Source organism: Cynocephalus volans, chromosome 2 (genome assembly GCF_027409185.1).
Source record: "Cynocephalus volans isolate mCynVol1 chromosome 2, mCynVol1.pri, whole genome shotgun sequence".
Classification (NCBI taxonomy): domain Eukaryota; kingdom Metazoa; phylum Chordata; class Mammalia; order Dermoptera; family Cynocephalidae; genus Cynocephalus; species Cynocephalus volans.
In genome coordinates, this window is record NC_084461.1 from 36,938,794 (window position 1) to 37,080,349 (window position 141,556).

General features: G+C 39.2%; 3 protein-coding genes and 1 non-coding gene across 4 annotated transcripts; 2 read left to right on the forward strand and 2 right to left on the reverse strand.

Moving 5' to 3' along the window:
* Positions 1 to 11,001: 11,001 nt before the first annotated feature.
* Positions 11,002 to 13,286, reverse strand: RPL37 (ribosomal protein L37). The gene is made up of 4 exons (XM_063087299.1): positions 13,192 to 13,286; positions 12,436 to 12,571; positions 12,136 to 12,220; positions 11,002 to 11,119 (listed from the first exon to the last, which is right to left on the reverse strand). The coding sequence occupies exons 1-4, from the start codon at positions 13,192 to 13,194 to the stop codon at positions 11,050 to 11,052; spliced, it is 294 nt and encodes a 97-aa protein (XP_062943369.1). The 5' UTR covers positions 13,195 to 13,286; the 3' UTR covers positions 11,002 to 11,049.
* Positions 11,199 to 11,275, reverse strand: LOC134371403 (small nucleolar RNA SNORD72). Its single transcript, XR_010022827.1, has one exon. It is a non-coding gene; the product is annotated as a small nucleolar RNA SNORD72 (small nucleolar RNA).
* Positions 13,287 to 17,565: 4,279 nt separating the features above from the next.
* On the forward strand, positions 17,566 to 29,208 carry CARD6 (caspase recruitment domain family member 6). Its single transcript, XM_063083442.1, is given in 8 exon segments — positions 17,566 to 17,847; positions 19,010 to 19,111; positions 19,313 to 19,769; positions 26,821 to 27,641; positions 27,644 to 27,836; positions 27,839 to 28,255; positions 28,258 to 29,032; positions 29,124 to 29,208. Coding segments are annotated over 8 exon segments (3,132 nt in total).
* An 11,613-nt stretch (positions 29,209 to 40,821) lies between these two features.
* On the forward strand, positions 40,822 to 118,282 carry C7 (complement C7). Its single transcript, XM_063087551.1, has 19 exons — positions 40,822 to 41,020; positions 43,155 to 43,276; positions 73,625 to 73,680; positions 75,658 to 75,733; positions 80,229 to 80,370; positions 82,267 to 82,414; positions 83,397 to 83,535; positions 90,804 to 90,974; positions 92,195 to 92,438; positions 94,423 to 94,527; positions 98,554 to 98,720; positions 101,172 to 101,400; positions 103,306 to 103,477; positions 105,757 to 105,844; positions 108,110 to 108,242; positions 110,288 to 110,479; positions 114,045 to 114,135; positions 116,383 to 116,567; positions 118,101 to 118,282. The coding sequence occupies exons 1-19, from the start codon at positions 40,822 to 40,824 to the stop codon at positions 118,280 to 118,282; spliced, it is 2,841 nt and encodes a 946-aa protein (XP_062943621.1).
* The last annotated feature ends 23,274 nt before the right edge of the window (positions 118,283 to 141,556 follow it).

The following is a 141,556-nucleotide window of genomic DNA, read 5'->3' on the forward strand; positions in this document are numbered from 1 at the left end:
GGAACATTCTGCCTGTTTGACAGTTATATTTTTGACCAATTGGAAAACCAATTTTCAAACAATTCTTAATTATCTAGAAGTGGATTGATTCATTTGCTGATTAACCATTAAGGAAGGTGGAGTGCATGGTGTGGTGGAGAAGCTGAACAGATGGAGAAAGTGTGACATTGAGATTGAACCTGTTATCATGTGGCAGGCATCTCAGGACTATGCTTTCACTGCTCCTTCTGCCTTTCAACCCAGTCCCCACCAAGTAGCTGCTGAGCCTCAATCAGAGATAATCCCCAAATGGTTAACCAAACTCTACTTAGATAATAAGAGTTGCTGTAATTTTGTTTTAAACGTGATTTGGGCTTATCCATGACACTTTCCCCTCTTCCTTCCCCTCTTGGTTCACTGACATATCCCCAATGCCTAGATCAGTGCCCAGCACATGGACAGTGTTCAATCTATAATTGTAGTTAGAATGTTGTTTATAAATAAATTTATTGAATATATATTCATCTTGGGGACTTGGTTAATATGAGCTTCACCTGAGAGATAGACCATCTTCATTGTTCTGATCAAATCAAATTTGAACCTACCGTGGTATCAAGTCTATAGCATATAACATAGACCATTGACTGTGGTGAATTAGCCAAGATACATGTTATGTCATCTTGTAGGGTCCTGCCTTGCTGCTATTATCAAAATTATACCCATTATCCAGAAATGACACCTGTATAGAAACAGTAATGATTGCTAACATTTCTCACACTCCTTTTTCTTTTGGTGGCTGGCCAGTACAGGGATCCAAACCCTTGACCTTGGTGTTATCAGCACCATGCTCTAACCAATTTATCAAACTCTTACCACGTGCCAGGCAATGTGCTGTGCACCTTACATACATCACCTCATTTTGTTCTTATAGCAACACTTTGCAACAAACAATATTATGAAGTAGGTACAACTTTTCTGCCATTCTACAGGTAAAAAATTGGGCTTAGATTAATTCATTAGCCTAAATGCTAGTAATGTTTGTGTATTTTAATTTTATTTGTATACTTACATGGTGAATGCAGCATTATTTTTGTTGAAGAAAACTTTACCGAGTGATCACTCAACCCCAAAGCACTAAATTTGTTATTGTATAAGTGTTCACTACCCAATAAGGTAGACACCAGCCACATGTGGCTATTGAGCATTTGAAATGTGGCTAATCCAAACTGAGATGTGCTGAAAGTATACAAAACACACTGTATTTTGAAGACTTAGTGTTAAAAAAAGTATATAAAATATCTCAATAATTTTTATACTGGTTACATAGTGAAATGATAATATATTGGATATAGTGGGTTAAATATATTATTAAAACCAGTTTCACCTTTTTTACATTTTTAATTTAGATTAATTATTATTATTATTATTATTTTGGGAGGTTGGGGTCTGCTGGCTGGTTGGGGATCTGAACCTTTTTTTTACGTTTTTATATCTGGCTATAGAAAATTTAAAAGTACATATATGGTTTACATTTTGTGGCTCATACTATATTTCTATTTGACAATGCTGTCTAGCCCATTTTATAGACATTTTTATTAGCCGAGTGAGCACGAGTTTTACTCAGGTTAATAAATCTGACAAGTAGCTCTGTCTTGGTCTATTTAGTGCTGCTATCACAAAATACTTGGGAATGGGGAGTTTTTAAACAACAGAAATTTATTTCCACAGCACTGGAGGCTGGGAAGCCCAAGATCAAGGTACTGACAGGTACAGTGTCTGGTAAATGCCCAGTCTCTGCTTCCAAGGATGCGCCTTGAACACTGTGTCCTCACATCCTGGAAGGGGCCAAAAGGCAAAAGGGGACGGTAGAAGGCAGAAAGGTAAACAGGGCCAAATGCTGTGTGAAGCTTCTTTTATAAAAGCCTTAATCCCATTTATGGGTAGAAGCCCTCATGACCTCAACACCTCTTAAAGGTCCCACCTCTTAAATTTCAACATAAATTCTGGAGAGTGCTTGGTTTGAATGTTAGTCCCCTCCAAAATTCATGTTGTAATTTAATTGCCATTGTAACAGTATTAAAAGGTGGGACATTTAAGAGGTGATCCGCCCTCATAGGTGGGATTAATGCCATTATAAAAGGGTGAATTCAGCCTCTTTTTGCCTCTCTTGCCCTTCTGCCATCCACCATGTGAGGATGCAGTAACAAGGGCCACACCAGATGCCGGTGCCTTGATCTTGAACTTCCTGGTCTCTAGAACTATGAGAGAATAGATTTCTGTTCTTTATAAATTACCTGTTCTCAGGTATTCTATTATAGCAGCCCAAAACAGACTAAGACAGATGGACTCAAACATTCAAACCATAGCAAAGTCTAATCTGTATTAGAATGATTCTTGACAGGGCTGGCCAGTTAGCTCAGTTGGTTAGAGCATGGTGCTGATAACACTGAGGTCCAGGGTTCAATCCCTGTACTGGCCATCCACAAAAAAAAGTAAAATAATTCTTGGTAAACTTCAGAAAGAGGCCTGTCATTTATCCAGGGCCAGGCTCCTGCAATGTGGGTGGCTTCTCTAGCACCAAGCTTCTGCATGCACACTGACCAGAGGTACCTAATGACCAGAAGCTTCCCCCAGAACCCTTTTGGGTAACTTCACAGCAGAATGCTCTTTGTAAGGCACCTGCCCATGAATGGCTTCCCCACTGGCACTCCTTCTGGTGGCTTTCCAGCAAGTCCCAGCAGCAAGACACTGCACCATCCAGTGAGCTATGCTGCACTTTCTTCAGCAACATCTGGATCTCAGACCTGGGAATGAGGAGGCTTCTTCCTTGGGTGCTCTAACTTAGCTCTAGAAATAGTGGCTGCTCATTATTTCTGCTATCTCTTTATTCTTGGCAGCTGGCCAATACAGGGATCAAACCCTGGACCTTGGTGTTATCAGCACCATGCTCTAACTAAGTGAACTAATCAGCCACCCCCTCTTTAATTTTTAATAGCCTATTCCTGATTACTCCAATCCCATAAGGATTGTTTCTGTCTCCTTGTTGAACCCTGACTGATACACGAACTATTTTTATTGGATGTTTATATTTTATACTCTACATGTTATTTCTGGTATTTGTATAATGAACTACCGTAATGTTTTAGACACATAACTGAAGTTTTCTTATTTTATAAATACTATGCTTATCTATACTTGCATATACACAGATTTTTAGCACCGGTCTGAACTCAAAACATTGAAAAATACCAGTAGGCAGAAAGTGATACTGTCAAAATTATTGGAAAATGGCTTGCTATTACCTTTTAGATGAGTTAACCCAATGTTAAAATTATATATGTGAATGGTGTCTTAGATCTGTGTGTTATGACATGATTAGCACTGTAATTCCACATCCATACCACAGAGAAGTATAGATTCTATTTAATAACTACAAATTTGCTGCAAAAGTAATCCTTCATTGTACAATAATATCTTTATTAATTAAAAGGATGCATTCCAACAAAATTCACTGTTTTCAGAATCTTATAACCACAGAAAGAAAATATATGCCTTTAACAGATAATCTTTGTACTTTAGTTTCCTCCTCTCCAGAATAAAAGAGCTACATTATACCATTTCAAATCTGTTGTAGTTCTAAAAGCACTGTGTCATTCTGTGCTACCTCACAAGGTTTTGATCCCAGAGGTTTCTCTCTCCAATGCCAGCCCTAATAGGACAATACTTTTCTCTGAGGCCTCCTACTTCCTGTCTCTTTCGTCCCTTGGGGAGCTGCTTCTCTTCTGAGGTTTGCTGCTGTGTGACACAGGGACCATAGTTTCTGCATGAATTCTAACTGTTACACGTTCTCCACTCTGACGTGGCTAAACCATATACGACTTTGCCTTCCTCCTATTCACCCAAGATGGTTCTGTTCCTGAAATAATACCATTTGCCACCTGGCCTCTTTGTCCTCCACCACCTCTAACACTTGTCCTAATTTGAGGAAGCTTGATCCTTCTCCTATACTGTTTTACCAGTTGTCTCTTTAAAAAAAGCTTTCCCCTAAGGACTTTTAATTTTATCCATATAATAACAATCAGGAGTTCAAATCATTTTAAATATTTTTGAGGGCAAAGCAAATACTTTTTACATTTGCTAGATGTTTATTTGCAGAACTATATAAAGGTAACACTATCACAATGGGATTCTTCCTGCCTTAGGAAATTGTCAAAATAATTCTCTCTCTCTCTCTCTCTCTCACACACACACACTCCCAAGAAAAATATATCCAAGTACCTGGTCACAGCCTTTGGAATCCTCAACTAGATCAAAGATATAGTAGGGGTCCAAGAGAGAGGAGTGAAAAAATTTCTTTGAGGAAAATTATGTGTTCAGTTCAACCTTCTTGGAAAATGGGATTACTGCCTTCTAGCTCTAAACCTAGTGAAAGAAACTTCATGGTAACCATTCAGAAAGCTTTGAAATGTGATTCCTCCAATTGTTTTTGGTGGAAAGCTGGGAGAGAGCTGCTTCCATGAAATCTCCCTGCACTTCAGAGTTTGTTCAGACCAGTAATGTGGGAATGTTTGCTGTGGATCAGATGTGGGTCCCTCAGGAAATCAAGCTGGCTTGGAATTATTTTGATCCTGCCAATAAGTTCCTCAGAGGTAAAGAAAACCTCAGGATAAAGAGGCTGGATACTAGGGACTAGGAAGGAATCACAAAAGACTTTTTTGAATTAAGACGAGTCCATCAAATTCAAGGGAACTACAGGAGAGGTCATCCAACAGGGAAACTCCAAAGGAGTTATACAAATGCCCAAAAGAGAAAAAGTCGGCCTAATCATCTGTGGGGTCGAGGGATTGTGAAGCTACCCATTCAAGGAAGACCATCACATCTCCTCACTCCTCAGCTCTCTTTCCTCCTATTTACCCCTTTAACCCCATTGAGGAGTGAAACTGTAGCTCACAAGCCCAGAGATGTACAGGGAGAAAGCTGAAATCAGAGTGATCATGGTTCCTCCACTGCCAGCGTCCAGCCCAAAGCAGGCCCAAGCTGGGAGAAGTGAGTTAAGGTTAAGTCAGCTTTAAGTTTTGACTATTGCATAGGCCTAGAGATTTATTACTGAAATAAAACTGTTTTTACAACTAATCATGATGAATATTTTTTAAAAAGTTATCTGTGAGTGATCTAGAAATATATGGGTCAGATCAAGTCTTCATCCTGGGATACCGGGGCATATTTCCTCTGTATAAAGATAAGGACACAGAAATAAAAGTTATGTTTTGATCTCAATCTACATACCATGCCTATTCTACAAATTTGTATACATGAGAACCATTTTTTCTTATCAAAACATTGTCTCCTTACTATTCAAGAAAGCTTTTACTTTACTGCTTCTATTCTTCGTTCCTGAAGTTATTCAATCTCTGCCCTGTGCTTCTCTTAGATCCAAACTACCTTTTATTTAAAAAAAAAAAAAAAAAATGCTAACTATAATCTATATGTACTAATGTGAAAAAGAAAGCTCTTTCTCTGAAATAAGTTCTAAAGTAAAACAATTCTATAATGCATTCCTTTGCTTTTCTTATATGAATATATGGTATTACAAAAGAAAGCTTCAACAAATTACAGCCAAGGTTAAATTTTGCAACCAACAAAGAACTCAAAAAGGGCTGTGTACAATATCTCTGCCTCAAAGGGCTATTCCTGTGTCTGAACCTGAGTGGTTCCTTATCATTTAGCTTTCTTAACCACCTTTCTAAAGAAGGTTCCCCCATCCCCACTATCTGTCACGTTCACAGTATCTTTGTCTTTAGTACTTGTCACAATCTGAAGTTGTTTTATTTTGTCATATGTGCCCTTTCCCTCCACTCCCCCCACACACTGCATGCATACATGATTAAAATCTGTCAGAACAGGGTCTTTGTCTTGTTTTCCACTTATATCGCCTGGGCCTAGAACTGCTTCTGACACATAAAGGTCACTAAAGATATATTTGCTTCATGAATGAAGGGGTACTGTATAGTTAATAAAAATGAAAGCGAACCATAGAATATCTAGGTAACATTTCAAATGTGTCTATGTGTCTAGTTTTGTTTCTCAATCTAAACTCATTCCTCATTGCCAATCTCTCCTGAACCTCTGGCAAACTGGCTTTTTTTTTCTTGATACTCTACTGAGACATGAAGAAAGTATATGAAAAGTGAACTCTAACCTACATTTTGCCAAATCTAGAATTTTTTTCTTTTTAATCTTCATTCTTTTTGGTCTCAGCCACTTATGACTGAGTGCCCCATCGAAGCAATCTCCTTTGTTGGTTTGTGATTCAACCCTATCCTAGTTCCTGGGCTAATTCGGCAACAACTGGAGTCAACTATCAACTTCAAGAGGGCAGGGACCATGTGTCTTTGCTCCCACTGTATCTTTAACATGGCCTGGCACACACTAGGTGCATCACACACAGTATGTTGAACAAATGAATGAACTACTCCTCTTCTTTTGTTTCCAATGGACATCTCCCCAAATCTTTCTTTGAGGCTTTCTAAATTATTGTTTCTGTTTGGAGTATGTATGTTCTCCAATGGTTTCAACCATTACTGAGTGAAGGATGATTACTGAAATTCATCAGTGAACTGAATCATTTTTTCTTACTGTCATTTCTAACTGCTTACCAGATCTCACCATCAACCTCACATCTCCATTTTTATTATCTTCATCACTCTAAACCTTAAAGTCAGTTCCCTTTCACAACAGTATGTTTGTTACTTCCAAGTGTACATCTCCAATCCTGGCCTTCCACCTGAACTGCTACCAGGTTTACTCGGTTTCCTAGATACTTCCTCATGTCCCACCAACATCTCAAACAAAACCCAACTTTAATATTTTCCCCTCATTGCTCTAGTCAGAAACCTAAGGCATCCCAAGACTCCTGTCTCCCTGATAATAGTTTTGAGGCTTGCTGCATTAGACACAATGTTATTATTTTTACATGTATGATCTCATGTAATCTTCACACAGCCTATGAGATACAGAAAATTATACAGAAGGAAACAGGGGCTTGGAAGTTAGTTACTCTCTTTCATTCAAGTTTTAGATTTTCTCTATTTGGAGACTTCCCCTAACAGCCAGCGCCCCCAACCACATCCTCATAATTTTCAAATGTACTGTTTAAGAACTTGTTGCCTGGTGTATTAGTCTGTTTCCTGTTGCTTGTAACAGAATACCTGAAACTGGATAATTTATAAAGAAATAGAATTTATTTCTTATAGTTCAGATGCTGGGAAGTCCAAAATCCAGGGAACAAATCTGGTGAGGGCCTTTTTACTGGTGGTGACTCTCCACAACAATGCAGGGTATCAGTGGCTAACTTCACTTGCTCTCCTTTTAAAGCCATCAGAACTACACACATAACCACCCATTAAATCATCAATGGATTAATCCATTCATGAAGGACAGTTCTCACAATCTAATCACTTCCTAAACATATGACCTTTCAATTATCATAATAGGATTTCCTATCATCTTAACACTATTACAGTGGGGATTAAGTTTCCAATACATGAAACCTTTGGGGGACACATTTAACCCATGTCACCTGGTTTTCCAGCTTCAAGACTCATAACATCCATACTTCACACTTTAATTTTGCTAAAATGATAATCATGACACTTAGCTTGAAATCTTCGGTGATTTATCATTGTCTTTAAGCTAGACCCTTCATGATCTAGTCACTGCTTACTCTAGATTCTTCACTAGCCAACCCCTCAAACCCACTTATTCTTCTGACTTGACAATACCTGCAGTTTCATGGTTATGCCCTGCTCTGACTGGTTACCATTATGCCACCTGTTCCATTGCTGGCAAAGCTATTCAACTCCTTTCTCACCATGATTCTTTTAAGTCCTCCCTGGCTCAGTTTAACCCTTAATTTCTTTTCACCTACTGAGTTACACACTCCTTTTCTTTTTTGTGGTGGCTGGCCAATTAGGGGATCTGAACCCTTCACCTTGGTGTTACCAACACCATGCTCTAACCAAGTGAACTAACTAGCCAGCCCTCCTTTTCAATGCTCACAGCAATCTGAGCACTTATCCACCATACTTTTGTTTTATATAATTGTTCATCTGTGTCTCAATTAGAATTAGGATCCCTGAAGACAGAAACCTTGACTTTCAACTCTTTATTATGCCCAGGCCTTAGCAGGAACACAGTAAAGTTTACTCAATGAGTAAATCTGCCTTTATTTTACTACACACTGTTGATTAATAAGTACAGGGCACAGTTAATATGGGAAATATCATTAAGTATGGTTCCCAAAGGTTTTAAATGCCTGTCTCAACCTTTCTATTGCCCTCTACACTTCTGGAAGTTTACAGAACATAACCAGTAACTCGTGAAAATAGGTACTCTGCTTTATTTGAACATTGGGAGCAAAGTAACCTCTGACTGGTAAAATCAGAGGGAGTAAAAGGGAACATTCTGACTTTGAAAACTGGGGTGGGAGGGAAGTAGGGGTGAGGGAGTAGGCATTTCAGGTAGAGGGCAAAGAGCAAAGGGTTGAAAAGCACAAAGGGTATTCAGGAAATAGAAAAATAAATTTAACAAACATTTTTGCAAGCCTGTATGTAAAACCATAAAAAGGATAAAGCATGGTCTTTGATCAAAAGTTTAAAATATAATGGATACCTGAATATAACTGTAACTTAAGGACAAAGCACTGTTTAAGACAGAAACAGAAAATACTACATTGCAATGAATAAAAATAGGATCTTGGGAAGTTTAATGAAGTGGCACCAAAATGCAAAAGGTAGAAGGTACAACAGCGTGGTGAAGTGGCTAGAACTTGGATTCTAGATCCACCATTTAAGACTTTCATTTGAGAACTGGAACAATATTAAGTTCATAAGGTTGTTACAAGAATTGTGTTATCCTCTATTGCACAGCAGAAGCATAAGGTGGTACATCTGGCTGGGATGTACTCTACAACAGTACTTCAAAAAGTTCATGGAAAATATTATCAAAAGATATGAATCTTTCCATAAACTTTTTGAAATACCCTTGTATATGGAAGTCAGGGTACTTTCACAGCATTTAAATTAAGAGCCCATGGCTGCTCCTCAAGCCCAAACTGGCCAAACTTCACCTGCTTTTCATTATACTCACAGGAACTCAGCCAACTTTCAGTCTTTCAAGGCTGGTATCACACATTCTGTCTTCTCGAGGTTTGTTTTTACTTGAAAGATTGGCAATGTAATGGGGTCATTTCCCAATCTTTCATGCAACAAATATTCCAGAGCCTAAAATAATGCAAATTTGCTATTAGAGTATTGAATTCTGCCAGGGAAGACAAAAACAAATGAACAGAGGAAACTCATGTATTATGCACATAAAGTTAGTAATCTAACAGAAGTGTCAGATAAAAGTGTGTATGTGAGAAAGGGGGAGATCAAAGGGTCTAAGTAAACAATTCGAGACGTGAGGCACTTAACATCCAAGGTCTCATTTCTGCTACCCAGTGGTGACATCCATCTGGTTCACTGTGCCCTCTGCCTAAAAGATGCAAATTCCATACAGGTGTTGATCAGGCATACTGGTTCCTGTCTCAGTAAAACAAGTGTGGAACTGGCCCCAAACATCTTTTGTTGCATTGGATTCCACTGCTCAAACCTCAGAACATCAGAGATTAAGAAATGTATCGACATTTCATAAACACAGAGTGCAGCTGAGTCCATCCATTTATATCCTACTCTAAATGTGTTAACCCACTGTCTAGCACCATCATTTATTGACCTATCCACTGCTCACAAGCCCATCAACAGTATTAGCTCTCCAGTTCACAAGTGAACATAGGCACAGAAGTTAATAAAATCACACTAACAAATGACAATTAGACTCTAGGAACCATGTATTCCTAAAGGAAAGTATAGTGCTACATACTGGGAGGAAGCCCAGTAGAGATTTAGATTAGCTGGGGCTTCCGTACAAGTGAATGGTAGGCTGAGACCTGAAGGATGAATTAAGAACTAAAAAAGCAGAATGATGGTGGGAATTAGCTAGTATCCTGGAAAGCATTCTAGGCTACAAATAAAAGTGGTAATAAAAGGTTGATGAGGCAGGGAAGATCATGAAAACCCTTTCAAGGCCAGGCTAAGCATCTTAGATGTTATCCTAAATACAAAAGAAATAACAGCATAGCTTGGCTATGTCACTATTTTATGAAGCTATTCCAGCATGTGTTCCCTTTAATTGTCCCTGTAATCTCACTCAGCAACCAACAAAGTAGGCCTTGTCTCCTCACTTGAAAAGTCAATGAACCACCAGAACCGAGAAAGCATGACAAAAAAATTTCAGTGCAAAACAAAAAACTCCCAATTACCCAGTTGAGGGTTAAAAAAAACATTCTACCAGGTAGTTATATATCATTGCCTTTAGTCTACCAATCTCAGAGCTTACACATGGCTTTCCTTTACTTCCTACTCAATCCACTCAATCTGCAGACTTTCTCTTAATCATGCTTACTACATACTTTAACTTGCACCTAGCAGGTTGCTTTAATTATCCATCACTTAGGTAGCACCTTACACACAGTCTACATGCTAGGTGTCAAGGAAGCACTATGAAAAGTAAGACCATCTTTCCAAAACCAAAATTTGGCCCCTACCCTTCATGTCCTCTCATGTAGTCCAAGGCCTTACATGATTAACAATCACCCCAAAGTCATTAGAGTACGGTAGATGAATATGCTACTAAAAGTAATTTAAAGTTAGGCTTTTTCATTTACTTTATCTTTTTAGATACTTACCCATGCCATGTGAGCTGTGCTTTTTACCTACTCCTAAATTATTCCTTTCAGTGCCATCTGCTTGTTTCTCATCACCTTAAGCAATGTCACAACCCAGTTCAAAAAGTCTGTGCTCTAGAACAGTCACTTAACTGAACAAGTCAATCTGATGTTCAGTTGACTCACTCCCCAAACCTATACCAACTCACTGGTAATAAAGCCTAATTGATTAAAAATACCTCAGCACACCAGACATATATTTTTCAAAACCAGAACATTTATTGCATGACTAATCGCTGATATCCTTAAGATGAACTGGATGCTGCAACAGCTGCTCTCTTGGGTTTAGGTGTTGTTCCTTCACGGAATCCATGCCTGCACCACGTTAAAAACAAGAAGTTAAGTCAGCAACATCAGAACATATATTTTAGTTTTTGTTAAACAGATTTTAATAAACTTATCACAGTTAAATGCTGAAATAAGAATTGTATTCATATGTTCAGAGATTTATTTTTACATCACTGCAAAGATCCTACTATTTATACTTCGTTCTGCTTAAAGATATCCATTTTAGGATACAGTTAACTGCAACTGCAATAAAGGCTCAACAACTTATTTGGCCATATGGTCACTGAGCCAGTATTTTTCCACTGCTTGCTAAGAGACCCAAGGTATTTGTGTAAGTGGTTCCCTATGCTATGAGGGATAGATTCCAATAAAAAAACAATGAGAATGTTTAATGGCAGTCATTTTCTAAACTGCTTAAGAAGAGTTTTACATTATTAACTCATTTAATATTATTACCTACCCTAAGAAAGATTAACTACTGTTCCCCTGTGAAGATGACTGAGCTTAAAGTCTAGCTTCAGTTCATGTTAACTACTCCATTATACCAGCAGACCACTCAACACTAAGCCCATACAATTGTATAATGACTTTAAAGACCAAACAAAGAGAAGTCACCTCAGCACATGCACGAACGCATCTAAGTGTGTTTACAAAGTTCCAAACTGCCCACCTTTTAAAATTGGATACTTCTGGGCACTGAGTGGGTAGAAGCCAGGGATTCAGCAAAACATCCTGTTTTGCACACGACAAAGAATTATCTAGCCCCAAATAGTTGAGAATTGCTGGAATTGAGCATGGTCATAGAAGAAGCAAAGGCTTTAAAGTGAAGTCTGCAATCTCAGCTCAGACTTTAGATAGGTTAATCTTAGAAGATACTGTTAAAATGAAAAAAAAGGAAAAAAAAGAACCAAAATTTCCAATACCTCATCCCTACTAATCAACTAATCATCAGGGAAGTAGAATATCATCTTTCTACAGGAATAATAAAAGTTCTTATGCAAGCCCACAGGCCCAATTATGACCTATATATATATAAACTGTACCTGAATCTGCGGTATACAATTTTCAGGTGCCTCATTCGACCAGTCCCAGTGGTATTTCGTCTTTTAGCCTTGGCACTCCAGTTATCTAAAACACAAATTCACGTAAGATCACAAATGGTTATTCCCACACACCTTATAGGTGTTGTTAATCAACACCGTATATATCTAAGTACCTTGAGTTTTACGCCACTTCATCAGCATACACGTGCACAAGTTTTACATACCAAATAAAGTCCAAAGCCATGCCCCCACTTAGGTGCAAGGCTAACAAAAGCAGCTGGCCTGAAAAACATTACGTACACTTTCTCTTGCGCTTGGCAGGGTAGCCACATTTGCCACAGGTCGACTTCTGAAGGTGGTAAGCCTTAGAGCCACAGCGGCGGCACAACGTGTGCGTTTTATTTCGACGCTTTCCAAACGATGACGTTCCCTTCGTCTGCAAATTAAAGGCATAAACAATTCTGAGATCTGGCAATTTATATATGTATTCTGACCTTTTTAGGAAAACCAATTATTGGTAAAAGTTAAAGGCAATCATAAGGGCCAACTGTGGGAGACGGTACTAATTTCTCATAAATGTCAAGTCAGAGACCACTACCGACATCTCACGTTTAATTTCTCCGCAAGAGCTGCAGTGTTCTAAAACCTTTTTTTTTTAAGGCAAAAGGTTGAAGAAGAAAGAACGTTGTTTTCCTACCTACCCCCAAAACTAAGGATTCCTGCCTGGCACCACCGTTAACGAATTTCTTTACTGTTACACAGAACCAAATTCTACCAAACGTGTTCCCTCCGCTCTCATCTGAGGGCTGAGCTGCGCGCGCTCCCCAAAGGTCAGAGGCAAGGGACTAGTGCGGCTCCATCCCCCCGACTACAGGCTCGGTCCCCCAGGCACCGACTAGAACCCATTCTTCTGGCTCTTGAGGACCGCGGCACGTTCCTTTCCTACCCACCCATTCTCCTCATCCGGAACCTCGCCAGCTTCCCAAAGATAGCACATAGCGCGAAACAGGCGACGAGGATGGAACGAGATTCCGAAAGCCCACTCAAACAACTCACCATCTCGCTTCTGCCGCCGAGACCAAAGAGACCGGAAGAGAAGGCTCTTCCGCAATATCGCACTCAGAAGTTTCCGCCTAGAGAAGTACTTCCTGTGGAGCGCGGTGCACCGTTCTTAAGCGTCCGTCGCCGCAACGTGAGTGGAGTCAAGAGGAGGTGTGGGGCCCGGTGGGGCCGGTCGCATTTCAGCAGCCGCCAGGTGGGCGGGGCTCCGAGCTTGCTAGCGAAGGGATGGGCGTGTTCCTGCCGGCCCGCTTTGGCCCGGAGCGGCACTTAGGCCGGGACTTGAGTTTCTGTGGATCTGCCGCTGCCGGCCGATTCCTAGCGTTCGCCGTCAGGTCTGTTGCCACATGGCGGAGTCCGGCCCTCAAGCCACGAGGGGAACCTGGAGCACGGGGCTGGCACCGCTTGGGGTTGCCTGCACCGACTCAGCGCTCCTGCTTGCGTGTGGTCACTGGGTAGGCGGGAGTTAACAGCTGCTCCGGTTCCTCCTCACTCCCGGTCGGAAGCTTTTGGCTGAAGCTGGCGTCTACCGTTGTGGGCTGGAGCTGTGACTCTGAAGGGAAAGGCCCATACTTGGTGCCTTTTATACTGTAGCATCATGCCAAGGAGTCTCACATGGAAATTCTTAGGTATATCTTCCAGCACCCTGCCATCAGCAGAAATCTGAATTGGCAGGTTTGGGTAGGGCCTGGAAGTCTGTACTTAAAAAAACGCTTTGTAGATAGTGTTGAAAGTGATGGTTCCCAGCCTACCTTGATAAACGCTATTGGATTTATAAGCCCCTGCCCTCTCAAAACAGTACAAGAAGATATCCATACATTTAAGAAAGAATAGGGAAAAACAGGCCCAAATAACCTGCTTACTGAGAAAGCAAACGGAATTCTTGGCCTGTCACATGGAAAATTTTAGCACACTGACTACTAGCAGAACAAGATGAACACTAGGAATCAGGTTCAATTTTAGCAGGTTAAGAATTGATTAGTGCCTAGTAAGTACCAGGCTCTTTTTTAGGGGCTGGAAATAAAAACATTAAGTTTAGTCCCAGTTCTCATGGAGTTAGAGGATGCTGATGTTGATCACTGAAAATGATTTATGCTGCGTTAAGATTTTGCTCATAACTAGGAGAGAACTTGGCTCCTCTTCCACTCTGGAATGGGGTTGATGAAAGTCTTTTTCCTTCTCCAAAACTCACCTAAACCAGTTATTTCTTGAGATAAACTATACTGAGACAGCAAATTGTAACCAGCATAAGAAACTATGACCTTTATTAACAAAGGTGAATTAACCAAGAAGGTATTTGTAGTTTATCATTTGCTCCCAAACCTTCTGTGTCTAAGGTACCCTCTGAGTAGGCCTATAATTCCTGCCTTTACATCCTCTGTAAGCTAGCAGGCCGGTGTGGTGAAATGTGGTGGACTGGGTGAAAAGAGAGGCTGAAGCTAAGATACGCCTCTGTGGGTCCCAAGGATATCATTACCCCTAAAAAGAAAGACAAAGAGATCTCAAGGGAATCCTAGCCTCTGCTCATTCTTCACAGGGCACGAGTGTTTTACTAATTTGGGCCCCACATTAATTCAGGCATCTCTAGGTAGCCTCTTGGGAAACAGCCCAGTCGCATATTACCACTAATACAAGTGCTTCTGACTAGCTTTTTGCTCCATTCATCTTGTTTCACCAATCTACTCTGTTACAATCTCCTAGTTTATATCTTTTAATTTCCAGCCTCTTAGGTTAGTTTCTGTAACAGAACAAATGAAACTGGGATGAAGTCCTTAAAGTACTTCAAATGATAACTGTTTTGTCTTTGTAACAGCTTAACAAATAAATCTAGGTTTTCTATAAAAAATAAAATAAAACTTTTACTCCTATGTCATTTATCTTGACTTGAGGGATGTACTTTCAAATCTGCACTTCCGGGCTATATTTTATAATGGATGATATCCAGGTCACACCCACCCTTCCCCTGGTTCACTTCAACTGCATTCTAAGCCTGTGCTATGCAAATTTCCTGACACTGATGAACTGAATTTAAACTTCCTTCCATATATTTAAATTTCACTGCTAAATTTCCCACTTCAAGTAAACACTTTCTTTCATCAACATTGAAATCTGGGGCAGGTTATTGTGAGAGAGGGGGATGTTTTGGATGGAGCAGTGAAGAGGAGATGCAGTTTGGGAGGCTTGTTATTAAAATGCCTTACCGATCAAGGTGAGCAGAAAAAGACTGGCAAAGTTGATGACATTGCCAATCAAATCGTGGGCATGAGGTGGGATGCATCTCTTGAAAGCCATACTTTTGAGACATATTTAAAAACTCTTACCTAGAGTAGAGTGGTGTTTAGCAGAAGCTGGGGGTTAGGGGGAAAGGAAAAATGTTGGTCAAAGATACGAAGTTACACTTAGGTGCTGGCCCCGGTTAGCTCAGTTGGTTAGAGCCTGGTGTTATAATACCAACATACAGGGTTCAGATCTCCTTATCTGTCAGCTGCCAAAAAACCCAAAAGAAAACAAAACAAAGTTGTGTTTAGACAGGAGGAATAAATAAGTATTAAAGGTGATGGATATGTTAATTAGCAATTCAGTCATTCCACACTGTATACGTGTAACATCATATGTATACATATAACCTCATAACTATATATGATTATAATTTGTCAAAATAAATACATAAAATTTTTAAATAAAAAATTTTTTGAGAAAAAAATTCTAACCTAAAATTAAATTTTAATATCATATGAGGATTTTTAAATTCTTTGTTCAATCTCAGGGGTACCAGAGTTGGATTAATTATTACCCTTGGTTCCTACCACATCCTTAGCATTGGTCCATGCATGGCCTGCTTTTATTTGTATATTAGCTACTTACCTTTAGTAATATAAATCCCTATAAACCTATCCTCCTTGGGCCTGCCCGTGGCTCACTCGGGAGATCTGATCTCATATAGGGATGGCCAGTTTGCTCACTGGCTGAGCGTGGTGCTGACAACACCAAGCCAAGGGTTAAGATCTCCTTACTGGTCATGTTTAAAAAAAAAAAAAAAACTATCCTCCAAGGATATCGTATATCTAACTTCATGGTCTCCTCCTCCCCAATGCCATCACATCCCCATCTTCCCCCAACCTGAGGTAACCAACATTTTGAATTTCATATTTATTATTTCTTTGCTTTTTGTTTTCAATAATTTTAATTATTTCATGTATATTCCTAAATATGTGTGTGTGTTTATTTTCACCTTTTGAGGAGAAATCATTCTGTATATAATCTTTTGGGACTTACAGTTTTCCCTTAATATTGTTATGATTTCTCTATATTGTGGGTCACTGAAGTTCATTCTTTTTTAATGCTGTATAATATGTTACATGAATTACAACAGCTTATTCATCCAGTATCTTGTTGCTAGTTACTTAGATTGTTTTCAGGTTCTTGTGAACTGTGAAAATGTAAATAAAGGCTATTAGTTTTTTAAAAATCAAATTGAAGAAACTCTGCTAACAAAAACAGAAAACATGAAATAGTAATGTTGAAAGTAGAAAGTATAGATCCCTCTATAATCATATCCCCAGAGATAACCAATGTTAAAAGTTGGGGTATCTCTCTCCGCTCTCTTCTTTTAAATGTGATTTCTCTTGGTATACACATACTACATACATATATTATACATATATTAATTTTTTGAAACAAAAATGGAATCTATAACTTGCTGTTTTCCATAGCAATGTATCATGGATATTATTACTTGTCATTATGTAGAGATCTACTTCATCCTTTTTAACAGGTCTTTGGTGTTTCACTTTGACATGTCAATATTTATTCCACAAATCCCCAATTTATGGAAATTTTGGTTATTTTCAGTTTTCTGCTATTACAAACAATATTGTAATACCTCTTTGGGCATTTGTCTGATTATTTTCTTAAGATAATTTCCTAGAAGTGGAATCTCAGGATTGAAGTGTATGAAGTTTTATTTTTATCTGTCTTCAATTTATTCATTTATTTATTGCTGCATATCGCCAGATTGCCATCCAAAAATCATTTAATCAATTCACATTCTTATCATCATAGTATAGAGCTCAGAGCAGGGAATACCTAGTCCAATTTGAAGTTCAAGAGAGACTTTTTTGGAGGAGGTATCTCCGGGGCTGAGTCATGATGACACCTGAGTCAAGCCATCAAAAGAGCAGAAAAATAATCTACAGGGATCCGAGGTCAGACAGGGCTCAGGCTGGATCTGAGCTTGTTCAGATCTGCCCACTCCAACACTAGGTGTCACTGACATATTTAATCTTTGCCAAATAGAATTACTTGTCTGTTTTTTGTTTTTTGGTTTTTTTTAATCTATCAGCCATTTCCTGGTCTAGAGGATATGGAACAATGGCTATTAAGAGTGTTCCCTCAGAGATCATAGAAGGAAAAGGAGAATAGTTGCTTGAAATCCTCAAACATAATCCTGATTCTATTTTAGACACGTTAACCTCTCGGAGGCTGATTTCGGAGGAAGAGGATGAGACCCTGGGGAATGTTACAGATCCCCTGGAAAAAAGTCGGAAGCTGTTAATTTTGATACAGAAAAAGGGAGAGGTCAGCTGTCAGCATTTTCTCAAGTGTTTACTTAGTACTTTTCCAGAGTCAGCAACCATCTGGGACTTAAGGCACCATAAGTTGAATTTTTACAATATTTGTGGCGAGAGAGAGGAGGAAGATTTTCTGAAAAAAAGAATATTATAATATTTTATTTTTGTTTGTCTTTCTCCTGGAGATAATTTTCACGGAAATATGAGATGAGGGGAAAAGTGTCCAAACACTTTTGTCCAAGTGTTCCCTGTTTAAAAATCAGGGAACAATGCATCTTATTGGTTTAGGGAATTGATAATTTTTTTGTTCAGACTGTACTGAAAATTTGCAGTTGTTTTAGTGCTACCATAAACTGCTCATTATTCTCATCTTCACAGTGACATCCTTAAATCTCACAGTTGGAAAGAGAATACTGTAAATAGTGACACAATCCAGGTTTCTTTTTCAAGTAAATGAATATGGATATTAACAGTTCCAAGGCCACAAGCTGCGTCTTTCACTTAGCGTAGCCATTTTGAAATACAGGAAAAATAATTTTTAGCATACATAGATGGTGGATCAGTTATTTCATTTTCTCTGTGATAAGAATGCCAGCAGAACCCCAGTTTTCTGGAGCAATGCGAATGATAATTCTTAAGCAGTTCAAAGATAACATTTGGCAGATGAAGGAGCAGTTCTTCCAGAATGTCTTGTTTAGCAATTCCATAAGCAACCACTAGAGGCAGGTGTAGCTCCTTTACTAGGAATCTAAAAAAATATTCAGGATTATTTTAAGGGATGTTAGAGAGGTAGGGGCTTAGATAAAAAGGTGAATGTTAATGGTCCCTAATGTAGACCCGTATGCTTAGAAAAATTGGTTTTATTACTTCTAAGATACACTATTCCAAATTAGAGCTATTTGCTTAGTGATTTGAAATTATTGGGATCAGATTTTATTAGCAATGGCCCCAGGAAATCTGAGTTTATTGTGGGTCACAGTAAGTCCACAAGTAAATACGGTTCATAAGATTCAAATTTTCTGTTTGACTTATTCAGTGACATGACCTAATTTTTTACAGTGGGGAAAAAGAGTTCTGATAGTTAACTTGTTGCCATGCAAATTACACAGGAGGCAGTAGGTATTATTATCCTACAGTGAAATTAAAAAAGGGATGATGCTTTGAGGCCTTGAAAACCCTAGTTCTTATACAATTACTTTTCATTAATTTTGAAAAAAAATAACCAAATCTTCTTGTTCTTTTCAGAATTTTTAAAGCATGAAACTATAGCACCTTCTCAGTCTATGGGGGTAAGCGAGAATTCAGAAGATGCTTTTTGCCCTGGAAAGAAACAGCCTGAAGGGCCAGCCTGTGGCTCACTTGGGAGAGTGCAGTCAGTGCTGATAACAACAAGGCCACAGGTTCGGATCCCTATATAGGGATGGCCCGTTAGCTCACTTGGGAGAGCCTGGTGCTGACAACACCAAGTCAAGGATTAAGATCCCCTTACCGGTCATCTTTTTTTTTTTTTTTTTTTTTTTTTTTTTTTAAAAAAGAAACAGCCTGAGAATCCCGAGATCTCAGAGTCCTTCAAAAAGAAAGCACACTTGGACTTGGAAACCTCTGAGTTTTTGAGGGACAAGAAAACTAGTTACAGGGAAACTGCTTTGTCCTCCAGGGAGAATGAGAAGGGATATGACACTCCAAAAGTCACATCATATTTAGTTGAGAAAGTTGAATATGAAGTTCCAGCAACTATGCCGTGTTTAAGAGATGGAAAGAGATACGAGGAGCCAGATGATTCTTTATACTTAGGAAAAGAGGAATATCTAGAATATATTGGATACCTTGAGGATGCAGAAACCACAATGAAAAAGGATTATGATGATCCAGAGCACAGCGTAGATGATGGCAAAGAGGACTCTGAGTACTCAGTAACCACAGAGTTCTCTGGTGAAGAACAGAGTTACAAGGATTCAGAAACCAGCATTTCATTGGAGGAGGAGGAGAAGAAAAATATGGGAGGTATGAAAATGATGTGTGTATAGTTAGTTAACAACTTATCAATAAGTTAGTCAGGTAGCCGTGACATAATGGGGAGAGGCGATGAAAAAGGACATATACATCAGCAGAAAAGCAACTACACAGAAATTCCTATGCTTCTCTAACCTATAATCTCCTCAGATGTGGGTGTTGACAGGCAGGAGGACCCAGGACCTCGGAAATGGTGCACAGTATAAGCAAAAGTAAGTATAGACTGTCAGCTTATAGATTTCTGCAGTCACCTCCATCATACATATGTGGAGTTGTTAACCATTAATTTTAGGTGTTGCCTTCTATTTCTCAGATTAAACCACTGTCGTCATCTTAGTGCCTTTGAGATCTGAGAGATATAAGTATTCTGGGCCTAACCACTGAAATGGAAACATTCAGTAGAGAAGTTTGTGGTGAGTGGTGAAGATCCCAAAATATTACTCCTTGGCTTGACTCAGTCCATATATTGCCATCTCGATGAGGAGAATTTTATCAGTATCTTGAGTCTGGATATTTCTTAATGAAAATTCAAAATACGAGAAATGCTCCACTGCCTTCATTTGGAGATATATTGTCTGGGAAAATAAACATCACCAAATTCTGAGTAGAGAATGGAAAGGTAACTACCATCTCACATTCTGTTCAAATCCTGGGGATTCATAATCCAGTTCTGAGTAGGAAAAGAATAATTTCTTCCTCATCACACCTTGTATTAGTTTGCTGGGGCTGCTGTAACAAAGTACTACAAAATGGGTGGCTTAAATAACAAACAAAAAAAATTATCGTCTCACAATTCTGGAGGCTAGAAGTCTGAAATCAAGGTTCCAGCAGAGTTGGTTACTTCTGAAGGCTGTGAAGAAGAATCTGTTCCTAGCATCCAGTGGTTTGCTGGAAATCTTTGGCATTCCTTGGTTTGCAGAAGCATCACCCTGACCTTCATCTTCAAATGGTGTTCTTCCTGTCTCTCTCTCTCTTTTTTTAATTGAAACAATTGATTATACATATTTATGGGGTACAGCTGAGTGTGTGTCTTCTATGTTCAAATTTCCCCCTTTTAATGACACCAGTCATATGGATTAGGGACCACACTAATGACCTCAACTTAACTAATTACATCTGCAATGACTGTATTTCCAAATAAGTCACATTCTGAGGTACTAGAGGATAGGATTTTAACATGAATTTTGGGAGGATACAATTCAACCCAAGGTTTGGAGAAAAAATAGATTCTACCTCTTGCGAAGTAAGATTGCAAAGGGTATGGATATCAGAAAGCCGTTAATTGGGGCTCCTACTGCAGTCAGTCTAATACCGTTAGCAAAACAGTTCAAGAAAAGTCTTCATAATAATGTAGTTATGACCCGCAATGTAATTTTAATTGCTGCTTAGCCACTCTAGTTTACTGGAGGCATGTGACTGTCCTTTGTCTCTTTCCTGAGTAATATTCATCTGTGTACCTGGAACTGAAAAAAAAAATTCAAATGCCTCAGAATGGTGTTCATGATTTCTGTCAGGTTAAATTTCATGACAAACAAAACAAAAAACTACAGTGTCAAATCAAAGTCTTAGGAAGTCTTAAAACACTGCCTGTGTGTTCTGCACTGTGGAAGATCAGTTTGCATAGACTATATCAATTGGCTTTCTACCCCTCCAGCTTATAGTTGGGTTTAACCAATGGGAGGAACCCATATATTTACCTCTTTTTTTTTTTTTTTGATTAGATAAGAAGTCCGTTTTATTCAGGAATAATGGTGACTTGAGGAGATATTAGGCTAACCCATCTCTCTGGTTAACCTGAAGGTGATGGTCAGACTAAAACCATCTCAAAGACTCAGATTAACTGAGGGGTGTTTACAAAGGAGATTGAGAGAACAGAATGTGGGAAGTGAAAAGCAGGAGGGAGGGGACTGTGTAAGGGGTCAAGTGCAAATTCTCACCATGGTTCTGTCTGGCTTCTGTTCTTGTCCCTGATGTTATCTTAGGGTCCTACAGGATTTTGATTTGCTTTAGAGTGGAATCAGCTTTATTGATGTCTTCCTTGGTTTCTCAGGGTCTGGGTAGTACATGTCTCATGGCAAGTTTGCAACTTTAGGCTGACTGACAAATTTTACATTTATGTAAAAACTTGCCCCCATAACCAAGGTTCAAAATGTCAAATAACCATGGCAAATAAGGAAACCCAGAGAAATGCATGCCAAAAAAAAATCTGTGCCTTTTAAAAATTTGCCTACAGCCCATGCAGTTTTAGGTCCCAACATGGCTTCAGTCCTGCTCACTCCAACAAATTCTCCACTATAAATAGTTCCTTCCGTTTCTATGGAACAATACAGATGACTCATTCTACTGCTTTGAGATGGGTCAGGGCATAGAAGGGGTTCATTTGGAATGGGACTATTTGACATGATGGAGGACCGAGCTTTTGGTACCTGGAGGAGAGACCAAGGGCATTTGTTTATTTATTGTCTTAACAGTCAGTTGACAACAGGCAACTTACTCAGAGTTAACAAGCTACACATTAACTGGTACATCAACAAATTTACGAACTTATGTGAATTCTTTGTTTAGGAATAGGATGTTTCATTCAAGTCATGAGCCCCACTTCAAGGCTGTGAATTCTTTAGAGAACTGCTTGTGGAGACAAAACATCATTTCCACCTTTGTGATGAAAATATTCCTCATGAAAGCATAGATGATCAATTTTCTGATTGAGAAAGTTCCTCAGTGCTGGAAAGGCTTGTTCCCAGATAGATTAATCCCTCAGGGCTGGGAAAGCTTATTTCCAGGTAGTCGTGTCCCACATGGGGGGGAAGATGAAACAGCAGTTACACCAAATTAGGGCAACATGAAATGGGGTCAGGAGCTTAGAAGAGACATGTTTATTGAAAAATGTCTTTATTTTGCCTTCATCCCAGAAAGATACTTTTGCCGGGTATACAATTCTAGATTGGCTATGTTTTGCATCGAGCACTTTATGGATATAGTTTCTTTCTTTTAGCTTCCATTGTTTCAGATGATAACTTTTTAGTCATTTTATCATTGATCGCCTGTCAGTGTTGTATTATTTTTCTCTGGATGTTTTCAAGATTTTTTATTTCTTCAGCTGTTGACTCTGATGTGTCTAGGTGTGATTATTCTTTTAAATTTTCTTTAGAGTTTGCAAAGTTTCTTGAATCTGTAAAATAATTTTTTTTTTAGCAAATTTGAAAATTTTTCAGCCAGTAGTTATCTAAATGTAACTTTTTCTGTCCCAATTTCTCTCTCCTCTCTTTCTGAGACTTCAAGTACATGTATGTTGGAGTTTTTAAATATTCTTCTACAGATTCCTGAGACTCTGATCATTTTTATTTAATATTTTTCTCTATATTCATCAGATTAGATACTGACTCTTTCTTCTGTCATTTCTGATCTCTCATTAGTCCATCTAGTGATTTTAAACAAATTCAGATATTGTTATTTTTAATTCTAGAATTTTCTTTTTTAAAAATACTTTTTTTCTGAGGATTCCTATTTAATTATTCATTATGGGATTATTTTATTTTATATTTTTGAGAATAGTTAAAATAGTTTCTTTAAAATTTTTAAATTCTTATATTCGAAATCCATCATCTGGGCCACTTTGGGGCTCATCTCCATTGACTGAGTATTTTCTGTTTCATACTACATCCATTAACTTTGGATTGTGTCCTAACATTGTGTAAAACAAGTTGTAAAGACTCTGAATTGTTATTCTTCTCCCAAGAGTCTGGACTTTTTTTTTTTTTTTTTTTTTTTTGTCTTTTTCGTGACCGGTACTCAGCCAGTGAGTGCACCAGCCATTCCTATATAGGATCTGAACCCGCGGCGGGAGCATCGCTGCACTCCCAGCACCGCACTCTCCCGAGTGCGCCACGGGGTCGGCCCTGGATTTTTTTTTTTTTAGTATGTTATAGTCCCCAATTAACCTAACTGGACTCTAAATCAAAATTCATTCTTCTCAGTGAGTAGCATCTTGCCGGAGACCAGCTCTGCAGGATTCGTTGGACCTGAATAGGTGGTGTTGCATCGGTGAGGAAAGAAAGAGACGGACCACAGATGTCTAGTGCAAGTGTGGACCACAACCACAAGAATCTTGCTTTATTTATATTTTTTACTTAACCTTTTACATGATGATTTGTCTTTTAATCAAAACATTTATTATTTCATCTCTATAGAAAAAAGAAAAAACAGAATGTTCCAAAGCACTCATGCTGTGTTAAAAGCACCCTCTCATGCATAAATAGTTCACCCCAAAGCCTGTGGCTTGTGACCAGGAAACTATACAATAGCAGCATGCTTGGCATTAAAGAGCATCAGACTTTTAGTTTAAAGTATAATTCTTAACCTTCTTAACTTACAATTTAACCCTTTTTTAATCTTACTTATACTTATTACTTTTAATTTTAATAACATTGATTAGTTAAGGTTAACAATTTAATATTGCTTATACCCTATATTGATCATTTTAATTTATAATCAAAATCACAATGTTTATACCTTTTATCTCCCTGCCAATAGACTCCGGGAACAGCACAGGGGACAAAGTGAAAAGTTAAATGATCCTACTCAAACTAACAAAAACACACTATATCATTCTTACTATTACTAAGGAAAGAACATGTTCTTAGTAAATCAAGTGAAACTGTGGGAGTGAGGAGAAACAAAGAAATCTGTAACTGATTGATGATCAATTAGTTATAAACATTACTGCACCCAGACCCACCGTCTCCCTGGGGGAATGTGGATAGAAATCTAACATAATAACTTTATTCCACACGTACAAGAGCATGACCACAGCCACAATGGGTTAATGCACATATCACTAACAAGGAAGATTAATAACAAAATTAAATGGAGCCAACCCATACCGGGAACATGAATCAAAAACACCTTTAGGGGCCGAGCCTGTGGCGCACTCGGGAGGGTGCAGCGCTGGGAGCGCGGCGACACCCCCAGCGGCCGCGGGTTCGGATCCTATATAGGAATGGCCGGTGTACTCACTGGCTGAGTGCCGGTCACGAAAAAGAAAGAAAAAAAAAAAACACCTTTAGTACTGACAATGCCTTTTTAAATAAACCAATTAATTTTGACGTATTATTAGCATGTCCTTTGAGAACTCCAGGGAATTTCCCAAAGCCATACTAAGCCAAAAGGTTAGGCTATTTAATTCTGGGAAGCCTTGTCAAGCAACCAATGGTGAACAAACAAGAACTTCCATGGAGCCGTATCACACACATGGGACCCCCTTGTAGCCTGCAGAACAAGGGGTATCACTCAGGCTCCCATTCCGTTCCTTATAGCAGGATGGCTCACGGCAGCAGCTGAAATTTCTGTTTATTTATTTTTGCCTTAGCTAGGCTATTTTCATTAAGTTTTAATTTACAAAAATGATATTCTGTCCTAGATATTACTGCTTACTTTTTCACCCAGCTTTGTTATTAATTAGATATATTCTTGTTTCTGTGTGTACTACTCTGCTGCTTCTAACTGCTCGGTAGTAACCCCATTATTATCTTGTCAACAATAGACATCTGGCCTGTATTATGTGGGTGCTAATTTCTGTGTGAAGAAGCAGGGAGTTGCTGTCATGAGGCAAAGTATGGGATGGGCAAGAGCAGAACTTAAAAGCTTTCTTGCAACCGGTCCTCTCACATCCTCCTCTGGGAAGCCTTTATGGTAGTATGAACTGCCCCTTCACCTTCTTGCCCCAACACATGTACCACCTGTTGAAGCAATTTTGAGACTACCCAAGGATTTCTTATTACTTTTGTTAATTTCTAAAAAAAATCTGTGCTTTTCTCTCACTTCTGTTATTTCTTGTAGGCTCTTTTAAAAGGAGATTTAACAAGCTTATGCTAGCTTGCCATCTGTCAGGAGTAGAAAATTTACTCTGTTCTTCTTTCTGTGCTAAGCTTTCTCTCTGTATTCCTAAGACATAGCTAGAAGATATATTAGAAACTGGGAGATCAGGAGAAATGAGGAATAGCATGTAAATTGTGAGAAAACTTTGATGGAAATAAAATCTTCGGTTTCTCCAAACTTTGGCAAGAGATGAATTTAAGAAAGAAATCAGAGGGCCAGCCCATGACTCACTTGGGAGAGTGCTGTGCTGATAACACCAAGGCCGTGGGTTTGGATCCTATATAGGGATGGCTGGTTGGCTCACTGGCTGTGCGTGGTGCTGACAACACCAAGCCAAGAGTTAAGATCCCCTTACCGGTCATCTTTAAAAAAAAAAATGAAATCAGTGTCAACCTAGAGAATTCCTCATACCTGAGTATAATGAAGCATTAAGGTGTTTCTTTGCTGCATACCAATATTAGCAAAAACAAACAAACAAATAAACAAACAATCAAATAAAAAAGCCTTGAGAAACCTAAATGATCATTCATAGACAATGGTAATAATGCTTTAACCAAATCATGAAGTACAGGGCCGGCCGAGTGGCGCACTCGGGAGAGTGCAGCGCTTGGGAGCGCAGCGGCGCTGCCCCCGCGGGTTCGGATCCTATGTAGGAATGGCTGGTGCACTCACTGGCTGAGCGCTGTGCGGGCAACACCAAGCCAAGGGTTGCGATCCCCTTACCGGTCACAAAAAAAAAAAAAAAAAGACAAATCATGAAGTACAATCAAATGGCTAAAATGAATTTGGTATATCTCTATATATGATGAATTGAAAGAATTTGCAAGTAATACTATTAAGTGAGAAGAGGATGAAGAATCTTTTTTTTAGTATGATATCATTTATGTAAAAATAAAATAGCATCCATTAAGCAAAACTATACATTCCTATATATGTATGCATATTTATATACTTGCAGAAAAAAAGGAAGGGAAGCAAACATACTGTATAATATTGACATATCTCTTAGAAGGGAATTGAGAATGGCAGAGTGGTAAGAGAGGACTTACACTTTACTTGTATTGTTTCATCTTTTTGCAGTGAAAATGTTGATTACTTATTTAATTTCACAAGTTAGTCAGGGAAATTAGATTCTGAACATAGCATTCACAAGTATCTCTTACAGAAAGAAAACAAGTGTTTAAAGATGTCCTGTCATGTTTGAACATGTATAGAAGCAGAAAGCTTCTGCCAGATTTTGTGAAACAAATCTCCTTAGATCGAGGACATAGGTGGACAACGGAGACTCCAGGAGACTTGGCCTAGAATTTCCTGATGAAAGTTCAAGCACTAGATGTAACAGCCAGAGATTCAATCCTCAGGCAGAAGGTTCTGGATAAAGATGGTAAAGGGGAATTGCTGACTGGAGTGGAGAATTTGGAAATTGGTGAGATTCAAACCATTAACCCCCTTGATGTCCTTTGTGCCTCCATGCTGTGTTCAGACAGCTCTTTGCAATGTGAAGTCATGTCAAACATGTATCAATGCCAGTTTGCTCTTCCTCTGCTGCTGCCAGATGCAGAAAAGAACAAAAGCATCTTAATGCTGGGGGCCGTGAAGGACATTGTGAAGAAGCAGTCAGCACAGTACTCAGGAGGCCCTGCAGAGGATACAGAACAGTTTCTGACTCTGATGAAGATTCCTGTTACCTCTTTTGTCCGCCTATGATACTGTAGCTTCTCCAAGTCCAGAATCCTCAACACACTGCTCAGCCCTGCCCAACTGAAAACACCCAAAATTTTTCTCCATCAGGATTTGCCTGTTCTGATGCTTCCCTGGCAAATCTCTGATGGCCTAGTTGAGATAACATGGTATTTTCCTGACAGTGATGATCTAAAGGAAAACCCTAGTTTTTTCCAAAAGCCTTTTGTAGTGGCCAGCCTTCATGGAGATCTAGAAAGTTTTTGGACACAGTTTGGTTTTTTGATGGAAGTTTCCTCAGCTGTTTTCTTTTTCTTTTTTTTTTTTTTTTTTTTTTCACTGACTGCCTAGGTGAGAAGGAATGGGACCTGCTAATATTTTTAGGAAAAGCAGCCATTGAAAGATCTTACTTTGTTCTTAGTCCCCAAGCCAGGGAGAGTGAAGAGGCTCAGATCTTCCAGAGGATCCTGAAATTGAAACCAACACAGCTACTGTTTTGGGAGGGGAGGAAACTGGGGATAGAAGGAGGAACATGGAAGGCCTTCAAGCTGCCTTCCAGGAAGTGATGTCTTCTTCACTCAGATGTGTGTCCATGGAGGACATGGCCTACCTGGCTGGGGAGTTGCGGATTCAGGTAGACCAAGACTTTGAGAACGCTCAAGGACTTCAAGTTTTCACTAGTGAAAATATGGCTGGAACAGCTGAAGGTGAAGGACAACAAAGACATAGTCAGCCAGAAAGCTCATCTGAAAGCCAAGCTCAGATGCTCATAAGAGAACCTGGGGACAGATGTGCAGTCAGCCAGAATCTTCAGAATTTTCACCATATCCCAGTATTTATGCCTCATCTAGAAAACTCCTGGCCCTTACCAACCAGATGTGGAGGTAACTTTAACCATGTTTCCTTGAAAGCCTCCTGGGTTTGGGCTCCCACTTTGGGTCAGAGCAGAGGTCTAAATGGTTCTGTCATTTGTCCTTTCAGAATACAACGGGCAAAAGTTTTGGTATTCAATACTTCCAACCCCAGAGATTTTATTCAGGTGAAAGATGCATGAAATTTTCAAGAATGGCTTGGGGACATCACTTGAAAGGAACATTTGGGAGGCCCCCAAGACCCATTTCTCAGTGTGTACAGACCTGTCCTAAGAGACCACAAACAATAGGAACCCTTGGGAGTTCTGGGTCATTTATTCCTGAGGTTGGTCACTTCCATTCCCTGGGTTCAAAGCCAGCAGGAGCAGTTGGAAAGCCACAGCCTTGGCAAGCCTGTTCCCAGGGAGCACAACTGACTGAAGCAACTGGAAAATTTATGAGAACAACATCCCATATTGAAGACCCTCACCCTCAATCCTTCCGTCCAGCAGGAGCCATACAAAAACCAGTAAGATCTGCCTCGCAGCAACGAGCCCAGCTGAACACACCAGGTGGGTCTTCAAATCTCATGTCCAAGAGCAAACTTTTACCCAGCTCTAAGTTCAAATCCAATCAGCCCAAGCTATCCCAGGTCAAGCTCCCTGGAACTAAATCCTCCCAACCTGTGCCCTCTCAACTTAAACCTTCTCAGACAAAACCTCCTCGGCCCCAGCCTTTCCAATCTAAAGCTTATCCATCTAAACTCACTCAGTCCCAGCACTCCCAAGCTAAGCCCTCACCACCTATACCCACTCAGTCCCAGCCTTCCCAATCTAAACCCTCTCCATCCAAATCCACTCAGCCCCAGCCCTACCAAACCCACTCAGTTCAAGTCATGCCAGTTCCAGCCCTCCCAATCTAAGCCTTCTCAGCCCACTCAATCTAAATCATTCCAGACCAATGCTTCACAGGCCAAGGCATATCACCCAAGAGCAGGGCCCAAAAGGGTAGGGAAGCATTAAAATGCTTACTCCAGAGACCTATGAAATGTATCCTTTACCCAGGTCACTCCTATCCTATAGTAACCTAAAGAAGAGTTGCAGTGAAGGTAATGACTACCATCATTGGCGTGACATGAACAAAAAGTATGTAAAGCCTAATTGGATATCATTAGAATATGTGTAAGAGTTATATCTCTAACTAAGAAGAAAAATATGAAAGTAATTAAGGTAGAAGCAAGCAGTAAATAAAGTAATTTAATACAACCTTGAGTATTAGATAATGTATAATTTGAATCCAGGGAATGGGGTCTGTGAGACAGCTCCACTTGGAGAAGATTGGGGTTGGAGATTCTAATTGCAAAGTGACCGTAAAGTAGGGCTCAGGTTACTTCAGTGTTGCAAAAAAAATTGCCCTAGATGTTGGCTGCTCCAGAAATGACTTGTTCAAACTTTCTGGTTCAATATCAGCCACTGAGTAGATAATATTGCTTATTTGTGGTGGTTAAATCAACTTGCTTGTAATAATAGCACCAATTTGCTTGAATGATAAAACTCTCTCATTTGACCATTACCGATAGAAATAATGAACTGACAGCCAATAAAATTAGTTATTTTGCATTAACTTTAGGAATGATCTATGTATGTTTTATATTTTAAATATTCATAATAGTTAAGAAAACTTGGCTTATTAGAGGATCTGATATATTAGCTCATGATTACAATTTAAAAGGTATCATTGAGTTTTGGCTTTTGTGGGTTTTTTTTTGGCAGTGACCAGTGCAGGGATCCAAACCTTGGTGTTATCAACACATAAAATACAGTTTAATAATGTCATATAGTACACAAGCCCAATTGTTTTAAGTCAAACATGCAAAAACTAAAACCCCTTGTGGGCCGACCCCGTGGCGCACTCGGGAGAGTGTGGCGCTGGGAGCGCAGCAGTGCTCCCGCCCGCGGGTTCGGATCCTATATAAGGATGGCCGATGCGCTGCTCACTGTTTGAGCGCAGTGCGGCTGGTCACAAAAAGACAAAAGACAAAAAAAAAACAAAACAAAAAACTAGAACCCCTTGTTTATATATGTGTTATTTTACATTGAGAAACTGATTTTTTATGTTAGTAGATACAAGAGTCTACCCAATGATTTACCACTTTCAATGCCTGAAAATTCTGTCTTAAAGACCTTAAATCCATTTATATTTTACACAAGAAAGTGAATAAAGATTGTGTTTTTAATATTTAAAAAGTTGTGTTCTTTGTTGAGATGCTTGAAAAGAGTGCATATGACAATGTGATACAAAGATTGACCATAGGGACAAAGTTATACATTGGATGAGACAAACTAGCTTCATAAATCTAGATTTTACCTACATGCATGGTGACCTCTTGCATTTCCTTATGTCTTAGAATTTTTTACGGTCTCCTTTTGTGATTAAGGTATAGTCACCTTTCTGACATTTGCTGTGTAGGATCCATGTAAACAAAGTATTTGTTGGGGAGGATAAACATGACTCTGGCTGCCAATGGTTTAATCTAATTTAATGGGTGGCTTCAAGTGCTAATTAGCTAAGAGTAGTTACTAGTATTTATTAGTGTAAAGACTAAGATGCTATAGCAAAGAGAAGGCAAAAATATAGTAACTTAAATAATGCAGGAACTTATTTCTCTCTCATGTAAGAGTTTAGCCTTTCTAGGCTGGTAGAGAGAGCAGCTCTTCTCAGTAGGGTTAATCAAGAACTAAGTTTACTTTTTGATTTTGTTCTTCCATCTCCTTGGGCATTGTTGTTTTCTACGTGATTGAAGCCTTTCTCTCTCATTCATTATTCACTTTACAAAAAGGTGAGATATGCCAGAGTCCAGAGAGACTAGCCTGTTAGGTTAGAGATGACTAACTTGGAAATTATACACATATTTCAATCATCATTGACTCAAACTTGGTCATATGGACACATGTAGCTGCAAGAGAGATTGGGAAATGTGGTCACTGGCTGGGTAACTGTATCCAGGAAGAAGGAGAGCAGTAGTACGCTACAATATCATAGAATATTAAGAATATTGAAGGCCCAGAAGAGGAAGACAAAGCCACTAGGTAGCACCCCCAAACAAACATCACATGTTCATTTCTACCACTTATAGGATATAAGTTATTTTAGTATGGGGAATGGTAGTAATTGCCTTAATTGAAAAGCAGATTTTGAATAATGTTGCAATTGAGAGAATTTTAGATTATGTACTCTTTTCAGTAAAGTAAGGTTGCCATTGTGTCTTTTTTCCTATTTTTTTTCTTTTCTTTTTTTTCCCTTAGGTATGGGGATCTAAATCCTTGACCCTAGTGTTATTGGTGCCATGCTGTCCCAAGAGAGCTAAACAGCCCAAGGATGCCATTGTGAACAAGCAATAGCCTTTTCCTGATGCTAAAGTACTCATGAGGGCCACAAAGTTTTCTATTATTCTATAAACTGGACTATCTTTATTAATCCAAGGTGTCAACATTCTTTGTGCCCTCTTGGCAAGCTTCCGCAAATTCTAAAGTAGTGGTTTTAAAATTTCAATATGTATAAAAATCACCTGGGGTAATTGTTAAAAATGTGTATTTTGGGGCAATAACCCAGAGATTGTGTTTCAGTAGGTCTGGTAGGCCTGAAAAATCTGTCTCTTAATGGAAACCACCTACTGAGGCAACATGAATTAGAAGAATGAGGAAGGGCCAGTCAGTTAGCTTAGTTGGTTAGAGTGTGTTTTGATAACACCAAGGTCAAGAGCTTTGATCCCCATGCTGGCCAGCCACCTTCCCCTCAACCCCCCCCCCCCACCACCACCAAAAAAAGGAGAAGGAAGAAAGGGGGGAGAGAAATCTTTTTTTAAAAAAATTATTTGATACATGTTTATTGTACAAATGCATGGGGTAGAGTTACACTTCAATATGTGTATGTAATGTGTAATGATCAAGTCAGGGTAATTAGTACATTCATCATCAAAAAATTTCTTTGTGATAAGAACATTTGAGCTCCTCTCTTCTAGACATTTGAGAACATTTAATAAATTCTTGTTAATTATAGATGTCTCATATTATTCTATACCACTAGCACTTATTTTTCCTATCTAGCTGTAATTTTGTATCCATTAACCAACCTATCCCTATCCCCCTTCAGCCTCCCCTTCTCAGCCTCTATTAACCACAGTTCTAATCTCTACTTCTAAAAACTCAAGCTCAATGTTTTTTTTTTTTAGCTCCTACTTATGAGTGAGAATATGTGGTATTTATCTTTCTGTGCCTGACTTATTTCACTTAACATAATGTCCTCCAAGCTCATCCATGTTGCCACAAATGACAGGATTTCATTCTTTTTCATGGCCAAGAAGTATTCATCGTAGTTACATACCACATTTTCTTTATCCGTTCATCTGTTGACTGACACCAAGTTTCATTCCATATCTTGGCTGTTGTGAATAGTGCTGCAATAAACATGGGGTTCAGATGTCCCTTCTGTATGCTAATTTCCTTTTCTTTGCATAAATATCCAGCAGTAGGATTGCTGGATCATATGGTAGTTCTCTTTTTAGTTTTTTGAGGAACCTCCATACTGTTTTCCATAATGGCTGTACTAAGTTATGTTCCCACCAACAGTTTATAAGAGTTCTCATTTCTCTATATCCTTGCCACCATTTGCTATTTTTTGTCTTTTTGATAATAGCCATTCTAACTGGGGTCAGATGATATCTCATTGTGGTTTGATTTACATTTTCCCAATGATTAATGCTGCTGAGTATTTTTTCATGTAACTGTTCACTGTTTGTTTGTTTTTTCTTATAAAGATGACCAGTAAGGGGATCTTAACCTTTGACTTGGTGTTGTCAGCACCACGCTATCCCAAGTGAGCTAACCAGCCATCCATGTATAGGGATCCAAACCCGTGGCCTTGGTGTTATCAGGACAACACTCTCCCAAGTGAGCCACGGGCTGGCCCCATCTGTTCGCTATTTGTATGTCTTCTTTTGCAAAATGTCTATTCAGGTCATTTTTCCATTTTAAAATTAGATTATTTGTCTTTTTGCTGTTGAGTTGTTTAAGTTTCTTGTATATTCTGGATATTAATCCCTGTCTAATGACTAGTTTGCAAATATTTTCTCCCACTCTGCTGCTCACCTCTTCACTCTGTTGATTGTTTCCTTTGCTGAGCAGAAGCTTTTAGTTTGATGTAATCCCATTTGTCCATTTTTGCTTTAGTTGTCTGTGCTATAGAAGTCTTCTCCAAGAAATTTTTGTCCAGACCAATGTTTTAGAGTATTTCTTCTATGTTTTCCTCTAATAGTGAGAAGCTTTTCTTGACCCTGCAGGTCAAATTAAATTTCTTGAATGTTTGCTTCCTTACTTCCCATTCATACCTCAACCCTTCTCAGCCTGGCTTCTGTGTCTTTTTCTTCCTTAAATGTAGTGACAATGACTGCACAATGCAAGAGGACACATCTCATTTTTATCTTACTGATATTTCTGAGTTATTTGACACAATTGGCTAGTGTTTAAGAGACACTAGGGAACTAAAGCAGTGTTCTGGCCTTCTTTGTCCCTGATTTTTCTGTTCAAATGAAAATAGTAAATTGTGAATGATTCTGTATTGTTGTTAAGCAAAGAACAGTATTTAATGACACATGGGAACAGATAAAATATGCAATGCATACAAAGCTTTTGTAAAAATAAATCTCTCCATGTCCAAAATTGTGTTTTCTTACTGTCCACTATTGCCACCAAAGGAGAAGAACTTTCCCATTCACCAATCCCAAGTCAATTCACAAATTTTAGACTGAATTTAATTATTCCTGCCAATGATTACCACCCTGAGAGACATAAAAAATAGTCAAATCATCTATCCCTCTTTAAAGTAGACTCTCACAGACAAAAATCCCTGTGTCTGCTTTCTCACAAAAAGTAGGGTGGAAAAGTAGGTAGGTGTGCAAGACTGCTCAGACATTTGAAAAAAGAAGAAACATTTTTCACAAATATCTTGTGCCAGTTCAGGTTCTCTGGTAAGCAGATGCCAAGATGGAATTAGAAGTGCAAGAAAAGTCTGTGAAGCCTAAAGGGAAGAGGGAGCAGGAGTGGGCAAGGAGAGCTTCACACTGACATGCAGGGCTGAAACCAATGAAGGAAAAAGGAGAAGGAAGGAAGCCTGGGGAGAAAAAACCCTCAGACTATTCACAGCTTGGAGAAACCCTAAACCAGACCAACAAGGAGCCCCAGAGCAAAGTATTGCCTGGTGGAGGAGACCCACATGGGAAGGGCTGGCCCAGCTCTAGTTCCCTGCCATGCTCAGTTGCTTCCTGAGAGCAGCTATATGGCGAATATGGTTTCAGGAGCCAAATTTCACAGAAGTTCCAAAAGTTATCAATAATCTGTCCATCTTCTTTTAGCTTTCTCCCCATACCCACATTTTTCTTTTATAAAAGTATTTTAAAGCAAATCTAAGATATCATATCATTTCAACCATAAATACCTCAGTAGATATCTCTAACGGATAAGGATTTTTAAAAGAATAACCAGAATGCCATTGTGCCATCTAGAAGTAAACAATTATTCCTCAATTGCATATAATATGTTTATTTATCGTTAAATATGTTCACATTTTCCAATTGTCTCAAAAATGTCTTTTTGCAGTTGGTTTATTTCATTTGGTTGATATGCCTTTTAGGCTTTTGTTTTGTTTTATAAGATTACACAGTATTCCCATTTTATTCATTGCGTTTTGGGGGGAAAAACAGGCTATTTATCGTATAGAATGTTCTGTATTTAGATGACTGCTTTCTTGTAGTGTTGTTAGACATGTTCCTCGAAACTCCAAATTTCCTGTAAACTGGCATGTAGATCTGGAGGCATGATTAGATTCATGTTCAATTCTTTTGGCAAGACTGCTTTGTAGGTAGTACTGTGTTCTTACTACTGTGTGACATCAGGAAGCACAAGTCATGTTAAGATTGGTTAGTGTGTTTAAGTCAGAATGATCTCCAAATAGTTTTATATCCTGTAAGTTCTCTGATTAAAATGATCCAGTTGCAACTCATTGCACTGAGAATTAAATCCAAATTCTTCGCCTTAACTTGCGAAGTGCTACTACATGACCTGGGTGGATCATGTCTCCAGCTGCAACTGATGCCACTCATCTCCTTGCCCATAAAATCCAGCCACATAGACTTCATCTTCTTCCTAAAATGAGCTTCCATCTAACGTGCTCTCCCTATTGCTATATTGGCACCATCGGCTCTTCTTTGTCATTCCTATTCAGAGAGTGTATTTCAGATTCATATTTCTTGTCATTCAGATTTTCCTGACCACTCTGTTCAGAATATCCACACTGTCATTGTCTATTATGTCACCTTACATTAATTCTCTGCATAGAACTTTCTACCACTTGACATATTTATTGTTTATTTATATGATTGTAGTTTTCCTTTTCCACCATCCCAGATTAGAATTTAAGTTCCATGGGTCCTTAAGTAGTATCAAACATGCAAACATCTCAATCTAGTTTTACTCTATGCTCCTTATTTCAATCCAATATGAATCTTGCTTCTAGATCAATTGCCTCCAAAGTCAGATTCTTTAATGACTTGTTCAAAACTTTGAGGAACTTTCCATTTATAGCCTTACTACAAGGTGTGGTTCTCAGATCAGGAGCATTGACATCACCTGGGAGCTTTTTAGGACTACAGAATCCCAGGCCACACCCCGGGTTTACTAAATCGTAATCTCCATTTGAACAATATCTTCAGGTAACTTGTATACACATGAAAGTTAGAGAGGCACTGGTTTGTAGTCAGTAATATTAGCCCTAATCTCTGCTTTTCACAATGCAACTCCAGTTTATCTTATTTACCTAATTTCCAGATGTATTAGTTTGTTTTCTGTTGCTTATTACAGAATATCTGGGTAAAATTTAAGAAAATGAAACTTATTTGTTACAGTTTTGGAAGCTAGAAAGTCCAAGATCCAGAGGACGTATATGGTGAGAGCCTTTTCCTTGGTGGGGAGTCTCTGCAGAGTCCTGTGGTGAGCAGGGTATCACACGGTGAGAACGGCAACAGCTGGAGAGTTAATGTGCTCACTTGCTTTCCTTATAAAACCATCAGAACCACTCCCTGATAACCCATTAAACCATTAACCCACTACTCTATGAATGGATTAATCCATTCATAAAGGGGCCCCACCTTCCAATACCATATTAGGGATTAAGTTCCAACATGAGCTTAGGGGAACATTCGAACCACAGCACCAGGCAAGTTAGATGATTCATTAATTCCCCTTCCAAACACACCCAGATCTTTTTCATTTTTTTTTTTGGCAGCTGGCCTGTATGGGGATCCAGGGATCCAGAAGGACGTTTACCACTCTCATCTCTGACATGCCCTTTCCCCTCTCTCTCCTTCAGATATCAGATTCTCTCCCTTTATTTTAGGTGAAGACTTTTCAGACCTCCATAGATGGCAGAGACCTCTTTTTCTCTTTACTACCTTGCACTGTTAGTTATCTCTTTAGCTAATTTCTTTCCCCATCCCTCGAGAAAGGACATTCTCCTATTTGTCTTCCTAACCCTTTCCAGGATATAGTGCAGGTCCTTTCATATAATGGGCTTTTATTACATTGTTTCCTAAATGAGAATTCTAAGCCTTTGAATTGCATGAAGTAATATTGATTAAATGCTCCTTATATTCAATCAATATTACATAGTGCTCCAGAGTGCTGCATACATTTATATATTTTATCTCATTTAGTCTTCAGAATGGTCTCGTGGGGTGGACATTGCTAGATGATTTCACCAGTGAGGAAACGTAGACTCAGAGATTAAGGGACTTGCCCAAGGAGATGATATTTGAAACTGGTCCTCCAATTCCTTGCTCTGTGAGCATTCCACCTCCTCAGGATTCCTCAATTCCATATGTGTGAGGAGGGTCTCATCCTCTTGTTCCTTAGTGCCTTGCATTTTGTGATTTTGCTTCACTTTAATAAAAGGGAAAATAAAAATGGCAACAACTGCATATTTTCAGATTTTCCTGCTTACTTTTTTTCTGGCTCTAAAACTTAGGAAAACATCGTTATACTGCCATCTTCTGGATTTTTTGAATGCTTGCACATTAATAACCGTAGATATTTAAAATCAGGTCTTCTCAGCTCTTTCTAATCTGGGGCTGACATTTAAACTTTGTATGTAATGTTTTCCTTTTAAGGTGATAAACAGTAAAAGATATTTCTTTCATTAATCAGGAAAGTTCTTTCTAAAAACTCAATACATATCAAATATGGAGACTAAAAGTAAATGTATTCAGAAGTCAGCTATTGTTTTTGTTTGTAGGGGATAGAGAAAAACATATACTGTTACACAAGATGGTTCAACAGCCACTTTTTGGCCATTAACCTCAACCTCTTCTGGTTACAGTTTTTAAGATTAATGTTAATAAAGTTGTTGGGTAAAAAAGCACTTCCATTGCTGGCTAGAATACAAATTATTGTAGCCATTTGGTAACACAATTGGACTGCATTTATAAAAAAATAAATATAAAATACACGTAACTTTTGACCCAACATATTTACTTTATAAATTTATCTTATATATAGTGTTAATAATATATGCAAGGATGTATATACGTGAAGGATGTACAATCTTACATTGTTTATAAAAGATTAGGAAAACCCAGAATGCTGAAGTAAATGATGATACCACACCTATGCAATGTAATTCTGTGCAACTGGTTAAAAAGAACGGTGTAAATATTCTGGTAACAATAACTGACACTTTAAGAGTTTTGTAATATGTTTAAATATTTTGTCCTATAATTGGGAGATATTATGCAAAATAAGTACTTTTAAAAATCTCTTTTACTAGCAGATATTTATGCAACAAGAACTACATTTGGGGTTCTGCCACTAGAAGAGTGATACACTCAGATTTTTAAAGTGGAACATGAGGTAATAAAATATAATTTTAGTTTTATAATCTATGATACAATTAATAAGATAAAAATAATTTGAGTGTAAGTTATACTGTGTGCTTTCTATTCAAGAAAAATGTAAACTAACAGAAAGAAAAAATAGTGCTCTATGAAATCCATACCTTTACTGTTAGGATTAACTAAACAAAGATGTGTAAACATAATATACCTATTTAATGAAACTGAGAGTAAAGGAAGTTAAGTGAGTTGCTAAAGATCAGACACCAGCAAATGGTCAAATCTGGACTTAAGCCCAAATATTCTGAATTCATATGCAATGTTCTTTCTATCATATCCAAATGGGTCAAAAGGGAAAAAGTATTGGTGCAAATGTCTGTTATTAGAATGCCTGGTAATGTGTATGAAGTGTTTAGCACACTGTCTGGCTCTTAATAAGCACTCAATAAATGTTGACTATAAATCTTCTTATGTTTAGAGAATAGGGTAGGTATTTTTCTGAGTGACATTGACAAATATCCTTTCCACTCAACCTTCCACTGAAAACTCAAGTGCATTCTCATGTTTTCGTTCTAACATGCAGTGTGAGTCCCACGAGGGCATGAGCTTTGTCTGTCCTGTTCACTGCTATGTTCCTGAGGCCTAGATGGGAGCATTGCTCATATTAGGTGCTCAGTAAACATTTGAAAACTAGATTGAAAAACCATAAGATTTTCTTTTTTCTTCTCTTCTTTTGACTAACATTATTGCCCTACAATTGGCCTGCTATTCTGTATGATTTGTGTGCTTTAGAGTAGTGCTTTTCAAGATTTAATGGTATTAAACCCCCTAGGCACTCATGAAACATGTAGTTACTAGAAAAAGTAGATTCCCCAGAATTCTTCATTATGTACTTTTATACCTTCTTGGACCCCCCACGCCCACCCAAAATTTGTTTTGGACATTAAGACTGATGATGCTATATATGTCAAAGAGCATAAAAATATACAGTGAAGCTTTCTAGAGATAGAACACGCATGGGCAGTAATCCCCAGCTGGACTAAGAATGGCCTGAAAGAGCAGAGGAAGGCACTGGCTTGGAGTTTTTATTGTGGTTAGGGGGTGGGAGTGGGATGAGATACCTTCCAGAAAGTTTTATACACCACTTTTGAGGATATCCTCTGGGCCAGAAGTTAGTATTACGGCCACACCTAACTGCAAAGAAGTTACAAAAGTCTTTATTCCAAGTCCTCATGTGACCAGCTTAACATGGGAATTCTGTTACAATATAACAAGGGAAAAATGGACATAAGGGGACAAAAACAGTCTCGGATCCAGTCATTAAAAAGACATTAGATGGAATAACATCAGTTATTTCAAGTCATCTGTATATGACTTACTATTTCTACAATTCCTACTGTAATGTTTTAAAGCTTGCTATTTTTGTAGCAAAAATATGTTTTAATATGTTCCACAGCACACTAGGTGGGGCAGGGAGGTAAAGCTTAATGGGAAAGAAAAGGAAGCCAACATTTATTTCTGGCTCAATTAGACACTTTCACATATATTTTCTCATCTAGAAGAGGCAAGGAGATAAGAAAGAATTCTCTCAATCAGGGCCAACTATAGGCAAAATGGTAAGGAAGATAGTTTTTCTTTCAGAATTCTTGTTTTCCCTTTCAATAGGTCTTTTCTAAAGTGTATTCTACGTAGAGTTCTGGTCAAGATGGCAGAATAAATGGTTCCCAGCATCACTCTCTCCCACAAATCAACGAATTTACAACTATAAAAATGTAACATCAGCCAAGCTGGGGCCACTGGAGTGCGGGTGAAGAGGAAGAGAGACCTGTGTGTTGGGAAAATAGAATAATTTAATCAGGCCCCTCGCCTGCCTATCCAGTTGGATGTGGTGCAGTGCATTCTTTGTAAATAAGTTGTGTGTAGGTGGAGTTAGTGCGCATGTGCAGCACCGTAACCTGGCTGGCATTTAGTGCCTCAGGAAGCTGCTGCCCACGTGGCCATGCTCTCAAACCTATGGCTCCAAGGACATTTTTGCTGGTTACCTAGCTCATAGACCTGCATGTGAGGAGTCTGGTGACCCAGCCTGGCATGTGAGGGGTCTGGGGACACAGCCTGGTGTCTGAAGGGTTTGTGACCCAGTCTGTGAACGGGCTTGAGGGATCTGTGAGCTCCAGACCTAGCCCTAGCTCAACAATTGGCCCAGTTTGGCAGGATTATGGGCAGGTTAAAGAGCCCAAGCACAACAATTGGCACAGTCTGCGACAGGATTCTGAGCAGGTACAGGAGCCAAAAAGCCCTTGGAAAAAGGAGGAAATGTGGCTACTTTTGAACATGTTGTATCCTATGGCCACTTTCCTGTTGACTGGGGTCTGGATGCTGCACACTGTACTGCAAGGCAGTATAGAACAAGTACTACAACTGAAAACCCCTTGAGAGGGGGAGGAAATGTGGCTATCCTTGAATATGTGGTGCCTAGGCCACTTTTCTGCTGACTGGAGCCTGTCTTCTGCTGACTATGCTGCAAACTGGCCGAGATTTGCAGCAGACAGCAGAGTTGTTGGAGGCATGGATGGATGTCCTGGAGGATGACACGCAGTGACTGGCCACTCCTGCTTTTCACAACAGAGAAGACGACCAACCCAGTGGTGAGTTGGAGGAAACCATGCATCTCCAGGCACAACCTGTTGTGCATCAAAAAATGAAGCATGAGCAGCCTGTGGGACCGGATGGACAACAAGTGGGCGATCCACAGGTCACCCAGTTCACCACCTATGTCCCGTATACCCACGTTAAACTGGCTGACTTGGGGAGACAGTTCAGGCAGAAACACGGAGAGACCTTGGCAGCTTGGCTGTTGCGGTTATGGGACCTAGGGATAGATAGTGTGATGTGGTCTGGTGAGGAGATGGAGAAGTTGACCTCTGTTACCATACACCCATCCCTGAGGCAGTGGCTGCAGAATAGCTGCAGATATGCACAAGGGCGAGGTAATCACTCCCTGATGGACTGGGTGAATGCAACTGCCCGAACTGTGTGGGCAAATGCTGGAGAACTGCCCATGATTGTCAGTAAATGGCTAACATACGCTGAGCTGGTCCAAATCATTCAAGAGCTGAGGATGCAGCAGTCCATGTTTAATGTGAACACTCGTGGCCCAGATGATGAAAACTTTACAGGCAGCATGAGAGACATAGTGCTGCAAAATGCCCCATCGATGTCCTTTGGGTCACTGATGGCCATACTGGACCCATACATTGGTTGTCCTATACATGAGGTAATGACCATGATAGTGAACCTGGGTGAAGTAGAGGAGAAAAGACAAGCAAAAGGGGTCCAAAAGGAGGCTAAGACCAAACCACCAAGAAATACTGGGGATTTTATCCCAAAGGAACCAAGCAAGACTAGCCATAAGCAGATGTGGCTTTACTTACTTGCAGCAGGGGTTGATAAAAAGAAAATTGACGAGCAGCCAAATGCAGTCCTTTTTGCCTTGTGGCAGCAATTGAGCCCTGAACAGCATTTTACTAAATGTCCAGAAACAGGTAGCAAGGTATGCTCAGTGGATTTAAAGGACTTTTTGTTGCTGCCGAGGAGGCAGATGAACTTTTCCATTTCAATTAGGGAGCAGGCCAAGGTACTTGTCTTTTGGGGTCAGGCGAGGACTGGAGGCCTCATGTTGAATTGGCAATATATTGGTCAAGGACAAATGTGCAGTGTGTTTTGGCATTAGTGGATACAGGTGCAGAATGTAGCCTGATATATGGCAATCTAGATAAGTTTCCAGGGGCCACAGTTTGTATAGATGGCTATGGAGGACATACTACTGAGGTTAAAGCTGTGTCATTGCCATTGGGCATAGGAAGATTACCTCCTCATGTATATACTGTGTATATATCTCCTCCAGCTGAATACATCTTGGGTATGGGTGTACTTTATGGTTTGCACTTGCAAACAACATTTGGAGAGTTTTGGCTGCAAATATGGACAGTAAAGCCTGTGTTATGAGGATATGCTAAACATGACCCACAGGTGTTACCCAAGCCAAGACTTGTAGTTAATGTAAAACAGTATTGACTACCAGGAGGACATGCAGAGATAATTGCCACTATATTGGAATTAGAGAAAGTTGGCATTATTTGTCTGGCTCAGAGCTCATTTAATGCTCCAGTATGGCCAGTGAAAAAGTCTGATGGTACCTGGAGAATGATGTAGATTATAGAGAAATGAACAAAGTAGTGCCTCCTTTGCATGCAGCTGTGCCTTCAGTTCATGACTTGATGGATCAGTTGATGACTCACCTGGGGACTTATCATTATGTATTGGACCTTGCAAATGCTTTTTTCTCTATTCCAATCTCAGTTGATAGCCAAGATCAGTTCACCTTCATCTGGGAAGGAAGACAGTGGACCTTTCAAGTATTGCCCCAAGGTTATCTGCATAGCCCAACCATCTTCCATGGTTTGGTGGCTGGGAACCTAGCCAAATGGACTAGGCCCAGCATGGTTACAATGTTTCACTACACTGCTGACGTGTTACTAACCTTTGATTCTCTTGCAGATTTAACCCAGGCAGCTCTGATGCTGCTAAGTCATTTGGAACAGTGTGGGTGGGCCATGAACACAGCCATAGTGCAAGGACCTGGGCTGTCAGTCAAATTCCTAGGAATGCTCTGGTTGGGTAAGCCAAGAGTCATCCCAGAAGCCATTACAGGTAAGATACAGGCATACCCTCAACCCACAATGGTAGCTCAGCTACAGACATATTTGGGACTTTTGGGGTATTGGAGAGCCTTTCTACCCCATATGGCCCAAATGGCTCACCAACTATATGCATTGATAAAGAAAGGAGCCCTCTGGGATTGGACTAAGGAAGTAGAACAAGCTTATTGGGCTACAAAAAGGGCAATACAGCAAGTACAGGCTTTGCAAGTGGCCGACTGCACTAAACCATTTGAGTTAGATGTACATATAACCCAGGAGGGGCTAGGATGGGGTTTGTGGCAGAGACAAGATCAATTCCTCACACCTGTAGGATTCTGGTTTCAGCTCTGGAAGGGCACTGAAGCGTGCTATACCCTAATAGAAAAGCAGTTAGCAGCTGTGTATTCTGCCTTGACAGCCACGGAAGCTATCACAGGAACTGCCAAGGTCCTGGTAAGGATGACATGCCCCATAACAGGCTGGCTGTGCATGTGGGCAACCAACCCTAAAATGGGTGTAGCTCAGACTCCCACTTTGTCTAAATGGGGGGCATATACAGAACAAAGGAGCACTGTGTCAATGAGTCCTCTGTCCAAAAAGTGGCAAACTGTGCTAGGCCCAATAGAGGTTGTGGAGGAAACTTTGACACAACCGTTATCCATGGAGGTGGAGGCTACACCTCTCCATGAGGGACAGGGACCTATCACAGAACAAGCTTGGTATACAGATGGTTCTAGCATGGGACCTTCAGCATTGTGGACAGCTGTTGCTGTCCAGACCTTAATGGATGCCATGTGATATGAAAATGGCACAGGGCAAAGCAGTCAATGAGCTGAATTTAGAGCAGTATGGATGGTGATAAAAAATGAGCCTGGGCCATTAACCACCTGTACTGACAGCTGGGCTGTGTTCAAAGGCTTAACCCTTTGGATCTCTGCTTGGAAGTATCAACAGTGGGTGGTAGGCCACCGACCCCTCTGGGGACAAGCCATGTGGCAAGAGTTATGGGAATTGGGGCATGAGAAAGAAGTAACTCTTTTCCATGTCACAGGACACTTCCCCTTAGCCAGTAGAGGAAATGATGAAGCCAATGCCTTGGCTAAGGTAAGATGGCTGGAGAGAGCCCTAGCTACTGATGTAGCCCAGTGGTTACACTGATGAATGCAGCATGCTGGCAGTAAAACTATGTGGATGGCAGCTCAAAGATGGGCCTTGCCTATAAAATGGGAAGATGTAGTGAATGCCTGTCATGCTTGTCCAGTATGTGCTCAAGAGTGTCCACATCCCCAGTGGATGCCCCATACAACTGGGCAAATAACTTGAGGAAAGGTGCCCCTGACTCGATGGCAAGTGGACTTTCTTGGACCACTGCCAAGGTCAGAGAATTTCAGATACATCTTCACTGCCATTCATACGGCTACTGGTCTTTTGTTTCTGTGGCCTTGTAAGGCCCCAGACCAGGTAAACACTGTGAAGGCATTGAATAGCCTTATGGCTGTGTATGGTCGGCCTCTAGTTATAGAGAGTGATAATGGAACCCACTTTTCTGGGCTTGGGGTTCAGAGGTGGGCCTCCCAGTTGTCCATTCAGTGGAAGTTACATGTGCCATATCATCCCCAGGCAGTGGGAATGATTGAAAAGTACAATGACCTTTTAAGAAAGGGACTGAGGCTATCTACCCAGCCCCCACCCCTGAAAGAGTGGACATGGAGATTATGGCCGACAGTCAGAATTCTAAATGAGAGACCCTGCAAGGGTGGACACTCTCTCGTGGAAGCTCTGTTTCATAGGGCTGCAGCACCTGTACAGCTGCAAATTACTACTAAAAATAAGCTTTTGAAGCCAGGATGTGGCAAGAATGGAAATATTCTCTTACTGGCCCCAACCTGTTTGCAACAGGGACAGCCAGTACAATGGGAATGGCCTTGGAGAATAAAAGCTCCCCATATATGCTGGATAGGTTTAATAAGGCCTTGGCAAAAAGGATTAGAGGAAGACCTGTAAGTTTCACCTTGGGTGACAAGGACCTGGCCTCCTCAAATAAACATGGCCTGGAACAGATAAGTGCTCTATCCCAAAGAGTGCATTTGTATTATTGTTATGGCCAATTATGAGTTGCCCTATACTGTTACATGTAGAACCTACATATCCAACAGTGTTGGCAGATAAAGTATGGTATCATAAACCAGGTAAGATACCTATTCCTGCAACCATTCTTTCTCAGGATGGCAATCTGGCATCTATCTTACCAGAGGGGTGAGAACTTCCCCTATTGGTACGAACAACCCTCTGTCTTTTTGCCCATAGTGTTCTGGCTGCAGGCACTGCAACAGAGTTGCATGATCAATGTGTTGGTCTACTGAAAATGCACTGAACTGCCCATCAGTATGACTGCAGGATTTGCACTGAGAATCACACCAATGTTGACTACTAACTGGACATATGTGGCTAATAGTTAAAAGGACAGAACTACAAGCCTTAAGGCATATTGAACAGACAATAGGTTATTTAAATGTAAGGGTCATTTATCCTCACTAAGGGAACATTGCAGAAGATTCTGAACACGTAGATTGTTTGGTGAGGGACCCTGAAGGGGTGGATTGTTGGAAAACAGAATAATTTAATCAGGCCCCCTTGCCTGCCTATCCGGTTGGGGGTGGTATGGCACATTCTTTGTAAATAAGTTGTGTGAGGGTGGAGTTAGTGTCCATGCACAGTGCTGTGACCTGGCTGGCATTTAGTCCCTCAGGCAGCTGCTGCCCACGTGGCCATACTCTCGAACCTATGGCTCCAAGGACCTTTTGGCCAGTTACCTAGCTAATATACCTGCATGTGAGGTGTCTGGTGACCCAGCCTGGCATGTGAGGGGTCTGGGGACCCAGCCTGGTGTGTAAAGGGTTTGTGGCCCAGTCTGTGAATGGATTTGAGGGGTCTGTGAACTGCAGTCCTAGCCCTAGCTTGACAATTGGCCCAGTTGGTAGGATTACTGGCAGGTAAGAGAGCTCAACACCTATGGAACTCTTGAAGGTGGGAAAAACCACAATGAGAGAAAGAAACTGCTCTCAGCATTTGGGGCCATGGCCACTTTAGTGCTGGAGTGCATGGAACAGGAGCTGGAAGAAGCCACAGCTGTGCCCTTAAGATGGAGTTATCTGGAGGCAGAAGGAGAGAAGAGGACTTTGGTAGACCCCAGGACAGTAAGACCAATAATAGGGTTCCCATGGACCCACACATGAGTGAGGAGCCAGAACAGCTGAAAAAGGGGAGCCATTCAGAGGTTCATGAGTCATCACAAGAGACCTGTGTAGGTCACATCCCATGGGAAGTGTTTGGAGAACAGGTGGTGGGGGAGATAGGCCCTCTGGGAGAACACTGGGACACAGCAAGGACAGCCAATCTGCCCCCCAATCAGTGCAGGACCACTCAGAGGAGACTGGTCAGGAATGCAGAATTGCATGGGGTGTGGTTTGATGAAAAAACTCAAGCTCAGATCAGAGTTTCTACACAACCCACATGCACCAAGTCTCTGGAGAGCCAGAAGTACCTGTAAGGTCAACCGTTAAACCCTGAGCTGCACAAAAAGCCTTCCCAAGGAAAATGGCAGCAAAGCAGCAATTTAGCTCAATTACAGAGCTCAAGTACTGATTCCCACAGGAAGTTCCCCCTTGTTAGAACTAAGCAAAGGACAAAAAGTTAGTTCTGGCCCAGGCACACCACCAGTGCCTCGGGGCCCACTAGGGGACATGAGGCATGGATCTGGGGAACAGACTCCATTCCCACATCCAGGCAAACCACCAATGCCTCGGGGCCCACTCGGGGACCCAGGGCTAGCAGCTGGGGACTGGACCCCCTTCCCACAACCAGGCGGACTGTGACAGTGCCTCAGGGCCCAACCAGGGATCTGAGGCATGGAGCCAGGGACCAGACCTCTCCCACAACCAGGCTAACCTCACCAGTGCCTCCAGGCCCACCCAGCGACCCAGGGTATGGAGAAGGGGCCGGACCCCCCTCCCACAACCAAGCACACTGTGCCAATGCCTCAGGACCCACTGCCGGGGATTGAACACTCTCCACAACCAGGCACACTGCCAGTACCAAGGAGCATGCCAAAAACATCTCCTCCATGTGGGTGGCCCACCACAGCCACCACAATAACCATGGCTGCTGCAAAGGTGGCTAGACACCACAACCACCATGCAGATGGTCCGCCAGTCACTGGAGTGAGTTGACACAAGGAGAGTCACCAGCAGAGATAAAGAAAGGAGGAGATGTCTCTCTCCACAGAGCCTAATAATTATGATTTGTAACAATATATATGCTAGTAATATTGATTTGATCAACATATCTCAATGTTGAACCCCCCAAATATGTATAATCAATTTTGATTCAATAAAAATTAAATAATAATAAAGTGTATTCTATGTTTATTGTTTTACAACAGAATGTTCTACATAGATCATAACTCTAAATATTTAGCTGTGCAAAAGAGTGTGTAGGATTTTAGTAAAAATGGAAACAATGATTTGTCAGAATAAGTAGTAAACATAATTTAGGATCTTACAAAATAGTATTTCAGTTAGATGCTTTCTAAATCTGGTTGGCTGAACTGCCTCATCTTTGGATCCAAAATAACAGCCATTCTTCCCCTGCCCAACATGAAATAATCAATACATGGAAGCATCAGGGCCAATGGTCAGGTGTGATCACAATTGATCCCCTGTTCTAGAGTTTTCCCTGGTATCCTGCAAATATAACCTGCCTTGGATAAAAAGACAAAGAAATTTCTCAAAGGCCAGAGGCTCACATGATAAGTATGGTGTATATTCTACATACTACCCTTGTTTCCCATCTAGTTAGACTGCATCTGGACGACTTTCTTCGATTTGTCATACAGGACAAGCACAAAGGCTCCACTCAACCTCTGAGAGTTTTGGATCACTCAACTGGAAAAAGGTTTTTCCACCTGTATCTTTAGCACTCTTCCTCCAATATTCGAGGATCCCAGTATACATGATGTCAGCTCCTTTGTACCCATATTACAACATGAACCACTGGATCATAGCATCAAGAGGGTAGGGGATCACCCTGGTCATTGCCATTGCTGTCTGGGTGGTCATCCAGCCCACCCTATTCTGAGAAACCATGCCATTTGCTATATATTATAGTAGGTAAGCTATGGATAATATCATCACACAGATCTCAAATACTGCCAGATCTGGTGATTTTTCACCAATCTTCCAGGCCTTTAATGCTGTTTATTTGGCATATTTCTTAACATCAATTGCCAAATAGGTTCTGGGAAAATCTGATTGGTAGATGAAAGAGAGAGAAGTGGCTACAGCTGCTCTGCCAGAGACTGGATTGCCAACAAAATACTTCTGGAACTGTGTGTGTTTGCCTATCCCTCCCAAGAACACTTGCTTATACTTACTTTTGAAGGCAAATTGAAGGGCTTAAGCAGGAAAACATTTGTAGACACATGTTACAGTGTCCTTCCAGAAGGAGAACACCCCTTGCTCCTTGAGATAAGAAATCAGCAACAATCTGACTTGCATCTGTCACAGCAGCTTAACCCACTTTATTAAGCCACTAAAGTCTTGGAGATAGCAGTGGTGATGTTGCAGCCAAGAAACCCTTTGCAGAGTAAATGACCTGTTCAGTTGTGGCTGCGGAGAGGGCTGTAGGAGAAAGCAAGGCCAGAGTGGAAGCTTTGAGTCAGAAGTGTTGGAATCACTTGCTTGGCCCTGCCATGGCTGAGACTGAAAGACTAATATGCTGCTTAATTTCTTATATCTTTAAAAAAATTTTTAAATTAAATTAAATTAAATTTTATTAATATATTTTTTTCTATTCTATGATGTTGTTTCAGAGCAGTTGGGAGGGAGAGGGGAAAGGGAAAGGAAATGTGATGGAAGAAGGAGGAAGGAGGCGGGGTGGGATTGAGTCCTGTGGCACCCCCCCCCCCACATTCCCACAGGGGAGACTGGGGAGCTTCCAGTGGTGGCTTGGTCATTGCTGGGCTGGGTACAGATGTCATGGGTGTGCGGCAAAAGTCCCGGCCTCCCACCACCCCAGCTTGGGAACGCAGGGCCCTTCTTGCTGCAGCTTGCTGGTCATCGCTGGGCTGCTTGCATGTCTCAGAGGGGCATGGCCAAGACCCTCAGCTCCCCACCACCCCAGCTCAAGAGAGCCCATGGCACTTCCTGCCTTGACTTGGTGGTTGTCAGTGGGCTGGTTGCTTGTGTTAGAGGGGAGTGACTGAGGCCCTTGGCCCCCCACAACCCTGACTCAGGAGAGCCTGGGGCACTTCCTGTGGTGGCTCAATGGTTGTTGCTGGGCTGGTTGCTCATGTTGTGGGGGGCATGGCTGAGGCCCCTGGCCCTCCCCCCTTTCTGGCTTGGTAGCCCAGGGGACTTCTGGTCCTTCTAGGTGTTATAGGTGTTCTTTGGTGAAATGAGACCTCTACTAGTCACTATCAAACTTTGTCTCTGATTGTGGGTACTTTGTTTTTTCTTTCAGTTCTATGTTGGATTATTTGCTGTTCCCACCACTCAAACTCTGCACTGGAACTAATTTGCTGTCCTTTGCTTACTTCTAAAATGGGGGAACTTCCTGTAGGTATCAATACTGAACTCTGTGTTTGAGCTAAATTGCTGATTTGCTGCGATTCCCTAAGGAAGGCTTTTCGTGCAGCTCAGGTTTTAATGGTTGACTTTAAGGGTACTTCCAGGTCTAGTGAAATCCAGTGTGCCTGGGTTGTGTAGAAACACTGGTCTGGGCCTGAGTCTTTTCATTAAACTGCACCCCATGCAATTCTATATTCCAGACCAATCTCCTGTGAGTGGTCCTATGCTGATTGTGGGCAGATTGGCTGTCCTTGCTGTGCCTCAGTGTTGTTCTCCTGGTAGGCCGATCTCCCCCACTGCCTGTGCTTCTAACACTTCCCATTGGATGGGCTATGCTCTGCTCCCTTGTGATGACTCATTGACCTCTGAGTGGCTGCTATTTTCAGTTGTTGTGGCTCCTCGGTCCTATGTGGGTCCACAGGAACCCTATTAGTGGTATTGCTGGTCTGTTGGCGACCAAGGCCCTCTCCTCTCCTGCCACCTCCAAGCAACCCCATCCAAAGGACACAGCAGTGGCTTTGCCAGCTCCTGCTCCCTGTGCTCAGCAGCTCCAGCCTGGAAGCTGCTGGGATTCGAAATGTTCAGAGGGTTTTTTTCTTTCTCTCATCACAGCTTTCCCCACCTTCATGCACTCTGTAGATATCTTCTTCTCTTCCCCTCAGCCCTAGTGGCCCCAGCTTGGCTGTTGTTGCTTTTTTATTGCTGTAAATTGGTTGATTTGAGGGAGAGAGTGATTCTGGGGGCTGTATATTCTGCCATCTTGGCTGGAAGTCTCAATTTCTTGCTTATATCTTTCTCTTACCCCTCTTTTCTCTTTCCTTCCACATGGTGAGTACTCTTTTCCAGTGGAATACTTTTAAGTTGCCTAACCTGGGAATGAATTGCTTGAAACATAGAATTACAGATTTCATGTGAGAGAAATAGTTGGGTTAGGGGTATTTGGAAAATAGTGCATGAATATTGGCATGGGGGAATTTTTTGGTTGAAAGAGAAGCGAAAAAAGAGAGAAAAGAAAACAGAGGCTGGGTCCTCCGGAAAAGCCTTTTCAGTAAACTAGTGTTGCCACTAACTCACGAGAAACACTTCTCTAATGTATCCTAAAAGAATCAGGCTCAAAAGCACCTTTCCTTACTGGGAGTTTAATTCATCAGTGGCATTCTTTCCATATTTTTTTTTGAAGGTTTCTCTGAGGTGGAATGTAAAATGCTTTCAAAATCCAATTTAAGTTATGGGTGGCATCATATTTTTTATATTCTTGCTGAAGAGACTTATGGTGAATAGAGGGTCAATTTTATCTTTTCATACAGAAGGGCACATAGGCAATCACTAAACAGTTTACTTATTGGTTATGAGAGTAATAAAAACTTCCCTCAGCCTAAGGTGGGGAACTTATTGGATTAGGAATTATAATAAGTTTTTATTTTTTTCCTGAAATGGGCCTCATCAATATACTTTATAGTACTTTGCCAGGGGCATTCAGTAATAATAGACTGAACAGAAAGATTTTCCTGGGAGAGTTAGAAACTCTCTGGCTGGAGGTACCGCCCTGGGATCTGGGATTGTGTCTATGAATGTTAGTCATTCTGCAAAATGCTCTGAACACCTACTGTGAGCCCAAATGCAGAGCATCACTGAGTCTTGATAATGCAGCTTGTTTAGGGAAGCACTGAAATATATCCACTGAAACTAGGGCTACATAATCTCTTCATCATGCAGTGCTTAATTGTAAAGGGAGTGGAGATGCAGTCTCAATGAGTGCAGGGTTGTTTCTAAGCATTGTTTTATTTATTTATTTTACTTCTCAAAGTACATTGTACTTGATTTTCATGCCCCTTTACCTGTTCCTCCCCGCCACACACACATCGTATCTGTTCACTTGACTTAAATAGTCAAGGAATTTTTGCTTGTTATTGGTCTGTTCAGGTTTTCTCTCTCTTCTTGGTTCAGTCTTAGTAGTTTGTATGTGTCTAGAAACTTATCCATATCTTCCAGATTTTCATATTTGTTGTCACGCAGTTGTTTATAATAGTCCCTAATGATTCTTTGTATTTCTGTGGTATCGGTTATAGTGTCTCCCTTTTCATTTCTGATTTTTGTTCTTTGTTTTGTTAACCTAGGTAATGGTTGGTTTATCTTATTTATCTTCTTGAAAAACCAACTTTTTGTTTTGTTAATCTTTTCTATTGTTTTTTGGGTCTCTGTTTCATTTAATTCTGCTCTGATCTTAATTATTTCTTTCTGTCTACCACCTTTAGGTTTGGATTGCTGTTCCTCAAGTTCTTTGAGGCATAGTGTTAGGTTGTTTATTTGAAGTCTTTCTGTTCTTTTGATATAAGCATTTACTGCAATAAATTTGCCTCTTAGTACTGCTTTTGCAGTATTCTACAGGTTTTGGTATGATGTATCGTTATTTTTATTAGTTTCTAGAATTTTTTTGATTTCTGTTTAATTTCTTCTTGGACTCATAGGTCGTTCAGGAGCCTATTATTTAGATTCTATGTATTTGTATAGTTTCCAGAGTTTTGCTTATTATTAATTTTCAGTTTTAGTCCATTGTGGTGTGAAAAGAAACTTGAATGATTTCAGTTTTTTAAAATTTGCTGAGACTAGATTTGTGACCTAATATGTGATCTATCCTGGAGAATGTTCCATGAGCTGATAGAAGAAAGTATATTCTTTAGTTATTGGGTGAAATGTTCTGTATATATTGCCAGGTCCAGTTGGTCTAAGGTGTAGATTGAACCCTATGTCTCTTTGTTGACTTGTTGCCTGGAAGATATGACCCATACTGAGAAAGGGGTGTTAAGATCACCCACTATTAATATATTAGGGCCTATTTCTTTCTTTAGGTCTAAGAGTGTTTACTTTATATATCTGGGTGCTCCAGTAGTGGAGGCATATATATTTATGATTGTTATGTCTTCTAGCTGGATAGATCCTTTTATCATTATATAGTGTCTCTTTTTATGTTTTTTGGTTTAAAGTCTATTTTGTCCAGTATAAGAATAGTTACTCCTGCTTGTTTCTGGTTTCCATTTGCATGGTATATCTTTTTCTGTCCCTTCACTTTTCTTCTGTGTCTGTCTTTATACATGAGATGGGTCTCTTGAAGACAGCATATATTTGGGTATAGCTTTTTAATCCAATCAGTCAATCTGTACCTTTTGAATGGAGAGTTTAATCCACTCACATTTAGGGTGGTTACTGACAGATATTCTTTAATTCCTGTCATTTAATTGCTTTTTCTTTAGGTGTTCTAAATATCTTATGATCCTTACTTCCCCTTTTATTTCTCTTCTTCAATGTTAGTTGGATATTTGAGGTGGCATGATTTAGCTTCTTTTTCTCTCTTGCTGGCATTTTTGTTTTAACTGTGGGTTTTGCTCTTTCTTGTGTATTCATGATGATGGTCACCATTATTCAGATTCCAGATGAAGGACTCCCTTGAGAATTTCTTGCAGGGCTGGTTGAGTGGTGGTGAACTCCCACAATTTTTGTTTGTCTGGGAAATACATTATTTCTCCCCCATTTCTAAAGGAGAGCCTTGCTGGGTAAAGAATACTTGGTTGGCAATTTTTTCCTTTTAGTGTTGTGAATATATCTTTCCACTTTCTTCTGGCCTGTAGGGTTTTAGTTGAGAAGTCTGCTGTTAGTCTGATAGGGGTTCTATTATAGGTGACTTGAAACTTTTCTCTTGCTGCTTTTAGAATTTTCACTTTGTCTTAGGGCTGTGAAAATTTGACTACAATGTGTCCTGGAGAGGATCTTTTTGGATTGAATCTGTTTGGGGACCTTTGTGCTTCCTGGATCTGAAGGTCTGCATCTCTCCCTACCCCTGGGAAGTTTTCTGTTATTATTTCCTTGAACAGGTTTTCAATACCTTTTCCTTTCTCCTCCCCTTCTGGAATACCCACGATTTGGATGTTAGAGCACCTGAGGTTGTCTGCTGTCTCTCTTAGATTTTCCTCATTATTTTTTAATTCTTTTTTCCTTTTTTTTTTTTTTTTTTGTCTGCCTGGGTTATTTCGAAAAGACCATCTTCGAGATCTGAAATTCTTTCTTCTGTTTGCTGTAGCCTGCTGCTTAAGCTCTCTATTGTATTTTTTATTTCAATAAGTGAATCTTTCATTTCTGGGAGTTCTGCTACAGTCTTTTTTAAGGTATTAATCTTTTTGAAAATTTCCTCCTTCATATTCTGGGTATTTTTTCTTGTTTTCTTATGTTCTCTAACTGAGTCTTCTTTTATTTCTTCAGGCTTTCTTAAGATCACTGCTCAGAATTCTTTTTAGACATTTCAAGGATTCCCTGTTCTATCAGGTCTGGAATTTGAGCATTACTGTATTCCTTTGGTGGTGTCATATCTTCTTTTTTGTTTGTTGTTCTAGTATTTTTTCATTGATGTTTTGTCATCTGGTAGAGGACTTGCTTCTTCTGTTACTCTGGGATTGGCTATGAGGATAAAGACTTCCTCCTCTATTTTCAGGCTCTACTGGTGACTCTTCTTATATCAGTGCAATCAAGTGAGTGGCAGATTTCCTGTAGAGTGGCCCTGGCTGCTACTGTGTTGGTGAACTGTCCTTGTGGTGACAGAAGGTGTGGTGGCATCTATATTAGACCACGTTGGCTCCTGTTCTAGCTTTCCATGGCTGTAGACTGAGTCCCTGGTGCTGTGCAGGTCTCAACTCACCTTGGTGCCTGCTTGGCTATGTGCACTTCCCTTCTCCCTGGGGCCTAAGACTGGACCCTGGTGCCACAAGGGTCTGGTCTTGGCTCACATTGGAGGCTGCTGGGCTGTGTGCACTTCCCTTCCCTCTGTTGCCTTAGACTGGGCCCCAGTGTTGCTCTCTGCTCACCTCCGTGGCTGCTGGGCTCTGCTTATGCATATTTAAAAAACACTTACTGTTCATGGGTGTGGAGTCTATATGTGCTCAGGATGCTGCAGTGTACATTTTATGTATCTTGAATCTCATCAACCCGATAAAGAATGTTTCATTATCTTTTTTTTTAATGTAAGAAAATTGAGGCTTTAAAGGTAGAAAATAGTAAAGCCTAAATTTGAGACAAGATTTGTCTGATGCTTCCTTTGGCAAACCACATTTTCTTCCAAGAAACAGGCCCACACCAGAAGAAGCCAATGAAGGAGCAAGAAGAGAATGAAACGAATCCCTTTATGAATCTGAGTAGTTTATTACATCTTCATGTATATTTAAATGCATAGGATCAATGATGTTTACTCATATGCTCACTGTGAAAGGGCACGCATTTAGAAACTTGGTCACCTAAAAATCAAGGAAATAAATTGGCAGTATACTTAAGTGAAGATACATAAATCACTAGATCTACCTTCCAGATCATCCTTTAGGCCATGGTGCCCATGAAGCACTTCAGTAAGATTTCTTTTTCTATTAGTGCTAGTATCTTTACAGCATATTGCAGTTCCTTCAAACAAATGAACAAACAAGTGAACAAACAAGCAAACAAATGATCAAAGGAGAAAGAATATATTAGGATGCCTATTCTATTGCACTATGAATAATAAAATAGTAACACCTAACAAAAGAAAATTAAATAATTAAAAGGTTTTTGAAAAGTTAATGTATTCATTAATGAATTAAAATATGTAAAACAATGTACAGTAAAAACTATTAGTCTCATCTGTTTTTCTGTCATCCCATTTTCATCTTGTCACCTAGTGCCCTTTCCACATGAATCCACAGATAATAATTTTTATTATTTTTTGTATATTCTCCTAAACTTTCTTCATGCAAATACAAATAGAATATATATTCTTATTCTCCTTCTTCCTTTTAACTCCAGAGTAATATCCTGTTCTGTATTTTTCTTTTTTTCTCACTTAGTATATTTTGTAGATCTTTCCATATCAGTGCATACAAAGCTTCTTAGGGGTTTTTTATTTATCTACATAATATTCCGTTTAACATACGTGCTATAATTTATTTAAGCAACCCACTGATGATGGATATTTGAGTTGCTTCTAATCCTTTGAATCCTGACTTACATTTACTGGACTAAGCTTACTATATTCAAGGCATGATCATCATTGTTTTACTTGGATTATCTCATGTAATATAACAACCCTACGAGTTAGATAATATTATTTCCACTTCTCAGACAAGGAAACAGAGGGTCAGAGAACCTAAGCAATTTGCCCTAGATTTGAACCCAGACCATCCTCAGAGCATATGTTTGTACTAGTGAAATACAAATTATTAACTTTTTTTTGATTTCAGGAAAATGTTTACTCTTAAGGAAAAGCTTCTAGTTATGTGTTTGTGACTGTTCTTTACTGGTTTCTAAGATTTTTTTTTCAAACATATGAAGACGTTATACAATTCAGGATTTTACTTACATCCACTGCTCATTCTTTATTCTTTCTTGGCCTTTGCAATATATAATGATGAATCTGATATTAAAGCATCTCTGTTCGAAGGTTTCAAGATGGCGGCGGCTGCGGCGGCTGGCGCGGAGTAGCTGAGGTGGAAAAGGCGGCCACTGGGCCTCAGGCAGCCGGGAAACTTGTGGACCTTCCTCTCGCCATCTCTTAAGGGAGGACTGCTGCTGCTGACCGGTCGTGGGGGGTGACCGCCACTTTGCCCCCGGCAGGAGAGGCTGCCTCATTTACAGGCAACAGCTTTGAAGTGTGGAGCAGGAAAAGAACTGTTTCTTAGCTGCAAAAGCGAGTCTCGAAACAGGGAACACGGCGCCAGGGCTGCTGTGGATGCAGACAGGATCCCGGAGGCTGGGGCCGCGCTGAAGGCAGCCAGCTGCCCTATTCAGGATTCGAGGTTTCAGGCCGGCATTAAAGAAGATTCCTGGGAGCGCCCGAGCCATGCCGCGAATGAACAGCCTGAGGCGGCAGCGGCCGAGAACTGGGAAAGGCGGCAAACCTGAGACAGAGCAAGCGCCCGATCTGGCACAGCACTGTGAGTGACCCCTGGCACAGCTCTGTTCGGGGGGTGGATGCCCACGCGGCTCCCGCCTGCACCACCAGGCCACTCACCGCCCCGGTGCTGCCTCCATTTTCCCAGGTGCAGGCGGCCCCGCCCAGCTCGGCCATCACTAAGCCCTCCCACTTGCTTGGCCTGGTGCGGGGCTTTCCGGAGCCTGCGGACCAGCCTCAGCTCCCACTCCCTCTGCGGTTCTCTGGAGGGGCTGGTGGCGGGGGGCGTCCCCGGCCAGTGTCGGGAGGGCAAGGAAGTACAGGCGGGCCGACTGTCACCCCACCACACCCTGGACTACGGCCCCAGGTAAACTCCCTGTTACTGGGAGGCAGATACCATCTCTGCGGCCACCAGTTTGGAAAAAAGCCTAACGAATTTCTGGTTGGGAATAGTGTGGTAGGAGAGTTCCCAGGTCCGCTTGAACCTGCCAGAGACCAGGCTGCAGGTGGGCGCTAGACTCAGTCTATACTGGGGGGATACAAAGGTGAACAAGACCCGAGAAAGATCTACATAGTGCTACAAAGGCACCCAGAGAGACCGGTCATCTGTGCCTAGGAGAAACCTGGTAGACTTCCTGGGCGAGGCGGTGCCGAGCAGGGTCTTGAAGGCCCAGCTGATAGACGAGGGGTGCAGAAGACACGCCCCAGACCAGCACAGTGCGCACAGAGTGGGGAGACGTGCAGCCAGGGAGGCGGAGACTCGACAGAAACCACAGACCCAGTGGGGTCGCCACTGCACGATCTAACAGCCTGTGCCAGAGCACACGGAACAGGGAGAAGTCCTGCACGGGAAGTGAAAGCTCAACAGAGATCACACACCCTGTGGTACGTGATCCACCAGCCCAGCAGAGTCCAAGCTGACCAGAAAGGTGGCTCCCCGGAGAAGCCCAAGACCCGAGGCAACCACACACACAAGGCACTAGAGGCCAACTGAGCAGTCACGGAGGGAGCCATACGAAATTGGCAACCACAGCAACATCCTAGTTAGTCATTAGTCTCAAACCGGTGGACTGTGAATCCCCCTGCCACAATGAATAAACACCAAAAAAAGAGACCAGAAATACAAAAAATCAAGAAAGTACACCACCAAAAGTTAATAAATCTCAAACTCTAGATCCTATAGAACAAGAAGCCCTTGAAATGACCGATAAGGAATTTCAAGTGATAATTCTAAGGAAACTGAATGAGATACAAGAAAACTCAGCTAGACATCATGATGAAATGAGGAAAAGTATACAGGATCTGAAAGAGGAAATGTACAAGGAAATCAATGTCCTGAAAAAAAATGTAGCAGAACTTGCTGAACTGAAGAAGTTATTCAACGAAATAAAAAACACAACGGAGAGTTTAACCAGCAGGCTTGTCGAAGTTGAAGAGAGAACCTCTGAACTTGAAGATGGGCTGTTTGAAATAACACAAGCAGACAAAAAGAAAGAAAAAAGAATCAAGGACATTGAAGAAAATCTGAGAGAGATATCAGACAACCATAAGCGATCAAATATCCGAGTCATGGGTATTCCAGAAGGGGAGGAAAATGGAGATTCCATTGAAAACATATTCAACAAAATAGTGGCAGAAAACTTCCCAGGTATAGGAAAAATCACAGATCTTCAGATCCAGGAAGCTCAACGATCTCCAAATGTATTCAACCCAAAAAGACCTTCTCCAAGACATGTCATAGTCAAATTGGCAAAACTCAGAGACAAAGAGAGAATCTTAAAAGCTGCAAGAGAGAAGCGTCAAATCACCTATAAGGGAGCCCCAATCAGGTTAACATCAGACTTTTCATCACAAACCCTAAAAGCTAGAAAGGAATGGGATGATATTTTCAAAATACTAAAAGACAAAGATTGCCAGCCAAGAATACTTTACCCTGCAAGGCTATCCTTCCGAAATGAGGGGCAAATAGTATATTTCTCAGACAAACAAAAACTGCGGGAGTTCACTACCACACGACCACCCTTACAAGAAATCCTCAAGGTAGTACCAGGTTTGGTTCCTGAAAAATAACTACCACTGCCATAAAAACCCAAGAAAAATCTAAACCCGCTAGTATAATACAAATGGCATTCATGAAGAGAAAACAAGCTAACAAAAACACTATCTACAACCTAAGGAACCAACAAACACAGAAACCAAACAGTAAATCAGAAAGCAAGGAACAAAAGACACCTAAGACAACCAAACAACCAATAAAATGCTAGGAATAAATCAACACCTTTCAATAACAACTCTTAATGTAAAAGGCTTAAATTCCCCAATTAAAATACACAGACTGGCTGACTGGATCAAAATGCAGGACCCAACTATATGCTGCCTACAAGAGACCCACCTCACCCATAAAGATTCACATAGACTAAGAGTGAAAGGATGGAAAAAGATTTACCATGCAAACAGAAAAGAAAAATGAGCTGGAGTAGCTATTCTTATATCTGACAAAATAGACTTTAAACTAAAAACCATAAAAAGAGACAATGAGGGACACTACTTAATGATAAAAGGACTGATCCATCAAGAAGACATAACAATCATAAATATGTATGCACCCAATGTTGGAGCAGCCAGATTTATGAAACAAACTCTATTAGACCTAAAGAAGGAAATAGACACTAATACCATAATAGCAGGGGACCTGAACACCCCACTGTCAATATTAGACAGATCATCTAGGCAAAGAATCAGTAGAGAAACACAAGATCTAAACAAGACTCTAGACCAATTGGAATTGGCAGATATCTACAGAACATTGCACCCAACAACCTCAGAATATTCATTCTTCTCAGCAGCACATGGATCATTCTCCAGGATAGATCACATATTAGGTCACAAATCAAGTCTCAATAAATTCAAAAAAATTGGAATTATCCCATGTATCTTCTCAGACCACAATGGATTAAAACTAGAAATTAATAACAAACGAAACTCTGGAAACTATACAAACACATGGAAATTAAACAGCATTCTACTTAATGACATATGGGTCCAAGAAGAAATCAAGCAGGAAATCAAAAAATTTATTGAAACTAATGAAAACAATGATACATCATACCAAAACCTGTGGGATACTGCAAAAGCAGTATTGAGGGGAAAATTTATTGCATTAAATGCTCACTTCAGAAGAACAGAAAGATGGCAAGTGAACAACCTAACACTTCACCTTAAAGAACTAGAAAAACAAGAACAATCCAAACCTGAAGTTAGCAGACGGAAAGAAATCATTAAGATCAGAGCAGAACTGAATGAAATTGAAAACCAAAAAACAATTCAAAAGATCAACGAATCAAAAAGTTGGTTTTTTGAAAAGATAAATAAAATTGACAAACCATTAGCATGGCTAACAAAAAAAAGAAGAGAGAAGACTCAAATAACAAAAATTAGAAATGAAAAAGGCGATATTACAACTGATTCATCTGAAATACAAGGAATCATTCGAGACTACTATAAACAACTATACGCCAACAAATTTGAAAATCTGGAGGAAATGGATAAATTTCTGGACACACACAAGCTCCCAAAACTGAACCGTGAAGACGTAGAAAATTTGAACAGACCAATAACAATAAAGGAGAATTGAAGCTGTTATCAGAAGGCTCCCAACAAAGAAAAGCCCAGGACCAGATGGATTCACAGCAGAATTTTACCAAACATTCAAACAGGAATTGACACCAATTCTTTACAAACTATTCCAAAAGATTGAAACAGACGCAAATCTCCCAAACTCATTCTATGAAGCAAACATCATCCTGATACCAAAACCAGGTAAAGATATAACCAAAAAAGAAAACTACAGGCCCATATCCTTGATGAATATAGATGCAAAAATCCTCACTAAAATACTAGCAAACAGAATACAGCAACACATACGTAAAATTATTCATCACAATCAAGTGGGATTCATCCCAGGGATGCAAGGTTGGTTCAACATACGCAAATCAATAAATGTGATACACCATATTAATAAACTCAAACACAAGGACCATATGATCATCTCTATAGATGCTGAAAAAGCATTTGATAAAGTTCAGCACTCATTCATGACAAAGACCCTCTATAAGTTAGGTATAGAGGGAAAGTATCTCAACATAATTAAAGCCATATATGCCAAACCCACTGCCAATATCATCCTGAATGGGGAAAAGCTGAAAGCTTTTCCTTTAAGAACAGGAACTAGACAAGGATGCCCACTCTCACCACTCCTATTCAACATAGTGTTGGAAGTACTAGCCAGAGCAGTCAGAGAAGAGAAGGAAATAAAGGGCATCCAGATTGGAAAAGATGAAGTCAAACTGTCCCTGTTTGCAGATGACATGATCCTATATATCGAACAGCCTAAAACCTCTACAAAAAAACTCTTGGAATTGATAAATGATTTCAGCACAGGAGCAGGATACAAAATCAACACACAAAAATCAGTAGCATTTCTTTTCTCCAATAGTGAACATGCAGAAGGAGAAATCAAGAAAGCCTGCCCATTTACAATAGCCACCAAAAAAATAAAATACTTAGGATTTGAGTTAACCAAGGAGGTGAAAAATCTCTATAATGAGAACTACAAACCACTGCTGAGAGAAATTAGAGAGGATACAAGAAGATGGAAAGATATCCCATGCTCTTGGATTGGAAGAATCAACATAGTGAAAATGTCCATACTACCCAAAGTGATATACAAATTCAATGCAATCCCCATCAAAATTCTAAAGACATTTTTCTCAGAAATGGAAAGAACTATTCAGACATTTATATGGAACAATAAAAGACCACGCATAGCCAAAGCAATGCTGAGCAAAAAAAATAAAGCTGGAGGCATAACACTACCTGACTTTAAGCTATACTACAAAGCTATAATAACCAAAACAGTATGGTACTGGCATAAAAACAGACACATTGACCAATGGAATAGAATAGAGAATCCAGAAATCAACCCACACACTTACTGTCAGCTGATCTTTGACAAAGGCACCAAGCCTATTCACTGGCGAAGGGACTGCCTCTTCAGCAAATGGTGCTGGGACAACTGGATATCCATATGCAGGAGAATGAAACTAGATCCATACCTCTCGCCGTATACTAAAATCAACTCAAAATGGATTAAGGATTTAAATATACACCCTGAAACAATAAAACTTCTTAAAGAAAACATAGGAGAAACACTTCAGGAAATAGGACTGGGCACAGACTTCATGAATACGACCCCAAAAGCACGGGCAACCAAAGGAAAAATAAACAAATGGGATTATATCAAACTAAAAAGCTTCTGCACAGCAAAAGAAACAATTCACAGAGTTAAAAGACAACCAACAGAGTGGGAGAAAATATTTGCAAAATATACATCTGACAAAGGATTAATATCCAGAATATATAAGGAACTCAAACAACTGTACAAGAAGAAAACAAGCAACCCAATTAAAAAATGGGCAAAAGAGCTAAATAGGCATTTCTCTAAGGAAGATATCCAAATGGCCAACAGACATATGAAAAAATGCTCAACATCACTCAGCATCCGGGAAATGCAAATCAAAACCACACTGAGATACCATCTAACCCCAGTTAGATGGCTAAAATCCAAAAGTCTCTGAACGATAAATGCTGGCGAGGCTGCAGAGAACAAGGAACTCTCATACATTGTTGGTGGGACTGCAAAATGGTGCAGCCTCTATGGAAAATGGTATGGAGGTTCCTCAAACAATTGCAGATAGATCTACCATACGACCCAGCTATCCCACTGTTGGGAATATACCCAGAGGAATGGAAATCATCAAGTCGAACGTATACCTGTTTCCCAATGTTTATCACAGCACTCTTTACAATAGCCAAGATTTGGAACCAGCCCAAATGCCCATCATCAGATGAGTGGATATGGAAAATGTGGTACATCTACACAATGGAATACTACTCAGCTATAAAAACGAATGAAATACTGCCATTTGCAACAACATGGATGGACCTTGAGAGAATTATATTAAGTGAAACAAGTCAGGCACAGAAAGAGAAATACCACATGTTCTCACTTATTGGTGGGAGCTAAAAATTAATATATAAATTCCCCCCCCCACACACACACACAAACCGGGGGGGGAAGAAGATATAACAACCACAATTATTTGAAGTTGATACGACAAGCAAACAGAAAGGACATTGTTGGGGGGGAGGGGGGGAGGGAGAAGGGAGGGAGGTTTTGGTGATGGGGAGCAATAATCAGCCACAATGTATATCGACAAAATAAAATTAAAAAAAAAAAATTCCTACTACTACTGATACCCTATGAGGTAGGTGCTATTATTATCCTCATTTTACAGAGAACTTAAGTTTTGTGCCCAAGGTTATGCAGCTGCTAAGTGGCAGAGAACCACCACACTCAATCCCTCTCCCAGGCTGCTTCACTAGCAACAGTATCATACACAAGAGTTGAGTGTGTCATCTGAAGTTAGATACCCTGGGTTTGAATATACTGCCGCCCCCACTTACCATGTGACCTTGGGCGAATGAATCACACTTCCTAAGCCTCAAATGCCTAATCTGTAAAGAGGGGCTAATCCAAGTACCTACTTCATAGGGTTGCTATAAGGATTAAATGAAATAAACATAAATCAGGTGCAAAAAAAAAAAAAAAAAAGCATCTCTTTTTAAAGACAGTTTAAAGAGGTAAAGTTTAAAATTATTGGACAGCCTGACATTTCTGAAAGTGATTGCTTTTTATTTCAGAGGTATTTCATGCTGAACTCTTCATCTGAAAAAAAAAAAACCAAAACAAAACATAATAAAAAAAAAAATTTAAAAAACCTGTCTGCTTAGGCACCATGAGTTTGAAGTATAGATCAAATAAGTGACCTTGTCCTTGGAGGTTCACCCTTCCTCCACAGGACTTTACATATTACAGTAACAGAACCATTGACATCTTTGCATTTTGTATCTTCCTTCTCAAAGCTGTTTGACTTAATTAAAATTTAAACCAAATGAAATGTATCTTGGATTTGCAGGCTACTGCCACAACATGCATGCAGATAACTAAAAAGCCCAGATGACATTCAGAAACCTAAACAAACCCAGGCCTTCTCCTAAATATAGCAAGTGCCTGCCACTATTGAAAACCATGATGATAAAACATCTTATCACCTCCTAGTTGTAATTTGATCCTTGCCATCTGCAGCCATCAGGGCAAAGGCTTGTCCAGTGTTGTAAAGGGCAATGACATCTGTCCAAACAGGAAGTGTGAAGCTCTGGAAATATTTCTTAATCTATTGTAACCTTAAACAACATTCTGGATGGCAAAAGAGAGTATTAATCTAGTGATCTCACTTTAAATTAATACACACATCTGCAGTGCTACCAGCAGAGATGGGCAGCATCTTATTAGGTGTAATGATAAAACAATTAACAACTATTATTTTGCTGAAATCTTCCTTTGGATCAGGCATTGTCTGGCAGCCATTTTTCATTCTCCAACTGTTCACACAGACACTTTAATGGAAAAAGAGATACCACCTGGAGTACTTACTAACTTTACAAGCACTGGCCTGAGCCTAAGAAGAGTCACTGTGTTTCACTCCCTTCTGACTGGTTTAACCCCAGAGCCTGATGCTGTTTTTACTCGAAGGTGTGGAGTAGCCTGCCACTAGGGGATGCTGTTGCTTGCTTCTTTGCTCCAACTCCTGGCAGGTTCAATTCTGACTTCATGTGTCTCAACACAAGAGAGAAAAGGAGGCTTTACTCTTCCCCAGGGAGTTTGTTCCTCTTAAACCCCCAGAGTAAGCTGAATGTGTTGGAACAATTCAGAACAAAATGAAATGTCTAGTAAATTAAATAGCCTTGTTAAAATGTTTTCAAATATCTTCCCGTGGTGGATCAGAACAGCTTCTTGGTGGCCTAATAGTTTCATGAGGGTACGGGGATGTTAACAGTGTTTGAGGCACTGCCAAGGGAAGTTAGGGCAAATGGGAATGAGCTGATGTGTCATAGGAGGTGAGGAGAGGGCTGTGCCCTTGATGACCTTCCCCAGTCTGGCAGAAATCTGCTTACCCCCTCTATTGTTTGAGAATTGGCTCAGACACCATTTACAAAAGCGTGTCCATATGCCAGTTTTGGGGGTTGTTAGAAAAACAAGTTCTGGGGTCACATTAACTTGGGAGACTCTGGGTTGAAAAAGTTAAGAAAACTTTTACTTGGTGCAGAACTTTCAGAACATTTAATTTACAATGCACTGTGCACTGTGCTTTGTGGATCTAAGGCTGGGTATTTGCTGGGTGTAGACACTATAACAGTGGTTCTCAATAAAGTGGGAGGGGTGGCTTGACCCTAGGGGACATTTGACAATGTCTAGAGACATTTGTGGTTGTCATGACTGGGGAAGGATGCTAATGGCTCCTAGTGAGTAGAGGCCAAGAATGCTGCTGAACATCCTCCAATGCATAGGATGGCCTCCCCCTCCTTCCCCAACAACTAAGAGTTATCAAGCCCAAAAAGTCAGTAGTGTAGAGGTCGAGAAGCCCTGCTTTGTAATATACACGGTTTCTTAAATTTGTTTAACCACAAAATTTATTTTTTCTTAAAGTGACTTGCTGTACTAGAGTCTCAAGGAAAATAAGTTGGAAAACTCTGCCCTACGTTTATCAACAATGTTCTGACTGTGAAGTGGCATGTTCTTCCCTTGATGCTCATTCTCTTTGACCTCCATATGGCATTTGTCATTGTGGATGGCTCCTCCATCTTGAAATTCTCCCAAACTGGCTCAACGCTGCATTGTTTTCATTTTCCGTCTCCTTCTGTAACCTCTTTTTCTCCATTTTGGCTTTTCTTCTTCTCGCTCCCTGAATAGAGGCATCTCTTGTGGTTTTATGCTTCATTGTGATCAGTCTCTAGAAGACTCATTCACTTCTATGATTTCAGTACCTCCATGCCAGTGGCTCCCCCTGTATACTTCCAGTGGCTCCACCTGTATACCTACCCAAAGAATTTAAGTGGAGCCATCTCTTCCCAAAGAAATCTGTATTTTCAGTTATACGTTGGATTCTTTCCCCAAAGTAAAATTGTCCCCTCTCCAAAACCATTTCTTCTTCTTTGACTTTCTATTTCCCTCCTCCTTTAATTTTTTCTTAAATTCTTCCAGTTCTCTTATTCAATCAGACTTGAACCCAAGTTAATCATTAAGCCTTGTGAGTTTTTCTCGCCCTTTTGTTTATCCCTTCTGAAATGAGGCCTTGATTGTACTGAAATAAATTCCAAGTCGCCCCTTCCATGTAAGTCTGCACAAATCACTGTTTCAGTCATCCTAAAACATTGCAATGATTCTTTTTTAAAAAGTTCCAGTGAGTGAGGACTTTATTCAAAGACCACACAACTTATGCAGGCAGTCACACTTCCCACAGTGTGGCACCCACCTTAAGCCTTTTTTTCTAATGGCTCCTCTGTTGAAATTCCAGACAGAAAAAATGCTCCTGTGAGATCAAAGATGTGGAGATGGGAGGGTGCAAGACACTTGGGGAAAAGAAGTTTTTGTAAACCTTTCAGAGTTGAATTATCTATGGGCTATGTGAGCTGAACAATTCAAATTCTAAATTATCGTAGATATATCTGAATCATCCTTTAGATTAAGGATACTCTACAAATGGGCTAATATGGTCCTTACTAGCATGTAAGGAATGAAAGTAAAGAAGGATAGAATTCAAGGTTTCTATCTGTTAAGGACTATAGCCTATCATAATAATATTAGCAGTAAATATTTATTGAATTTAGAATGAAACACTACTGTAAAAGATACTGTCATTGTCATACTTGTATCCCCTCAGCACTCACCTCTACATGACGAAGGAAAGTACTTACAAATACTGCAAATACCTGCGACTCTATTAGAAGGCCTGTCCCCCCTCCCCCTGCCTCTGGCTGCAGGTGTGTGCTCAGCCCACTCCCAGTGCAAGCTGTAAGTGCCAGAGAGTCGGTGGGTACAGAAGCCACCTTCAGCAATGATGGACAGAATGCTGGTGGATAAATACTCCAGTTTCCTCACCCTTTAATTGTACTAACTCTGAAGCATGCTCTGCAAAGTTTCCTGGAAATCCTCAGTGGGACTGAGCTCCAATTGCTCACAGTAGTCTCTTGCTCGATAAAGTTCCCTTTATTGACTTATTTCCCTCTTCAGTTTCACTTCCCCACCCCCAGCTGTGCTTTCTAGGATCATCTCTCAAAACAAAAACAAAAACGAAAACACAATTGAATTCTTGTCTCTGAATCTACTTTTGGGGGAACCCAAACTAAGACAGCCACTGAACGTGACATTGCAAACTGAACACTTAAGAAGAGTCTGTGGCATCTGGAATTCATGTAATTGGAGTTGAATAAAAAATATTTCTTTCAGGGGTCAGGAGTTATCTTCTTTGTAGAAAAGTTTCTTCCACACAGATCATTAAAGATTTGGACAAGAAATATGGAAGCTTTTTCTCTGGAAAACCACCATTAATTTATGAGGGGAGGGCAGGAATTGTCCCTATTATTCAAGTGCTTTGGATACCAAAAAAAATCATTAAAACTGAAAAATATTCGCTAATAGAATGCTTGCGTATAAAATTACTCTTAACTCAAATTTCCTTTTGCACTTAACACTATGTCTATTTTACCCATCATGCCCTAGCAATTAGTGTCAGAATATTTGGCCAAAGAATGCAAATAAAACTGTAGCTCAATTTCAACAGGAAATCTGAAATCTTGCAAAAAATGCAGCATTTCATGAAATGCATGAAGGTGATGTTGGAGAACTGCTAGAATCAATGCAAAGCTATGGACACATGAAGGTCTGGCAGAATAATATGAGACAGCAACTGAAGAAGGGAGAATGGATATGGGTGGTGCTCTTGATAAGAACTTCCAACAGGGTGATCTGAATGTCAAAGGATTAAGGGAAGTTCTTGAGAAAATTAGTGATGCCTTCAAATATGTTGGCAAAAAATGATGCTCTTTGTAATTATTCTGTGAAAGTTAAGCCTGAACGGATGGATATTGTATTGTGTTTTACTACATTTTGTTATGGGAAAAATAGCACTCCAGAACATTCCATTAACATCTTGAGTCACAGAACTGCATTTAGTTCTTTTCTCCTACAAAGTGTTTTTTCCCCTCAAAGTCTGGTATATGACATCCTTTATGAGAATCATGAAAACATCTGCTTAGTTTAGTTGATTACAACAGGAAGAGGCTTATCCCTTGCCTCACACACAGTCTCCTTTGGTTTAAAATCACTTAAACACTGAACTGAGAACATTTGCTGTCTTTTCTGATTTACAGATACGTTTCTCAGAAGCATATCTGTAACTTCCAAATGGTCCCAGCTGGCTGTAGCTAAGGCCTTGTGTAATTGATAAGATGCATCTGCTTCAAGGCACAGATTACGTGCAGGGGCAGGCTCTTTGTGTCCCTGGAGAATCTGGTTGGTGTAGCAGCTAAGTCTCAGGACCACTTGCTCTCTATATGTGTGAAGATAAGCCTGAGGAGGGAGAGGCAGAGAGGGAGGGAGCTTGCTGGGCTCTTCCTGCTGTTGAAAACTTACCCAGCCCTTGCAGAGGAAAATTTCCTCCTGTCTTTTGCCCTGAATGTTTTCCCAAACATGAAGGTAAGATAATAATTTTGTTACCTTTGTAAATAAAGCTATCTCAAAAGAGGGGTAATGCTTAACTGAAAGAAATCAAATAAGAAGAGAAGCATGAGAAAATACAGAAGAAAAAAATCTTGGGGGTGACGTTTAAAAATCTTTATTTAAATGTATTTTAATAGTTCAGCCAAAGTGAATTTCTTTTTCTTATCTTGCAGTTAAATTATAGGTTCAGAGGGCTGGGAATTGGCAATTAGAGACAATGTTTATTAAAGTCGTGAGAAAGCCATGAACATAATAGTACTATTGTTATTTCTTAGAAAAAAATTTCTACCAGTGTATTTTGTTTGTTTTGATTTGGAGCCAAGCAATGAGGATCTGTGGTTAAACTTAACTAAGACCCTTACAGAAAAATGAATTTGCAGGCTTGGAACTTTAGGGTTTGGAATCTTGGCTAAAAGGATCAGGAATGTGACAGTAGAAGATACAAGTAGATAGAATGAAACTAAAGTTTTACCAAATACACATGTTGCTCCAATGCAAAATGGCCAAATGTTTAAAATAAATGACTATTCAACCAAAAACAAGACCAAAGACAGAAATCACTATCATAGACTGAATTTCTAGGTGCACGAATAAGTTGAAATTGCTATAACTATTTTATTGTTGTAAATTTTGGTATTTAAACTTTAAAAATGTTTCATTATAATACTGGAGCAATAGTTTTACAGCCCTGTCAGCCACTGGATTGTGTCTGCGGTCTCTGTGCTGTCCATTTGCAGTACTGGATCCACGCTCACTTATCAATGCGGTTGGAGGAGGAAGATGTGGATCTTGTTTTTTTTTTTTTTTTTTTTTTTTTTTGTCGTTTTTTTCGTGACCGGCACTCAAGGATGTGGATCTTGAATAACCCATGCTTTATATGGGATTAAACAATTAAAAATTAAACACAAATGGCAAAGTTAATTTGTTTAATGTTATGATGCTAGAACACCAACTAACTTTACAAAGTTACATGACAATCTAATCTCTATTACTCCGCCTTGTACTTTTATTTTAAAATTAGAACATTTGTTAGCTCACAGAGAATGTGATGCTCTTTCTAAAGTCATCTAGCTAACATGCTTTCCCCTAATATTTGCATTAACTGGCAATAATTTCCTTATTTATTTTATGATGAGACATTTTAATAATTGCTTTATGCTTAAAAATGTGTTTATAATCATTGATTATTACAGCATTTTACTGCTGTATTAATCACTATACTTTTATCCTTTAATTAGTTGATAGAATATCAAAAAATAAAGCAATTATTTCACTTCAAGTTGCATGCAGAGTTCCTACTTATATTTGTAAGTAGACATTCATATTTTTATAGTAAGCTTGAAGGACATGCTTTTGTGATATGTTTCAAAGAAGAGAAACTTGGGAAATCCCCCGGGCTATAAGGCACGGGAGATGGCTTCCATGTCTGACCTTTTAAAGGGGAGTAATCTTTTGCTTCCCTACTTCCCCCACCATCCATGTGAACTAAATTCAGACATGTGGCCCCAGATCTTCCTGTGGTTCTCTCTCTGTGTACCTTGGACAGGAGATAACGTGGGTCTGAGGTGTTTGAGAATTTCAGAGCCCAACGGGCTTCGCTTTGAGCTGGTGGGCCAGCCATTTACTCTGTCCTCCCAGTACTGAGTGGATCCTGGGGTCTGTGAACCTAGGGAATGGGTCACAGGAGGCTGGGATGTTGTCAGGCACAGTAATGTCTCCAATCAGAGTTGTAGCTGAAACATACCAGAGTAAGGAGGAAGCGCTAATGCTCATTCAGTGATGAGAAAGAAGAGAAGAGAATTCAGGGAAATGTAGTTCCAGTTTAGCTACAATGACAGTACAAAAAATAGCATATCTTCTCGAACAGCATATCTTCTCTGATTTTTGAACAGCATCATCTCAGATGTATGTCTATCTCTGTCATTCACATGGCTATTTATTTACGATTGTTCTCTATCTCTCTTGTCCATTTGATAAGATACTCTTTCCAAAGGCAAAGAATAGAAATGCTTCCTTTTCAGTGATCCAGCCAGCAAAGTTTAAAGAATTTTTAGTAGATTGAGCTTGTATAACTCAAGAACAGAAACAGCCTTGTAATAAGAAGCCCTCGATGGGTTATAACGCAGAGTATGTGGTTGGGGAAGCTGGTGGCAAAGGAACCACGACAAAAAGTACATTTCTTAGAATTTGGTTGAAATTCTTTTAAACGCATGTAACAGGATGCTAAAAATGATTTTTTCATGATGCCCATTTTGGCTGAGAGCCAAAGGCTAAACAGCAAGTACTCAAGACCCCCACATTTTAAAACAAGATGCTGGACATTCTACAATATTACAAAGAGAGTAGCCCAAAATCTGTCTGGTGACCCTTAGATCATCCCATCCTCAAAAGTATGCAAGATTATGTCCCTTGAAGTAAGAAGGATATAGAGAATAAAACTCTATGCACGTTTGAGAAAACTTAAACGCACAAGCCTGCCTTTATCAGACTAAATCAACTTAGCAGTATCAGTTACAGCCTGGACATTCAGAGTTTGGCAGGACAAGGATATGTGCACGTAGCCCATGGACCAGATGTGGACCTTTGAAAGGGAGCCAGACTTGGGCTGTTAATGACTGTGCCTGAGAGACTGTCTGCCTGCCGGATGAAACAACCCCACAGCTAGCACTGGTATGGAAAGGACTCCCAGGAAGCAGGCCCTGGTGAGAGTCAAGAGTGAAGAACGAAGGGATGAATCATTTGTGCCAGAGAACAGTGGCTATCGATCCCCAGTGGGGAGACAGTCAAAGAACCACAAAAACACCTTAAAAATAACAAAGCAGCATTCGAGCATTTAAGACACCCTCATTTACCATCACCAGCCTCCAATGGATCAGTCAAGCAAGATCCTTTCATGCCCCTCTCATGCCTGCTGCTCTTGCATTGAAAAAGATGGGGGTGGCTTGGGGAGGTGGGGAAGGGGAGCAGAGAAATTTTGAACTGGACCCCACCCTCCCCCCATTATAAATACCTAGGAACTAGGAATAGGAGAGAAATTTTAAATTGGATGATAAATTGAAGTTTGAATATTAGATTGTTCTAGAGTTTTTATTTTCTGAAAATATGACTTTTAATAGTAATATTAACAAGTGTGGGTAGTATAGGTACGGGATGGGCTTTCCCAGGGACAGGAGAAAATGAGTTGAAATAGCACAGAAGAAAGGCACATTGTTGAAAAACGACGACACATAGTTTGTAATAATAATAATAAACCTTAAAAATTGCATGCTCATATTTGTTGAAAAGTCAGATAAGTATTCATAGCCTCTCTCACCATTGTTCACTCTTTTCCAGGTTAACAACAGCTCCTTGGCACTTTTCTATCTTTTTGGATATGCTAATCAGGACAATAGAGTTAAAGATTTGTAGAACTATGAAAGGCAGAACTAGACAACTAGGGTTTGACAACTGAAAGGAAGATACCTAATAAGAGGGTGGGGTGATCCTGGAAGATCACCTGAGGAAGGTTAGTGGAAGGGTCTAGAAAAAATGTTGGGAAGACACTTTATAGGTACATCAAGGGAAAAGAGGTTTGAGAAGACTAGGGAAGAGAAAGAATATTGACCCATTAAAATGTGGGATAAGTTGATTTTACGGACTTTTATGCTGAGTTAGGAATTGAATGCATTTGATATTCTTAGAGTCATCAGTAAAGATTTGAAGTTTACCCCCTCCCCCCGCCACACCATCAGTTGTCAGTTAAAGCAGGAAAACACATATAAATAAAAATAAAATAATAGAAACCACCTATAATTTCACAACCAGAAATAAACTGTTGTTTTTTGCTATATTTCTTTCTAGATTTGTTTTTCAATACACATTTGATTTTCCAAACAAAATATAATCGCATTTTACATACAATTTTGTGACCTGTTGGGTCCTCAATATTTAGGCTTGTGCTACCACATAAAGATGATTATAAAAGGCCTTGGGTGTTTTAAACTGAGGGAGCCACCCATAGCACTAAGAAATTAGTTGACAGTCACTGCCTCCTGCCTAGGCTGTGTCTAAACTTTTGATTGCTCATCTGTGAAGCTCATTTCCCTTTTAACTCCTCAGCCATCAGTACTTCTAGGCTTTCCCTCTTCTGGGTGTCCTAATGGCTGCTGAAGATAGAGAGAAGGGGAGTGGAGGCCATTTAAGTCTATTGAGAATATTTGTTGGTTCATGGCTTCGCCCAACCACTAGCTGTCTCTACAGAAGTGAACAGCAGGAGGAGGGTCAACAGAATTATACAGAACTTGTATTTTTTAAAAAATTATTTATTTATTTTTCTTATTTACTTTTAAATTGACAAATAAAAATTGTATATATTTATTGTATAAAGCATGATTTAAAATAAGCATACATTGTGAAATGGCTCAATTGAGCTAATGAACATATGCATCACTGCACACACTCATCATTTGTAGTAAGAACACTTGAAATCTACTCTCAGTGATTTTCAAAAATTTAATACATTGTTACTAACTATAGTCACCATGTGTATTAGTCCGATTTTGTGTTGCTGTAACAGAATACCTGAAACTGGGTAATGTATAAAGAACAGAGGTTTATTTGGCTCACGATTCTGGGACAGCTGCATCTGGTACAAGCCTCAGGCTGCTTCTACTCATGGCAGGAAACAGCAGGCAGCCGGTGGGTACAAGCAGATCACATGGTGGGAGGAAGCAAGAGAGAGAGAAGAGGTGCTAGGGTCCTATAAACAACCAGCTCTTGCAGGAAATAATAGAGTGAGAACTCACTCACTACCCCCACCTCCCCAGGGATAGCATTAATCCTTTCATGAGGGATCTGCCCCCATGACTCAAACAGCTTCCAACACTGCCACATTGGGGGATGAGATTTCCACATGAATTTTGGGGGGACGATAACATCCAAATTCTATCACCATGTTATACAATAGATCTCTTGAGCTTATTCCTCCTATCACACTGAAATTTGTATCCTTTGACCAGCATCTCCCCAACAATTACCCCCTCCCCTCCCTCTTCCCCAGCCCCTGGTAACCACCATTCTACTCTCTACTTCTATGAATTCAACATTATTAGATTCCATATATAAATGAGATCATGCAGTATTTGTCTTTCTATTCCTGGCTTATTTCACTTAATTTAAATGTCCTTTGGGTTCATCCATGTTGTCACAAATGACAGGATTTCCTTCTTTTTTAAAGGTTGAACAGTATTTGTGTATATATACTACATTTTCTTTATCTATTCATTCATTGTTGGTTACTTAGGTTGGTTCCATATCTTGGCTGTTGTGAATAATGCTGCAATAAACATGAAAGTATGGCTATCTCTTTGATATACTGATTTCATTTCCTTTGGATACATATCTAGCAGGCAGATTGTGGGATCATATAGTAGTTCTACTTTTAATTTTTCAAGGATCCAAACTTCTATTTAAAATGGAAACTTAAAAGAAAAGCAGAGTGATTTAGGCTTCTGCATGGTTCTGCCACTCTTCCAACTTAACAAATCTTGACTCATCCAAATGTATTTGTTTTCAAGAAATGTAAACTAAAATAATGCTTTATTTTTTTTCTACAGGTAATAAGCTTATTCATTTTGGTGGTAATTATAGGAGAGTTCCAAATTTTTTCAAGGTGAGAATTTTTTTAATTGTGTATGGAAATAATTTTTTTTTTTTTAATTTTTAGGAAACTCTTTAGTATGGTCTGATTTTTACATTGCAACTTAAGTGTGTTTATTCCTGAAACATATTTTTTCTTACCATTTTTAGAAAAGGCAATGGTAACAAAAATGTGTTTCATTATTGTTCTTACTTTACTTATTTTTTTTCTATGTAAGAATAAAATTTGAATATGAGGGTACTTCAAAAAGTTTGTAGGAAGATTTTTATTATCTTTTAATTCTATTTTTCCATGAAGTTTTTGAAGTACCCTCACACTAAAAATAAGATTCAGAGAATTACAGCAGACCTAGACATCCTACAGGAGCATTTTTTTTTTTTTTTTTTTTTTTTTTTGTGGTGGCAGGTTGGTACAGGAATTGAACCCCGCACCTTGGTGTCATCAGTACCATGCGGAGCTAACTGGCCAGTTTCTGGAGCAGTATTTGATCTTTGAATGTAATCCTTGCAAAACATTCTCTGGATTTTATTTATTTATTTTCAAATGGCCAGTACAGGGATCAGAAACCTTGACTAGATTTTAAAGGTTGAGAGTTTTTTAAGAAATAGTTTCTTTGGCTCTCGAGATCTGGAAAAAAGCCAGCATCCTTATCCATGGCTTTGTTTTTCTCTCACTGTCAGATTGGTGGGACAGAACTGGGTCAGTTCACTTTATGGAATTATCAAAATATTCTGTGCTGGGAACTGGGAATAAAAAGAGGAAGAAGACAACACTGAGGGTCTACTGGGTGATTAGATCTTGGGACAGTTCAGTGCAATACAAATGTACTAAGGGCTCTGAGAGAGGCCTGCAAAGGGTAATGGGGGAACACAGGAGCGAAGGCTGCAAGCTTCTCTTCCTATGACTCCGTGTTTGGGGAAGGCCTCTGCCTTTCCTTCAGACACAAACTAGACAAATAACAGTAAGTTCAGATTGTTTAAGGGTCAAAGATATGCAAGTACTTGGATCGTTTGTGCCATATAAAAACTACACATTAGCAAGGTTGGTTTCATGAAAGCATCCCAGGTGCACAACACTACAAAATGGGGCTTGTTACTTTCGGGGTTACCTGGCAAACTTAAGATATACAAGAATCACCTTGACTCAAGATGTCTCCCAGCGTAGGAATGTGCTGGGATTCCAGAAATCAGGAATCCTGGTTTTTTAATTCTTTGTAGAGAATTGTTTTAGACAAGGCTTTCTTGATCTCTTAGAACTAACCCATGAGACCTCCTCCATGTGACATGGCTGGAGTTGAGCTTGGTGTGAGAGTCGTCGCTCCATTTTCCACATGTACTTAATATGAGTAGACTTGTTTATGTTCAAGTTGCCCCTCTTGGGAGTGTGTTTGAGAAGTGGCCTAAATGAACGGGGAACATTTAAATCTAGATTACTGTCCATTCAGCCTCTGCCAGTTTTAGTTTCCCACCTCTCATAGGGTCTTATTAGAGCCTTGTCTCTCAGTTAAGAGTTTCTGGGTAACTCGTCAACTCATCATTCAGTATCCCTTTAAAGGCCATAATATCTTCCTCCTAAATGTTCTCACCTACCTTCCCAACTCTGAACACTTCCTTTACATTTCCATACCACATTGTACACATTTCTGTTATGAAATCTATTAAACTAGATATATTGTATTATTGTTATTTTTTGTACATCTGTTTCTCTGTCCTTCCCTCTATCAATAGTCAATGACCTCTCTTTTATTATTTCTACAACTTTAATGTCTTAATAGTACTTGGTACTTAATAGATGTTTAATAAATGTTAATCTCTAAGAAAATGCCCCTCCTCCACATTTTTAAAAATCTGTTTTGGAATACTTTTAATGTCTCTTGGGAAAAACATTTGTGAAGCAGTTTTTGACTATTTTTGACTATTCTTGACTATTCTTTGTGTCCCCCTTGCTTATCTTTCTACCTGCTTTATGATGGACAATTTGGTTTGATAGTGCCTCCTCTCCAGTCAATTGCCAGTGGGGTACCTATGGCCCTTGGTCAGAATGCAATGGCTGTACCAAGACTCAGGTAGGACCACGCAAATGTTTGTATTTGATTATTTATACACAGAAATAGCATAGATGTGGTCAAAACAGCATTAACTTTTAAATGTTCATTAATTAATGTTACTACTTCTTAACAATTATGTTAGTAATTTTGAAAGGAGAAAAGTATGACTTGTGTAAGAATTAATATTGTAATAAAGTAATTTCTGCATCCATTTTTCCTGAAGGACTTTTCTAAATCTTACCTTTGACTAGAAATGGACATAAGCTAAAAGTTAAAGACAACTCACTAACTCTTTAACTATTAGAGAAATAGGAATAGCATAAAATTAAATTAGTAGATAATTCAAAATCTGTTTCCTAGTCACTGGGTTCAACTTCTCATTTCAAACAAATACTAGCAAATAACAAAATGACTGCTTTATTTTCTTTACAAATAGTGAAAGACCATGAAAAATCAAACATTTTATAATGTCTTAAAGTTTAATTACTAAGTAATACAAATAAAATGCTAGATTTGATTTGGATATTATAGAGTACTTCTGAAAATGTCTATTTTTTCCCTTTTCATAAAATGCCAATTGAAGAATATACAGAAAAGTATAAAGAAAGAAAACACTACTCATAATTCCACCATTTCAGAGAAATACACATACCAGCATTTTGGCATATATTTTTTTCAGCTTATTTTCTCTCTGTGTGCTTATAATTTTTAAAGATAGAATTATTGATTATACTTTTGTATTCTACTATTTTAACCCAACATTATAGTATTAGCATGAACTTATACAACTGTGTTATGTTCCTATGTGAATATGCCTATCTTATTTATCAACTTTCCTATTGTTTGATATTTAGATTGTTTCCATTTTTTTATTATAAATAAAATATTAATGAATTAAAAAAAATTTTTATTGAATCAAAGTTGATTATACATATTTTTGAGGTCCAACATTGAGATGTGTTGATCAAATCAATATTACTAGCATATATATTGTTACAAATTGTAATTATTCTTTATGCCCCTTGCCCAATCTCTCCCTATACTCCTTTCCCTCACCCATCCTCCCTCTAATTACCCTAGATTTCTTCTCTCCTTCTGAAATAATGGTTACTCTGTTGATTTGTTGCCTAGATGATCTGCCCAATGCTGAGAGGTATAATCAGGTCCCCCAATATTATTACAGAGCAGATGCTTCTTCTGTCACTCTGTAATGGGCTTTGTGGGGAGAGACATTCTCTTCTTTTCTGTATCTTTGCTGGTGACTCTCCTTGTGTCAATGCACTCCAGTGGCTGGTGGGCCATCTGCATGGTGGTTGTGGTGTCTAGCCACTTTCACAGCAGCCATGTTTATTGTGGTGGCTGTGGTGGGTCACCCACATGGAGGTGATGTTTTTTGCATGCTCCTTTGTGCTGGTGGTGTGCCTGGTTGTGTGCCTGGTTGTGGGAGGGGGTCCTGTCCCCCTCTCTATGCCTTGGGTCCCTGGGCAGGCCCCAAGATGCTGGCGGTGTGAGTGGTTGTGGGCAGGGGTCCTGCTCCTGGCTCCATGCCTCATGTCCCATGGCAGACCCCAAGGCACTGGTGGTGTGCCTGGGCTGGAACTAATTTTTTGTCCTTTGCTTACTTCTAAAATGGGGGAACTTCCTGTGGGAACCAGTACTTGAGCTGTGTGGTTGAGCTTCATTGCTGCTTTGCTGCTGTTTCCCTTGGGAAGGCTTTTTGTGCAGCTCAGGGTTTAATGGTTGACCTTATAGGTACTTCTGGCTCTCCAGAGACTTGGTGCATGTGGGTTGTGTAGAAACACTGATCTGCACTTGAGTTTTTTCATCAAACTGCACCCCATGCAATTCTGCATTCCTGACCAGTCTCCTCTGAGTGGTTCTGCACTGATTGGGGGGCAGATCAGCTGTCCTTGCTGTACCCCAGTGTTCTTCTGGTGGGCCTATCTCCCCCACCACCTGTGCTCCAAACACTTCCCATGGGATGGGCCCTGCACTGGTCCCTTGTGATGACTCACCAGCCTCTGAATGGCTCCCCTTTTTCAGCTGTTCTGGCTCCTCACTCCTGCGTGGGTCCATGGGAACCCTATTAGTGGTCTTGCTGTCCTGGGGGCAACCAAGGCCCTCTTCTCCACTGCTGCCTCTAAGTAACTCCATCTGAAGGGCACAGCTGCAGCTTTTGCTGGCTCCTGCTCCATGCACTCAGCAGCTCGAGCCTTACAGCAGCCATCACCCGAAACTCTCTGAGCAGTTTTTTCTTTCTCTCATTGTGGTTTCTCCTGCCTTCATGAGTTCCATATGTCTCTGCTCCTCTTCCCCTGAGCTCTAGCAGCCCCAGCTTGGCTAATGTTACATTTTTATAATTGTAAATTCATTGATTTGTGGGAGTGAGTGACGCTGGGGACTGTCTATTCTGCCATCTTGACTGGAACTCTTTAATGAACATTTTTATAATAGACATTTGTCCTCTTTTTCCACAATTTTCTTAGGATAAATTTCTAGAAATATAATGTTTGCTTTAAACATTTTAAACGTATAAATGGTTAAATATGTTTAAAGTGGTTCAGTTTGGATGAAAATATATGTTTAAAAATCATTTTTAATTATTAATATAACAGAACAATATTATAGAAGATAATCTCTGTTTTGAAGTATGATCATTATCATTATTTTCATTAAGCATTTATTTAGTACCCACATGAATGAAATTTTAAAACAAGTTAGACAAATTTATATAGCAAATATAATAGATGACAACTATGATTACAGGCAAACAGGTGAATAACAAGGCAAAAGTCAAAGACACACCAAGCACATAAAACATAATTTAAAAACACAAAAGAGCACTAGATAGAAGTAGAGTGATAGAGGATATTTTTCATCTAAGTAATTTTTTTCTTTGAGTGAAGGTCATTATGCAATGGTGACATCCCTAGATTATAAAAACAGAATTTTCACTCAGAAAGAGACAAGTGAAAATGAAAAAGGGGCCATAAGATCAGAATTTGACAGGTGAGAATGAGACTGTTGAGAGTGGGCTGCCATCAGGGGCACCCTGATAATATGGAGAGGGAAAATGCCACATGTGCAAACAACACAATCTGTGCTTTGGAATCTCAGAAAAAGACACATTGATGAGCCACATGTGACAGGTGTCTTCATCAATTAAAAACAAGAGCTAAAAACGAATCAAGAAAATTTACTAGGTTCCATTTCCCACTCCTCTCCCTCTGTGGCTCCTCTGCTTAGACACAATGGAAAGTGCCAGAGCCAGGTTGATGCGAACCTGCTCAGAGCTCAAATTATATCGCTGTGACCCTTTGTCCTGAGAAATCCCCACTTCTAACCCAATTTAGATTGGATGAATAGATTCAACATTGGTTTGTATACCTACTCTTCCCTGTTGATCTTTGCTCAAGGTTTAAATCCTCTGAAAACTCACATTTGGTTCGATTTTATTAGCAGAGAAGAAGTGAGTACGGGAAGAGGCCTAAAAGATGCACTTTTGATTGTCAGTGGGGAGAAAAATTATTTTATACATATTTCTGTTTAAACATTGAATACATCTTCAAATTGAAAGAGGATAAAATGAGTTTTTGGATGAATTAGTTTTAAGTTTCCCATTTAGCATGATGATTTCCTCAGTTTTCCTATATTCTTTTCCCCAAGAGGATTGTTTTTCACATATTTCCCATTTCATAGGTAAATGCTTTTGATTGTCTGGTAAAATTCCATTGTAGATGCAGCTTTCCTTTTGGACTACTCAGGCATTTGGTTTGTAAATTTGACCTCCATATCAGCATATTTCTCTCTGGATTGTTTTTCCTTACCTTGCCTTTCTGAAGAAGGCTTAAGGTTCAGTTCAAATCAATTGCCACCACTTTTCTAAAGGTTTTCCTAACTCTTCTTCAGCTTAACCACCCTTCCCAGTACCCTTACTCTCTCTCCAGCAAAATTCACTTTAACTTTTCAAATTAGCTCTTAGTACACATCTTTGGCAGAAACACTAATCATTCTATATTGTAATCTATTTGCTTACAATTTGATTACAATATAGAATATGTCTACCCCACGTAAGCTTGACTCTTCCAGGTTACTATTTATTAATTGACATGTATTGATTGTACTTATTTATGGGGTTCAGAGTCATATTTCAATATATGTATCCAATGTGTGATGGTCAAATCAGGGTAATTAGCATATTCGTCATTGCAAAATTTATCGTTTTTTTGTGATGAGAGAATTTGAAAATTCACTAAATAAAATTTTTTTCCCTCATCTCTGACAGTAAATATGTCTGGAAGCTCTCTATAAATATTAACCCAAGCATCACTAAATTCAAGGACAAGCGGGTCTGTGTGTCCATTGATTTTAAGGTTTTACTTCTGCAGAACACCAGAACAATTTTCCAGATATTCTTTCTCCAATTGTATTAACTTCTCTCAAATTTTATTACTCACATAAAGGAAACCGGAGATATTTAAAGACAACAAAACACTACCTGTTCTGTGTTTAGACTCACATGCGGTCAGTTGCTGTTTACGGGCAGTATGGGGGCCAACCTTGTACTGGAAGTGCTTTTGAAACACAGTCATGTGAACCTGTAAGAGGATGTCCAGCAGAAGAGGGGTGTGGAGAACGTTTCAGGTGTTTTTCAGGTAATTTGTTTCCAATGGGCTCAGCATGCAGACTGTGAATTCAAATGCTACTTGTTTAATTTGCTTAATATATATTTATTGACTTTTACTGAATTTATATTGGCCTATAAATTACTTTTTCCCAAATATCAACAGGATTTTTGTTGACATATTGATCACACACTCAGGTATCATTCTTTCAAATGCAAGGGGAAGCATCTAGTAATAAAGGTGGAACTATGGCTATTGACAGATCCAAACAGCTCTTGACGTGGCATTTTCGGTGACTGTGCAGAGTGAGTCTGGTATGTACACTGTGAATGGGCAAAAACAATGTTACTGCCCTAATTATTATGTTTACAGGAAAAGCTACTCTAATTATCTAATCAAGGAGCAATACATGTTGCCTCTATGCCTGGGGCTATTGAAACATACTTTTGACATTGAATATAAATTGACCTATTGTCTATGTTGCATTTATGCAGTCCGATTAATGCAACAAGTTTTAGCAAACATTTATATTCTTGTTATGTTCCAAATATAGTGCTGAGGGTTGTGGTATAGAAATAAAACACATTGCCTCTTCCCTCAAAAGTATTAAAGGTTTATGGGCAGAACAGTAAATAAATAATCCCTGTGTTAGAAGTGCTCCTCAACAATACCTGTCAAACTTCTATTTTACTTTCAAAACCCAAATTGGATGACATCTCTCTTGGGAGGCCTTCCCTAAATCCCCAACTGATAGAACTAATTGACAAATCACTTCTCCGTGTTCTCTTTGTATATTGCATCACCTGCAATCTGAATATTTGTTGACCTGGATGTCTCTCTTGGTAGACTATGAACTCCTCGAAGACACAGATTATGTATTTTTCTTTTTGGCATCTGGAGTGCCTGGTACATAGTAGGCTCTCAACAAATATTTGCTGTATTGGATTGAGTGACAGTATAGTGGGGTACATGTTATGCTATGAAGGCAGTTGTGCACAAAGCATCCTGTGAAGATGCAGAAGAACATGCGTCATAACCTGTGGGATAGGAATGGTTTTCAAGATGAGGTAATGTTTAATTTGATTCTTGAAGAACAAATAGGCGATAGATAAAGAAAGTGCTTCTAGGCAGAAAGAACTTGAAGTGTAAGATCATCAGAGATGACAGAAAGTCTGGCCTTTTATTCATGCAAAATGTCCAGTATGACGATGGCTTAGGAAGCTAGCAGGAGAATGGCTGGAGATGATGGTGGGAGGTAGGTGGAGGCTAGATCATCTACCCTCCAGAGCTTCCTTGGTACCCTGGGCTTATGGCTATCACAACACTCATGTTGCTGAAATACAATAATCTATGTCTTCATAGTCTTTCCTATTACATTGTAAAGTATACGAAAAGTCTGGCGAAGACCATTTTTTCTCATATTTGTTCTCCAACACCCAGAAGAGTGTCTTGCGCAGAACAGGTGCTAAAAAATGTCAAGTTTTAACCTTTTGATCCATTTTCCATGTTCTTGAAGCTTACAAATCTAAATCGCCAAGAAAAAGCTCAGGTTTGGCATCTTGGTTAGTGATTACAGAAAAGAGATCAAAAGTTGAAATGCAGGAGGTCAATCTATCTTCCTAGTAATCGGCATTGCATGATTTTGGAGGATTTCGACCAACTATTTGATGAGTATGGGTGAGAGCCTGAAACTTTGAATTCAGGTCTTCTTTTCAATGTTGTATCTATCCGAGGTCAGAATCATTTCTGTGTGCTGTAAAATATAGACCAAAACATTCACCAGTCCTTTCCTAGACACTTTGAGGCTTTATCTCGAATTTACATTATAGTATCAGTGCAGTGGTGGGGGTGGCAGGCAACACCTTTTTGATCCCAGTTTGTATCTCTGTTCTTCCTTTTTTGCAAGAGAGCTTTTCTTGTCCTCAGGTCAGTGCATCAGCAAATCGTTGGTGTGCAATGGGGATTCTGACTGTGAAGAAGATAGCGCTGATGAAGACAGATGTGAGAACTCAGAAAGCAGACCTACCTGTGACATTGATAAACCTCCTCCCAACATAGAACTTACTGGAAACGGGTAAGGAGCTGGGCAGCTTCCCGAGCACATCAATGCGTTGTAGTTTTTACTTTTGTTTTATCATTGGCCCTGGTGATAGCACTGAAAATCCTGCACCCAGAGAAAAATCCTGCATTCCTTCCCATCCAAGGAAACTTGGACAGTTGGCAGTTGGTCATCCAAGGAAACTTGGACAGTTGGCAGTTGGTCACCCTTGTAGGGGACAGGGAGAGAGGCAGAAAGAGGATGGAGAAGGGAGAAGACTGATTCGATAATGTGGGGCTACTCAAGAGGATGAAGAGAAAATAGTATGAGAACAGGGAGAGAAGAGAGAAATGCACGAATTGTAATATCCAGGCTGAAAAGTAACTGCCTGAACTATTGGGGAACCTCCATTTCCAAGTGAAGTTGGAAAAAGTCCCCTTTGCCTTTTCAAAAAAGAGTTCTGAAAAACTTTTAGGCATCATCTGACCTAAGTTAAATTTCCGTGCTTTAAACTAATCTATTTTAAAGTGATAGATGTGATTTTTCTCTAATATTTTTAAAAAGAAAAGGACAAAATTACTTTAAAGAGGATACCATTCAGCATGCTGAAAGACAGCTGAAATTCGTTGGAGAGGGCTCTCTCTCCTCAAGAGTAACCTTCATTGTATTCATTTTATCTACGATTTAATTCAAAACCAGCTGTTGCCATAGATACAGCAGGGCTATTTGTTTCCTAAATACTTTCTTAGGCTAAAAGTCTGTTAGATTTTCCCAGCTGTTAGTTTTAGCTATTATTCCAAGCAGTAGAAGGATCACGTGTGGTGTGCATTAGAATGCTGTTTTCTTTATTTGGGCCCTCTCCAAGAAGTGTTTAACCCGTAATGTATTTTTAAAAGTTTTAGAGTTCTAGAATGACTTTTTTTTCAGCAAGTGCTATTTCTGGGTCTTAATTTTCTTTTCTTCCTTCCGCCCCCTTCTCCTTCTTGGCCTTTTCTCCCACTTTCTTCTTTTTCGCCAGTTACAACGCACTCACTGGCCAGTTTAGGAACAAAGTCATCAACACCAAAAGTTTTGGTGGTCAGTGCAGAAAGGTATTTAGTGGGGATGGAAGAGATTTCTACAGACTCAGTGGAAACGTCCTCTCCTATACATTTCAGGTACTTAATTATGTTGATGTAATTCGTTTCCAATCTGTGAATTGTCAGAGATCATTATTTATATTGACTTCTTGGTATTTGTTGATAATTTACTTATGGACTAATATGTGCTCATATTTTATAAATGTTTGTATGGGCTTAAAAAGAATACATATTCTTTAACTCTTGAGTACAGGGCAGTGCTACTTTTAACTTGTGTCCTTCAAGATGATATTTCTTTATGCCTCATTTTTAACTCCATGTTCCATGTGGGCCCAGAACCTTACTGTCTGTCCCTGTAAAGGTGTTAAAACTCAGGCTCAGGCAATGACTGGTTACGATAATCTCCTTACAATGCCACAGTGTCAGCTCACTTAAAAATGCTTTTGTTTTTATATCATGAAATATTTCATATGTACAAAAGAATGTGATAACATATATGTGCAGTTATAAGAAAACTAATAAAACAAATACTCATATATGCCCACCATCTACCTTAAGAAATAAAATATTGCCAGTGACTTAAAGATTCCTATGTGTCCCTCTCTGACCACATTCTTCCTACCCCCCAGGCTACCACTATCTTATATTTTGTATTAATTATTTTCTTGTTTTTCAGAAATATTTATCCTGCATATGTCTTTGTCCCTAAATAAAAAATTGTGATTTCATTATGCCTAGATTTTATTGCCATTTATATAAACAGAATCATATAGTATATATTCTTCTATGACAATTTTTTATTTAAAGTTATGATTTCAGGATCTATTAATGCTGATGAAGATGGCATTTTTACTGCTATTCCCAATTTTTTTGTATGCGAAAATGCCTTGAACATTCTTGTGCATGAGTCCCACACAAATGAGCCACAGTTTCTCCAGGGCACACACCTGGAACTCAAATGGCTGCTCTGAGGATGAGGATATACTGAACTTGACTAGGTAGATTTCCCACAATGGCTGGATCAATGCATACCCCACTAGCAGCATGGAAGGGTTGCCTCTGCCCCACGTTCTTGTCAGCATTGGTGTCGGCTGACTTTTTCATTTTGCTTGTGATCTCAGTGTCTCCTCCGGCTCCAGGCTTCTGCTTCTCGAATGCTCTGTCAGTCATGTACACCTCCACACATCCTACTTCTCAATTTCAACAAAAAATCTACTCATGAAAAACAGTTATGTCTTTAGGGGACTTTCCTGAGGCTTTGGAAGGAAGATAGAGAGAGATTTTCTGTTGCAGTAGTGTCAACACATTCAAGCCGTAACTGTTGGTGTCCTCCGTCATGAAACATCCACAGCCTCTACAAAACGACCTTTGTGGTCTCGTCCTGTTGTAGGAGACTCTTTTGGATCCGCTCCCTCACTTCCTCTCCTCCCTTCTTCCCAGAACTCCCCAAGTTTCCAATTCAGCCCTCCTTAGCTATTACTCCCAAATTTGTAAACCAAAACTCTTATGATGTTACATAAAACAGCTTTTTCTTTACCCAAATCAACCCTCTCTAGAAAGTGGGTCTGATTAGAAATAGCAAACTCACCACTTACAATAGAATAGGATAGTTACAATTAAGACTTATTGAATCATGAAAATGAAAAGTGAAAATGATGTGAAAAGTAACCCTACCTACCAATTTTTGAATATCTGCTACGACATCTGCACTATTTTATGCAATTGGTATAGATTTTCCTCACAACAGCCTTGGAAGGTAAACAATATTTTATTATTTTATATACGTAGAAATTGAAGCTCAGAGGGCTTCGGCTGAGTTACTCCAAGTCACCAAATTAATAACTAGTAGAACTTGGATCCAGTCTGCCAGATTTCATGACCCTTTATTTTTCTATTACATTTTACTCTCCCCATTTATTGCCTTTAATTTCTTTTTCAACTCAAAATTCTACACAGTAACTAATATGTGTTGTAATTTAACCTTTGGCCAGAAGGGAGAACGTGAGATGACATACATAAACAATTTTTTTCTCCCTCCGTTCCTAGGACGATGTGTTGCTAATTCTGTCATAATTGTAAGGGGGAGGATTGCATATATATTTTTTGAAGGGTCAAATTTAGAAAGTTACAGAGCAGAGAAAATAATAAGGAAGAGCATTTCTAACTTAGTTGGAAGGTAGACATGTGGGAAGTCTGCAGCTTCTGAAGAAGAGGAATAATTTAATAACAGCCTGATCCTGACATTTGTTTTCCTCAGCAGGGCTTGGTTTTTGAATTGACATCTGAAAGACCTTTCCAGTCACTGAATGTGAAGGTGTCTGTCAGAAGTGGAGGGAAATTATAGCCTGTTATTGTGTGAGGATTAGAGATGTTTTGCGGATCCAGCGTGAGGGGAGTGAGGTGGAAGCAACAGGCAGTGAGTCAGTCATCTAAGCGCTAGACCCACATGCAGAAGCAGAGGTGGCAAATGTCCTCCATAGTTTGAATAAATTGAACTGGGTCCCACTGGGTATTCTGCTCTCTAGGAGGTAGAAGGTGACTTTTGTCTTGTTGGAGCGGAGGTATTAGTAAATAAACATAAAACAGAATCAGTTAGAATCACTTAGAATCTCTGTTTTGGTTATCAGCATTGTGGTTTATCTAGGGAAAACCTGGTGTTTTGTTGAGTAAGCCACTTCTTTGATTCCATGCACACTCTCTGTTTGCTCCTACTTTTCAAACATGGAAGGCCTTTGAAACCTAAGCACGTTCTTGCTCCGTGGTTGCTTGGGAAGGTGCCAGTCTGTTTAGTTCAGCCTGAGAGATGACTGGTGTGTTTATTCTCAGCATGGAATGAGTTACAGATGGGAATGAATAAAGATCAAGATGGAGAAACTTCCTGGATCCTCCTGTATTTGCTCTCCAATGTATTTCATTGTAGTTTTTGAAGAGAGATCCCAAACTCGTAGCAAAAACGTATTCTAAAGGCAATTTTAACTAATGCTAAATTATCTGGGCCTATGTGTCCTCTATTGGTATGAGGACTAACTACCTGAGATTTCTAAATCTACCTTTTAATGAGGAATAATTTGGATGATGATAAAAATAGCTCACATATAAGAGCACTTTACTAAGCACTGTGCTAAATGCTTTGCATGGCTCTTTTTTTCCTATAATAACTCAAGGAGGTAGGTACTGCCATCCCTGTTTATAGATGAGGAAACAGGCAAAGAAATGCAAGTAACTTACCCATAATCATAGAGGGAGTAAATGAAAAACATGGGATTTGAACCCTCTGGCTCCAGAGCCTTTGCTCTTAGTGGCACTCTATACTTACATCTGTACCACAGCTATCTATATTCTATAATTATACAAGGGTACTTCGAAGAGTTCATGGCAAAATAGAATGAAAAGATAATATGGAGCTTTCCATGAATTTTTTTTTCTTTTCTTTTTCTTTATTTTTTTCATGAATTTTTTGAAGTACATATGTGTGTATATATGTGTATAAATATATATATATCTCCTGTAAGTATACATATATATATATAGTGAGAGAGAGAGAGAGCGCAAAAAAGAGAAAAAGCAAGAGGGCAAGAGGGATACTCCTGAATAACCGAAAGAAGTTCAGTCTGTCTGGGTTACAGAGTAAAGAGTGAAGAGTTGCAAGAAATGAGGTTGCAAGTGATGATCAGAAAAGTAAGAAAAAATTTTTTTGTCAGTTAAGTAGTTCAGATTAAAAAAGAGCCACTGGAGAGTTTAAGAAGGGAATTCTGTGATGCCACTCTTTTGCAGAGTGGAGAATAGATTGGAGGATGGAAGACCTAAGGAAAGAAATCTTTTCGGAAAGCTGTCGTGATAATTGCTGTGGAAGGTGATAATGGCCTAAAGAGGCTTGGTGAAGGATTGAACATGAGGAATGATGGCAAGGGAGTAGTCAGGGTTTTGAATGGGTTTCTGCCTTGAACCAATGGCCAGATGAAGATAACATTCGCTGAGGTGGGTAAGGGCAGGTTTGTAGGGAGAAGATAAGTTCAGTTTAGGTCCGTATGGAACGTACAAGTGCTCAGGAGAAAGATCTGGGTTGAAGATATACATTTGGTGGTTATTAGCATATGCTTGGTAATTGAAGCCACAGGGAAGAGAATATTAATGTCCTTGGAGACAGTGTAGAAGAGTGATATAACAGAAAGAGATGCCCTAGAGGAGTCTTAGAAGGAACAGCCAGAAAGAAAAGAAGAGAACCAGGAAGCCAGCAGAAGCGAATGTTCCCAAGAGGAGAGAGTGGTCAACAATGTTGAATGATGTTGAGAGAAGTGTTCTCCATCTGGTGAAATAAGAGAGGTGCTGCCAACCTTACTGGAAGTCAGACCATTGCAGATGGAAGAGTGAATGGCAGGCAAGAAATTGAAGACAATTAGGTATAGACAACTCACTGAAGGTGGTGACCTGGGAAAGTAGGATAGAAGCTAGAGAGGAAATGTATAGCAACAGAGAGTTTTTCTTTTTTTTTTAGTTGATGGGGTTAGAATATGTATAATTGTTGATAGAAATGAGCAAGTAGAGAAAGAAAAATTGAAGCTATAGGAGAGGAAATAATCAATCTATTTAATCTGTACTTTGAAGAGGTAGGAGGGAATGCAATACAGAGAAGAGACAGAGGATTTAGCCTAAGACAGGAAGAGGGACACCTGTGGAGGAAATGAAGGGAAGAAATATTCATAAGTTTTTTGATTTGTTAGCCAGAAATTTAAGAGGTCTCCGTCTGAAAGCGGAGTGTTTGTAAAGAAATAGGTAAAGTCATCTTCTGAGAATGAAAGAAGTGGTTGTAGGATTGGGGGATTAAAGTAGGTGTAGAAATTTGAAATAGCTAGTGTAGAGAATAGAAAAGAGGAAGAACTGACTAAAAATACTGTATGGAACTGCAGGATAGTATTGAGGATTCCATTGACATTAAAAATCATGAGTGGATTTATAGTGGCACCAATATATACAATTGTGTGACTTTTCTATAGTAGTGCTAAGCAGCTTGGCCACTGAATCATTGAATCAGGGTTGTGTCTTTGCCAGGCAAACAAGATAGGACATCTAGTCGAGGAAGTTAAGTTCATTGGCAAGAGAATGGTTGAAGTCATGAACCATGAAGCCTAAGCTGCAAGAGGAAGGAAGTAAAAAAAAATGAAGATGCTGATGGGGAGAGAGAAGAGAAAATAAGATAAAGAACTTGTTTCTACAAAGTTAAATAATAGATGAGGTAATAATAGAATGAGAGTCAAAATAGTAAATGATGTCAGTGTAGGATGTTTTATTTTGTGATTTCAGAGGAAGGATTGATCAGTCTGTTAGAATTCAGGATTAAGCGGGAAGAAAGAGGTTTTAATTAAGAAAAATTGAATAAGATCATAGTACCTTGAGAAAGGTGCTTTTTGCAGGTATGTGTAGGGTCTATGGGAATGAGGAGATGCTGAACTGAAGCAGCTAAGATGCTTATTTGCATAAATGAGGAATCAAGTATATGAACATAGGGGAAAATAGTCTATTTTTATTTTTTGGCTTTGAAATGTAGATGGATATCTTTTCTTACTCAAAAGATATTAAAAAAAAACAAAAAATTAAATTCTGTGTCTATCCAAAGCCAAATAGTACTAAGACACTATTTAGTGACTAGAAATCTCTAACAGCACTTTGAGCAATGCCTTCATTTTAGTCAATAATAATACATATAAATTCTCCATTTTACCCTGAACTGAATTTTTGCCTCTAACTTTTAAACAAACCAATTTCATAATATAATGAAAATAATGCTCTAATAAAAGTTCTAATTAAATCCATCTTTTCTTATCTTCTGGCATGTTTTTAGTATGTATACCTAATTTACATAAAAGTTATGTAATATTTTCTGGCATTTGGTATATTTCTTTTAGTCTTTTTTGACCGGGAATGTACTTGTCTGGTTGTAGTGAACAGAATTTTCACATTTATACCTGTTTTCTCATTTAATGCAACAACATAAATATTTTGTCTTTACAAGCATCATTTAGGGTGACTGCATAATATTCTGTCATTTTCTTTCCTTTTAGTTTTGTTTTAAAAGCGTATCATTTCCATCATTTCAATTTTCTCTGTGCTTACTTATGCTTTGATCTCAAACACAGATGGGTGTGGACATGCAATAAAAGCATAAAAGCTCCTGGGAGGAGAGTCCCTGGTTTGAATATGTATATAGAACAGACACTGTGAAAGGAAGTCTTCTTTCATGTTTTGTTTTTTCCCATGGGGATGGACATTTTTAGCAAATTAGTTGCCTATAATTTTGTAAAAATCGAGGGATTTTTACATAAAGATTCAGATTTATCTCTTGAAAAAAAAAAAAACCAGACAATCTGTCAATACTAGAACCTGTGGCTACACGTGGTGACTGATGGATTAGATGTTAGTTGTCCCTTCTAGACACTTTTTCATTACCATGCCTTCCACTGAATGCTTCTAACACTTGGCATTACTTGCCAGCCACCTGTGGGGCATTTGATTTCCACAGTTGACCTAATGTAAAATGAAAGATAAATGAATGATTATTTCCTCTATCAAAGCTGGAGTTGTGCTGGCCAGTTAGCTCAGTTGGTTAGAGTGTGGTATTGCTAACACCAAGGTCAAAAGGTCAAGGGTTCAGATCCTGGAACTGTCCCTCCACCAAAAAAAAATCTATCTATCTCCTCAATATATTTTGTAAAAAAAAAAAAAGCTGGAGCTGTTACTTTTCAGTTAGCCACATGTGACTAACCTATTGTCTGCTTTAAACTTCTTCTGAGATGGACTTTCCTATCATCTAGCGTTGGGAAAAGAATACAATTTTAGCATTTGTTAAAGTCAAACAGATTTAGAAAGTTAAATGTGCTCCTGGATCACATAGAACATTTTGAAACAAAGTCCAGAAGATCTAATTGCTTCATATCAGCTACTTGCACCTTTATTCCCCCCTGTTAGATGAAATTAAGAGCCAAATCTCTGTAGTTCACTGTAAGTATAGTTTTGTTAATTTACTCACTCCTGGGCTAAATGCTGACATTAAAGAAAAATGGAAGATGTTTGCAGACAAATGTGTTTTGTGAATCACTTGGGATTGCCATTATTGATACCATGTCCCCTGATTAATTAAAAAGAAATCGTAGAATGAACTACTTCCTTATACTCATACAGGCCTGGTTTTAATGAGAGTCATAGTTGTTTTGTGTCAATGAAGAGCTTTGTCTTTTGGGGAAGGTTATATGGAGAAAGTATCCCTGTTAAAGGATCCATGACAAAAAAGTATCTTGGGTGTATCTGAAGCTTTAATTTGATCATAACAAGATTTTTCATTTTCTTTGTAGGTGAAAGTAAATAATGATTTTAATTATGAATTTTACAACAGTAGTTGGTCTTATGTAAAACGTATGTCGACAGAACATGCATCATCTAGTAGGAAGTGCTCCTTCTTCACGTCTGCGCCCTCTTTTTCGCATCAGTATACTTCAAGTGCCAATGAAATCCATAAGGAAAAGGTTAGTATAAATTATCAGCTAACTTTTCCATATTTTACTGATTGTAAGTATTGCTAACATTAACAAAAGTGTATTTACTAATAGGATCAGTCTTCATTTTTAAATTAGGGCAATAGTATCTCCTTTAAGAGAAAATACAATATATTTCTTTAAAGGTACAATGTTGTAAATTCTCTTTGAAAATTTATGTATTTATACTTTTTAATCTTCTCATTAAAGTGTTTGTTCTTATTTGAAAATCTTTAAAAAAAGCTATTACCAGTTGGCCGGTTAGCTCAGCTGGTTAGTGTGCAGTGTTGATAACGCCAAGGTCAAGGGTTCAGATCCCTGAACCAGCCAGCCGCCAAAAACAAAAATAAAAAACTTATGACCTTGAAATCTTCTATTTTAAACTATCCTAAATTTCTCATTCATGTTTACTGATGCCACTATTTTAAGTGCTATATACAATTTTTAAAAATCCAATTGATGCTTGTATGTGCTTTTTAAATGCTAATACTAGAGTCTTTTTATAAGGTGTGTGAAGCTAAAAGATTTTTAAAATGCTTAATTACTTCTGAGACACCAAAATTTTCATCTGAGGAAGTTAAAAGCCTTATTTTTTAAAAACTTTGTTTTGAGATGCCAAAAATTTCATCTTAGGAAACCTGAACAGTGGAGATGAATTGTACTAATGGATTTGCACTTACTTTTGAAGAATTTCTCAAGTTGATCATTATTCACAATCTGTGTATTTCATTTCATTCTTAAAGTTAGCAACTTGATTAATAAACCACATAAGGGAAGTATAACAAAGATTGATTTTATTTGTTTAATGGCTAAGAAACTGAATGTGGACCTATAAGTCATTGTCAAGATGTGGATCCTAGGAACACGTTATTTTGTATACTTATTTGTGAAATCATTTAGCAGTTGGTGAAATTGATTCTCTTTTTCTAGTTGAGGAAGGCTTAATAACTTGGTATTGGGGTTTTAAAGGTTATGCATAAAAGAAATTACCATTGTATCATTTATATTATTCCTATTTGGTACTCCAAAAATTCCTAAGATTGCTTCAAGAAGGTGGGCCCAGAGGAGACCTCATCATGAATCAGAAATAAAAATTCATATCGTCTGGGTTGATTGGGGGTGGCAGCTGATGGAAACATTAAACAGGGAACTATTTCCATTGCCTTTTTATCTTCCACCTAAACCCCTTTTATTCTTTCATCTCTTCATAGAGTTATCAATTGTTGGTTATTCAGAATGCTGTTGAAGTGGCTCAGTTCATCAATAACAACCCAGAATTTTTACATCTTGCTGAGCCATTTTGGAAGGAACTCTCCCACCTTCCCTCTCTGTATGACTATAGTGCCTACCGAAGACTAATCGACCAGTACGGGACGCATTATCTGCAGTCTGGGTCTTTAGGAGGAGAATACATAGTTCTATTTCACGTGGACGCAGAAAAATTCAAACAAAGTGGTACAGTATTAAAAAAAAATGTTATCTGAAAGTATTTCAAGGATTTCAATGGAAAAATAACACGTAGTTAACTTAAACTTCTGAGCTTTAAAATTTGACAAATATAGATTTAATTTGCAAAGGAGTCCAGAATTGAAAGGATCCATCATACTCTATTTACATGCTTTGAGAAAAGCCTGCCTATTCTTTGGATAGTACCCTGCGTTAAACCGTTATCATTATTGGCTATCTCCAGACGGTATTGGTTGGATTTTTAGAATACAGTTTAATCTTTCCCGTTTCTCAGAATAAACAATATTTTGGAGGAAAACTAAATGAGGAATTTACTGATATACCAAAAATTAAAAAATATTTTATTTACCTCTGTTCTTTACCACTCACATTTCTTTAAAGGAATCTGCTCTGAATATCACAGGTTTACTTACTACCTAATATTTGTAATGGTAGCTTGAATTTACTGATGCCTTCCTCACGGCAAGTGAGTTACATATATTAGCAACAATCCTCACTACCACCCAGTGAAATGGGCACTATACTGCCTGTCCTGCAGATGGAGAAACAGAGACTCAGTGCTATTAGGAGACTCATCCAAGGTCACATAGATTGGAAGGAGGGCATTTAAACATGGGCCTAACTGGCTTCAAAGTCACTTTATCTTATTCCTTATGCTGTGTTCTGCTAAAATTGTCTCATTTTTGTTAGAATCAGGACATGCTACTGAATTCATACTTTGTTGACGTCCCATCGAGAGGAGAATCCTCACCTCTGCCCAGATGTGTGTGGAGGGGGAGGAAGTGGGGTCTTACCGTTTCAAGTCAAACATTCTCCATTCCTAACTTTGTCCTTTAGCTGATGTCTACACTTCCTCCTCCATTCCAAACCACCTCTTCAATGTCTTTCTCTTCAGTAAAGAATCTGTTATAACCATGGAGGAGAATAAAACATCTTACATGAGATTCAGAAGAGGCCCTGTAGCTTTTTCTTATGGGTGAAATATAATTGTTTCTGTTTTCATTGGTCAGGGCGCTACCAGATAACAAATTAACTAGAATTTAAACTTTTCTAACCTCATAGGTTGGAAATGAGTATACAAGCACAGGTTTTTGTAGCAAAGACAGAGGCACTATTTCTTTGGGCAATCAATCCAGCAAGTAGCTTGACCTAAACTCATAGCAACTCACCCCCTTTTTATAGGATCTAAAAAATTGAAGAGATTTAAAAACAAAACAAAACTTTCCAAGTTGGTAAAATTATATTTTTTTTGAGTAAAAATTTTACTCTCGAGCAGTTTATGTTCTTCCTAAAATTTTAATTCAAATATAATCAAAACTTCTGGGATATAATATATGCCCCTAATTGTTCTTTAAGAAATATTTAGGCTATTCTAATAAAGTTAGTGAAATTATACAGTATGAGGTAAATATATTTCTACGCTTTATTTTCTATCTTACTTTTAAAAAAAAACACTGTCAAACTCCGTGTGATAATAAGTAGAAATTGTCACATTCTAAGGTTATAAGTCATGGGAAGAACGTATTAGGAACCATGGGTGTTAAAGACAGAAAAACTGAACCAGTAGAACTAGGGTTTTAGGAATTAATTACTGTGGAACCAGAACCCAGCTTTTACAGTCTCCAGCAGGGGGGCTGAAAGTCATCGTACTCCTACATTTATTTGTTTGTTTTATGCCTAAGAAGCTGACTGTGAATGGATAAAAGATATTACTCTTTGAGGTGTTCAATTTCTGTTTTATGTGGAAATCACTCCCACCTCCTCTCCTCTCTGGCCAAAGCTAAAATCAAATATCACTGTTTTGAACTTTGACCCTTCTAGAACAATTGAAAATATACATATCAGGTCACTCTTGATTAGATGGCCACAGTGGCAGGAAAACACCCTCTTTTCCCCATTCCCATACCTGGCTGCATCTCAAAGGAGGTCCTCAATGCAGAAATTAAGCAAGACTCTTACATTTTTACCCCAGGTCTGGGTTCAGAGAAGAAATGTATTTCCTCAGATTTCCATTTCATCTTTACATTATCAAAGAAGAAATGCAAGAATCTGGAAGAGGCTTTAAAATTGGCTTCAGGTAAATGAGAGGGAAGCAATTTGCATTACAAGCTTAATATCTATCCCTCTATCTTGTGGTTAATTCTTGGTCTCCAAGAGCTTTTGAAGCTTTAGCAGGTATTCTACTTTGGATTTTTTCATCTATCTGGTTATTTTTTGCCTGGGGTCTCTCTTTCATATGTTATAGCAATAGCAATCACACAGGGTGGGGGGTTCACTGGGTATCTCCTCTGTATTGTAAATATGTTCTCAGTGTACACTATCTTCCTCTTCTATGATGGTTGGCAAACAAGCCTAAAAAAGTGACGATATCAAGGGAAGGTCCACTTCCATTCTGTGACACGTATACTCAGCAGTTAAGGTTTTTGGTGCATGCTAGTGGTGGTGGTGAAGGAAAGGAAGGTGCCATGCTAGTCATTGAGTGATTGGAGAAGGAGCTGGAAGGGCAAACTGATCTAGACTATGAAATTAGCGTGTTAAGGAGTTTTTATTTTGTCCTAATGGCTATGGGATAGCATAAAAGATTTAATACAAGGAGTGATGAAGTGAAAGCTTACATAAGTAAATGTGTAGAGAAAGAAGAGGGATAAAGAAGGAATGATCTGATAAGAGAAGAAACAGAAAAAATGGAAACTAAAGGAGGAGAGAGAGGTCAACAGAGTGAAATGCTAGAGAAAAGGTAAGTAAGATGAGGACTGAAAATGTCCATTGGATTTGGTGATTAAGACAATTGCCATAAAAGGAGGAGATTCTGTGGTGTGGTATGGATAAAAGTGAGACTGCAGTAAATTGTGTGAGGTCATATACTGAGCGGTACTAGAACTTAAATCTTCCTGGGGTGATAGCAGAAATTGGGGCAAAGGTGAAGTCTCACCTAGGTGTCGCGGTTCTCAGCTAGAAAGCAGGGATTCTTAGGATGTTCATAGTTGACTGCAAGGAGGGAGACAGAGTAGTAAAACCAGGTTTATGTACTCATTTACTTCGTTCATTGACTGTTTATAGAGTCCACGGTATGAGCCAGGAATTGTTCTAGGTACTGGGGATACAGCAGTAAATATGCCAGAAAACGTGCTTGACTTCACGGAGTTGACACAACAAAGTAGGACACGTTTTTGAATAAGTTGAAAAAATAAATGATCTGGACATTGAAGTGAAAGTAGGAGCTTTGGGTAAATGTTGTCATCAGTCATCAGCTGGGCTGGTGATTGAAAACTGTTCACAGATGTTATTTTTTTTTTTTTTGCTTTTAACAAACACAGAGCACCTACTATGTGTCCAGCACAATTTTAAGTGATTTACAAAAATTAGCTAATATTTTCCTCCTACTTAAGTATTAGATATTATTCATGTTCCCATTTTACAGACAGAAACACTGAGGTACAGAAAGGTTGCCCAAGATCAGTAAGAATCAGACATGAAATCTGCTTATTCACTGTCACATTGGACTGCCTTTCCTAGGGGTAAAGAGTTAGCTCGAGCATAGAGCACATGGATGGAGAGGAAGGCTACAGGTTTAAAAGTAACAAAAAATGGATTTCCGAGAAGCTGTCATTCTTAAGCAGATGTGTCTGTTAAGACAGTGTATTGGTCTGTTTCTGTTGCTTATAACAGAATATCTGAAACTATGTAATTTATAGAGAAATAAAATTTATTTCTTACAGTTCCAGAGGCTGGGAAGTCCACAGTCAAGTGGGTGCATCTGGTGAGGATCTTTTTCTTGGTGGTGGCTCCATAGCAACACTGGGTATCACATGGCACATGGGCTGAGCAAGAAAGCTCATCTGCTTACTCCCTGTCTGTGTAAAGCCAGCAGAACCACATCCATGATCACCCATTAAGCCGTCAATGAATTAATCCATTCACAAGGATACAGTCCTTACAATCTAATCAACTCTTACAGGTCCCACCTTTCAATTACTGTAATAGGATTTCCCACCCTCTTAACACTGTTACAGTGGGGATCAAGTCTCCAACACATGAGCCTTTGGGGGATGCATTCAACCGACAGCAGGCAGTGATTGTCAAACTTCAGTATGCATGAGGATTACCTGGGGAAGTCTGTTTAAATACTGATTCCAAGGCTTATTCTCTTAGGTATTCTCTCACAGGTCTTGGTTGGTGCTCAGAAATTTGCAGTCATCCCAGATGATTCTGATTCAGTAGTTCAGGGACTGGACTTTGTGATACACTATCCTAAAAGGGTGACTATTTATATATTAAAAACATAACTAACAATGAAAATGAGGAAGCACTCTGGCAATTTATTAAAAATATCAGGCTTAATAATTTCTGATTATTAAATGCTCATTTTGTGAAATCACAAAATTTAGACAATTACAAGAAAGGACATGGGAATCACTCAGAATCTGATTGGTGAGAATAGGAATTTCTAGTCATGACCTGTGTAAAAATCAATTACAGATGGAGATAAAAATATTTCTGAAATTTCGAGGCTTATAAATGGAAAAAGGGATTCAATTAGCATTCAAATTTTTCAGAACAGTTTCCATGTCTTAGATAATGTATTCCTGTTTATTAACAGCTTTTTTGCTTATTATTAGTATACCAGATGCAATGAACTGTTTTTCCTTCAACATTTTATTATGAAAAATTTTTTATGTTGTATTTTTTTTTATTTTAACATTTACTTGTACATATCTGTGGAGTACAGTGTGTTGTTTCAGTACATGCATATACTGCACAGTGATTCACATAGGGCAGACAGCATAGCTTTGTTAGTTCACCACTTCTCTCTCCTCCCTGCCCCTGCCAGCCTCTGGCAACCGTTATTCAACTCTCTATATCTATGGGAAGCCCCCCCCACACTTTTTTAAGATTCCACGTGTGAGACCATGTGGTATCTGTGTTTCTGTGCCTGACTTAACTACGCTTAACAGGATTGTTTCCAGTTCCATTCATGTTGCTGCAAATGATAGGATATCATTTCTTTCAATAGCTGAATAGTATTCCACTGCGTATATATATATATATATATATATACCGCAGTGTTTTTATTCGTTGATGGGCATTTACGTTGATTCCATCTCTTGGCTACTGTGAATAGTGCTGTGATGAACATGGGAGTGCAGGTGTCTTTTTGATATCCTGATTTCCTTTGTTCGGGTATATACCCAGAAGTGGGATAGCTGATTATAAGGTAGATCTATTTTCAGTGCTTTGAGGAACTAAAAATTTTTAAATACATAGAAAAGTTGAAAGAACATAGTAATAAACACCCATATACCCCCCTCCTGTATACAATTATTGTTTTGACATATTGCTATATATATCTACATGTTATATTTATAATATTGGCTTATTACTTAGCAATATATAAATATTATATATTTTAAATGTTTTTAATATTTGGTGAACCACTTGAAAGTAAGTTTCAGACATCATGATACTTCATCCCTAAATATATGCATGCGTCTTCTAAGAAGGACATTCTCCTGCATAACGTGATGATCCTGTTACATTAAAAAAATTATAAACATGTACAATAACACTAATGTCATCTACTGGCAGGCAATGGATTTTTTTTTAATTGATCTTATTTTTTAAAGTGGTTTTAGGTTCACAGCACAACTGAGTCAAAAGTAAAGACAGTTCCCATGTACGCCTGCCATCCCACACGTGCAAAGCCTTTCCCACTGTCGACATCACCCAACCAAAGTGAAACATTTGTTACAATTGTTGGATCTACACTGACACATCATTATTACCCTAAGTCCATAATTTATATTAGAGTTCACTCTTGGAGTTGTACGTTTTGTGAGTTTTGACAAATGCATAATGACATGTATCCATCATCACAGTATTATACAGAGTACTTCATTGCCCTAAAAATCCTCTGTGCTCTGTGTATTCATCCCTCCTCTCACCTGGCCACTACTCACCTTTTTACTGTCTAACTTTGTTTATTCCAGAATGTCATACAATTTGGTGAATTCTTTTTTAATACCTGACGGGCTTCTCACTTTTATGTTCTCATTTTCATTTGTTTGTGCATCCTGACTTATTTCATTTGATTTCTCCTGTGTAGGGACCCAGAACAATGTGTTGCGAGGGCACCCATTTGTCAGAGGGGGAAGTTCAGGCTTCATATCTAACCTTAGTTTCGTAGAGCTGGACAATCCTGCTGGAAACAAAAGGCGATATTCTGCCTGGGCAGAATCTGTGACTAACCTTCCCCAAGTCATAAAACAAAAGGTATGTGATGCTCTGTTTAAAGCAGTAAGAAGCAGTCATGTTTATTTGCATTGGGAAAATGAGATTAAGTCAAGGTGGTTAAACAGAGAGTGCTACAATTAGCATTTTCTGTATCCCAATTTTGTTTTTGTGAGGTAAAATGAATGCATACATAATAACAAGAAACAGAAGTTGCATCATCTGGTATATTCATATTTCAGTTGTAAAGGTTAAATGTCTTATAAATCCCAAGAGTAATTAATGACAACATTTGCATTTTTAACTTTTCAACTAAATTTGATTATGTTTTCCTTGATCCTTAATTCAGAGGAGTTACAGATTCTTACATGAGGAAAGCAGTTAGACTGGCCTAATATTACATTTGTTAGATCTTTCTGGGACCTTTCTTCCTGTGGTCAGGGCTCATCGGCTCCCAAATTCATGCAAATCAAGATAGCAACAAATTGATTGGCAGAACTTTAGGATGTTTTATGGATATATTCAGTTATTTTATAATGCAACATATGTGTTCCTAGAAATCACTGAGCTATGCAAAATTGCACAATATAGACCACAGGGCTGATGGAAAGCAAGGGGTTAGGGATACAGCACTCAAACACATCATCTGTGACACTGGTAATAAAAAGATAGACACTGATTAAAAACAGTAGTATGGTTTTATGCATGTTAAATTATTAAGAAATACATATATACTACAATAAATGTGGCACATTATCTAGAAAAAGGCCTGAAGTTTGCTGGATGATGGAAGGAATATAGCTGTGAGTTATCATGAAGTGGTAGAAGGAGAGCAATCAGAAAGCTGACAGTTCTAACACCACATGTGGTTGGGATAGTTTATACCAAACGCAGTGGACTGACAGAGATGGTCGATGGGTTTGTGTGTGTGTCTCTGTGTGTGTGTGCATGGGCACGTTTTGTGTATTCCTATGTGATTTCATTCAGCTGTGCGTAGTTTTCTGTTTTTACTCTGTGTTTTGTATGGATGCAATTGTACGTAAGAAAATGCAAAATTTTCAATATGCCCCAATTCTTTCTTTTTTCTTTTTCTTTTTTTTTTTTTTGTGACCGGTAAGGGGATCGCAACCCTTGGCTTGGGGTCGCCCGCACCGTGCTCAGCCAGTGAGCGCACCGGCCATCCCTATATAGGATCCGAACCCACAGCCTCGGTGCTCCCAGCGCCTCACTCTCCCAAGTGAGCCACGGGGTCGGCCCCAATTCTTTCTTAATATATCAATCTCAGTGAAACAAATTTATATTTTCCAAAACAAATGTTATAGCAGAACTGATTCTATGATCTATTTCTTGCCATGAAATCAAACAAGGTCCCAGGAAAAAACTGATTTTCAGAGATTAAGAGACTTGGACACACTTTACAAGCTCAAAAAAATTACAATAAGTTTCTCAGTTGGATACCCTCCTAACTCCATACTGTACCTACTTGGCTCCAAATAAGAATGAGGGTGGGAGGGTTTTTCCTAGAAATTTTTGTCTTTAAGTGTCATCTGTTAATATTCAAAATGGCCTATATTCATTGTCAGTGTCCCATACAAATCTTTAAAAAACTTAAATTGTTGATTAGGGAAAAACAGATATTCTTTTACATTCTCAACTATGCACTTTTCCACAGAGGACTGTGAGCTCTCATAGTTGTGTTAACATATCATTCTTCAGGAAAGGAACAGAGGAAGAAAGACATTGTAAGGTATATAGCCATAGAGCTATCCTGCTCAGAAGAGCTTGGGCTCTCGAGAACAAATGGTACATATCTCTTTTTCTCTTGTCTGAGCTTAGTGACATCATGGTGGTGGCTTGAAATCAGCTAGGGTGAGAGTAGCTACACTGCAGAAATTGGCAACTGCTACAAAGCAAAGACTTTTTGTTCCTGGGAAAGCAGTTTGTTAAAGCTCAGCCAGCACACCTGCAATCTCAATGTGGCTTTCCATCTGAACTATCCAACACAGAGTGATAATGTCTACATATCTTAAATTTTTCCAGGACAGAGTCCATGGTCTCTACTAGAGAGAGATGTTGTTTCTCAGAGTCAGGAAATTTAATTCTAAGTTTAATTGTGTTCACTTCTTTGCTGTAATGGAAGTGAATTTTATTTTGTTCCGTCCTCTGTGGGGTGGAAAAGTATTGTCTTAAAAATAATCTTTCATTAACTAGAAATGAATGTCCTGGTTTTTTTTGTTTTTTATTTTTTTAGTTTTATGCATATGTACAAGATACAAAAAATATTCCTCTCCTATCCAATTCTAATTTTCCTTAGGTTGGTCTTGATTTTGTTACATAGAGTTTAACTTTTTTTTTTATTTTGAACAAGAAACAATTGTAATGAACATGAGTGGTTTTTGATTTTGTTTTAATGGGGATTTCACCTAAATGCAGAAAGGAAAATATTCTTACCTAAAGTTCTGATTACTGACTATGATGTCTTTATCTGTACAGCTGACACCTTTATATGAGCTGGTAAAGGAAGTACCTTGTGCCTCTGTGAAAAGACTATACCTGAAACGAGCTCTTGAGGAGTATCTGGATGAATACGACCCTTGCCACTGCCAGCCTTGCCAAAACGGTGGCCTGGCCACTGTTGACGGGACCCAGTGTCAGTGCCATTGCAAACCATACACATTTGGTGCAGCATGTGAACAAGGAATGCTTGCAGGAGAGCAAGCAGGTCAGTGCACTGAATTTTCCCTATTTATGCTGGACACATTGAAAAGGGCCCCTGAGGTTGTGCTTCTTGGTGTATGGAGTAATGAGGTCTCATTTGAATTTAGTACCTTCCTCCCTTTCCCACCTCCAGATTATAGATACTGTGGTCAAGGCCCTTTGCTGTCTCTCTATTTACCTGTCTCAATTAACAGTCCCACCATGTCCTTTATCCCCATTGTCTATTAGAAAAGAACTATAGTTAAAACACTTCCCATCCTTCTATAATTATCTCATTAAGGTTTTGTTGTAACACAGGTCTGTGGAGCTTGTGTTTGCATTACCTAAACTTTCTGACAGCAAGCACTTTGAAACTTCCCTATTTCTATCTGGTATTATGTACCATCAATCACTCACAAATATTTGTTGAATATCTGCTGTATGCTGAACAGTGTGTTTAGTGCTTTAAGCATTTAGTACAGGGCTATGTAATGTTGACTTTATGAGTAGTCAAAGTATGACTACAACTTATATATATTTGTTTTTATATTTATTCGTATCTCTTTCCTCTAGAAAGCTCCTTCTCTAAGGTCAGGGCTATGTGATTCTTTTCTGTATTCCCAGAGCCTGACATATGGCTTGACTGATAAAAGTCACTACATGAACATTTGATAAATGAATAAATATGTGACTGAACTATGATTGTTTATAGACACGCATCAGGAAGGCAGCATTCTTGCTCCCAAATGTCTTCCCAAGTGGCCTGTCCTGGCAATTGAAATCCCACCACTGTGATTCATTCCTTTGTGGCTTGGATTTCCAGTAACCTGTTAAAATGGGAGTGCCCCCTACTGGTAGGGATTAGGGTAGCAATCACAACATTTTAACCTATTATTACCCGTACGAATATACTCATGAATTACTTTATTAAATAAATTTCTAATTATGTCATGTAAGGAAGGTCATGGGAAAATATTATGCAAATTAGTTTACTTTTGGTGTATGTGATATTGAAAAATGGGTGTGGAGTGCAGGTGGGAGAAGAGGGATGTGGGTCACACAGAGTGCTAACAGGTAAGGAGCAGCAAATACACCCATCTACTACCAGAATGCAATGCTTTGGGGCGACGGTTTCTGAGATCACTTTCTAACGAGGAAAGCAGGGCTAGTGGTACAGGTTCTCTCTTGCCTCCCCCAAGGGATATGATGGGGGAAATATTGAAAGAACTGTGAATCTTAAGTAGGCTTTGAGTGAAAAAGTGGCCAGCGTGGGTTGAGGAACCCTGTAGGCTGGAGAAGGATGCTGAAAGGAGGTAAAACTGGTGACTTAAGAGCAGTTCTCCAGCTTATGCATTTCCTCATTTTGTACAGTGCTAGCCCTGGAGTTAGCCCAGGAGCACCCAGTAGGTTATGTTATCCTTGTACCAAGTCAATGCTTTAACTATAGGAACAGACTTGCCTTATTGAGAGACTGTGGGGTGTTGAAAAGAGCCGAGACTCAACCAGAAGACTGGTCTACTGTGTGGACGTGGCTCTTGGCAGCCATACAGCATTGGGCATGACACTTTAACTACTTTGTCTAAGACTCCACATCTATTAAATGGGAATGGTAACAGGCCTTCTGCTCACCTCCATTCATTGTTGTGAGAAGTAATACAATGTACATGAAAGTACTTTGAAACAGTAGTAAAATAATAAATAAATTTAAGATTATTGCAAGAAGTTTGCAAATGCTGCCTTAATATGGTCATTCCTAGTTAGTGTGTAGAGCCATTCTGGCCATTGTAGAAAACATCAGTGATCAGAGTGAAGGTAATCAATCTCCAGAATCCTCCCTTCCTCCAATAAACATGTTAGCAGGAAGCAGTGCACTAAGCTCTGAAGTTCTTTCCGAGAACTTATTATTGAACAACTTCTCTCTTATCTACAGGAGGGGTTGATGGACATTGGAGTTGCTGGTCGTCTTGGAGCCCATGTATTCAAGGGAAGAAAACAAGGAGCCGAGAATGCAATAACCCACCTCCCAGTGGGGGTGGCAAATCCTGCGTTGGAGAAACAATAGAAAGCAGGCAATGCGAAGATGAGGAGCTGGAGCATTTGCGGTAATGGAGACTAGACCTCTGGCAGTTAGGTAGAACACAGTGCCCTCTGCAGGAAGCATGGATTCATGCTCGCTTCCACTGAAAGCTTTAGAAGTTAAAAGGAGATTTCCATCAGTAGCACTGGGGCTAGTGAAGAAGGGAGGCGTGTCTTGGCCAACTTGGGCTGTGTGCTTCAGGTTTTCCTGAAACAAGCTGGGTAACTGGGAGCAGTCCAGCTGTGTGGATACAAGCAGTGGCTTTGGCATCAAGCAGATCTGCCTCCTTCTTGCTGTGTGTCCTTGGACAAGTACTTGCCACACCTCTAAAATTAGAATAATACAGTAATAGTAGGTAAACCAATTATAGGATGTTGTCAGCATGTAAAGTGATTAGTACAGCGCCTGGCACATAGTAAGCATTCAATAAATGTTGTATTACTTTTCAGATATACCACTCCCTCTTGTTTTTTTTTTTGGATTAAGCATAAAGCCAGATGCTTGAGATGGATTAAAAGCTCTTTTAGAAATGCTTAGTTGATCCAATCATATCCTTGAGTCAGAATATTTTGTGCCCTATCCCAGTGTTTTAAACTGTCCTTATTAACCTCTTCTAATCAGGAACTTGGCAGAAAGTTCTAGTATGATAATTTGAAGGTCATGTGAGTCAAAGAAAGAGGTGAGGTGCTTGGGTATCTGGTAGAAGCATAGGGAAGTGGGGTGCCTTATTTCCAGGTCTTTGGTGCTTTGTAATGTGACAATAATCAATACCTGCATGGAGGAAGCTGGTAAACATATGGGTTACAGTGGGAAAGGAAGGCTGGCTTCAGCTCACATGTGTCTCTGGGAGCCTGAGGGTCTGGGAGGAGGTCTCTGCCTGAGTGGACATATTTCCCCTGCCTTTAGACGTAAAACTGAAGAAAGGGGAGCACCCTAAGGAAGGCATTAAGGAGATTTTCACTCTGCTTGGTGCCCAGAGGAAAAGTATTCTCCTCCTCAGTACAAACAGGAAAATTATGATCAGTATTTCACATTTCTGGGCTTTCTCAGAGTGCAGCAAGAGGGTAAGGAACTCAGCTGGGAAGGAGGCAGCGTTCACAGGCTATCTGTACTGCTTTCCCTCAGATTTCGTGTCTCTGGAGTAGAGATGATACTGGTGGTATATTGACCTCAGAAGCACAATTGAAAAACCACTATTTAATGACGGTTGTCAGCATTATCATTCTCATTATTATGAGCTCCCTATAGAGAGGTCATGCTGATGCTAAGGTGTCAAGACTGGCATTGGTGAGATGATGTGAAGGCTTCTGCTTCCTCATTACCCTTTTAGGCTTAGGATTCCTGCCCCAAACCTTAACAAAAGTTGCTTTCACTAAAGAATATACTATCAGTTGTATATACCTCAGAAAAAATGTAGACACCGTGAGTCCCTACTCTTTCCTATTGCCTTGTGAGTGGTAGCAAGATTGTGATTGTAGAAGCCTAACCGACTGTACATGAATCCAGCCCCGGTATTTGTTAGTTCATAACCACAGACAAATTATTCAAACTTTCTGTGACTTTATTATTCTCTGTGTATCTCACAGGGTTGCTGTGAGTATGAACTGAGATAATGTACATATGTAGAGAAACTGCCATGGTGCCTGGTGCATAGTAAATGCTCAATAAAAGGTAGTTATTATATTGCATGTTATAAGGAAAAGGCAGTATATTTATACAGTGAAACACCATAAAAAAGAATGAAGGACTGCCATTTGCAGCAACAGGGATGAACTTAGAGAAAATGATGGTAAGTGAAATAAGCCAGGCACAGGAAGAGAAATACCGTATGTTCTCACTTATATGTAGGAGTTAAAAAATAAAAAAATATAGTTTTGTGTTATCTTTCACTAACTCTAATAACCTTATTTTTAATACAGAATGAATTCTGTGTTAAAGGAGTTTCAGAACCAAACAGCAGGAGGAAAAACTAGGTTCTGAGACAGGTGACCTCTAAAATCATAAAAAGTATGCGTGGTGTCTAAAGACTTTTATTTATTTTTCTTTTCTTTCTTTTTGTTTGTTTTTATCCTACTGACCTAGTAGCCATTTAAATCACTGTCTTTTGGTAGCTTGAGTTTATGTTTTTCTACCACAGGATGTGGCCATATATTTGGTTCTGAGAATGACAAAAATATCACATCAATATACTTACATGAATGGAGTCCCTTCGGATGCAAAGGGAAAATTCAGTGTAGTGCAAAATATTTATTAAACTGTGGAAATCAATCATATTAATCATGGTTTGTTTCATTTTTCTTTCAGATTGATTGAACCACATTGCTTTCCTTTGTCTTTGGTTCCAACAGAATTCTGTCCATCACCTCCTGTCCTGAAAGATGGATTTGTTCAAGTTGGTTATGGAAGATATTTTTTCCTTTACAATACTCCAAGTTCTATCTCTTAAGGCCATAATCTGTTTTCTTCTTCCAGGGTGACAAAATGCTAAAAATATTTTACACACACATTTTATTCTTAGTGGTGAGAGTTTTAGTCTGTGACTTTTTTTCTTTGGCCCAAGGTGATTAGAATTCTGCAGAAGGCAATATAACTTCTGTGGTGTGGGAAATCAATACTGACACCCAATGAATTAGAAATGTAATCATGCCAGAGGGCTACTGAACATTGCTACTCTGAACATTAAAATACAAGTCTGCAAGCAATTTCTTCAACTTAGAGAACTTTCCTTATTCTTGCCATTGAGAGAAGTCTTTTTTCTTTTTCTTCCCATAAATATGGGGCTTAGGATGAAGGATTAGATTTATTCCAGGAATCAATAAGACATTTAGCCATTGTCCAGAGAGGTGTGGTTCATTGGATTCTGAGCAATTTTCTTGTTCAGGAAGGAACACTAGTCATCTGCCATCTGTCATTCCAGGGACTTTTCCTGACTTTGGGGCTGTATTAATTAGTGCTGTTCTCAGTCCTTGTTGTAATGAGGCCTTGCCTCAACGCCAGATGAGGAATCTTCATGGCTTATACAGGACATATTGTTCATGAAGACTCTGTCAAAGCTGCCAGCCTTTCTTTCTCCATGAGGGATTTTGCTTTTCAAATTCTAGGCCCTTGAGCACATACTCACTGAGAGTTTGCTGAAGTTTCCCCAAGTGTAGGTATTGTTAAGAGATGGAAGTGGGGTGTGCGTGCGTGCGTGCGTGTGTGTGTGTGTGTGTGTGTGTGTGTACGTGTGCACGTGTTTGTACAGAGAGGGGGAGAGGGAAAAAGAGAGAGAATGAGCCCAGCACCTTTAACACCCATACTGTCCCACTGAGGTCACCACAGTCCATGGAGTTTCTGAATGAAATATATGCTCAGAGAATGAGCCAAGTTAATTAATATATTTTAGCAAACAATGAGCTGTTACTACAAACTCCAGTGCATGTGGTGCCCTTTTAGGAGCCAGGGATTCTAAATACTGCCTATGGGTTGGCTACATTGGAGTCACCCAGGAAACTTAAAAATAGAGATTGCTGCTGGTCCCTTATCTTCTACTTTTTCTGATTCCATAGGTTTGGGGTAGAGCCTGAGAATCTGTTTTTTTAATTATGACAAGTGGTTCTGATATAAAGCCAAGTTTAGACACTGTTGAGTTAGTCTTTTTGGTATAGAAGTCTCTTTTGCAAGGTAGAGGAAGGCCCAGGGGCTGGAATCAAAGCAGAACACATGCCCTTTGCCGTTTTCTTCAAACTTTGACATCAATCTGGGCCCTGTTTCCTACCAACTTCCACGATGGAGCCAGACTGGGACAGGGAGAGCAAGACTGACAATGAGAAGAAAGAAGTACCAGGAAATTTTGTTCTAATCCCTAGAGCAGAGCTAATTTAGCACAGCTCCAAGTCTTCTCCCAGGCCTGAGTTTTTTTCACCATCCTCTTGCGTGGCCCAGAACCAGAAGGGTGAGAAAGGGGCTAAGAGAAACCCCAGATGAACATAATTACCCCCTCACAGCCACAGTCTTCAAATTCTTCTTTACTTCACCATGAAAGCTCATCTCCTGGCATTATAGGCTAATGAAATATCCTTGAATCTGATCTAGCCCCAGCAGTATTTCCATAGTTATAGGGTAGAGATGAAGGGTAGGGTGGGAGAAAGTCAACATTATGCTTTCACTAAAAGTTATTGGTGAGAAACTTCAACTTTCATGAACATGTTGAAAGGATTTGAGCACTTATGGGTATTCATGCTGGCATTTTTTAAGCAGTATTTTGCCAATGAACAGCCCATGATACCTTGATATGAAGAGTTTGCTGACAATGGCATTTCCAAAATCGACAACGAACTGTCTTTTTCAAAATTAAAAGGGAAAGAAGTTACTTGGACAGTGTCCACTAAAGTAATTTTAGTAAAATACTTAGTACAGTGCTTGTTATTTTAGGAGTAATCAATACATTATAGTATAGTAGCATTAATGGCCTTATTAATCATGGTACTAGTATTATTGGCTGGGAGCATGCAGGGAAAAATATTTTTATAGGCAATTTTCTAAATCAGTTATTTGAATATAGATTGCTTGATGATTAAAAGAAGATATGATTTATTGGCCATATATATCTAAAGAAATATTTTGTTAATGAAAAACAGACAGGTGCTTCTTCTCTCAATCTCTTATTTGTGTTTAGGATGAAGGTGCCATGTTTCCTGTTGGGAAAAATATAGTATACACTTGCAGTGAAGGATATTCTCTTATTGGAGACCCTGTTGCCAGATGTGGAGAAGACTTACGGTGGCTTGTTGGGGAAATGCAGTGTCAGAGTGAGTGGCCTTGGTTGTAGTATGTAACTTGAGATGAGAGAATAACATGGAAGAGAATGAATCAAGATAAATAACCACTCCCCATAGGCCCCATGTCTTGACCTCCCTTTCCTGAAAGGCTGACGTGATTCTGTCCAAGTTTCAGGAGTGACTTGAATAAGCCTTCAGCCTTCTCTAGTTGCTAGTCCTGGCCAGTATGTTCTCAAAAATTGCTTCTGTCCTATTCTTGCTCACTTCTCCTCATGAGATGCAAAGTACACATTTTTTAGACTGTATATATACATATATATATATAAACATTCTTTTCTTGTTTTCCATCTTTTTTCTCTTTGTATTTTATTCTAAATATTTTCTATTGTTCTTTCAGCTTATTAATTCTCTGTACATTTGTATATAATCTACTTTTAAGAACTCTGCTGAATTCTCAATTTCATTGATTTTGTTTTTCATTTCTAGATATTTGACTTGTTTACCTTTTTATACTTTCTAATACTCTGTTGAAATTCGTCTTGTGATTTAATTTTTTTCAACATATTAATTGGCAGTTGTTTGAAGGTTTATATCTGTTAATTTCATTTTCTGTATCTCTTGTGGGTCTGTTTTCCTTGTCTTTTTTTTTGTTGGATTTTGGTCGATTCTCATCTTTTTAAATATTAGATTAGTTTTATTGAATGTCAGACTTTGTGAAAATTAAAGAAATAATTTGAGGCTTTGAATGATGCTTCCTCTAGAGAAAATTAGTTTTGTTTCTGGCAAGGAGTGAGGCTGGTTTATGTATGGTTTACATTTATTCCAAGGGTGTAGCCATTAAGGGATCCCAACTGAAATATGGGCTTTCTGCCTGGACCCCTCATGTGTGACAGGACAGGACTTCAATTTTTGATCTCCTATCCCTGTGACATTGCTAAAAACTCTACTCAGCTCTCCAGCCTCTGAGCTGCAGCCTTCCCCCTGAGTTTAGCTGCCTTTTGGCATACTTCCTTTTTCAAACTTACAAATCTCTCAGGGAGAGAAGCATTACCAAATGTTGTCATCAAAACTTCAGACTTCCTTCTCTCTGGACTTTTAGGCCTTCAAATTTGCACTGCCTTGGTAGCTCTCTGATTCTCTCAGAAATACTTTTTCTTTTAATTTTGTACAGCCTTCCTATTTGTCTTGGTGGGAGAGTGATTGTGAAGCCAGCAAATGTAACATGCGAGAAGCAAACAAATCTGATGCTAGATTATTAGCTTTTTGAGGGCAGAATACATAATTTGTACCTTGCCATGTCCGAAGTAGTACACAACATATTCGGCAAAATACAGGCACTCAATAAATGCTGTTTTTGAATGAATGAAAGAATGGGTTTTCTGATGAAAATAGTGTAGAGATAAAGCAATATTTTGTAGAATATTGTCCAAAGTGCATTAGGGAGATTAACAAGATTTTTTTTTAAAAACATGAATTCTGACTTGCTCTTCATAACTTCATGTTTCTCATTTTTCTCTACTCCTTTTTTTTTTTTTAAGTAGATTTGAGCTAATGAATGTAATTGAGTAAGAAAGAATAAAGATGGAAAATCAAAGAACGCTGAACACTTTGATGATTGCAAGGTTAAAGGTGGTGCTTTAAAAATTTCGGATAGTAATATATCTAATTTGATGAAAGCTAATGATATACAAATCAGTATGACTTCTGGGAAAATTCCAGTGGGATATCACCAAACCACAGAAATAAGTGGCAGCTATGAAAAGTCTGATTTTAATGGCCGGCTCAGCTTTAGGACTCTATTTGTGAGGCTTATTCATTTTAAGTTGTCACATTGTTTTGCAGGCAGGGTTGAGAGAGTGGGAGCTGCTTTGGTCTTTAGTCAGTCATTGGTCAATTACATGCCAGGCACTGTGGGACATGTCTTTCTGGGTACCCTAAGAATAAACTCACTTTTTCCTCCTTTTCTAACATGAAAGAGCAGAACAAGTGTATCAGTACCATTTAAAGTTGTCATTTTTAAAAAAGATGGTTTAGGAAAGCAATGGCCCTTGAATTCTGCTCTCTTTTGTTTTTAGAAATTGCCTGTGTTCTACCTGTACTGACGGATGGCATACAGAGTCATCCCCACAAACCTTTCTACACAGTTGGTGAGAAGGTGACCTTTTCCTGTTCAGGTGACATGTCCTTAGAAGGTCCTTCAGCATTTCTCTGTGGCTCCAGCCTTAAGTGGGATCCTGAGATGAAGAATGTCCAATGTGTGCAAAAAGGTGAGTGGCTTCCGTGTCTGTCCAAGGACACTTGCACTCAGGTGCGTGAGAGTCCTTCTGGTGACCTTCATGCACTGTACTGCCATTAACTGTGAGTCATTCCCTCCATCCCTGCCCCCTAGAGGGGTAACAGACTTTTGTCACATGGCAGAGATAAATTCATGGAATACAAGAAAAGGCAAGGATAGACCTGGTGATTCTGAAACTTTTAACTTAAATCCTCCATATGAAAGACCAGCTTTATATCTGTTATGGTACCAAGAAAATAAAGCGTTTTTAAAAGCTGATTTTTAATTTCCTCTTGAGTTTTTTTCCTGCACCTTTACTAAGCACAGAGTTGAGACCATAATTTATACAAAATTCTATACATTTCATTTCTGGACTCTCAGAGAGTTTATTGGTATTTTTGAAATTGAAAAATTTAAAAGCATTTACATTTAACACCACAAAGCAGACATTATTGAAGGAAAAGTGTTGCGGTTTTTGAAGTCATTTTTAAGAGTGGAAAACCCAAATCCAGTATTTTGAACACCAGGAAAATTAAAATGGTCTTTTCAGAACCTAAGCGAAGAAAGGATTTAGAAAGCTAAACTATTTCTTTTTAGAGATAATTTGAGATGGGATATATTTGTTTTAAAATAGCTTATTTCTTTTTTGTTTACATTTTTTGATAAATTGAAAATATGATATTTGTAACAATTAAAAACAGGAAAGAAGAAAAACTCACTTGAATGCTATTTTATATAATATTATTTCTCCAGTGTGTGATTTTTTTATCTTAATATAGTTGATTGTACACATCTGTGGAGCTGAATATCAATACCCGTGCACAGTGTGTGATTTTTAACTTGGTGCTGAAATTTGTCTTTTTTAGTGAGGATGAAGTACTAGATTCCACAGGGGATACTGCTAGGTGAGTTAGCTGTTTACAACTGTAGACTGTGTGCAGCACTGTGTCACTGGCGGTAGATATGGGCTGTGGTATGACATAGATGATAGACAACAGAATGGCAGGGGGTGCTTCCAATGGTGTGCCCTTCAGGCCAGTGCTGCTATGCTCTTTAGCTGTCCAAAGCCCCAAATCAGAGAACAATTACTTTGTTTTCTCCATGCATTGAGGCATAAATATGAGTTTACTCGGGATATTTAAAGTAGTGACCTGTTCCTATAATTCTAAAATGAAAGAGAACAATGTATAGTTGATGAGGTTGCACTTTTGTTTCAAATGAGGTTATATACTTGTGTTTCCAAATGCTACTTCGGTCATTTTATAGCACAATTTGGTATAAATTTTCTCCCACTCCGTAGAAAATTCTATGAAAATTGGTTTTAATTAAGGATGTTTTTCAGACCTGTGTGTTTTTCTGAAGATGTGAATAACAATAACTACCCTTGAAATGAGCCTATAACAAACAAAATAATAGCAGGTTTGTCAGCCTTCAAAGTTGATGTCTTAAAATACCAGCTGTTTCAGTGTTTAGTCTTTTTTTCTAATTGTGGTAAAATATAGATAATATAAAATTTTCCATTTTAACCAATTTTTTAAATGTACAGTTCAGTGGCAGTAAGTATATTCCTGTTATTGTACAAGCATCACCATCATCCATCTTCAGAATTTTTACATCTTCTCAAACTGAAACTCTATACTTATTAAACAATAACACCCCAGGTCCCCCACTGGTATTTAATCTTGATGTAAAGATATTTGGTTTGAAAATAGCAAAGGTACATACTCTAGGTGGTCCTTAAGAGTATGTTTATTTGGTTAACCAAGCTTTGACATTAACAAGCTATGTTCTTCTTAAATGCAAAAGTCTTTGGTGCAGGTGATTCTATCAGTGATTTTTCAGAAAGAAATTATAATTTTTAGCAAATATTTAAAGTCTAAAATTTCGCAATTTTTCCTAAAACAAATTTCTAATCGTAATACCGAACTAATTTACATGGCTTTATCATTAAACTAGATTAGGGTTTCTCAACCTCAATGCTGTTGGAATTTGGGTGTGGTGATTCTTTGTTGTGGGAGCCTATCCTGTGCATTGCGGGATGTTTAGCAGCATCCATGGTCACTATCCACCAGATTCCAGTAGCACCCTCCAATTGTAACAACAAAAAATGTCTCTAGACATTGCAAAATGTACCCTGGGGGGCAAAATTGCCCATGTTTGAGAAGCACTGATCTATATAATGCCATTAAAAAAAAACATTTTATTTTGGAATAATATTAGATTTCAGGAACTTTGCAAATTTAGTTTGCAAATACCCTTCAACCATCTTTCCATAATATTAACATCTCACATAGTTTGACATAACTCGGTTGGTTAAAACTAAGAAATTAATATTAGTACATCACTATTGACTAAACTACACACATCATTCAGATATCACTAGGTTTTCCACTAATCTCCTTATTATGTTCTAGCATCCAGTTTGGGATAGTACATCACATTTAGGATAATATCATTTTAAAGTGAAATATTTAAAGAATGTGTACTTTTTATCAAGATTGCTGGCCATGGCAGGCATGTTTCACATTGCTACCATTTTTACAAGTTTATGTACAAATCATTCACAAGACTGTACTGTCATGTCCAATGCTCTTCAATTTTCCAAAGTAAGGAAGTATTCTATAGTGTGTATTCATAAAAACATGTTCTTCAGATAAGCTATCTTTATAAATATACTAAATGGGTACAAGTTTTATGATGCAAAAGTATGTACCAGTGAATTTCATTGTAGTGAAAGTGGCAGGAAGTGGAAAAATCAGGGTGTTTTAGATTATTCACATTGCAGTTAGGTATAGCTGAAGCAATGGCAGTCAAATTATGCTCTTCTAAGATGGGTCAAGGTGTTTTCCTGTCAAAATTGGAGTGGTGGTTGACTTTTTATCAGTTTCTATAAAACACAAACTAATGGAAACAATTTTATTAATGTAAATACCTCCAGATATTTACTCACTGTTGAGGGAGGACCACTTCGGTATTTACATGTAAGAGATTATTATAGATCTCCTTGGGATACCAGGGAGTTCTTTGTATATAATTCCAGTTACATTGCTGTTTTCTGCCCAATTATAGGCACAATGGGCAAAATGCAGTATAAGCAACAGTGTATAAACACCAAGTTCTTGAAAGAAAGCCTGCTTTACTAGCCTTGGATTCAGACAACTGTGGACTTAAATCCTGGTTTGGCCAATCCTTTAAATGTGTGAACTAGCACCAATTTCCTTACTTTTTTGACCCTTAGTTTTCTTATATCTTAAATGGACATTGTTAGGGAGGATTAAATATCACAATGTATAAAAAGTGTATGACCAGTTGTAAATGCTCAAAAAAAACGGTAGCTATTATTACTAATGCAATTATTTGTAGAGTGTTCTTAGGTATACTCTATCTTTTATAAAATGCCTTACAACTTCACTTATTTTTATTTATTTATTTTTTTACTGTACAAATTTGTTGCAGTTGAGAATACTGTGGACTCAGGTTCAACAATTAATATAATACTTTATTATGAAGAACCTCTTATTTTAACTATTTGCATCTCCCTTATCCTTTTCTTTTAGACACCCCTTTAACACAGGCAGTGCCTAAATGTCAGCATTGGGAGAAACTGCAGAATTCAAGATGTGTTTGTAAAATGCCTTATGAATGCGGGTAAGCTCTGTCTTTGCCCGCTTCTCTGTTTTATTTTGTTCAAGATAAACGAGATAATTTTTTAGATGCTAGTCTCTGTTAGACTGAAGGTGTGGCTTGCCAAGGGTTAAGGGACTTTGTTTTCAGTTTAATCTAGCCCATGTGCTGCCTGGGTCACCAGGGCTGGCAGTGTTGATGTTAAGCTGTGTTCCAATCTGGCTTGTGAGCAAGGCTGAAGGACTACTTGAGTACTGCTTGTTCTATATATAAAACAGAACAAAATGACAAAACTGTCACCTAAGGATTTAGAACTTTAGAGGATAAGGGCTGAAATTCCTTTGGGACACAAACTCTTAAAGCAATACTGATGGAGAAATGAGCAGCTGCTTTTCTAATTCTTGAACATTTTCTCTAGATTTGCTTTATAAGAATGCCACCAACTTGAAATCACTTCACTGCAGGAGAATATCTGAAGTAGTTACTAGATGTCTGTCATGGTCCTAGTAAGATACAGATGGCACAATTAAATTAGGACAGGAAGAAGTTTATTAGCAGGAATATTTACAAAGTATGGACAGAGTAAAGGAAATGACAAGCCCCAGTACTCTTGGACTGGTAACAGCTCGGCCATGTGTCTGTGCCCAGGCCGGAAGGAGCCAGGAGAGGAGCATTTATGAAAATTTGCAGACATAGAGGGTGAGGTGCAGATGGCTGCTGAGGAGCAGCTGACACCCTCATATTAGAGATCTCAGAGGTCCCTTCCCTCAGGAGTGAACCAGGGGAATGAACACCCCAACTGTATTATCTTCCCTGCCTCCAGTCTCCTGCCAGTGCTCCCCTTTGATCAAACCCACCCAAGCTAGAGGACAAGGAAGTCCATGGTGTGGTCCATACCTTCAGCCTCCCAGGCAGGTGGAGAAGAGTGAAAAGTGGATCTGGGTAGAAAAGGGAAGATATCCAGCCACCCCCTGACTTACTGGTCATCTTTCAGGTTAAGAATCAAAACACTAACTTACTAATTACTTAGCTTTCAATTATTCTGCTCATCAAAATGCATATCCAACTTCTTGAACCTGTGGTGGGTAATAGTGATTGCATGTAGTAATTTCTGATGTGAGGAGGAATATAACTAAATGGTGTAAATGGAAATGGTGGTCAGCCCAGATACACTGTGATTCCGACATTCTGACTTTGCTGCTGTTCTCTATTAATTGTTTACCCTGATTCGCTTTCATCCTTTTTCCGACTTTCCCACTTCATGTAGCTTATCTGCAGCCTGTAGTGTACAGACATGGTATGAGTTTTCATATCATTTCATGGTATTAGATACAGATAACAAGGTGGCAATTCTCTGCTCTTTCAGCTGTTCTGAGTAGCTCTACTTGTATTTAGAGTTTAAATAAACAGATCAAAAGACAGATGCAAAAACAACTGGATTTGTTTTTGTTGTGTAAATAACTCCAGGTAAATTCAGCTCTTGGTCAAAGAGGAAAATATTAGAGCTAAATAAAACATGTGAATGTAGACTCTTTCTGGCTCTGTCTGATATACAAAAATGCTTTGCTGTCTAAGGTTTAGTAATGCCTTAAATTACAGTAATGCCCGCCTTATCCATCAGCATTCAGAAATGTAGTTGTTTTTATGAGTGAAATTTCTATATAGCTATATCTTACCATTTTATCACCAATGTTTAAGAAAAGAAGTAACACATTTTATGGAAATATTTCTAAACTATTTTGTAAACATAGACACTTTTTATTATAAAACTGAAAAATACATTTTTTATTTTCTTGATGATTCAGGATCATCAATTATTGGACAATACTGTACTGTGGACATGAACTCTCAGGGCTGCTGGGCTGCGAGGAGCTTATTTCTCCTGCAGTCAAAGGTCCCATTTAACTCTGATCTCAGTGTTTGATCTTTGCTGATTCTGTCTCCTTCCTTGTTGTCTGTCCACCAGGTGTTGCTAGCAGTCCTTACCTTCTCGTCTAATTTGCTGCATCTGATCTGTTATAGATGAAACTAGATTAATGCTAGATGTCAACACTTGTAAAAATCGTGAGCGACTAAAGAGTAAATATGTTCACTTTGAAGATCTGAGGGGGGTTGAGGCCTAGGAATGAAGGGGATTTGAGTTTCTGTTCCATCTTTTGCTGTGGGTAATAACATCTAGGGACACTGAGCTCAGTGCCTCAGTTTCCACTTCTACTTGGCTTTTAAGAATGGAAATCTTGTAAATAATGTAATTTAAAAAATTCTTTTCAGATCTTCCTTGGATGTATGTGCTCAAGATGAGAGAAGCAAAAGGATACTGACTCTGACAGTTTGCAAGATGAATGTTCTCCGCTGTCAGGGTAGAAATTATACTCTCACTGGGAGGGACAGCTGCAGTCTGCCTGCTCCAGCTGAGAAAACTTGTGGCGCGTGTCCACGATGGGAAAAATGTGATGGTAAGGGGCGTTTCGTATTTGTAACAGTAAGAATGCTAAAGTAATAACACTGAGGTTTCAAAAACTGTAGTTTCTAGGTTAGCAACAGAATCAAAGCAGATACCTATGGATGTCAAAGACTCAGACTGGTTTGACAGTGAACTGCCCTCCCCCATTCCCTTCCCTGGAGAGGGGTGCAGATGAGGTACTTAAGAGGTACTTAAGAACCCACTCCTGATGGTCTGGATGTTCTCTCCAACATCCGTGATCCCTATTCCACGTTCATGGCTTTTGCTCTGTCCTTGTATTATCTGTATTATGTACTCATTTTTTAAAAGACTCATAAAAATAACATTTTTAAAAAGGGAAACTTTATATCAGGTCCTTAAAAGAAAGTATCACTTGCCATAAATATTCGGTAAGTATAAAAATTCATATAATGAAAGAAAATAAGGTAGTAAATTCTAGCCATATACTGCTCTGAGACTGACAATGCTCTCTCTTTTTGATAAAGGGAGTTTACAAATGTTACAAGGGTGTTAAAAACATACTAGCCTCAAGCAGACACTTTCTCCTAAAAATAATCAGAAGGATTTGAAGAGAATAGAAAACAAAGTTACTTTCATGCTCTGTGATTCAATATTTGCAAATGCTATGTCCAAGTAGCACTTACAGTGATCACTGAATCCCCCCAAGGACATGACACACATTCCACGGTTTGGTTGATACTGTGAATGGGGAAAGGCTGCAGGACGCTCAAGCCAAGTCACTGCCTTGGGTTTCCCCATCTGTAAATTTGGGAGCTGTACTGTGATCTGTAAGGTCCCTGCCAACTCTTCACTCTCTCCCCCTCCTGGCCCATGCCCACTGGGCACCTTTCACCTCACTCCCTCATGGTCCACTGCACAGACGATGACATACGTAACTCTGCCAAGTCTGGGTCATTTTCCATTTGGAGGTCACCATCGTCTGCTGGCTGACTTTGTTACTCTCCTTCTGCAGACACCTGACTGGTGTATTCCAGCCGCTCACCTTCTGTGCACAGACTCCTTTCCTCCCCAACTCATTTCTGGTTTGCATATGTATATGTAACCCTTTATAGAGTGTAACCATTGCATGTCATGCCCTCTCTCTCAAAGCAAGTATAATTCTTGTTTTCTTTCTCTCTCTGTTTGAGCCTCGACTCTCACCTCTTTGCTGAGGTTTTCACACAAAAGGATGCTTAGGGAGATAGAGGATTACACTGCATGGGAGGCTCACATGGACAGCAGCATGCCTGGGGAGAGAGCTGGAGAGCTCTTGACTTGGACAGAACGGTCCCATGCGGTTCCAACCAAAAGAAAGCCTGGCACCAACCTCAAAACCTATTTATTCCCAGTGAGGCAGAACGCCTCACTTTCCTGATCCTACTGCGTTTCCAGGCGATAGTTTATTGTGCCACTCAAGGCAGGCGCGACTGCAGCTCTTTGATCACATCATTAATTTGGAGGACGTAAGCTTTGAGTCCCCCACCTCCACGATGTGCCATTAAGCCTCTCTCGCCTGTTTTCCCAGCCCAGAGCAGCAAATGTGTCTGCCGAGAAGCATCGGAGTGCGAGGACGAAGGGTTTAGCATCTGCGTGGAAGTGAACGGCAGGGAGCAGACCGTGTCCGAGTGCGCGGCGGGCGCCCTGAGATGCGGGGGACGGGGGGTCTCCATCACCAGCACCAGGCCCTGCGATGCGGAGCCCCCGTAGGCTCCGGCTGGCGCTGCTGCGTGGGGACAGCTGCGTCACCGGCCCGCAGACGGCTTTTCCAGCCTGGAGGCCCGTTTTTTCTTCCTCCCCTCCAGTGCCCACTTCTCAACTCCCAGCCACCTGCACAAACACAATCCTTTGTTCTCCCAAACCCGAATCCAGAGACCCTTTTTTAAATGTAAGTCAGGATGAAGAATATTCTTGAAGAAACTCGAATGCTCCATTCAGCAGTATGTTTCTATTAAGTATGAATGGCCCAGCCCACCAGACACTCTACAAATTGATGAGGAAAATGGGAGAAACACGATTTCCTGATTAGAGATGTTGGCTTCTCTCAGCGAAACCAAATACAAAGGGGACCTTGAATGAAAAAAGACAGATTGGATTTCCATCCTGAGTAGTGATCTCACGCTTCACCCTTTGGAGTCAACCACCACCTGTAGAGATCCCTATTTTTGTCAGAAGATTGAACTGCTTAAATGTCAGAGCAGAATTCATTGTGCTCTTGTCATGGGGGTGCCTTTTGACTTCTTGTCTGAGAACAAATATCATTCAGCCTTCTCTTTGGGGCTTTCGTTCAGTATGTGTCAAACACAAGACCTGCAGTTTGTCCCACCTCCTTTTTTTTTTTTTTTTTTTCTTTCTAAGAAGCATCAGTTCATGCCTGAGCTAAGTGATTGTGTATTTGGGAAGTTTTCTCTAACCTTGTTAGACTTCTAGGTTTTTCAGGGGGTATACAGGCAGATTAGTTTTAAGCACTGGCTTCCTATTTATTCCTTGTTCATCTTTCATTAAAACAAAAAAGCAGCTGTGGGAGGTGAAATGAATGGAATTTAAAATATGCTTTTACACACAATACTATCTGTATTTTTCTGATACTGATAAATACGTTTCAACAAAACTTTAGTTAAAATGACAAGGACTAGAAAACTCATTAAAGATACTATTCTTTGGAATTTTTTGATCTGTATTCCATTTAATTTTAGAGAATATTTCCATGAGCAATGATTAATGTGTTCTTGCCTGAAGTTTTATGTCTGATCCAGAGGCAGCTTTTTATATTGAAGTGTCCCTTGAGGGAAGATGCAGATATAATATGTGGAGTTACAAGGAGGCCGGTTCAATGTATCGAAAACAATAACATTCAGACATTTCCACTGCATTTGTTAGAAGTTATTGTGGAGTTAATTTCTACCCTGGGTAGGGGGGTAGATTTGAAAATACCAGGCCCAGATGCAGACCCCAACACAAAAGGTTGAACAAGAATTCATTTGGGAGGAAATATCCTTCTGACAATTTCTCATCTTAATCTAAGCTAGTATGAAGTTAGTTTTCTACTGGTTATGTATCACTCCTCCCCTTCTGCCTGCCCAACTAATAGAGATGATTTAATCAGGATTATCAAATGCTATCAAAGACTGAGGTCTGAAAAAAGAAATTAGCAAATTTAATAACTAAGAGGTTAGAGAAAGAAGTTTCAGCAGAGTTACTGAAGGAGAAGAAAAGGGTTAAAGAATCATTGGAGAAGGAGGGGAGCAGTGAATGTTGTTGCAGGGAGATGTCTTAGAATACTAAATGTGGTGCTTTTTTAAATTTTCTGAACATTACTGTACTGACCTTTCCTTTATTCAGAGACATTCACTCCTGCCTATAGAGAATTAGGATTGTTGCGGTAGGTGTGTAAGGAGAAAGTCACTTTCAACATCGAGTCTTTAAAAATGTTTTGAAACTTACAAAATAAGTTCTTCAACACCTAAAGAGAAAGCTTGGAGGAAATCTAGGGGAACTATTTCTGCCATGAAAATATATTGCAAAAAGAATAGATGGAGTGTGAGAATTCCCCCAGCCTGTCCCTCCCTCCACCTCAGATCAGCTGAGGGTCACCCAGGTTAGGATGGGATATGGCCTTGGCGAAGATAGAAAGCAGTGCTGAGATTAATGTCGTCTGGACATAGAGGGGAACAGAGGGAGAAGAGGAAATTGGCAGGTGCATTAACCATCACTAGCTTTGGGCTATGCACATCCTACAGACAGTCACTCGCTATTTACATGTGCTCTGCAAGTTACCTGGGTGGAGAAACTGTCTTGGAAGATCTCCTGTTTTCATTGGGGAGTGCCTTCCTGTGACATCCTATACATGTTCTGATAATTGACCAACAGAAGTGCAGCTTATCAATGCCCTAAGATTTAATAAGTCCCATCTAAACTGTTCTGCCTGTTCTTCCTCCCCAAGACACTTGTAATCACTTTAGAACAGAAAGTGGGTTCTTGATATTCAGGTGGGGTATGGTGGAGGTGTGGAAGGCAAGCAGGAGTATCTGACAAATGACCCCTGAAACTTTGGGTTACCTGGCTAATTTGATTGAGGGCTGCCCTCTCAGTTGGGCAGATCAAGGCTAATCTCATCTTCACACAAGGCTTGTGAGTCCATCCAGTTTTTGAGTAGCTACTCAGACAGAGGTGTAGGTGCTGGACAGCTGGTTTATCCAGCATTCTCTGAAACAGCCTATTGAGGTGCCTGCACATAAATCATTAATCACTTTTCCTTTTGATTAAAATGAATACATGTATTAATCAATATTTTTGAACCCCATTGTTTATCATTTGTTCTATATTTTCCTTCTATTTCTACCCAAATTTCTTACACCCACACACTCACACATGCTAACCCATCATAGGCATTCGGATTATTGTGAGCCTAGCATAATTGCTAGTGGAAATGGTCATCATAAACTTGAAGATAAACTAAGATGCTGCATACTTTGGGGACAGACAAAGTGGGTGTTCAGGAGTGTTACCACTTCTCTTTCTCAGGTAGGGGAGGGGTAGACAAGACAAGAGAAGAGGTGAGGTGAGGTGAGGTGAGGTGAGGTGAGGTGAGGTGTTTGCGATACTCTTAGTATGGGACTGGCAGAACTGAGCAGCCACATTAGTCCTGTTATCTAATGGTCTTCTGAGATGTTTCCTCCTTGATGGACTAAAGTGTATTCAAATACTTGTACTAGAAACAGAATGGCCTGTTTTGCTTTCAGAACATTAAGCCAGAAAGCAACCTCAGTAGGAGGCAATTTCCGTTAATATCTGGGAAACCAGAGAAGTTTATGCCTGCCTTTCAATTACCTTGGTATTTCAGGCGGTTCACACATTTGGGGACAAGATAGCTGATGGCGTGATATGCGCTCCTGCTGTGACAACCAAAGTACCTACAATTTATCTTTTTATTTATTCCTGCCAGACTCTGAAGGCAAAGCTCCAGGTTTACACTCCAAACATCAATCGCATAGGAAAATTTCCTTTTTCAGCCAAGGGTTAACAAAACCAGATGGAAAGATTGTTGTCTTTTCAGATGGGGAGAAGGGGTGGGCTGAGAATAAGAAGGGGGGCATGAGAAGAAAGAACATTAGAATGTTGTTTTTGATTCACAGGCTGAGACCAATGTCCTGTGAAAGGACAAACCTGAAAACTGCCCTGTTATCCCTGTTATTTCCAGGCATCTCTGCAGGAGGAGACTTGTACTAAATTCCAGGGGAGGGACCTTTGGTACGTAACAGACCAGTGATGTCCAAGGCAGAGAAAAATTGGTAATGAAGCATATGTGGTGCCGACTTGAGAGTCTGTTACATAATAATCAGCTGACCAAGTCTTCTGGGAACACAGAGAAGACAAAGAAATTTTCAGAAACCATGAAAGGGAATTTTCTCATCAAAGGAAAGTTTTGCCTCATGTCCCTACAAGAAAGTGATGAACCAAAGGCTCAGGACTGGTGTATCAATAGACCATATGCAACCCAATTTAGTAAGGGGCCACAACTGATCTCTAAGTCCAGGAACTTTTCTCTGCACTGATAGTATCAAGAGCGAGCAGCGCCTGAGGTCACACGTGATGTAAAGCAAGCCTACAAATTAAACTCTTGTGGCCCTATCAACTCAGACAGCTTTGGTGTGATAATAATGGGCCTTCCAGAGTATTCTGAGTCTCCTACTAATGTAACTAAGGATTGGCTGTTTAGCATAAACATGTTACACAGATTCATTAAATATGACAGAGAAAGGCACCTTTGAGGAGATCTGACCCCAAGTCCCCTCTAGCCTGGTGAGGACAGAAACTTGCCCCATATGGTTCTGTGTCCCACCATCACCCCACTCCCACCCCTAACCTTTCATTGCTTAGCAGAATGGCCATATACACTTAGTAAAATGTCTGTTTCTCAGTTTCTTTTCCACAATCATATAGCTGGTTAGCAGAAGGCCTAGCCTGGACATGGCTCTTCTGCCTGCCAGGAGAGTGCTCATCCTGTTTTATCACAGTGTTGGCCCCTTTACTGTCCTGTGCACCAGGGGATGGTAAGTTTGAGATGTCTCTTGCCAGTCAGGGGCAGAGTTCATGAGTTGTGTAGGGGTGGTCTCTTGCTGTACCTCCAGGGATGGATTCTGAAATGTTAGCATGGACTTAAATAGGCACGCCTTTTCTTCTGCGCCATGGGAAGTGTGCCCCTCCTACTTCTTCTCTTCCCTTCTTCTTTTGAACACAGATAGGAATTTTTTCTCTCACGTTCCCTGTGGAGAATTGGCTGAAGGTGAGAAAGGTCACTGTTGAAAATTGTGGTAGAGCAGGAGGCAGAAGACTCATGGAAAAAGCTTAGAAATTCTTGATATCTAAACAATATTGACCAACAAGCCTAAGTCCTGGGAAAGTTGATCTTGAGATGCTGGCTTATCAAGAAACTGCTGCTACTGCTTCTAACAGTGGAGGTGGCTGGAGCCCACAGTTCCTTTGGACGTAGACTGGGAATTATGATTCTGCAGTGAACATTATTTCCCATTTTCATGGGAGAAAGAAGATTGTCTTAACAAAATATCACAGACTGGGTGGTTTAAACAACAAACATTTATTTCTCACAGTTCTGGAGGCTGGGAAGTTCAAGATCAAGGTGCTAACAGATTTGATGTCTGGTGAAGGCCTGTCTCCCATTTTGCAGAGGCCACCTTCTCACTGTGTCCTCACGTGGTGAACAGAGAAGAATCTCTGGTCTCTTTCTCTTCTCATAAGGGCACCAATCCCATTACGAGGGCCCATGACCTCATCTAAACCTAATTACCTCCCAGAGGCCCCACCTCCAAATACTATAACACTGGGGATTAAAGCTTCAACATATAAATTTTGTGGGGGACATAAACATTCAGTCTATAGCAGAGACCGTGAACTGCTGTGATTTCCTGGTCAAATCTGTTGCTTCATTCAGTAGGTTTGTGAGAAATCTTACTTCACAAGCTGTTCTTTGGTAATCTTGGGCAATAATGCAAAGAGATCAATGTAATTTTATAGATCCTGACATATCATCTTTGCAGATTCTAGGGAGACATTTTTCTCTCACATTATAATGGCAGTGCCTCAAAGACCTAATTCGGTCCTGAGTAACTCAGGCTGGAAAGTGCCATCTCTTCTGAGAAAGAAAATTGGAACTCAGTCTTAGGATGTGGAATGCAGAGATCTGAATGTCAGAAAAGAGCCATGTTAATATTTAAAGCCAAAACTTATATGGTGCTTATTATGTGCCAGTAAGTGCTGTGAGCACTTTACGTATATTAACTCATTTATTCAGTACAACAATACCATTAGTAACTTCTATGCTTAGCCTCATTTTACAAAGGAAGAAACTTAGGCATAGAGAGGCTAAATTTACATAAGTTCACACAGACAGCAAATGAAGGAACAAGGACTCATATTCACACCCTTTGGCTCAGTAGCTCATACTCTTAACCACCTCTCTAAAGTGTTACAGTTAGTAATTGCACTTCTCACTGATGCAAGACCTTAACAGGATCTAAAACTTTTGCTGTGCTTGGTCCTATTCAAAATAAGCCAACATTAAGGATAAGATCTAGTTACTGAAATAAAAACACAACATCTAATTTCTGTAACTCTTTTTAAAAAGATTCAGCTGTGTAAACATGATGCATTTCTTTGACTGATCTTTTAAAATAGATTGAAACAAATTTTTGTAGCTCTAGTATTCCATAAATCTATAATGAATGTGTGTGTGTGTGTGTGTGTGTGTGTGTGTGTGTGTGTATGTATGTGTATGTGTTTGAGTGAGTCTAGGTCTATTCCAACCAAAAAAAGGGACTACTAAGGTTTGATCCTGAAGGTATAGAGCTTAAATAAACACTGTCTTGTTTTATTAAATAACATTTAATTTTCCAAATATTTTGGATAATTCTGGCTATCTTTCTGTTATTTATTTCTAGTTTAATTCTACTGTGGTTACAGAACATGCTTTGTATGATTTCAATCCTTTTAAATTTGAGATTTGTTTTATGTCCCAGAATATGATCTAGCTTGGTGAATGTTTCATGTATACTTGAAAACAATTTGCATTCTGTTGTTGTTCAGTGGAGTGTTTCAAACATGTCAATACTGAATAAAGTTGGTTGATGCTGTTTAAGTCTTCTATATCCTCACTCATCTTCAGTCTACTCGTTCTATCAATTATTGAGAGTGTTTAAATCTTCAAGTATAAGTGTGGATTTGTATATTTACCCTTTTAATTCTATCGGTATTTGCTTCATGTATTTTGAAGCTCTGTTACTAGGTGAAAACTTTTAGGAGTGTTTTGTCCTCTTGATGAGTTGACTCATTTATGACCCCAAAATGCTTCTCCTTATCCAAGATAATATTCCTTATTCTGAAGTCTATTTTGTCTGGTATTAATATAGCTACTCCAGCTTTCTCTTTCCTAGTGTAGAAGTAGCATATAAAATTACTGTATATTAGGCAGGTTCTCCAGAGAAACAGAACCAATAGAATATATATAGAGCTGGCCCTCTGTAATCCTGGGTTCCACATCTGTGGATTCAATCAACCACGGACCAAAAATATTTGAAAACCTACAATAAAAGATAATACAAATAAAAAATACAGTATAATAACTTATGTAGCATTTACATTGTATTCGGTATTATCTAGAGATGATTTAAAGTATAAGGGAAAATGAGCACAGGTTATATGCAAATATTACATCATTTTGCATCCATGGATTTTGGTATCTGTGGGAGTCCTGAAACCAATCCCTTACCCCCACATGGAAACCAAGGGATGACTATAAATATGTGTGTGTGTGTGTGTGTGTGTGTGTGTGTGTGTATGAGATTTATTATAAGGGATTGGATCACATGGTTATGGAGGCTACAGAGTCCTATGATCTACCACTTGAAAGCTGGACACCCAGGAAAACTAGGGGTGCAAATTCCAGTCTGAGTCTAAAGCCCTGAGAGCCAGGAGCACCAATGGTGTAGGTCCCAGTCCAAGAGTAGGAGATCAATGTCTCAGCTCAAGCAGTCTGGGCAGAGAGAGCAATAATACAACCTTGCTTGCCTTTTTGCCCTGTTTAGTCCCTCAAGTGGTCAGATGATTCTACCCTCAATAGGGAGGGCCATCTGCTTTACTTAGTTCCCCAACTCAAATGCTAATCTCTTCCAGAAACATCCTCACAGACAAACTTGGAAATAACGTTTGACTAGATAGGAATCGCATGGCCCAGGCAAACTGATTCATAAAATTAAACATTACAAGACTACCCCTTGTCAACTTCGCACCCATGTGCATCTCCATAAACCATACTTAATCTCTAAGTAAATACAATAATAGGGTCATAATTCTGCCTAACACAATACAGCTATCCTTTGTATAACTTAAAACATGCTAACTTTTTCCTCAGAAAAGGAGGTAAAGTCCTTGAGTGATGTTTACTCTTCTCCTTCATATCCTGTAACTTAAATGCTATAATTGTTAATTTTACATTAATAATACTTGAATACTATGATATAAAGTCAGTACATTTTATGTTGCATGAATAGGGAATAAGAGAAGAAGAGAGACAGCAGATACTTGCTGCACACACACACAAACACAGGCAGGAATGTATTCATATCAGAATAAGGAGGAAATATTCATGACGGTTATAGTCCTCATTTCTGTAACTGTCGTGTGATCCTAGCTGGTATTTATAACTACCTTCTTCCACTACCTATTCTGTATTCCCTTTGCCTTCAGCAAGCACCTCAGCTGTCTGTGGTTCTTTAGCTGGTGGGTGACCCAAATCTTCATTTTTGAAGGGTCTGGGTCATTAACAGTTCTGCCTGAACTGGGTTGTAATTTTTCATTGAACTTAATCATATGGCATGATAATACTAAGAGACATCCTAAGGGACCTCTTGTATTTCAAACACGTACTTTCTTATCTCCATTGTGGAGTTGTAGTCTAATTTCCCCTTAGTAGTCAGGAACAATCACTCCATGTAACACAATAACTCTCATCTTTGCAAATCTCTGCAAACTAAATTATGACACAGGGCTGGAGAGTTGATATACCCTTGAGGTAGGATAGTAAAGGTGTATTGCCGGCTTTGTCAGCTGAAAACAAACTGCTTTTGGTGGTCTTCACTCACAGGTATGGAGAAGAAAACATTTGCTAGAATAGTAATTGTATACCAGGACCCAGAGGATGTGTTAATTTGTTCAAGCAATAAAATCATATCCAGTGCATCAGCTGCAATTGGAGTCATCATCTGGTTAAGCTTTTAATAATCCACTGTCATTCTTCATGATCCATCTGTTTCTTGTACAGGCCAAATAGGTGAGTCAAGTGGGAACGTGGTAGGAATCACCACCCCTGCATCTAACAAGTCCTCAATAGTGGCACTAATCTCTGCAAGGCCTTCAGGAATGCAGTATTACTCTTGGTTTACTATTTTCCTAGATACAGGCAGTTCTAGTGGCTTCTACTTGACCTGTCAAATTATAACAGCCCTGACTCCACAGGTCAGGGGACAAATGTGGGGGTTCTGTCAGTTGTTGAGTATGTATTCCGGTTATGCCTTCAGGAACTGGTGAAATAACCACAGAATGGGTTTGGGCACGCTGCAAGAAAGACTTGAACCAAAACTCCATCATCACTTGACCTCCAAAAGCCACTGATTGGAGGGCCATAGTGACATTTTGGGTTTCCTGGGATTAGTGTCAGTTTAAAGGCAGTTTGAAGTAGTCCCTGAAAGGTCTGCTTATTTCCTTTTCCCAATGCATTGTCACTTTGGTAACAGGTTGCAGGTCCTTTTGGTGAAGGCTGGGAGAAAGATTAACAGTACACATTTGGTAGTGTACCAGGGACCTTCCTTAGGGGAACCCAACCTCTTCTCATTAGGGGGTTCTGTGCCTGTAAACTGACATAATTCTGAGAAATGATTAAGGTGCTATGACTCTCTGTTTTATTACTCAGTTTAGACTTTTGTTTATGTGACCTAGACATTTTCTGCTTATACAGATCAAATAAGGGTGTGGTAGATTTCCAATCTATTTTGTTTCCTATTCAGTAGCTACGGTTTCCACTATAATAGCTGGCCTACATAAAAGAATGATTATGGAGCTCTTTAAAGATGCTGGGCCTACCCCTCCAAATTTATTTCTCCCAGTATTGGTGAAAAGTATGTCTTCTGGACCCTCCCAGTGTGGGAAAGTAGTTCTTAAATGACAAATCCACTCTAAAATTTCAATCTCCCTAAACCTTTGGCTCCCTTCCTCTACATTAAACCAAAGCAGGACTGATATTTTCAGTTCAGTCACTATGGGCCATCTTTTGTTCCTTGTTTCAGCCAACCAACCAACCAAACAAAATGTTAGAGCTCTTTCTAACTCCTTGAGCTGCAACATTAAATTTACAATCTCTGCTTAGTGAGCACATATCAATAAATGTGGACAGATCAAACTGGATGTTTCTTCCACCATTATTCCAGTCTCATACACAGTATACATTCCTACAAGTGTTCCCCAGATTTCTGTCTGTATAAATTGAACACCCAAGTAGTTCTTTTGGAGCATGACATACCTTCTCATGCATCATACTTTGGAATTCACCTTTAGGGTTGTGCTGAGCCTTGAGTCTAGTTACAATCCTAGAAGCAAAGAGGGTGGCTGGTGGTGGGTCCTGAGGAAAATCAACATTGTCTTGCATGGCAACTGCCTCAGGGGGGCTTTTGCAGTTTCCTTAATGCAGGTCATGGGTGGAAAGTCTAATACCACTGGGGGTGGGGAAGTTGCTTCTATTGGGGATGAGGATACCCCTCCCACTGGCAAAGACTCATCACAATTTAGAGCCTCAATGTCCTCAGGTTCACCAGCATCTTCACACACATCCCCATCCCAACTTACAGGATCTCAATTTTTTTCTCAGTCAATGCCCTCATTTTAACAATAGGCATCCTGTGAGTCTGGCAGTTCAGCATGCATTTTAATTCAGCCAGTCACAGACTAAGATTCTGCATTTGATTTTCAAGTCATTCATATTTATGAGCTGGAAATGTATATCCCCGAGATCATCCTGGACATTATTTTGTCCAGCAAGATTAGGGGCAAGGAGCCAACCTCACTACATTTGTTAGTTTTCCAAAAATGTTCAGAAGTATTATTTATGAAGTCAATCAGCTCCTTGCCTTGCTTCTTTTAAGTGCTTGGTTAGAAATATCCAATGCAGATATTTTGTGTATCTCTATTACCAGTTCATGCCGTGGACTGTAAGTGCCCTCTTTACTACTGGGAATAGAGTCATTAGCATCTTTAAATCTAAAGTCCAGAAAGCGCAGAACAAATTCAGAAATCTCATCTTTAAAATGTTGTTCCTCCAGAAACACTCTCAGTACCTAAATCTGTATTAGTCAAGGTTCTCCAGAGAAACCAAACCAATAGGATATATATAGATACAGATATAGGATACCATATGTATATCTTATAAGATATATAAAGTATTATATATTTACATATTTTATTTACTTAGTAGGTGTAACATATATGTACATAAACAAATATACATTAGAAATATATATTTATATACTTAATATAAATATATTAATGTTAATATATATTATATGTAATAAAATAAGATTTATTATAAATATTGGCTCACACAATCATGGAGGCTGAGGAGTTCCATGATGTGCCACATGCAAGCTAAAGACCCAGGAAAGCTAGAGGTATAAATTCCAGTTGGAGCTGAAAGACCTGAGAACCCAAAGCAGTAATGACATAAGTCCCAGTCCAAGGGCGGGAGAAAACCAATGTCTCAGCTCAAAGGAGTCAGGTGGAGAGAGAAAGAGAATTCAAAGTTTCCTTGCCTTTTTGTTCTATTTGGATCCTCAATTGATTGAATGATGCCCACCCACACTGGGGAGGACAATCCCAGTTCACCAGTACAAATGCTAATCTCTTTCTGAAACACCTTCACAGACACACTGAGAAATAATGTTAACCAGGTATCTGGGCATGCCATGGCCCAGTCAAATTGACACAAAATTAACCATCACATAGTGTGTATCTCTTTTATTTCTTTACCATGTATTTATCTATGTCCTTATATTTAAAGTGGTTAGTCTTGATTTTTTAAAAAATTCAATCTGATAATCTCTCCCTATTAATTAAAGTTTTTCATACAGTAATTGATATGGTTGGGTTTAAATCTACCAGGGTGCTATTAATTTTCTATTTGTTCTATTTGTTATTTGTACATTTCCTCCTTCCTTTTTTGGATTAAGTCAAAAAATTATATCACTCTAGTTTAACTCTATTGTTGGTTTATAAGCTATATCTCTTTAGGATTTGCTCTAGAGATTACACTATACATTTTTAATTTGAATGTTAATCTTCAAATAATATTGTACCGTTTTAGTATACTGTAAGAACATAACAATAGTATATTTTATTTCCTTCTTGCATCCATTGCACTATTATTGTTTTAGATTTAACTTTTATGTATTTTATAAATCCCACACTACTGATTTTTTTTTGCTTTGTCTTTTATATAATTTTTAAAAGGGATTGATAAACAAGAAAAGGCATTTATATTTATCGATGTGCTTACCATTTTTAGTTTTCTTAATTGCTTTCTGCAGATCCAAATTTCTATCTGTACCACTTTCATTTTACCTAAAAAAATTCCTTTAACTTTTTTTGTAGTACAAATTTGCTGAATATGGATTGTACTTTGCTTGTCTGAAAAGTGTTTATTTTGTCTTCATTTTTGAAAAATATTTTTTCTTGGTGAAGAATTTTAGTTGACAATGTTTTATTAAGGTTCTTAAAAAATGTCTTTTCAGTGTCTTCTGACTTCCATAACATCTAAGAGGTATGCTTTAATTCCTATTTTTGTTCCATTGTATGTAGTATGTATTTTCCTCTGGTTGCTTTTAAGATTTTTATTTTTATCACTGTTTTTGAGCAGTTTGATTATGACTTAGATGTGGGTTTTTTGGTTTCTTCTTCTTGAGTTTTGTGGGATTTCGTGGATATGTACATATATAGTTTTCATCAATTTTAGAAAAGTTTTGCTCTTTATTTAATAAAATATTTTTTTCTTTCTACATCTCTCTGCTCCTTTTCTGGAACTTGAATTACAGACAGGTTAGGATTCTTGATAATGTCCCATGGGTTATTTATTTATTTTTTCTCTCTATGCTTCTTTTTGAATAGTTTTTATTACTATATTATTAATTTCACTGGTTTTTTTCCCTGCAGTTAGTTCCATCCACTGTATTTCTAATTTAATTTAATTTAATTTAATTTGATTATTTTTAAAATTTTAATTTATCAATATGCAATGTAGTTGATTTTCATGTCTCTTTACCAATTCCTCTTTCTCGCCTCTCTCTCCCCCTCCTCCCCATCAACATCTTATCTGTTTACTTGTCTTAACAAAATCAAGGAATTGTTGTGTTGTGTCTTCTTCCCCACCACCACCCCCACTGTTTGTTTGTATATTTATTTATTTATTCATATCTCCCACAAATAAATGAGAACATGTGGTATTTCTCTTCCTGTGCCTGACTTATTTCACTTAATATAATTTTTTTCTAAGTCCATCCATGTTGCTGAGAATGGTAGAATTTCTTTCTTTTTTGTAGCAGAGTGGTATTCCATTGTGTAGATGTACCACAGTTTCCTTATCCACTCATCTGATGATGGACATTTGGGCTGACTCCAACTCTTGGCTGTTGTAAATAGTGCTGCAATAAACACTGGAGTACAGGTATCCCTCTGACATGATGATTTCCATCCCTCTGGGTATATTCCCAGCAGTGGGATAGCTGGGTCATATGGTAGATCTATCTGTAACTGTTTGAAGAAACTCCCTGCCGTTTTCCATAAAGGCTGAACCATTTTGCAGTCCCACCAACAGTGTATAAGGATTCCTTTTTCTCCACAACATCATCAGCATTTATCATTTTCAGTCTTTTGGATATTAGCCATCCTGCCTGGAGGAGATGGTATCTCAAAGTGGTTTTGATTTGCATTTCTCAGATGCTGAGTGATGTTGAACATTTTTTCATGTGTCTGTTGGCCATTCATATATCTTCCTTTGAGAAATGCCTATGCAGCTCTTTTGCTCATTTTTTAATTGGGTAACTAGTTTTTTTGCTGTAAAGTTGTTTGAGTTCCTTGTATATTCTGGATATTAATCCTTTTTCAGATGTTTAATTTGCAAATATTTTCTCCTACTCTGTTGGTTGTCTTTTAACTCTTGTTAATTATTTCTTTTGCTGTGCAAAAGCTTTTTAGTTTGATATAATCCCATTTGTTTATTTTTCCTTTAGTTGCCTGTGCTTTGGGGGTCATATTCATGAAGTCTGTACCCAATCCTGCTTCCTGAAGTGTTGTCCCCTATGTTTTCTTTAAGGAGTTTTATTGTTTCAGGATGTATATTTAATTCTTTAATCCATTTTGAGTTGGTTTTGGTATGTGGTGAGAAGTATGGGTTTAGTTTCATTCTCCTGCATATGAATGCCCAGTTTTCCCAGCAGATATTGACTTTTTTAATCTTTAAGATGTTCCATTTAGGTCATTTTTATATCTTCTATTTTTGTCCTCATTGTCTTGAGCATATGGAGCACATTTCTAATAGATATTTTAAGGTTCGTGTCTGTTAATTTTATCATCTTTGTCACTTCTTGATTTCAGTGATTAAAAGTAACTTATTCTGGTTAATAATTTTCTTCTTTTTTTCATGCCTTTTTTGCATGTTATTTTTTATTTGATGCCAAACATTGTAAATTTTACATTGTTTGGTTGCCGAATTTTATTGTTTTCATTTAAAGAGTGCTGGACTTTGTCCTAATAAACAATTAAGTTACATGGAATCAGTTAACTCTTCCAGAGCCTTGCTTTTAAGCTTTTTAGTGCAATCAAGAGCAACCTTTAACCTAGAGCTTGTATTGTGTTTTTTTCATTCTGACTGGAAAGTGATCCCATCCTTGTTTGAGTTCCAGGAATTGTTAGACTTACTGGTTTCTGGTGCTTCTTTCCCTCGTGTACACAGTTTCGCACTCAGCGCAGATCAGCAAGGGTCCTACTCTGCTGATCTCTACTCTGAGGACTCTCACTCCCTCTCTGTGCAGCCTCTTCCTCTCAGGTAATTTACCCCATAAATTCTAATGGCTTTACTTCCCCAAACTCAGATTTTAGTCCCTCAATTCAATAAAACTAATGAGCTTTGTTGGAGTTCCACCTACTTTTGCGGTGGCCTGGAAATTGTCACCAGGCAGTAAGCTGGGGTAAGTCCAAGTCTCACCTCATTTGTTTCCCTCCTCTCAGGGCTCACAATCCCATAATGATTATTGTTGAATGATTGAAAACACTGATTTTCATTTTTTCTAGCTATTTAAGGTGAGAGGTTAAATTTAGTACCTGTCACTTCATCATGGCCAAAAACAAAAGTTGCTCAAAAGCATTTAAAGGAGGCTGCTTATCCAACTCCAAACATAAACTATTTGGGGGTCTATTTCCCAGAAATGGAATGTGACATTCCTGAGAATATTTCTTATTCCCATGACTTTGCAGTTTTTGGAACAAGCTCCTATCTTGGAAAGGAAGAGTCTTCATTTCACCGATTACTGTTATTCTAAGTATTAATGGGAGTTATGACTCTGTAATAGGTGTAATGGCAACCATTACCACTTACCATTTACCATTTTTATAAGATAAACATTTTCTTCTCCATTTTTAAAAATTTCATCCTGTTTCCTCTCTTTCCTCCTTGTCTTTCTTCTTTTGTCCTTACTCAATTTTTAGGTCTTCAAGAGATTGTTTTACTTGGCTCTTTTCTTTTTTTTAACTATCCACTCTGCTTGAATCTCTTTCAGTCCTTAGCAATAAGATATATGATTAGAAAATTTTGCAGCCATTTGGTGAATGTCAAGTAGTTCAGTACTCTGGGGGGTTGGTTGCAAGAGAAAAGCTGTGGGAATGGTAAGAAAGAAGGGTGGGCACGCATTCGGTGGAACAGGTAGGCTTGTACATCAGGCTAAACTCAATAGTTTGCATTTTATCTTAAAGGCATGGAGAACCACTAAAGGCATAGAAGTACAGGGATAATATCATCTTTAGAATTTTGTTCTAAAAACGAAAGGTCAATCAAGTGACAATCGAACAAATGATTTGGAGGAAACAACACTGAAAGAGAGGTGCACTGAGTTCAGTCAGGGGGCTTCTGCACTAGTCCATGCAAGTGACAGCAAGGACCTGAAGCAAGGAGAGCTAGGAGGAGGGGGTGAATAGTTGAAGAGGAAGGACTTGATGGCCTGAATGCAGTTGATGAGAAGAGAAAGGAGAGATTGTGGCTTACTCCTGGGCTCTGGATTGAGAAACTGAGTATACACATAACATAACTGAGCTACATAATGCAGACTGGGGGTGATAAGTTCAGTGTTTGGAAGTCTTAAGATTTATGTAGCTTGAGAATTTAAATGGAGATGGACTATAAGGAAAGGAAAATGGGAAGTACATTTGGGGTTAAGGAGGGACCTGGGGAGGGGGGAGATTTTGAGGAGTTACTTCAATGATCAATTTATTATTTATGCATATTAATTATCTAACATGTAGGTTTTATTTAAAAAGAAGTGAGAAAATAACCAAGTACGAGTGAGTGGATAAAAACACACACTGTCTTTCCTCTGCTCTCACAGCACAATCATCAACACAGAAGACTGACTTCTGTGACCAAATGTGTGGGGACTTCTCCCCACTGGCAAGCAAGCCAGCAGTTCTTCAGCAAACACCAGCTGGCTGTCCTCCAATTTAACTCTGACACTATTTATCTGGAGATCGCATCAGATCCCACAGAGTGAAGGCTCAGTACCCAAGAATGCCCCCCACTTCAGATGCCAGTGGTGAGCCCAGGCCTCTGGAACTTCTGACCAAGCAGCTACACATCAGGGTCCCACAACCCCCTCCTTGGGTTTGATTAGTTTGTTTGAGAGGCTCACAGAACTCAGGGAAACACATACTTAACGTTTGCTGGTGTATTATAAAGGACATTGCAAAGGACATAGATGAAGAGCTGCATAGGGTGAGGTATGGGGGAGGGGCACGGAGCTTCCATGCCCTCCCCAGGTGCACCACCCTCCAGGAACCACCATGGGTTCAGCTATCCAGAAGCTCCCCAAACCCTGTGCTCTTGGGTTTATTTTATTTTATTCTGTTGGAACATAGTTGATTGTACGTATCTGTGGGGTACAGAACTGAATATCAATACCTGTGTGTGATATGTGATGTTCAAATCAGGATAGTTGGTCTATTCAACATTATTCAATGTAATTGATTTCCGTGGCCCTTTACCAATTCTTCCCTTTCCCCCCTCCCCCTCCTCCTTTCCTAACTCTGGTAACCTTGGTTCTGTTCTCTTTTTTGAAAGCTCAGTGTATTACTGTGATTGTTGTATCTTTCTTTCTTTTTTAAAAATTTGTTTATTATTATAATTATTTTTAGCTCCCATTTGCAAGGGAGGATATGTGGTATTTCTCTTTCTGTGCCTGGCTTATTTCACTTAACATCATTTTATCTAAGTCGATCCACGTTGCTGCAAATGGCAAGATTTCATTCTTTTTTATGGCAGAGTAGTATTCCATTGTGTAAACATACCACATTTTCCTTATCCAGTCATTTGACAATGAACATTTATGTTTACTCTTGGGTTTTTATGGAAGCTTCATCATGTAGGCATGATGGAAGCATTGACAACCATGTAGAAATGTGATTGGACAAAAGGGTATAATCTAACACTGACAGTCTGGGTGGGGGAACCCAGCAAGGCCTGTTTGTTCAGGTTCTTCTTGGGCTCTCTATGCAGCATTCCTTCTTCCCAGGGATGGAGCAGGGCCCCTCCTGAAAGGGGGTGTTTGACCTACAATCAGCTAAGGTAGGTTAGGGAATTTCCTGCCTCACGGAGAAAAAGGAGCAGGTGAAAGGAGGGCAGAAGTTCAGAGAGCAGCATGAGCCAGGAGCCATGGATGAAAACCAGTACATAAATATCATAATGTCACAATACCCAAAATATTAGTGACAATTCCCTGTGGTTGGAGACAGAGTTAAAGCTCTAAACTGAGCATCTTCATCTTGAATAGGTTTTCTGTCCAACAATCTGTTAATCTCCTAGTCATCTAGGCTTAAATCTTAAGAGTTTTCTTCGACTCATCTCTTTAAATCTGCCAGGCAATATCCCTGTCATTTCTTTATATATTTCTTTAGTCCAAAAGCCCATCACCTAATGTCTGATTTAACAGTTTATCTACTCTGCTGATCACCTTTTATCATTTCACTGCTTTAATCAAGAAACCCTTTTGGCAACCCACTGTCTTCTAGATAAAACATAACTCAATCTGTCATTTAATATTTGGCCATTTTTGCTATTTGATCATCTTTACCTCTTAATAAAACTCTTCTGCCACTGTCAGATGGGGCTTCATTCTATTCTCTACAGAATGTAGCAGACTGGAAAACTCCCATCCTACAAGCCCTGCCCACAAAGCCTATCTACCCCACCCACAGGTCTGGCTCATTTTCATGACCCCAAAACTCTGCACAGCCTCTAAGGATTGGATGTAGGGTAATTAACGGTCTTCTTATGACTCCACTGGAAGCAGGGTAAAGATGGATTTCAACTCTCCCCTACCCTCTCCACAAAATTCAGAGTCCTGGTTAACCCATCCTCCAGGCTAATAGACAGTTCACCGGGCTCTCCATCTCCAAGATAGACCTCTTTTTTGACCACCATGCAGTTAAGTATTAGAGCATTGGCCGATTTAATTCTCAAGCCTTACCTCCAAGGATATTTGGGGGAAGTAGTAGGTGATAAAGGAAAAGGGTTTCTTATCTTGTGTTTTTCAGGGGCTTTCAAATTGAAAAAAGATACTATGAGTCACATATATTTGGAGAATTATATTTTCTAAATTTATCTTGCCTTCAAGATAACCACATAATTCAATAAATAAAATTTAGGACAGTTTGTCCAGAAGGAATACAAATAAGTAAGGGTGTTTTGTTGGATACATAAAGTTTGATACAGTAGAGGTAAGAAGCAAATGCCATTTTTCAGGTCATGACTTGGCAATTTGACATACACAAAGACACACAGAGACACACACAATTTTGTAATGAATTCCACTGTCCCTTCCTCATGTCACATTTTGGTCCTGTCACATTTTCTTAACTCTTGACTCTGTCACACTTTCTATTGTCCTGGTTTATTACTTTCCTGCAATAAGTGTGTAAGGAAGAGAAATTCCAAGAAATGATAATTCTCAGGCTGCAGCCATATAAAATTACTTGTCAGAAAGTTGCTCTCTGTTAGGGCTCCTAATCAGCTCATAGGTCGCTACCGTGTCTGATTGACTGCGCATTCTCTAATTCTATACTTAGGTAATCTGAAGGAAAATGGTGCAGTTGGAGACTAAGATAATAATAAAACACGATTAGAAAATCTTTGCTCTCATCTGATGATGGGCATTTGGGCTGGTTCCAACTCTTGGCTATTGTAAAGAGTGCTGCGATGAACATTGGGGAACAGGTATACCTTCGACTTGATGATTTCCATTCCTCTGGGTATATTCCCAACAGAGGGATAGCTGGGTCGTATGGTAGGTCTATCTGCAATTGAGTGGATACGGAAAATGTGGTACATCTACACAATGGAATACTACTCAGCTATAAAAACGAATGAAATACTGCCATTTGCAACAACATGGGTGGACCTTGAGAGAATTATATTAAGTGAAACAAGTCAGGCACAGAAAGAGAAATACCACATGTTCTCACTGATTGGTGGGAGCTAAAAATTAATATATAAATTCACACACACACATACACACACACACACACACACACACACACACACACACACACAAACCGGGGGGCGGGGGAGAAGATATAATAACCACAACTACTTGAAGTTGATACGACAAGCAAACAGAAAGGACATTGTTGGGGGGGAGGGGGGAAGGGAGAAGGGAGGGAGGTTTTGGTGATGGGGAGTAATAATCAGCCACAATGTATATCGACAAAATAAAACTTAAAAAAAAAAAAAGAAAGAAAATCTTTGCTCTAATTTCAGATTCTGTTTAGGGCTCCAGAGAAGTGCCTCTTTTTTATTTTATACTTTGAGACTATAGCAGTGCAGGGAGAATTCCAATTAAGCAACTCCTCTGGCTTTTCTCACTGCAAGTCTATTTATTTCTTCATATCTGTGATCTTTGCTCTCCTCTTTTCTGGTAAAACTGTCTTCATAGCAGGGTCAACCAAGCTAAACGTCCCTGATTTACCAGCAGAACACTGGTTCTGATTGTGGGGTTAAAGGGCAGTTACTGAGTTGCAAAATAATGTGATTCGGAGCTCTTCAAAGCAGTGCTACCCAATCAGGCAGCCTGCAAACATTTCAGAACCTCCATCCTAAAATAAACATGAGTGGAAAAATGATTACATGTGCAAATAATAGCGGGCCAAGCAACAGGAGTGAGACTCAAAGAAATCTTTCATTTCTCCGAGAATACTTGAACACACTTTTTCTCTGTAGCTATTTCCCTGAGACCCTCAAGGACTCTTTCTCGCTTGCATAACATGCCTGTGTTTGAACCCTAGAGATGAACCATAGAGGCCCTGGGAGGACTGAGCAGGAAGAAAAGCATCAAGGAGGCCTGGTGGTGACTCTCCGAGGGAGAATAGTAGTGTTTGGGAGGGACTGATAGAAACAATTGTTGGGGACACAATGGAGATCTAAATTTGTCTTGTTACAGAGGCTCACCGTGGTTTATGCTCTGTGAGAGCAAGAAGGGTCTATGAACTATGAACAGTCAGAGCAGGATTACCAGAGGCTGAGCTCAGGTCTCCTGAGTTACAGGGGTCACTTCATCTTCAGCAACGTTCTTAAGGCTGGGAATATGGCCCCGTGGCTATGGTATAATCAGCTGACTTTATACACCAACCACTGAGTTTATTTAGTATTTGTGATTCTAGTGATAAATTTTGTCAATATTATTATTTGTATTGTATAGTCAACATTGCCTAAACAATGATTCTGTGCCAGGCTTCTAAATGCCTTACATGTGCTAAAGTCTAAATGTTTGAGTCTCCCCAAAATTCATATGTTAAAACCTAACCCCCAAGATGATGGTATTAAGAGGTAGGGCTTTGGGGAAGTGATTAGGTCATGGGGGCTCCACTCTCATGAGTGGGATTAGTGCCCTTATAAAAAATGCCCGAGGAAGTTTGTTTGCCCCTTTGACCACGAGAGGATGGAGCAAGAAGGCTCCATATATGTAGAATGGGCACTCGCTGGATGTTAAGGCTGCCAGCACCTTGATCTTAGAATTCCCAGCCTCAAGAACTGTGAGCAATACATTCTGTTGTTTATAAATTACCCAGCCTAAAATATTTTGTTATAGCAGCCTGAACAAACTAAGACATATTACTCATTTAATCTCCAATACAGCACACCTTGAGGTAGAAAATTACTATCCTAATTTTACAAATATGGAGATTAAAGTACAGAGAGGTTAAATGGTTTTCCCAACTCACACAGCTAGTAAGTGGTGGAGCCAGGATGTGATAGAGCCCTAGAAATCCTTCTGAGATTAAAGTTTAGACAGTTAAAGGTTCAGTCACATATAGTGATGTGTGTTTCATGTGGCCATTCTAATTCATTTCTGCCAACCAATCTATGAAGAAGGCTCTTTGCTGGATGCTAGGATGACAGGGGAGTAGTGGCAGAGATATATAAAGAAATATCAGACAAAGTCCTGTGCCAGTGAATTTGTACTCCTGTTGAGGATGTCCTACCGTTCTGAAGTGGTCCAACCCAAATTCTACACTTTTGCCCTACATTCTAAAACTGTCCTGTGCAATACCACAGCTACTACCTACACACGGCTACTTAAATTTAAGTTAATTAAAATGAAATAAAATTAAAAATTTAATTACTCAGATACACTAGATACATTGCAAGTGCTCAGTTGCCACATGTGGCTAGTGGCCAACATACTGGTCAATGCAGAAAGAAAAAGTGATTTCTGTCATTACAGAAAGTTCTGTTGGACAGCACTAAAAGTCGTTTGACTTAAAATAACCTGCCTAAAGAGGTCAACTAAACCCATATCCCTTGCCTTCTTTTTCTTGCTCTGTTTCATACATGTTCTTCTTGGGAATAACTTTTTATTCCATTAAGAATTTAATGAAAGCCATTACCCAGAAAATGCACCTATTCAATTATATATAGACTGAAATTTGCATACAACTTTGGTGGGATATATGGACCCTGCATGTAATAGTTAACTACTGGTGCATAGCAAATTACCTCAGAACTCAGTGGCTTAAAACACCAAAGATTTATTATCTCACACTGTCTCATGGTTCAGGAATTTGGGAATAGCTTAGCTTAGTGACTCTGGCTCAAGTCTCTCACTAGATTGTGCTAGGGTTGCCAGATTTAGCAAATAAAAATATAAGCAGTTCAGCTAAATTTGAATTTCAGATATACAACAAATAATTTTTTTAGTTTAGTATATAGTTGGGACGTACGAGTACTTTTACTGAAAAAAAAATTCTGTGTTTATCTGAAATTCAAATTTAACTGGGCATTCTGTATTTTATCTCATAAGCTACATTGCTAAGGTGTCAGCTGGGATCAATCATCTGAAGACTTTAACTGGGGCACATGGTCCACTCTGAAGATGGCTCACTTACCTGTCTTGCAACTTAGCACTGGCTATTTGCAGGAGGTGTCAGTTCTTTGCCACATAGACCTCTCCATAGGGCTGCTTGATCTTACAACATGTCAGTTGATTCCCCCAGAGTGAGTGATGCAAGAGAGCATGATATCATTTATTACCTTGTCTTGGAAGTCACAATCCATCATTTCTGAAATATTGCATTGGCTGCACAGCTCTGTACTGATCACTGTGGGAGAGGACTGCACAGGGGCATTAGCACCAGGAGGCATGAAACACTGGGGGCCAACTTGGGCGCTGGCTCCATCCTCTGGAATTTATACACAGATTTCATAGAGTACAAACTCCTGAGGACACAGTTTTTCTGTATTTTTCTCACTGTTCGGTCACAGTGGCTATAACAATGCCTTATAAAATAGGTACTCGATAAATATTTGTTAAATGAATGAATAAGTAGATTCCCGGCCCAGAATCTCTGACCCAAAAGATGCCTTTGGTCTCTAGGTTTTGTGATAATAAAAGGTGTTTCCCAAAAGAGTTTGGGGATGAAGAGATTAGAATATAAGTGATAGAAATTTGCAGGGATATTCTGAAGGGATATATTAATAAGGTTGCCAATAAGCGATTAAGATGGCATTATTGGTAAATGAGTGCCAGGTTCTGTGTTAGAAACTTCTTTTATGTACATGATTTCATGTATGTGACCTTTCTCTTACACACTGTGAAAAAGAGTACTTTTTATTTTTGGAGGCTGGCTGGTACAGGGATCTGAACCCATGACCTTGGTGATATAAGGGTGCACTCTAACCAACTGAGCTACCCAGCCAGCCCTGGAAAGATTAAACAACATCATCCAGATACTACAAGGAAGGTCAGCACACACATCATACATACATGCACATATGTGAGTACATGCGCACTCACACACACTCTGGGATAAAAATGGAAAGAAAACCATCAGATTTAATACAATGTCAGAAGGGCTCTTTTGTAGAAAAGTAGCTGGCACAGTCTTGATATATATATTACAGCCTGAGAGAGAATAGACAGGTTAAAGTTTATTATAACACTATATTTTAGAAAGAGAAGAGTGTGGGTAGAGCTGATAAAGATATGAGAGGAAAGGGCCATGCATGGAAAGTAACAGTGGCCCCTTATTAATGGCAGTGGAGTTGTGTCACATTCTGTCACTTTTTGGTATCTGCCGGGACTCGAGCTTCTCAAGATAGAGGGCTAACCTGTG

What these genes read in the sequence shown, in the direction of transcription:
- RPL37 (XM_063087299.1), bottom strand. An exon ending in TGCCAAGCGCAAGAGAAAGT is followed by an intron (nt 12,221 to 12,435) that starts GTACGTAATGTT and finishes TTTGTGTTTTAG; the next exon opens with ATAACTGGAGTGCCAAGGCT. An exon ending in ATTGTATACCGCAGATTCAG is followed by an intron (nt 11,120 to 12,135) that starts GTACAGTTTATA and finishes AACGTGGTGCAG; the next exon opens with GCATGGATTCCGTGAAGGAA.
- C7 (XM_063087551.1), top strand. Translation starts at nt 40,822, where the DNA reads ATGAAGCATGAGCAGCCTGTGGGACCGGATGGACAACAAGTGGGCGAT. An exon ending in GAGTTCCAAATTTTTTCAAG is followed by an intron (nt 73,681 to 75,657) that starts GTGAGAATTTTT and finishes TTGGTTTGATAG; the next exon opens with TGCCTCCTCTCCAGTCAATT. An exon ending in CCCAAGTCATAAAACAAAAG is followed by an intron (nt 98,721 to 101,171) that starts GTATGTGATGCT and finishes TTATCTGTACAG; the next exon opens with CTGACACCTTTATATGAGCT.